The sequence below is a fragment of the Diabrotica virgifera genome, chromosome 8 (genome assembly GCF_917563875.1).
Source record: "Diabrotica virgifera virgifera chromosome 8, PGI_DIABVI_V3a".
Taxonomy (NCBI): domain Eukaryota; kingdom Metazoa; phylum Arthropoda; class Insecta; order Coleoptera; family Chrysomelidae; genus Diabrotica; species Diabrotica virgifera.
The window spans coordinates 63,369,551-63,491,446 of NC_065450.1; the positions used below are offsets into that span (position 1 = coordinate 63,369,551).

Below are 121,896 nucleotides of genomic sequence, written 5' to 3' on the forward strand. Positions count from 1 at the left end.
AGGCAACAAAAATTGAAGAAAAAGGCGCCTATATAGGCAAAGATTTTTATTAAAAAAGGCAGGAATATTAACATTTAGGCCAAATATAGGCAATAAAGGAATATAACTTATTATTTATTGTACAAAGTGAATTAACGTAATATTAACTTAAGGCAGGTATATTTACACATTAGTATAAATAAACTAGTAACTAAACAACTGTTAATTAATAATTAAACATTGTAACCACTTAAAATTTTATCATTAATAGAAACAACTAAATGTTTTTCAATATTTTCGGTCTTAAAACTATGTCTTCGATCACTTAAAATTAATTTGTACATTGAAAACGAACGTTCGACATCGACAGATGTAATTGGAGCATATTTCAGAGCGGATAATAAATCTGGCATAATTTGTAATTCCTCGGAAAATGTCCCATTCAAAACTTTAGCAACATTAGATAAAAACGAAAAACCTTCATTCTTGTCGAAAACATATTTCATTTTTTTTTTAAATTAATTGACCGTTACTTCCAGGTGCCGATTTAATTTTCGTCTTTAAATTATCTATTAATTTTACTGACTCACATAAATTTATCTCTTGTTTTTCTAATAAGGTAATTGTGGTAACTATTAATTTATAATTGTCATTGATATAAGCGAGTTCCTGTTTCAATTTGGGATTTTTTAATATTTTTTTTTGCTTCTCGAATGGCTTCGGAAATATCATCATCAAATTCTGACATAACTAATTCTATTTCATTGCAGTGTTCAAAGTAAAAAAAACTGCTTCGAGCCAGGTTCCCCACCTTGTAATTACTGGTTTAGGTGGCAAAGGGACACCGGGAAGTCTTTCTTTATATATTTGCACCCTCAACGGGGCCTTTACAAAAACTTTTTTCATAAAATTTATAAAATTATTTACCAACGGAAACAGATTTCTTATTTTTTCAGCAATTCTATTTACCCCGTGGGCTACACAAGTGCAATGAATTAAATTAGGATAAAAAATCTTTAAATTAACAGCAGCTTTTAACATATATGCCGCAGCATCTGAAAGCATTAAAACTATTTTATTCACTGGTATAGGGTTGGGTAAAAAGAGGTTTGTTAAACTTGTATAAATCGACTTATTGTTAAATTGTTTGTTTTTTCCAATTCTTTAACGGCAACTAAATAAGGTTTTCTCGCAAAGTTTTCGTTCAAAATTCCAATCATTAAATTAGCTATATACCTGCCGCATACATCTGTCGTTTCATCCACGATAATATACAAAAAATTGCCCTCTAACTCCCGCTTAATTTTTGAAATACATTCCACATAACATTTTTCCACAGTATGTTTTCTCAATGTACTCTCGTCCGGTAAGGATTTATTAAGATATTTTTCGAAAAAGCATTTAAAACTAGGGTTATTAACTTTATATAGAGGAATGTTGGATGCAATCATCATCTGGCATAAATCAAATTTAAATGCGTCTTCCTCCTTTTTTTTGAACTGCTTAAACTATCCCGCAGAGATATTTGGGCTAACTTAGAGGAATTTAATTTTTCCAAATTACGTTTATGAAGTGGGGTTCCACAATGCTGGTCAATAGAGTACTTTTTTCTACTTGAAATCTGAGAATTAAAAAAAAATATTTAGAATTCGAAAACCGATTTAGAATTTAGTTATGTTGTGGGACGAGAAAAAAAGAGAAAAAATAAAACTTACCGATTTGCCGCATGGTTTACAAAATGCTCCATCTCCTTCTAGAGAAAGTTCCGAATAAGGTGCGATCTATAGCCTTAATTTAGATGTCATCTTTTCACACAAATGTCTAAAACGTTTTAAAACGTGTTCTTTAATTTTTGGGTATACGCAACAAAACTAAACTAGGATATAGCAATTTGTGACTAAACTCTGATACAGTAACCGACTGTACAACTGATAATAAACTAATAAAGCTTAGGGATTTCCAAACAGTTAACCCTCAAGTCTCGATCAGGTACATTTTCCTAGAAATCTGTTATATAAACAAACCATTGATATTTTATTATTGACCCAAAATTTTATTATATGAATGGTTTAGTAATAGAATAATATCATGGGTAGTACCATGAAATTTTAAAAAAGGCACAAATAGGCGGAATTTACGAAAAAAGGCAAAAAGTGCAAAAAACAATTATAATAAGCAAAATAGGCAAAAAAAAAGCATTTTCCCTATAATCCGAGCTTTAGTTATGACCTATGGTATTAAATTAAAAGAAGACACCCAATAAAACCAAAATCATACTACGAACAGCAGAAACGAAAACACTAAGAGCAATAACAGGGAAGACAAGAAGGGATAGAATACGAAAAAACATCATCAGGGGTGTCCTGTCACCGAATGTTCTGTCCAAGATGTGGTAGGATGGGGTAGGTAAAGACGAAGAGAATGGTTCAGTTATGTAAAAATAATTGAGGTGCACAGACTAACAATAAATGTGCTAGAAGGAAAACCAGCTGGCAAGCGTCCACTGGGGAAACCACCAAAAAGATGGAGAGATAACTGGCAGCCTACCTCTCAAGAAATATTTCAACGTCGGAATTAACAGATCAAAAGATCTATAAGTATAAGAATAAGAAGAAGTTCTTCTTTTTCTTCTTTTGGTATTATAACCCTCGATGAGTCTTTGCCTGTCTGGCTGTCTTATTCCATTCGGACCGTTCTTGTGCCTTTCTCTTCATTGTCTTAAGTTCATAGTTTTCAGGTCGTCTTCCACATGATCCAACAATCTTTTACGTCTTCTTTTCTCTAACTCTAGTCTTCCTGTCGAGATCCATTGTACCATTTCCTTTGTTGTTTTTATATTTTCTTATATCTAGACATATTTCTGCCATGACCCATGATAACATCTGACATATTATAGATCACACAATGTCTAAGGGCGGATCCAGGACCGATTTTCGGGAGGGGCCACAAACTTTTTTTTGGTGGGAGATACCCGGGAGTCTGGGGGAAATTTTTAAAAATCAGGGTTAAAATAGTAAGTTTTAAGGCACTTCTTTTCACATACTTTTGAGTGCCTTAAAAATATTTGCGTCACAAACGTCAAGCACCGTTGTTACTTAATCTGGCAATAGAAGAATGTTTGTCTGTGTATGACCAATGTCCATGATAGGTGAAAACTGTTCACCTGCTTTCTTCAAAGGTTTTAATAGTTCTACTTCTTTTTCTCCTTAGGAATCAGCTAGGAGTGTGGAAATAATGCCCCGTAGCCACACACAACTCAGTGAGGTGACATGTAGTCTTGACGTTAAATCGGTACAACATTGTCTAGAAGAGGTATGTAAATTGTACGTCTGTAATTTTTCTGGGCCACATGGATGATTGGCTATCTTAGTCTGTCTACCCATAAATCTAGGTAATTTCACTTTAACGTCCAATTTGTCTGCCAATTCTTTATTTCGGTAAAGATCTTATTAACACTTTCTTCGCATTTAGATCTTCTGTCTTTCAAAGTCAACATCATGGTATTGGAAACAGCCTTAGTCTCAAGGTTAACATCAAGAGATTTTGTTTATAGAAGTCGGTTTAATGGTAATATTAATTTAAAGTGACATCATTGACCCTACTCACCCTAATGTGAGTGACATCACTGACCCTAATTCACAATCAAGAGCAGTAGAAATAAACAAACCAGGACACGTTAAATATTACAAGGAGCATTCCCGAATCATAATTTACAATGTATAAACTTTGTAAATCATAATTTGGGATTAATAATGCACATACATTGTAAATTATGATTTGGGAGTGCTCCTAGTAACATTTAACGTGTCTTGGTTTGTTTATTTCTACTGCATCTTGATTGTGAATTTAGAGTAGAAACTCAGAAGTGCATAAAGATTAAGCAACGTTAATAATGCAAGTGTACCAGTCTTGGATCCTTCCATTTTCATGTTGAGATAGATGTTAGTGCTTCAGTTATATGTAAAATGCCAGATCTGAACTGGATTACGTTTTCATGGCGCTCAACGCATCTTGTACGCATAAACTTGTTAAATTTTGTCAGAGTTTAAGTTTTAAAACTTCAGTTCTCTTGGTTGACATGTTCAAAAATTACTGACTTCATTGTTCCCACCGTGTTTCTGATGGACGATACATTAATAGGAGCTGGAAGGGAATTGTTTAAAATATGATTCAGGCAAGGACATCTAACCAGTGGCGGATCTAGACATTTCCCTTGGGAGGGAAAATTTGTCTTAGAGGGGAAATTCCAATGAAACATCAACCAAAAGACATAAAAAAGGTAAACCCAAACTACATAAAAGACACAAACAATAATTTATAATATGTAGGTATTAAGTTCCCTTAATTTTACTAACTAGCGTATTTATTGAATCGAATTGGTCTGTCTGTGGTTTGAGTTGCATGTCAGCTAATATATTTTTATGTGCAACCATTTTTTTTTCTATAATTTTGGACATTGTTAGGGGGGAAATTTCCTCTTTTTCCCTCTCCGTAGATACGCCACTGCATCTAACTGCATTTATTGCTACTTTTTTTATTTCTATTGCACCGACCGTTTCAGAGCTCATTACTCTACAACTGTCAGTAAAGATTTCTACCTATTTCTTCGGATTCAAGTGCAGTTCTTTCAACAAGTTTAATGCTTTTTTCCCAATTCTTCTCCTATCAGACCTTTTTCTTTCCCTCTTTCTTGATTTTCAGTAATTATTTTTATGTTCTCGTAAGCGTCAATGAACTTGACAAAGTCTTCACGAATGTTGTTATTGTGTATATATATACAATCGGAAAAATGAAAGAATACCCATGAACGAACATATAAAACACGCTGTATTTTCCTTTCACCGTATCACAAAGGAAATTGTCCAGTGCAAGTAGATGTAACAATAATTATTACATGTACTTTTGCTGGCCAATTTTTTGTGTGACACAGTGACCGGAAAATACAGCGTGTTTTATATGTTCGTTCATGGGTATTCTCTTATTTTTCCGACTGTACCTATATGTATCTCAAATTTAGGGAAAGCTGTTCCACGTGGGATGTGTCAGTCCTTTCGTCAAATATGACAGAGTAATAATTTGCACTTTGAACCTGATTCATCGTGAACGTGTCAAACGGAATATGCCTTTGCAACTAGAAATATTTGAACTGCAAATAGTAAATATTTAAATTTATATATTTTTTTAAACTCTCGGAGGGGGCTATGGCCCACATGGCCCCCTCTCTTGATCCGCCCTTTGTCTTGACATTCATTAAATTCATTAATCTCGTTGTTTTTTTTTTCTCCTCTTGCACCGCGACCGGACGACCGGATCATTAAAAAATATCATGCCAAACATGTTTGAATGGAAATGGATTGAAGGCACTAAATATTTACGAAAATTATTATCGTATTCTCCTTTTATAACAAACACAAAATAATTGGAGGATTAATTTTAGACTATGTTCTAAATTAAACAGATTTGATACGAAAACATATTTTCAAAAATTAATTTTGTTTCTATAACTCTTGTAAGATAAATTTTTTTTTTCGCGATAATAATATATTCTAAAAACAATTACGCAATGGGTTTATAAAATCTTTTTATAAAATATTAATTACTTCAAAAGGATATAATATCTAACATAGTAATAACATTTTATATCATATCAGCAATATTTTTCTTGAGTACGAGTAGACTACTATACGGCCTACGGCAAGATTAATGTTTACTTAAATATGTAGCCGACATTGAATGCAATGAGTAATGGAGACATAATTAACAAAGGAAAAGTTGCAATGACTCAACTTGTGATACTTCTGCGAAAATAGTAAAATGCTTTGTTCTGCAGACTTATTTAATAACTAAAATATTTTAAAATTGATTATATCATCCGGACCGATTTCACAACGGCAAACTTTGCAAGGAAAAATTAATATGATCATGAAATTCTTCTTCTTCTCTTCTTGTTGTAGATCTGTCGATCTGTTAATTCCGACGTTGAAGTATTTCTTGAGAGGTAGACTGCCAGCTATCTCTCGTATCTTTTTGCTAGTCTCCTCGGTGGACGATTGCCAGCTGGTTTTCCTTCTAGCGCAATTCTTGGTAGTCGGTGCTTCTCCATTCTTTTTACATGACTGAACCATTCTCTTCGTCTTTATGCCTACCCCATCTTACTACATCTTGCACGCCACATTGTTCCCTGATGATGTTTCTTATTCCATCCCTTCTTCTCTTCCCTGCTATTGCTCTTAGTGTCGTCATTTCGGCTGTTCTTAGCATGCTTTTGGTTTTATTGGTGTCTTCTGTTGATTCAATACCATAGGTCATAACAGGTCTGATGCACGTTTTATAAATTTTAACTTTGCTGTCCATTCTCACATATGGGTTATTCCAGACCACATCTCTAAAACATTAGGACATGACTGCGGCCTTGTTTATTTGACCTCTTAGGTCTCAGGCTGGGTCATAATAACTTGATAAATCTACACCTAGATATTTGAACCGGTTTAGCTGTTCCATGGGTTTCCCTCTACCACGATCACGGAATTAAAATTTTAAACCTAGAATATGCTAACTCTTTTAAACGCAGGATCTATCATTAGTTTGGCTACAGTATTCACCCTATGTATTATTATATCTTATAAGGATGTCTTCCATAATTGTGTTCTCTTTTAAAGATGATATTTATATTTCCAGACTATCAGTTCCTTCATTTTTACTTTGATTAATTTTTAAATATTTTGTTAAATGCAGACTTTACAATGCTAACTCTTTCTCGTTTAAGTCTTCATAATAGCCAAAACCAAAGAGAACCAGTAGAGAACCAAATTTTAAGCGAAATCTGTTCTATATATTTTTTTGAAAACTCAACACTTTTTGAATTATTCGTGGTTAAAAATTGGCCATTTTCATTGAAACATAACACCTTTTCGAACGGTTTTTTGCGAATACTTTAAAAACTATGCATCTAACTAAACAAACTATATAAAACATTTTTATAGCTTACAAATAAAAGAGATTAGTTCCTTCATAAATCTTTCAGTTATAATACAAAAAGAGATATGGTAGGTGAAAAGAGTTGTTTGTTTTTTTGGTGCATGCTCAAATCGGTGTATTCAACTTGAAATAACAAAGAAACGGTCGATTTTAGGTGTATAATGCTACCAATACCTTTTGTTGTGCTTGAAAAGACCTTTAACATGAGTAATATTAAATGTCGATTGAGTTCAAACTAAGCGAGATAGCTGAAAAAAATATTGATGACTAATGTATTTTAAGAAAAAATGAGTAGATAGATATAGAAAATAAGTAGATTTAACCCCTCATTCATGAGAATTTTAATGCCTCGTTCTCCTTTTACAATACTTTTTATTATAGTGTTATTTCTATGTTTAAAAAGTTGGACGCGTTTAGAATGAATGGTTTTTGAAAAACATAAGATCAAATTATTATAGAGCGCATTTTTAAATTTTCTTAAAAATCTTCCTTTTTCTACATGTAACTTGAAAATGATAGGAGATACAATAATGAAAAATAAAACAAAATTTTTATCTAACAAAACCCTACATTTTGTGTGACATCTTTTTTTCGTCTCTCTTATAATTTTTGAGTTACATGGAGAAAAAGGAAGATTCTTAAGAAAATTTAAAAATGCGCTCTTTGATCTTATGTTTTTCAAAAACCATTCATTTTAAACCCGTCCAAGTTTTGAACATAGAAATAACTCTATGATAAAAACTATTGTAGAAGGAAAACGATGCATTAAAATTCTGATGATGAGGGGTTAAATTAATATACTTCTCATTTTTTCTTAAAATACATTAGTCATCAATATCTTTCGCAGCATATCTCGCTTAGTTTGAATGTAATCGACATTATTTAATATTGCTCATTTTAAAGGTCTTTTCAAGTCCTACAAAAGGTATTGGTAACATTATACACCTAAAATCGACCGTTTCTCTTTTATTTCAAGTTGAATACACCGATTTGAGCATGCACTAAAAAACAAACTTTTCTCACCTACTAGATCTCTTTTTGTATTATAACTAGAAGATTTATGAAATAACGACTCTGTTTGTGTTTTTATGAGCTACAAAAATATTTTTATAGTTTTTCATTAGATGCATAGTTTTTAAGGTATTCGTAAAAAACCGTCCGAAAAGGTGTAATTTTTCAATGAAAACGGCCAATTTTCAACCACGAATAACTCAAAAAGTATCGAGTTTAAAAAAATTATAGAACAGTTTTTGCTTAGAATTAGGTTATCTAGCCACTTCTGAGGTAATTTTAACCAAAAAATTTTCAATCCCGAGAAATGTTGGGAACCGCCCCCAAGTTAAAAGCGCCATAGTATATTATAGGGTAGACTTTATTTCTTGAGCTATTCTCTACTTACTGTGAAAATATCAAGTAAATCGATGTAGTAGGAAGGAATTCGGAGCCAAATAACCTCATTGACTGCCCTATCATTAGTGACAGAAATTTTTTAGGTGATAAAAAGGTTGCAGAAAATTTTTACTGTTTTTATGTTTGTTAAAAAATGCAAAACAATATTATTTCATAATATCGTCATATCTTTTGTAAAATTCATTTTTATTCTTTGTTTATACATAAAAATACAAATACGATAAAACCTTTATAACTTTTTATAATTCGCAATATAAGTGAAAAACATAATCATTAACCGCAACTGCCAAACGTTTCCGAAAATAGCCAAAAAGCTGCTCGGATAACCAAGAAAACAAAAAAATATCACAGTTCATTAGGTACGATCAACAAACCGTAAAATCGGTAACAAAACGTTGTGTTTTTCTTTAACCTTGAGTTTACAGAAGCTAATACCCGTATTAAGTTTTTAATACCTTAATTTTTGCCAATCATCATCATTTTGGTTAGTTGAGTATGAGTAGGTACATGATAAAAGGTTGTACCTATTGCCATTTATTTTATACTCGAATAGCAAAACGATAATTTTTGTACTGTACGTGGCTAGTCTCAACGGGGCTAGTCTCAGTATTAGTAGGAATCGAAGAATACCAATAATTACGTAGTAATTAGTAAATAAACGAATTAGTACAAATAATTAGTAATGATAATAATAACCATCAATACTGGTCACCAAAAAATCTCATTTGATGACGAAGCCCAAAGCCCGTACCTAAATATTGTCGGTGATTCCGCAAAACCTCGTATGAGAATTTTTTTCCAGAATTTAGTTTTTCGCCCTGTCAGAAACTCCGCCAAAAAACACACATGTCAACGTAATGAAAATGTCATTTCGTAACTATGTTAACGTAATTAGGTTTCTTGACATTTTCATTACGCCAACATGTGTACCCCTTAACGGAGGGCTTTGACAGGGCAAAAAACCAAATTCTGAAAAAAATTCTCATACGAGGTTTTGCAGAATCACCGACGATATCTTAAAAAATTCATTTGACCAGGACATTTAGCAATAAAAATACCGGAATAAATCGATTTTTAAATACAGCACCTAGAGACTTGCGACTTTTTGCATTGTGTTCAGGATGATGTCAAGAAAAAAAGTCTGCTATAGAAAAATTGGTGGAAATGCATAATTGCATTGTAAAGTTCATAAATGCATCCAGAAGTGCATAAATATGTCAAAATAAGCATATTAAGGGCCTGATTTTATTACTTGATGGTTTTTGAAGTCGCTTAACACAACTACATCATCGGAACCGACCTCCGGAGTACATGGTGCCCAGGAGTCGCTGAACACGAATCCGTCATTGAAGCCAACCCCCGGAGCAACTAGTGCCCATTGTCACTGCTAAGGTGTCATCTTCTGGAGTTTCTAGGGTTTTCGGCATTAAAAATTCGCCATTTGAACCAACCCCCGGAGTACCCGGTGCCCAGTGTCACTGTTGAGGCAAGTCATCTTCTGGAGTTTCGAAGGGTTTTTGTATTAAATTCATGCCAAGAGATTACTCGAACGATTTTTGGGGTTGCTAAAAACGAAGAGGCCATCAGAACCGGCACCCGAAGCACCTGGTGGCTAGTGTCACATTATCTTCTGAAGTTTCGAGGGATTTGGTCACTGCTAAGACATGCCACCTTATGGATTTTCGAAGGCTTTCGGCATTTAATTGATGCAAATAAATTACTCGGGGATTTTTGGGGTAGCTGAATAAGAATACGTCATCAGAACTGACCCTCGAACCATCTGGTGTCGAAGGTTATTACTAAGGCATCTTATCTTCTGGAGCTTGGAGGATTTTTGGGTACCAGGTTCACCGGGGATCGAATATGATGGCGTATTCTTGTTCAACGACCTCAAAAGCCCCTTAGTAATGTGTTTTCATCAATTTAGTGCCGAAATCCCTTGAAACTTCAGATGGCGTGCCTTAAAATCGAACCTGGACACCAAGTGCACTGGTAGTCCGTTATAATGGCGTATTCGTCTTCAGTGACCCCAAAAACCCCCGAGTAAAAAAATCTTGCTCGTAATACCCTTATTTTGACGTGTTTATGCACTTTTGGACATCATCCTGAACACAATGCAAAATTGCAAGTCTCTACATAGGTAAAGTATTTACAAATAGACTGCTACTCTCCATTATGATGCTCCCATTCGTAACTATTTGAACGAACTGTTTCCAAATCAATCTATTGGGAATCTTTATAGAATATACAGGCTTTCCTTATCTGAATTTCTGTTTGTGGGGATGTAATTAATAAAAATTATATGCCACTCGATTTAATCATAATAACGAACTGAAGAAAGAATTCGTACTGAAATTCATGCCATTCGACCTGAAGCTCTTTAAAACATGCTGCGTGAATTTAAACAAAGCTTGGCTTACTGCTAAAACCCCAATCTCACGAAAAGGTTGAAGAACGTGTTAAAGCGAGCTTCAAGTGTTCACTAATTTCAACGTCGGCAAAGAGAGATAATAATATATATATATAATAGTGAAAACGACAGAGAACACAGTACAACCCCGCAGTACTGTAAAATTAGTAATATTTGCTTTGTGATAAGATGGGTCGGACCCATGGGTTGAACATCCCATCTTCAAGAATATTTATTACACCGCGCCAGTGGGGCCGTTAAAAATATTAGTAAGTCGGTTAATTCACACAATGATAAAAATTAAAACACAACGTGGTTAGACCACACAATTACGACGACACTGATGGTACCCTCGGTTGCGCAGTTGAAGGGTCTTTGAAGTGTGTCACTGTACCGCCAACTGATGGAACAAGGAAAGCCACTCTACGCTCACCATAAATAATAGTCCTGTCGCCAGGGGGGGTACAACGGCCTCCTTTATTCAGATGGACTTACCCAAGTTTTTTTCATATATTTTGACCCGTAGAATACGAATTTTTTGGGTAACAGTTGATCCGGATGTCGATAAGATTGTTATTGACCAAGAACTTGAGGAATTACTAACAGAGATTTCTCGCAAAACAAAACATTTTTTTTTGTATTTTTTGGGTCATTCTAAGTAAAAAATGTTCTAACAAGTTTTCCCGTAGGATGCTCAGTTTTCGAGATAAACGCGGTTGAACTTTCAAAAAATCGAAAAACTGCGATTTTTAAACCCGAATAACTTTTGATTAAAAAATAAAATAGCAATTCTGCTTAGCGCCTTTGAAAGTTCAAGTCAAATTATATCGGTTTTGATTATTTGCATTGCTAAAAATGTATTGTGTTATTGTTAAACAAAGCTACAAACACCTAGTGCGTGAGTGATGCTTTCTATGATTTCTCATTTAAAATCGAACGAGTAGGTAGAATAGGTACTAGTGCAATCGAGGCTATTTCTACGTAGCATGCGTTAAAACGCATGTAAAAGCAAGGGAAACACTATGTGTTTATAGCTTTGTTAAACAATAAAAAAATAAATTTTTAGCAATGCAAATAATTAAAACCGATATAATTTGACTTAAACTTTCAAATGCGGTAAGTAGACTGGCTATTTTATTTTTTAATCAAAAGTTATTCGGGTTCAAAAATTGCAATTTTTCGATTTTTTGAAAGTTCAACCGCGGTTATCTCGAAAACTAGCCATCATACGAAAAAAATTGTAGAAACATGTTTTGCTTAGAATGACCCAAAAAATACCAAAAAATGTTTTGTTTTGCGAGAGATCGCGGTTATGTAATTCCTCAAGTTCTTGGTCAATAACAATCTTATCGACATCCGGATCAACTGTTACCCAAAAAATTCGTATTCTACGGGTCAAAATACATGAAAAAAACTTGGGTAAGTCCATCTGAATAAAGGAGGCCGTAGTACCCCCCCTGGCGACAGGACTATAACCATAAATAAGGGATTTGTATTTGTTCAAGGATCGTAAATCACAAAATTTTGAGAGAAATTTCTCTATTTCACGTTGCGTTTAGCAGAACACCTTGCAAATGTTTTTACACCTGACCTCTTCGACAATGCAAATGAAGCGATCAAAAACTTTCTAAGCGCTCCCTGCCAACTATCGCCTCTTGTCAAAACATTCTCACCTACAGAAATTCGCAAAGAAATTAGAAATTTGAAACCTTTCAAAGCTCCAGGTTACGGTCTTATATTGGGAGAACTTTTAAAACACTTGTCTAGAAAAGCTGTCGTCCTACTAACAATAATTTACAACTCAATGCTACGATTATGTTATCACCCTATACAAGGGAAAGGACACCGCACACATCTTATGGAAAATATAATGTCACTCAAATTCAATAAAATTTATATGAATAGATTCGTTTCAAATTAAGGGTCAATTCTTATCATTGCGCCAACTCTGTATTTTCAATAATAAGAGCAGAAATTGATATAAATAAATCTGAAATCAAATGGGTACGTACATAAGTTAGAGAGAGAAAAAATATTTTAAAATACCCAAATTATCGGTACTCCATAAATCAGCGGATTAGTTTCACTAATCCGCTTAGGCCCAGCGGGGTCTAAGCTGTTTTGAATAGCACCCAGAACAATAGTGATTGTAACTGATACATTTATGGACTCCAAAAATGTGATTTCGATAAACTTTAATTGCAACTTGCGCCGTAATTAATCATAATTAAGAGTTGGCGCAATGATAAGAATTGACCGTTAATTTAAAACAAATATATTCATATAAATTTTATTGAATTTGAGTGACACTATATTTTCCATAAGATGTGTGTGGTGTCCAAATTATTATGATCGCTAAACCAGGTAAACCACCTATATATATAATGGATTTCTACGGCTGTCGCCGCCTCTCCATACCCAGCTTCCAATTTTTTCTATCGTAACACGTATCTTCATCTAATTGCCTCGAATCCATAGCGTCCTGAATATTGTCCCTCCAGCTTCTCCGTTGTCGTCCCCTTCTTCTTCTCTCCGGTGGGACCCACTCTAATATTTTTCTCGGCCAGCGAGTCTCATTCATTCTTTTAACGTGCCCGAACCATGTCAGCTGTCTCTTTTCAATATCGTCCATTATAGTTTTTTCCACCTTCATACGTTCTCTAATTGTTTCATTTCTTACATGTTCTAATCTGGAAACCTGACAACTTCTCCTCAAGAAGTCCATTTCTGTACTAAGTAGCTTCTTTTTATTTCTTGCACTTATGTCCCAAACTTCTGCACCGTAGATTGTAGCGCTCTTCATTATACTTTCATATATTCTTTTCTTTGTTTCCTTCCTGATATCTTTGTCCCATAAAATTGAATTGAGGGATCTGGTGATGCTTCTACCTTTATTGATCCTGTGTTGTATTTCATCTTCACTATTTCCTCGTTTGTTAAATATAGCTCCCAAATATTTGCATTGTTTCACACCAACAATATGTCCTTGTTCCAATGGTAGGTTTTCAATGTCTTCGTTTCCCACTATGAAGTATTCTGACTTATCAATATTTATTACTAATCCTACCTGTTGGTAATGCTCATTTAGCTTCCGTATCATATAGCTTAAATCATCTTGATCTTGGGCTATTACAACTTGGTCGTCCGCAAAGTATAATGTAAATAGGGAGTCATCTCCCACTTTCAGTCCAATCGGTTTTACTGCTTTTGTCCACCTCTGTAAGGATTGGTCAAGGTATATTTTAAAGAGAGTGGGAGATAGACAACATCCTTGTCGGAGGCCTTTTGAAGTATTAAATGCCTCAGTGAAATTTTTGCCCTTTTTGATTCTGGTGTTAGTGGTCTCATACAACATTCTAGTTGCTTGTATGAGTTTTCCATCGATACCGATGTCTTTCATTGAATTCCATAGTTCTATAATGGGGACACTATCATAGGCTTTTTCTAGGTCCATAAGAGCGATGTGGGTTTCCTGATTTCTTTGTATTCTTTTTTCTAGTGCTATTTTTAAAGTGAAGAGATTGTCTACCGTTGAATGTCCCGCACGAAAACCAGCTTGTTCTTCAGCTTGCTTTCCTTGAATTTCTTGTTCTATTTCATTTCTTAATAGCCTGGAGTATAATCTTCCAATGGTGCTGATGACTGCAATTCCCCTATAGTTTTTGGGGTTATTTTTAGGACCCTTCTTATGTATGGGAGTAATATGTGATGTTAGCCATTCATCTGCTACTTTTTCTCCATTCAGGCATCTTTCGAAAAGATTTTTAAGCATATCCCATAGTTTGGGTGATCCATATTTTATTAATTCAGGATTAATTCCTCCAGCTCCGGGTGCTTTCCGGGATTTCATATTTTTAATAGCTTCTTCCACTTTGGTTTTATCTAGTTGTATTTCGTGTTCACTCTGTATATCATTCTCTTTTTCTTGTATTCTTGTTATGTATTGTGGTCGTTTTTCTACCAAAAATTCCTTAAAATGTTGTTCCCATTCGGCATCAGATATACTCTTAATTGTGTGTCCACCTTTATGTGATGTTCTGACATTCTTTATCATCTTCCATGCTTCTGAACTCCTAGTTCCTCCTAATTGTTGATCTATGTTTTCACATTTTTTGATCCAGGTTGCGTTTTTTCTTTTAATCACTTCTCTTTTTATTACTTCTCTATTTAGGTCCCTGTATTGTTGTTGAATCTCAACGTTTTCCTGATTTTGTAGACGTTGTAGGTGAAGTTGTTTTTTCTTCTCTATTTTCTCTTCGATATCTTTATCCCACCATTCTGGTTTCTTTCCGTTTTCTAAGTTTCCTAGTGCTTCTTGTGCTGCTTGTTTTATGCATGCTTTTATGTGATTATATTCTTCTTCGGTTGTTCTTTGTTCTTGACTTAGTTTCTGTTCAAGTCTGTTACGGTACAGATATTGTGTACTTTCATGTTGTAAGCTATTAATATTATATTTTTCTATTTCTGGATCATATGAATTCCTTTTGTGTTCTTTTTCTTCGGAGTTATTTTGTTTTGGTATAAATGGAACATAAATTTTACCGATTACTAAGCAGTGGTCTGATCCGCAATCAGCCCCTCTGAAAGCTCTAACATCCTGGATGCTAAATTTTGCATTTTGTCTCGAGATAAGATAGTCAATGATTGACTTAAGTCCACGTGTATGTTGGTACCAAGTAAATTTATGGATATCCTTATGTTCAAAGAATGTGTTGTATATTTTAAGTTCATACTCCTCGCATAGATCGATCAACCTTATCCCATTGTCGTTAATTCTTTCTTCTCCATATTTTCCCACTACATTACTGTGGTCTTGTTTGCCTACTCTGCTGGCATTTAAATCTCCTGCTATAATCAATTCGTGCGTATTCGGAACCTGTTCTATTTGATCTTTTAATATTTCTTCAAAATTGTCTTTTACTACTATCTGGGCATCGTCATTGGGAGCATATACCCCTAGGATTGTAATCGTTCTTCCTCTAATTGAGAGGGTCAGTTTTATTATTCTTTCGTTTATAGCATCCCATGATTGTATTTGGTTTTTCCATCGTTTGTTAATCATTACTGATATCCCTGCTTTCGCTCTTTCACTTTTTAATACTCCCGTGTAGCAGTGTATATATTTCTTAAGATCTTCACAGGCGTTTCCCTTCTTCTTTGTTTCCGAGAGGATAATCAGGTCCAAGTTTCTTTTTTCTACTTCCATAAGAATTTCTCTTTGTTTATTTCTAATTCCTTGTATATTCCAAAAACCAATATTCAATGTCCATTTTCGTTGCCGTAAACCACCTACTGAACATAATTCACACCGTCCCATCAGCTTACTACCTGTTATGTTTAAGGTATTTGAAAGACTAATTCTGAATATAATTCAAGATCTTGTTGAAGTCGATGAACTTATACCACAGCATCAATTTAGTTTCCGTCTGAGTCTTTAGTTTTGAGATCGCTGGGAAAATTTAGACACAGTGTTGGCAACACTGTGTGAATCTTGATAGTAACATATCCCTTTTAAGATAAACAGAACTGTAATTTAGTCCAGACAAATTAATATATTTTTTTGACAACAAAAATGAGATTTTTCAACCAAATACTGTTTCAAATATGATGTGCAAAATAATTTTTAATTGGGTTCTGTTAATGAGCTTGCTTTTTTTGTCATTACATTAGAAAAAACTTTAAATTTTACTCATTAAATCATTATCGTCCAGTTATCGTCTTAATTATTTTAACTGTACTAATATCCGTCGACTAATTCTGAATGATGAATGGGTTGTTAAAACATTTTATCTGTAGCGGCTTCTGGAATGTCTTAAAAATATCGAATTTCATTGATAAAATGCGCATGTCCCACCGATCTTCGCTTCGATCATACTATAATTTATGTAATCCTCTTATACAGTGCGTCCATAAAGTAACGCATAAATTCATTTTTTCGTAAACCGGTGACTTTAAGGAAAAATCTCAAAACAGGTCAATTTTTATTTTTAATTTCCGACTTTTTGTCATATATACCATACTAGTGACGTCATCCATCTTGGCGTGATGACGTAATCTATTATTTTTTTAAATGAGAATAGGGGACATGTGATAGCTCATTTGAAAGGGTATTCAATTCTATATTCACTAATGTAAACATTAACATAATTATTTATACAGGGTGTTCAAAAAACATTTTTTTTAATTAAATAATTGAGACAAAAAGAAGAATGTATGTAATTTATTTAATTCAAAATGCGTGTTACTACTGTCAGAAAACAGAAAAAAAAATATTTGACAAATAAACATTGATTTTCGCTTGAACGAAATGTTCAAACCGGCCAGAGGCAGGTGGGTGGCAGCTTTAACATTGAATTTAAGCGAAAACAATATTTATTTGTCAAATAAACATTTTTTTCTGTACAATAAACAATAAACTGGCGGAATAAATATATGAGCACCGAAAGCAAAGTCCGCATTTATAAGACATGTGTTAGACCCGTACTGACATACGCAGCTGAGACAAGGGCCGAGACAACAAAGACCAAACAAATAATGAGAACAACAGAGATGAAAACCCTAAGATCCATAAGAGGTATCACACTCAGAGATAGAATACGAAACGAAGACACATTGAGAGAGCTAGGCGTTCAAGACGTAGTGAGATGGACAAGAGCGCGACGACGCATGTGGAGAGACCACGTAGATCGGATGGACCCTGAACGTATGGCGCATTTGGCGAAAACACAGAAGCCCAACACCAAGCGACCCATAGGAAGACCCAAAAAACGATGGTACGAGAGTTGGAGCTCCGGATCGCAGCAAAGACTGTAACAGAAGAAACAGGACATAGTCCTATTACAAGAAGAAGAAGAAGAAGAACATTTTTTTCCTGTTTTGTGACAACATTAAAACGTATTTTGAATTAGATAAATTACATACATTCTTCTTTTTGTCTCAATTATTTTAATTAAAAAAATATTTTTTCCACCTACCTCTACCGAAAGTATACTTTTCCGGACCTGATTGTAGGGAGCAAAGTTGTACTTTTCCTCCCTAGGGAGGAAAATATTTTTCCTCCCTAGGGAGGAAAAGTAAAAGTGACGTCATAATATTTCATTCATGAAATATAACTTATTGACGCCCTGTATAATATCTATTTTCTATTACGGAGTATCTATACATTTTAACGTTTATTTATAAAACATCCTGTATTTTGCAGAATGGTAAAAAACAGTAAATTGTTATTTTTATTTAACAATGTTTACATTAATAATTTGACTTATATTTGACAGCTGACAGTTATATTGTACCTACTTGTTGTTTTAGTTCTAATAAATTTTGTTGGTTAGTTACATAAATAAATTAAGTAAAAATGACAAAATGACTTGTTATTTGAGGAAGGTGGAAAAACCATATGTATAACATGGGAGTAAAGTGCCTTTTCCTCCCTTGAATGATTACTGCCCTCCGCTACGCGTCGGGCAGTAAACTTCATTCTCGGGAGGAAAAGTTACACTTTCCTCCCTTGTTATACAAATAGCTATTTTGAACACCTTGTATAAATAATTATGTTAATGTTTATATTAAGGAATAGAGAATTGAATACCCTTTCAAATGAGCTATCAGATGACCCCTATTCTCATTTAAAAAAATCATCGATTACGTCATCACGCCCAGATGGATGACGTCACTAGTATGATGTATATGCAAAAAAATCGAAAATTAAAAATAAAAATCGACCTGTTTCGGGATTTTTCTTTAAAGTCGCCGGTTTACGAAATAATGAATTTATGCGTTACTTTATGGACGCACTGTATAATATCAACATAGCTATATAATTTATGAAACTTACCTTTTTTTGTGTCATATAGTGACACTATCTATAGTGTGATATAACATGCTGAATTTAATAGTATTACCATTCAAATATGTATATGAATGAGAAAGTTAAATATCTAAATCTACAAGATTTTATAAATATTATACATGATGTAATATGCAACTGACCACTATTCAATAATTGATTTACATCTTATAAATTTTGACAAGCATGTCTAAACACCAATTTGTTACATTAATTCTATTTTCGATTTCACTTTTTTGTTCCGAGTATTTATATATTATAATATGTTAATACAAAATATTCTTTTTGTAGTAAAATAGCTGTGAGAGTCACCAGATGGTAAATACGGTTATGATGTAAAATTAATTAGGCACATTATTTTTCCAAAAATGGTAACACTATTTGAACTACCTAAATTACGGGCTTTTTACTAATGCTTAAAGCTTCAATGATGATGATCATATAGAATCGAAACCGTGAAATTGTTATCTTTTGGCATATCTTTATTATTTTAGTAATTTTACCAATCACCAATTACAGTCGAAGTTTTTACTCCTTTTTTTTAAGTTTATTTTTAAATTATGGTATACAACCAACCACTGCAAATTATAGTTTTATAAAGGATTACTTATTATTCCGTTTGAAAGAATTTCTCTTTGCATATTTTTTTTGATTTTTTTTCTGCAGTGCTTCCAATCCTAACTTATTGGGCCCAAACGTGAAAAATTATGATTACCTCCCTCATTAGTCTTTGTTTATTCAGTTCTTCATGTCGAATAAAACAAACTTTTCTGATACGGAAAATTTTCGGGATAGTATAGTATAGTTGATCCAAAAGATGGCATAACCCAGACATCCAAAGTGAAAGTTATCCTTCAACACCAAATTGTCCCATATGGTCCACACAATGTCCAGAAAAAAGTCACTTCATTTTGAGCGTCGGGTTTCGGGGGGAGAGGGGGGAGAAATCGGTAAATTCGTAGTTTTTTAAGTTTTTCGTCAATATTTCTAAAACTATGCGGTTTAGCATGAACAACCATCTATACAAAATTGTTCTACATTAAATTTGAAATAAAAAAGGCTCTATGCATAATCTTTCTAAAATGAATGGTCCCAAAGTTACGGAGGTAGTATAGTATAACTGGTCCAAAAAAGGCCTAATCCAAACATCAAAAGTAAAAGATTTCCTCCAACACCAAATTGTTCTGTATGGTTCACATATTGTTCAGTAAAAAGTCACACCATTTTGAGCGTCCGGTTTGTGAGGGAGATGGGGGAGAAGTCGGTAAGTTAATAGTTTTTTTTAAGTTTTTCGTCAATATTTCTAAAAATATGCTTTAGCGTAAACAATGTTATATATAAAAATGTTCTACATGAAATTTAAAACAAAAATTGTTCTATAAATAATTGTTATAAAATCAACGGTTCCAGAGTTACGGAGGGTGAAAAGTCGAGGTTTTCGATACTTTTTATATTTTTTGGGCAATGTATGGTATAACTATACCAAAAACCCAGACATCCAAAGTGAAAGCTATGCTCCAACACCAAATTGTTCTATTTGGTCCACATAATGTTCAGAAAAAAGTCACATCATTTTGAGCGTCGGGTTTGGGGGGGAGAGGGTGGAGAAATCGGTAAATATAAAAAGTATCTAAAACCTCCACTTTTCACCCTCCGTAACTCTGGAACCGTTGATTTTATAACAATTATGTATAGAATCTTTTTTGTTTTAAATTGTATGTAGAACATTTTTCTATAGAACATTCTTTACGCTAATGCATAGTTTTAGAAATACTGACGAAAAACCTAAAAAAAACTACTAATTTACCGACTTCTCCCCCATCTCCCCCCAAACCGGACGCTCAAAATGGTGTAACTTTTTACTGAACAATATGTGGACCATATATAACAATTTGGTGTTGAATCAAAACTTTTACTGTGGATGTCTTGGTTAGGCCTTTTTTTGGACCAATTATACTATACTACCTCTGTAACTTTGGAACCGTTTATTCTAAAAGGGTTATGCATACAGCCTTTTTTATTTAAAATTTAATGTAGAACAATTTTCTATAAAGGGTTGTTCATGCTAAACCGCAAAGTTTTAGAAATATTGACGAAAAACGTAAAAAACTACGAATTTACATATTTCTCCCCCCTCTCCCCCCCAAACCCGACGCTCAAAATGGTGTGACTTTTTTCTGAACATTATGTGGACCATATAGAACAATTTGGTGTTGGAGGATAACTTTCACTTTGGATGTCTGGGTTTGGGTCTAACTATACCATACTAGGAGACGCGTTTCGTAAATATAGAGGTTTCTAAACTTTGGTGCGTTCGACAGCAAAGTTATGGAACCATAAAATTTACAGCTTCACAGCGAATTTTTGCAGGATTATTTGATAAAAACACTTACAAATTAGGTACTGGTAATAGTGTCATTTAGCGACAACTTTTTAAAGGTGCTCCAGTTGCCGGTTGGTTGCTTAGCAGCCATGTGAATTAGCTCATTTATGAACTTTTATTAAACTTCTTTAATTTGGTCCTAATATAAAAAAAAGAACGTGTGTACTTTGTACATACGTAAGAAGTTATACTTCTAAATATGATTTCAATGAAATAAATATACTTTCGGACAGTTCATTTGTATTTTATTTAAAGATTAAATTAATTTTTTTAATACTTTCCAAACATTTTTATCAAAACAATACCAAAAATTAAAAAAAGATTAGAAAACACCAGGATTCGAACCGGATCCTCTTGATCTCCAGTCCAACTCTCTACCACTGAGCTATACCCTTTTAATTATCCGGGCTACAAGATTTCTCAGACATAGCGACAAACAGACGAAGTGAATTATAAAATACTTATAAAATCTTACTTATAATCTTATTCCCGAGGTAGACAAGTCCAAATACACAAAAAATATAATAATAGTTATTTATGATATAAATGTTAAAAGTACAATTTTAAGGCATGTATGTGAAAGTTTCGTGTGAAAGATTCGCTTCGCTCATTCTGCAATTCACATGAGTGCCTTAAAAATGTACTTTTTAACACGTACCTATATCATACAATATTTTTTCTACAAACGTCCTATATATCAACAATTATAATTTATTCATTCTCAATTACAGGACAATACCTACAAAAACTTTTACTTGAACTTGATGACTGATATTCCATTTTTATATTTTTCTTGACATTACATCAAAACTGACTATTGGGACCGTGCAAGTTCGGCAAAGCGACCCCTATTTCTACGCTCTGTACTTTTATTCGCACTTTTAATTATATTGGCCAATTATATTAGTCCTGGTTACTGGATAATTGTCAAGGCCATAGTCCAAAAAAATAGTAAGAAGAAAAAATAAGATTCAGGTTATGTTATGAAAACGTGAACAATTGCATGTAGTAAATAAAATTAGTTATTAAAATGCAGTACTGCACTCAAAATACAATTAATTAAATTTACCTTTATATAATAATTGCATATCATATCAATATTGTGGAGCAATATATAATTTTTCTGCTTCAATGACATGGTATGAAATATACGTCAATTTGACAATTTCAATTGATAATATGAATTATTTAAGATAGTTGCAATATTTCTCCGCGACTCGCGCACGGTCGTTTCTCGTTTCCCTTCCAAGTACTTGCACACCGCGAATACTGTCAATACGTAAATCAGAATAACATCTACTTTTATTTTTGTATATTCTAACAAATTTTAATAGTTTTTTTCTACAAACGTGTTAAAAATGCAATACAGTTTAAATTAAATTTTAAAAAACCTTTTAAACCACCTTTTTCAAATTGCGCAAGTGGTATTATTAATATCTATTAATGTTAATAAATGAAATATAAATATTTTGACGTTTCACAATTTGACAATTCACTTTTAACTGCAGTGCCTTAAAATTTTTAAAGCACCGGTGCTTTAAAATAGCATTTTTAACACGTTTGTAGAAAAATATATTTAAAAACACTAATATATTCTTACCACACCTTTTCTGGACTGAGAAATACATAATTAAAACATTTAGTAACGAACTCCATACTGCCTGTGTGAGCATGCTCGCAGATTAATAAAATTTCACCCTCAATGAAATCGCGCCTAAAGAAGTATAACTTCAAAAGCTAATAAAACTCAGCTAATAACTTAACACAGCATTAATTATTTAACTAATTTATTTTAAATAATAACAATAACTAATAACTTATTTTATTAATTTTAATTCAATCAGTTAGACACTATTATGTGGTTTGTCATTACCAGCGGTTTTTTAAACCTAATCCCTATAAAATAAAAAATAAAAACTCATTGTGTAGGTATGGTAGATATACAAAGTTAAACAAAACGACGGAAAATTTATTTAAAATGCGTCATTCTACTACTAACAAAAGGTATTCTACACTTTTATTTATATTGGGATTCATAAAAGGCGCCAGAAAAGCGTTTAAAATTATTTAATAATATACATATACAGGGTAACTGGTGAGGAACGCGCCAAACTTTAAAACTGTGTAATATACTTAATAATAATTAAAAATAACTCATATATGTTGTTATTCGATTTTTATTTGTTTCCGAGATACGAGGTGTTAAAATGTTTCTTACAAACTGACGATTTATTTATTGCTCTAAAACCGGTTGAGATGTGCAGATGAAACTTGGTGGGTTTTAAGACATAGTTATTGCGCATTTTTTGACACACAATTAACAGTTTTATATTCACTATTGACGCGCGTGCGGGTAATGGTTTGAAATGTTTTAAAGAAAAAAAACTAGTAAGCCACTGAGATATTTCAAATTCAAAATTACTTTTGAATTCCTTGTTCAATTTCTGACAAACAATATATCTTTTCGTTTGTTCATACGACAACGCTTCGTTTTCGTGCAAAAAATAAAGTATCTTAACGCTTACAAAGTATTCGAAACAAATTTCTACGCATTCATATATAATAGAAACTTCGTCGAAAACTTTGTAAGCGTTAAGATTTTTTATTTTTTGCATGAAAAAGAAGCGCCGCATGCAAAAAAGGGAAGATACATTTTTTATCACAAATTGAATGAGGAATGTAAGAAAGATTTTTAATTTGAAATATTTCAGTGGCGTACCATTTTTATCTTTAAAAAAATTCAGACTATTACCCGCACGCGCGCCAATGGTGAATATAAAATTCTGATGGTAGGGGAGCCCAAGCGGGGATTTTTGCAGTTACTTGAACGCGTCAGATTATCATATGTGAGAAACCTGGTACCCTGCAGATGTACCATATATTGCCTCTTAACACAGGGAGGTTCGTTAAGGGGGGCCCAAAAAAAATATCTATGGTTAAAAATACTCGAAATTGTCAGATTAAGATAAGGTAAGTTAAGTACATGCAAGAGAGTGTATATTTCAAAAATCTGACGATTTGAGTGGGGCGTAAGAAAATGGGCGAGTCAAAAAGTTTCACAAAAAAAGCGAATATTTCGCGAAATGAACGTCAGATCGAAAAATTAAAAAATACGTCTTCAATATTTTTCAAGCATCTATCGAATGGTACTGAACATGACCCCCACGGAGAGGGGTGGGGGTAAATTTTAAATTTTAAATACAAACCCCGCGATATTTCGCAAAATGAACAACAGATCGAAAAACTGCAAAATACACTTTCAAAATGTTTTTGAAAAATCTATTGAATGGTACCAAACACGACCCCCAACGAGGGCGGGGTGGGGGGTTACTTTAAAATCTTAAATGGGATCACCAAATTTTTATTGCAGATTTGGATTCTTTACGTAAAAATTTTTATTCGAGACATCTTTTCGAATTATGGATAGATGGCGCTATAATCGGAAAAAACGATTGTTGGAAATGGAAAAGTAAATTAAAAAATGACAAGCGCCCGCTAAAATGTAAAATTTTATTTAACTTTTTTTTGATTTTAGGACCTAATATGTAATCACAACCCAATTGGTCCCCATAACGCTCGAATGACTGCAAATTTAGCATACTTTTCTCCCCTATGGCAGAAATAAGAACCATACGGAAAGACCAAAAAGAAACGATGGAATATATTAAGGAGCTGAACGAAAAAAACGAAAAATTGGAAGAAGGTTTAAAAATGGCAAACAATAGAATAGAACAATTGGAAAAATATAGACGGAGAAATAATATAGTATTAAAAGTATTAAAAGGCCTAACACTGGATGCTACCGACGGAAAGCCTGTAAAGGAGTCAGTAGAACACTTCATAGGAAGAAGTCTGAAATTAGAGGTCAAACTGAGAGGAGCGGTGAAGATCGGCGACCAAATCTTTGTAGCAGAAATGGAAAACCTAATGGATAAGCTGAGTGTACTAAAAAACAAAGGAAAACTGAAAAATCTACAGGGACAATGGCCAATTGGTTCAAACCAGGGTCATAAATCTAAACACACACACACATACAGGGACAAAAGGTGTATATAGAATCAGATTTAACAAGAAAGGAAAGGGAAATACAAGCAAAAATTAGGAAAATGGCAAAAGAAGAAAAAGACAAAGGTAATACTACGAAGATAGGATATATGAAACTGGAGATTAATGGAATGATGTGGAAATGGGACCATAATAAAAAGAAACTTATACAAACTCACAGAAATATCGGGGAAGGGACTCCAAAAAACTAAAAGAAAATAATGAGACCGGACCCAAAACAATGATGACCAAGGCAATGAATGGGAAAAGCGATAGGGAAAAAGATGATGCAAAGGTAAACAAGGATGAAAATAGGAAGAAGGGGAAAGCTAGATTACAGAAAAAAGGAGAGATAAAAATGGGAACATGGAATGTGAGAAGCATCAATGGAAAAGAGGAAGAACTGGTAGAAGATATGATAAGACAAAAATATAAATACTAGCAATAACAGAAACGAAGATGAAAGGAAAAGGTCTTAAGAAAATATACAAAGGATATTGGTTACTTTGGTTAGGAGCGGATACAAAAGAGAGAGCAAAAGAAGGAGTCGGGATAATAATTGCACCGAATAGACTACAACACGTTATAGAAGAAACATATGTTAACCAGAGAATATTATCGGTAAAAATGAAACTGATGGACGAAGAAATATGGACAATAATAACAGCCTACGGAGTAAACGAAGATGCAAGAAAGGAACAGACAGATAAATTTTTCGAGGAGCTCCAAATGCAAATTGATAATGGGGAAGAAAACATAATTGTAATGGGAGATCTAAACGGTAGTAAACGAAAAAATAAAAAGTTACAAATTAAAAGAGGAAAGATATAAGAAGAAATTCCAAGGAAAATTAGATAATACTTTGAAAGGTAGGGCAAAAAATACAAATATAGAAAAAAATGGAAATATCTAAAAACCAGCATAATCAAAGCAGCTGAGGAAACTTGCGGGAAAGCAAAAATAGCAAATATTAACATGAGGAGAACAGAATGATGGACGGAAGAAATACGAGAGAAAATAAAGAACAAAAAAGACAAATGGAAGAGATACCTAAGCACAAAACACCCGGAAGATTACGAAGCATATAAAGAAAAAAGGAAAGGGGTTAAAATAGCGGTGAAAGCAGGAAAGGAAAGGTCATGGGAGATATTTGGACAAAAAATGACAAAAAATTATAGGGAAAACCAAAAACTCTTCTACGGTGCATTAAAACAACTCAGACAAAAGAAAGAGCACATTATGCCGAATATAAAAGACAAGAATGGAAACGTACTAACAGAAAAAAAAAACAAATAATGAAAAGATGGAGAGAACATTTCAAAGAGCTAACTCATGTAGACAAGGACAACATAGGGGAGATACAAGAAAGGAATGTAGAACAACAAGTGGAATCCATAACAAGAGAGGAATTAGATAAAGCAATAGAAAGAGTAAAACTGGGCAAAGCACCAGGCAAGGATCATATCACCCCGGAAATGATCAAATTCATGGGGACAGAGGGAATGGATAGCATGAAAGAACTAATGAATGATATCATAAATAGAGCAGAATTACCAAAGGACTGGAAGAAAGACATTATATTACCAATACACAAAAAGGGAGACAAGAGAAACTGTAATAATTACCGAGGTATCACCATATCAAGTATCCCTGGGAAAGTATTCGCAAAAATAATAGAGATAAGAATAAAAACCCAAATAGAAACAACTATGGAAGACACACAGTGTGGACTCAGGAAGGACAGAAGCACGCAAGACCTAATATTCACATTAAGACAAGTAAGTGAAAAGGTAATCAAGAAGAATAGAGAGATACATATGTGTTTCATTGACCTGGAAAAGGCGTTTGACAGAATCCGAAGAAAGGACGTTTGGAAGACACTAAAAGAAAGGGGAGTCCACAGACACATAATAGAAATAATAAAGGATATGTACAAAAATAATACAAATACAGTAAGAACCAATAACGAGGAATCCAGAGAATTTACTACAAGTCAAGGCGTCAAACAGGGATGCGTGCTGAGTCCACTGCTATTCTCAGTGGTACTGGATGAAGCGATAAAGAAAGCCAAGAGAAGAATGAGAAAACTAACATTATTATACTGGCAAATGAAACAGACTCAACTATCGGAGCTACTATTTGCAGACGGCATGGTATTGATAGCAGAAAACAGAGAAGACTTACAGAACAATTTTGAAATCCTAGAAGAACTATCAAACATAAATATGAAAATTAATACAGAGAAAACAAAAACAATGATAATTTCAAATACGAGGAAGACACACGCAATAGAATTAGACGGGAAACAACTAGAGCAAGTGGAATATTTTAACTACCTAGGAGTAATAATCGAATCAAATGGTAAACAAGACATAGAAATAAACGAGAGAATGGGACGAACAGGAAGCTTATTTAACACTATGAAAACAACATTTTTTGGGAAAACAGAGATACCAGAAAAAGTAAAAACGGCAGTCGTTAAATCAGTAGTTAGACCAACAATCATGTATAGCAGCGAGACATGGACATTGACGGGGAGACAAACATCCAGAGCCAATGCTATGGAAATGAGGTTCCTGGGGAAAACAGCAAACAGAAAGAGGACAGACAAAATACGAAACGAAACAATTAGACAAAACCTAAAACTAGAACCAATCAATGGAAAAATAGTAGAAGGACAACTTAGATGGTTCGGGCACGTGTGTAGAATATCGAACGAGAGGCTAACAAAACGAGTGTTCGAAACGAGAGTGCAGGGGAAAAACAAAAGCGGGAGACCAAGAGTTATGTGGGTAGATGAAATCAGGAAAGAAATCGAGAAGAAGGGATTGACATTGGAAAGTGCAAGAAACGTAACGCAAGATCGGAAAGCATGGAGACTACAATGCCAAACTCAACTCCACCAGCCTTACACCTAAAGGTAGAAAGGCTTAGGACTAAGTAAGTAAGTAAGTACTCCCCTACAATTGTATGTCAGAAAATGCGCAATAACTATAATATCTTAAATCCCACCTAGTTTCATTTGCACAACTCAGGCGATTTTAAAGCAATAAATAAATCGTCAATTTGTAAGAAAAATTTTACAAAGCAAACGGAAACGGAAACAAATAAAAATCGAATAACAACATATGAGTTATTTTTAATTATTATTACGTATATTATTATACAGTCTTAAAGTTTGGTGGATTCCTCAACACTCACCCTGTATAATTTTATTTAATATTGTCTTAAAAAGATATTAAGTATTAAATAAATTATATTTATAAGTCAGAAAAAATATTTTTAGTACATCATTGTTTAACCTTTTAATCGTATTTGTATAATAATATATTAGTAGATGACAATATTACTTTCCGCAGACAAAGATTAAAAACAGAATGACAATATTTGTAAAAACTAACATATGCCGATGTTATTAAATAAAAAAACAAATTTCGAAAGTCTTGTTTGTAAACCAAAACCAAAGTTCAAAACTGGAGTAGTATTATAAACAAATAACAAATAAATTGTATTGCTCCCTAGAGCAATATCTATTGCATTCAGCCTTGACTGCTAAAAAAATGTGGATTTTAAACTAAAATGAATTGATATCCAAAAAAATGCCGAATGTAGTGAAAATCTTTTGTATTGCATCAGTTATAATAAGGAACAACCACTAATTCTTTATACTTAAAAGCGCACAAGTTAAGATTCAAAAAGAGATACGAGACTGATTAAAAGATACAGAGAAAAAATCTAAGAGAGTTCCTAAGAAAGAAAAACATAATGAAAATAATAGTAGACAAAAACAGACCAAAACGCCTAAATTGGTAAAAGAGGCGTATAGAAAATGGAAAAAATCCTACTGAATAACAACAAACTAAGATCTTTATAATACCTCTAGTTTGTTTAATAAATTTTGCGGTTCGATAACAAAAACACAATTTTATGGATTGAAATGCACTTTATTATTCAGTATAGTCTCCCTGAACATCAATAAACGTGTTCCAACAAGATTTCAATTTATAAATTTCATCCCTGATGTTTGATGTTAGAATCTGGTAGGACTGCAAAATACGCTTCCATAGCTGCTAAGACCTCATCATTTGATGAAAAACGCTTCCCACGCATGAATTTTTTTAGGTGTTGAAACATATGGAAGTCGCTAGGGGCCAAATCTGCTGACTACTGTGGATTCTTCAACAATATGAACTTTAATTCATGGATTTTAGCCATTGTTAAAATGCTCATTTGACACGGTGCATTATCCTGATACAAAGGGATTTTTTTTTCTTCTGAAAACCAGGTCTTTTTTCACGAATTTTTTCCTTCAGCTGGTCTGAAAGGTTATAATAATATTCAGAATTTATTTTTTTACCAGTTTGCAAGTACATAATCCATAAGCAAAATTCCTCTGGTATCCCAAAAAACTGATGCTAACAACTTCGTAGCGGATTTGTGGAACGTTTCGGAGCCGAAGAACAAAGTTCACACCACTCTTGAGCCTCTTGTTTTGATTCAGGATCATGGTGATAGACCCAAGTCTCATCCATAGTGATGATTCGATGCACAAAATCTACTTTACCTTTTCTAAAACACTCTAAATGTTGCTGAGAAAGTCGCATTCGAATGTGATTTTGTTCCGTTGTTTTAGGCTAAGGCTCCACGGGCCACAAATTTACGCTAGCAGTAGCCGTAAAATGAACTTAAGGTTCCGCGGAACGGAATAGGAATAGCCGAACTGAACCGACTACAGGACTTGTGCGTAGTCGGTTCAGTTCGGCTATTCCTATTCCGTTCCGTGGAGCTTTAAGTTTGTTTTACAGCTACTGCTAACGTAAATTTGTCGCCCGTGGAGCCTTGCCCTAAGCGAATGCGGCATCCATTGTGAACACAGCTTTCTCAAACCCAACAGTTCAGTCAAAACATTGCTTACACTACACTACCAAATGATATGCCTAGGGCTTCTACTAAATCTCTTTCAGTCACTCGATAATTTTCCAATACCATATCCTGTATTTTTTCTACGATTTCTGGGGTTATTGCTGTTTTTGGACGTCATTGACGTGGTTGGCCTTCAAGACTTGTACGACCAGGTTTAAATTCAGCAACCCATCTTTGTACTGTACTAATTGAAGGGAAGGAGACACTTTTAACATTCGCTCATAAATTTCCTTTGCTTTTAAACCCTCCAAAAATATACATTTAAATACTGCACGATACTTGATTGTTTCCGTTGTAAAAAAATACTTTGACATGTCGATAATAAATGGCTTGTAAACAAAGAATTAATAATTGTTAGATTGAAATGAAACTTTACACACGTTATGTAGAGTGTACCAATATAAGCTAATAAAATTAGGTTAGTAGCAACTCCCTCTCTTATCGAACCGCAAAACTTATTGAACAATCTAGTAAAGAGAGTTTCTGACCATTTACAACCGTTTCTATGATGATAATGATGAGTTTATTTGAAGTCACAGAAGCATACGAAAAAATGACTAAGAACTAAAGGCAAGTAGCCAACTAACATAAAAGATACTCAGTCCAGATCCAATAACAAACAGCTCTGAAATACTTTCCAGCAAAATCAGTGGATACCTAAGTTCACTAATGAAATCATGTTACGTTTTCCAATCTGTTATCCCGATTGTTTTAAAGTTTCTAGCCACTTTTTCCGTGGTGGGCCTCTTCTCTTCTTTCCTTCTCCTCTGAGCAGCGAGTCCTTTGCTCTCCTTCCGTTAGACATTCTCGCAAGATGACCTAACCATCTAAGTTTCTTTGTTTTGAAGATCTGGCTAATTCCTTTTTTCCAGTACAGCTCTCCGATCTCTGCATTTGTTCGTTTCCTCCAAACGTCTTCAACGCATCTTACTTCCTCGATTAGCTTACTTAGAACATTGCACTAACTTTACAAATGTCCTTATATACCAAAATCTTGCATAATTACACATATTTTTATCTCTATTTCTGTTATCATAGACTTGTAGAAAATCTACAAAGACTTGGTAGATATCTATGTAGTGCTCCCAGGCTTTAACTAATATTCGTTTGTTGAATAGCTGGTCGACGACTCAACATGAACATAATATCCACGCAGAAAACAAAATGCATTACCATTGCGAAATACCCAATTATATTCAAGCTCGTGGTAGAGGGGAAACCCATAGAACAGCTAAACCAGTTCAAATATCTAGGTGTAGAGTTATCAAGTTATCATGACCCAGCCAGAGACCTAAGAGGACAAATTAATAAGGCCGCTGCCTTGTCCGGATGTTGTCCGAGAGATGTGGACTGGAATAACCCATATATGAGAATGGACATCAAAGTTAGAATTTATAAAACTTGCATCAGACCTGTTATGACCTATGGCATTGAATCAAAAGAAGACACCAATAAAAGCAAAAGCATACTACGAACAGCCGAAATGAAGACACTAAGAGCAATAGCAGGGAAGACAAGAAGAGATAGAATACGAAACAACATCATCAGGGAACAATGTGGCGTGCAAGATGTAGTCAGATAGGGCAGGCAAAGACGAAGAGAATGGTTCAGTCATGTAAAAAGAATGGAGGAGCACAGACTACCAATAATTGAGCTAGAAGGAAAACCAGCAGGCAAGCGTCTACCGAGGAGACCACCAAAAAGATGGAGAGATAGCTGGCAGTCTACCTCTCAAGAAATACTTCAACGTCGGAATTAATAAATCGACAGATCTACAACAAGTATAAGAAGAAGAAGAATAGCTTGTAATAGTAGACCATCCTGGTCTGAATCGGGCCTAGTATTCTCCTATGATTTGCTCTGTGAAATGACTTACACAGAGTAAGGATATGCCCCTATAGTTTTTGTAGCCAAGTTTTCCCCCTTCTTGTGGATTGGACATTTAATTGCTTTTTTCCAATCTCCTGGAATTTCTTCTGTTCCACACGTCTGTTATTAGTTGAGGAAATCCATCTATCAGTGTGTGTCCTTCGATTTTGAGAATTTCAGCTGGTATGTTGTCAATCCCTGGAGTAACGCAGCTGGAGGATAAAAGTGGAAAATAACACACTGTTATGTATGTTTAATAAAATTTAATATAAATTTACTGTTGTTAAACAACACGATAATATAATATATTACATATATTTTTTATGCCAAGTGCCAAGTACCTACAATATGTTAATTCATTCAAGTGAGAATTAATCCAAGTCTGGCAATAGAGGCTTATTTTGGGGAGTATCTTGTAAACACAGGGAAGATAAAAGTGTCAAGTTGTCCATCTCTTCCTCGTCTTGCTCTCTTTGTATAGCACATTGTATAAGATGTGAAAGGTCTCGTCCAATAAAATTACCTTCAAGTTCATTTGATGCACTAGGTACACTAAAGTTTGCGATGAAGTCGTCACGTTCAATATCCAATATTTCTTCCCCTTCCTCGACTTCTTTGTCATCGTCATTGTACTAAAACGAATCACAGTTATAGTGTATTTAATATAGTAATAATATTCCACAGTACATCGTCCTTTTTGGACGATGATTACAAAAGTCTTAAAAATGGTCTTAACTGCTTCGTCCGAGTGAGTCTACAGTACCACTTTCTAAAAAATTTCAGAGTGCAGCTGGACGCGTTTCCGCGTCCCGCGTCATCAAAATATTTACGTTGTCAAACGAAACGCGGCTGTAAATTTATCAGACCAGAGATCGACAATCTTTTTTAATTAAACATAAGTACTTCAAATTGAAAATTAACAGTTTTGTAATAACAAAATCGTAGAGTCCAACGCCAGCAAGATGTCACTCTAGCGCGGTACTTTTGTTATTACAAAAATCTTTGTCTACCATGGTTTGTCAGACCATGGATTTTGAGTGTCTACATTGTAAAAATGGCGTGCACATATCCTCCATGCTATGGCATGCTGGACGAGCCATACAGTCTGTAGTCAACACCCCGAGGTATGAGCGGGAATACAAAGGGTATCAATACTCATACGCTTATGAAACGCACCTGGCGGAGCATAAGGGCCTTCACATTTTACTCTTGTTCAACTTGTCTTGAGTGAAATGGCTTTAATCTTTCCTATCAGCCTCTCTTGGCTAACTCTTGTTTCTTCCGACCCCGAATGGCGATAAGGTTTCCGAAGGCAGACGGGTCTCTATATTTCACTCTACTACATGCTCTTGACTAAGGGAGTAAACCCTAACAGAAAATCTTTGTCCTCCTGGTAGGGAGTTGGTGCGTAGGGCCTGCTCCTCTACACCTGTAAAAAATCCACTGCAAAAAATTCTAAAATCCAGCCTCGGAATACGGACGGGAAAAAAAGGAAGACGACGTAGCAAACGAAAAAGGACTCTGAATATAAACACATGGAATATCCAAGGGTGGAGAACTAAGTCAGACGAAGTCATGGCAGAAGTGAAGAAGATAAAATCAGATATCACAGTTCTCACCGAAACAAAGAAGAAAGGCCAAGGTAGTGAAGACATAGGGGGTTTTATTCATATTTATAGGGGAGTAGATAAAGACAAGAGGGCACAAGCAGGGGTATCAATATTGATAAAAAAAGACTTAAGAGGAAACCTGAAAAGCTGGGAATAGGTCAATGAGAAAATTATTAGAGTGTCTATTACGTGGAAAGGGCACGACCTCGAGATCATTGGAATATATGCTCCGTCAGAAAATGCATCAAAAACAGCTAAACAAATATTCTACGAGATCTTATCAGAGCTCATTGAAAATATAAATAGCCGCAAAGAAATTGTGCTGTTGGGAGATTTTAATGCTTGGACAGAAAAAAAAAAACAAATGACAAAGTTGTGGGAAAATACGTTGATGCTAAAACAAATGAAAATGGGGAACATTTAATCGAATTCTGCGAACAGCACTCTCTGAAAATTCTAAACGGATTCTACCAACATAAAAACATACATAAGTATACCTGGGTCCAATCAACGAGAAATACCAAGTCAATTATAGACTATGTTATCACCAAACAAGATACACACATACAAGTTGATGATGTAAGAATGTAAGATGTAAGATCAAAATGTTTTCTACAGTATCGACCGCAACTAATACTTAAAAATGACAACCAACTTGCTTAATCAAAACCATTGGAGACGGATCTACCTAAATACAATATTGATGCACTGCAAAACGACTCAACATCATTTTTATATAAGCTGCGGCTTAGCCAAAAATTATCAAAACTGATCTACTCTTCAGCTCAGAATACCTATACAGAGATAATAAATAAAATCAATGAAGCAGCTTATGAAGCGCTCGGCACAATCCAAAGGAACAAAAAGAATACTCCATTGTAGTGGACAGATGAAATCGCTAACGCAGTACATAACAAGAAACAAGCGTAACAAAAGTGGCTGCAAACAAATGACCCAGATGATAGACGAACATATGCAAGATCAAACAGAGAAGTAAAAAATTTAGTAACGAAAGCAAAAAATACTTCTTGGGAAAGTAAATGCGAAGAGCTAAAGGGTCAACAAGATCAAGAGAAGCATGGAAAACGGTAAAAATCTGAGATCAAACAGAAAAGAAACTAGCAGAATAGATTTAATAGAAGAAATATCTTGGATCGAACATTACTCACAACTTTTGACTGAAACAAGACCGCAATTCACGAACATCAGTACAACAACATACGAAGTAGAATACGACGAAGACGATGAAGTAGAATACGATGAAGACGATGAAATAACAGTACAGGAAGTCAATAATGCAATAAGAACCCTAAAAAATCGAAATTCATGCGGACCACATGGAATACCGAACGAATTACTAAAACACAGCCCACAAGTATTACGAAAATTACTGGCGTATATTTTCACCTTATTCTATAAAGGTCATGACTTACCACCGGAGTGGACAAAAGCACATATTAACAACATATACAAAAAAGGAGATAGAAAGAATTGTTCAAACTATAGGGGGCTTAGTGTCATCAACTCACTCTCAAGACTTTATGGAAAAATAATAAAAAATAAAATCGAAAAGGAAATGACAGATGTAGAAGAACAAAATGGCTTTCGTGCAGGCAGATCCTGTATGGACAGCATATTTTCTCTAAAGCAGGTTATTGAGAAAATATTAGCCAACAACCTTTCCACCCATGTAGTCTTTATAGATCTGACAAAGGCATACGATAGTGTACCACTTTCAATGCTCTGGGTAGCAATGGAAAAACAAGGGATAATCAAAAAAATATACAAGCAGTACAACAGCTTTACAAAAATATGACGGTAAACATTAAAACTGGAAACAAATTAACGAGAGAGATTCCAATTATTATTAAGGGCCTAAAGCAAGGCTGCTGCATAGCACCTACACTCTTTAAAATATATTTAAACGAGGCACTCTCACTGTGGAGAAGAAAGTGCTGCAATATGGGCATCCCAATCGATGACGATAGATGGTACACAATACACTTCGCTGACGACCAAGTTATTCTAGCTGAAGATGAGAGTGATATAGACTATATGCTCAGAAAACTGGAAGAGGAGTACACTAAGTGGGGCCTTACATTTAATATACAAAAAACTGAATACTTAGTTGTAGGAGAAACAACAGAAAGCCGACAAATTGAAATGGGAACTATAAACCCAACCGAAACTTATAAATACTTAGGAGTCCAAATAACTTCAAAAGCAGGGAGTAACGACGAAATACATTCCAGGATTGGCCAAGCAAGATCAGCCACCAGACAGCTACACGGACTATTATGGAATAATAAAATAACAAAAGAAAATAAAAGAAGAATATATAAAACAATAATAGAAAGTATTGAGTTGTACGGCGCCGAGCTCTGGGAAATAAACCAAAGAAATAAATCAAAAATTAAGGCCATGAAAATGAACTATTGGAGACGATGTTGCCGGTTCACTAGACTTGATAGGGTGAGAAACGAAGATATTAGGAGAGAAATGGAAATCGATCTAGATATAATAGACACAATCGAAGCCAAAAGACTCAACTGGTATGGACACCTTCAGAGAATGCCTGAAGGTAGATGGCCAAAAAAATAGAAAAATGGACTCCACCCACAAGAAGAAAACGAGGTAGACCAAGGCAATCCTGGAGAGAAGATGTCGAAGATGCAATGACCGCCAGAGATCTAAAAACTGAAGATTGCTTCGACAGAAAACGCTGGAAATTAGGATGCGAGAAGCGGCGTCAGCTGTAGAAGACTCGCTTATTATATATTATATACAAAAATCTTAATTTTCAATTTAAAGTACTTATATTTCATTAATAAAAATGGTCGATCTCTTGTCCGACAAATTTACAGCCGCGTTTCGTTAGTCCGACAACGTAAATATGTTAATGACGCGGGACGCGGAAACGCGTTCAACCTGCACTCTGAAATTTTTCAGAAAGTGGTAGACTCGCTCAAACGAAGCAGTTAGACCATTTTTAAGACTTTTGTAATCATCTTCCAAAAAGGACGATGTACTGCTGACTATAAAGTTTATAAAAAAATAATCAATATCTTATATTTTTGTTTTCCATGGATTAAATGATACCGGACATTGACACGTGATGCAATCATAAAACCGTAGAGTGGTATTAGTAATAAAATACAAAAAACATCGTAAATACGTCATAAATGATATCTTAACATTCAGTAACATCAGAAAAAGACAAAAATGGAAAACAAAAATAAATAAATTAATTAATGTCTTCAGGGACTAATTACCGTAAGTAATAAGCAATGATACCAATGTCTAAGAAAGGAGACAAAGATGACCCCAACAATTATTCAGTGGCGACGCGTGACTTTTTCTAAAGTGTTACCAAAACCAGACGTAAAAAAATCTTATTTAAAAAAATTATTTTGAACCTCCCAAATATAAGTTTTTGTTTTCAATCCTGTGGGATAAAATTAAACAAATCACTATTCCCAAATTATAGATATGTATGTAATTATGTATATGTAACAGGTATAACAATAAATATGAAACAAACTAAACATATTACTCTACCATAAAATTAACATAAAAAATGAATAAGTAGGAAAAAGAACAGATTTTGAAAACTATTGTTTATATTTTAATTCTTTCATTTTCAATAATCTCATTTTTTCTTCAAAATTATATATGTATATAAAAAAATATATACAAGGAGAATGACTTTTCAAGTAGTTGATCAATTACGCAATACGCAGCAACACTCTTCCATGTTTAAATGCACGCACACTGTAATCTGTAATAGGTACTAAACCAACGTTACCAATCCTCAAAATGGTTACAATTACAATAATGATATACACAGCGTACCCGCGCGCTGTCTCTAGAGCCGTCGCTCCGTCTATAGAGCCGTCGCTCCGTCTCTAGAGCCGTCGCTCCGTCTCTAGAGCCGTCGCTCCTTCAAGATTTTCAGAAACGAGCTATTTCGTCCCGCGCGATAGCGAGGTTCCTCCTTCCTTTTGCGTTACTACTACCAGAATTAGTAACAGCATATAATAACGTGCAATGGATTCACATATCTCGCCAATATTTTCGTGCGTCTAGTTGGCTATTTACTGAATTAGGTAGATACTATTAACAAATATTTCTGTAGGTAAAAAATATAAATGGAATTATTTCATAATAGTCATAAAATATTTATTTGCAAGATTTTTAGCTGTTACCAATGGTAACAGTGGTTACATGGCCGCTTCGCTAGTGTAATTTTTATAGAGGTATAATTCTACTGAACACCGCACTTAAGCTTACCACAAAAGTCCTAACCAACAAAATCAATAAACTAACATCTTTATCAGATGAACAACAAGGATTCAGATCCGGAAGGTCCTGCGTATACGCCGTATTTGTACTGAGACAAATCACAGAAAAGGGCATCGAGTACAATAAACCAGCATATCTATCTTTTACAGACCTGACAATGGCTTTCGATCGCATCCAAGTCGAAGACGTCTTACACCTACTGTATAGAAGAAACATGCCAATCAATATTATACAAACTATGCAAAACATCTACTTCTACAATCGAATACAAAGATAAATGACAAACTAATGACCGTTTATACTAGTACAAAGAGACGTCACACAAGGTGACTCGCTACGCCCACTGCTCTTTAATACAGGGTGTCCCGAAAAGATTGGTCATAAATTATACCACAGATTCTGGGGTCAAAAATAGGTTGATTGAACCTCACTTACCTATATAAAATAGTGCATACAAAAAAAGTTACAGCCCTTTGAAGTTACAAAATGAAAATCGATTTTTTTTCATATATCGAAAACTCTTAAAGATTTTTTATTGAAAATGGACATGTGGTATTCTTATGGCAGCAACATCTTAAATAAAAATTAAAGTGAAATTTGTGCACCCCAAAAAAATTTTATGGGGGTTTTGTTCCCTTAAACCCCCCCAAACTTTTGTGTACGTTCCAATTAAATTATTATTAATGAAACACAATGTTTTTAAAACTTTTTTGCCTCCTAGTACTTTTTCGATAAGCCACTGTTTATCGAGATATTTTGAATATTTGTCGAATCCACCATATATTTTTATATGGTTAAGTACGATTATAGAGACCTGTAAATAATCTGAAAATTTATTTATAATTTACATTTTTAGGTATATTTTGAAAAAGAAGCCACATCTCGATAACAGGTAACTTATCAAAAAAAGACTAAAAGGCAAAAAAGTTTTAAAAACACTGTCTTTAACTAATGATACCAAAATAATAGTTTAATTGGAACGTACACAAACATTTGGGGGGTTTAAAGGAACAAAACCCCCATACAATTGTTATGTAAATATATTAAAAAATAAGCCGCATCTCGATAAAAACTGGCTTATCGAAAAAATATTAAGAGGCAAAAAAGCTTTAAAAGCGTTGTAATTAACTAATGGTACCACAATAATGAATTAATTGAAACGTGCACAAAAGTTTGGGGGGGTTTAAAGGAACCAAACCCCCATACAATTGTTATGGGTTGGACAAATTTCACTATAATTTTGTTTTAAGATGTTCCTGCCATAAAAATGATACATGTCAATTTTCAATAAAAAATCTCTAATAGTTTTCGATATATTGAAAAAAATCGATTTTAATTTTGTAACTTCAAAGGGCTGTAACTTTTTTTATGAGCACATTTGTACTAACGTAAGTTAGGTTCAATCGAACTATTTTTGACCCCAAAATGTATGGTATAATTTATGACCATTCTTTTCGGGACACCCTGTATAATAATGGACGAAATAATACACGCAGTACGTAAAGGTCATGGTTACAGAATGGGGAACAAAGAAATCCAAATTAAAATGTTATGCAGACCACACCGCATTAATCGCCGAGACAGAAGACGATCTCTAAACAACACACATCTTCAATACAACAGCCAAAAACAACAATATGATATTATCAGCAGAAAAAACCAAATGTATGACAACATCTAATACCCACTACGATGTAAAATCGAAATTGATGGGAAAATAAAATAAAGCAGGAGGCAAGGTTTAAATATCTGGGAATTGATATAACTAGTTACTGAGATGTTGAAGAAGAAGTACGACAACAAAGCTTAAAAGCAAGTAAAGCGACAGGATCTCTTAATGACACAATCTGGAAGAACAAACACCTAAGACAAGACACAAAAGCAAGAATCTATAAAGCAGCAATTAGACCTATAATACTGACATATACGGCGGAGACAAGACCTGACGACACATCTAAAACGAGACGACTACTAGAAACAACAGAGATGAAAACACTGAGACGAATATCAGGGAAAAGTCTGTTGGATAGGTAGAGAAGCGAAAACATAAGAAGAACATGCAATCTAGAAGACGTAAATGGATGGGTGACAAAAACGGAAACAGGAGTGGAACGAACACATTAATAGAATGGCAGAGGACTGGATAGTACGAATAGCACGATATAAGTCACCAAATGGACGAAAAATAGTATAAGAGCTGGGAGCGGATTTTGTGCGTGATAAGTAATATGGAAAAACTATACGGGGATATGTTGAATTAGTTGTGTACACGACTTTCACCAACGGCCGGAAACCAGAGTTGGGACCGAGGGTAGTTATAAGGGGTCAAAGTCGCAGTTTTTATGATTTTTTTATGACGCTCATGATCTAGATAGTGCACCAAAATTTGGGAATAAGTAGGTCATGACGTACCTAGGTAAAATCTCTAGGTGGGGGTAGGGGTGAATATAAAATATATAAGGGGTTTTTTGCGACGTTCGTGATTGAGATAGTGCACCAAAATTTGGGTATAAGTAGACCATGACATAAATAAGTAAAATCCCCAGAGCCGGAAACCAGAGTGGGGGAGGAAGGTAGTTATAGAGGGTAAAAGTCGCGGTTTTTATTATTTTTTTTTGTGGCGCTCATGATGGAGGTAGTGCACCAAATTTTGGGAGTAAGTAGGGCATGAGGTAACTAAGTAAAATCTGCAGGGGCGGAACGCTGCTTGAAGTACAAAGGGGTGGCAGGTAGGGGTGAGTATAAAAATATATGGGGTCTTCTTGCCGTTAGTAATCGAGATAGTGCACCAAAATTTGGGAATAAGTAGATCATGACATTACTAAGTAAAATCTCCAGGGACGGAACGTTGCGTGGGGGACAAATGTTGTGCCGGGTCACAAAATAAATAATACACACTGCGACTTTGACCCCTTAAAACTACCCTCATCCCCAAATCTGGTTTCCGGCTCTGGGGATTTTACTTATTTATGTCATGGTCTACTTATACCCAAATTTTGGTGCACTATCTCAATCACGAACGTCGCAAAAAACCCCTTATATTTTTTATATTCACCCCTACCCCCACCCCTTTGTCGGCTACGCAGCGTTGCGCCCCTAGATATTTTACTTAGGTACGTCATGACTTACTTATTCCCAAATCTTGGTGCACTATCTAGATCATAAGCGTCATAAAAAAAATAATAAAAACCGCGACTTTGACCCCTTATAACTACCCTCGTCCCCCACCTCGGGTTTCCGAGTCTGAGGATTTTAGTTAGTTATGTCATGGTCTACTTATTCCTAAATTTTGGTGCACTCTCTCAATCACGAACGTCGCAAAAAACCCCTTATATTTTTTGTATTCACCCCTACCTCACCCCTTTGTCGGCCACGCAGCGTACCACTCCTGGAGATTTTACTTAGTTACGTCATGACCTACTTATTCCCAAATTTTGGTGCACTATGTCGATCATGAACGTCACAAAAAAAAAATAATAAAAACCGCGACTTTTACCCCTTATAACTACCCTCGTCCCCCACTCTGGTTTCCGGCTCTGGGGCTTTTACTTAGTAATGTCATGGTCTACTTATTCCCAAATTTTAATCCACTATCTCAATCACGAACGTCGCAAAAAAACCTTTATATTTTTTATATTCACCCCTACCCCCACCCCTTTGTCGGCCACGCAGCGTTCCGCTCCTAGAGATTTTACTTAGTTACGTCATGACCTACTTATTCCCAAATTTTGGTGCACTATCTCGATCATGAGCGTCACAAAAAAAATAATAAAAACCGCGAATTTGACCCGTTACCTTTGGCCCCCACTCTGGTTTCCGGCCGTTGGTGAAAGTCATGTACACAACTAATTTAACATATCCCCGTATAGTTTTTTCATATTACTTATCACGCACAAAATCCGCTTCTATCTGTCCGACTAAGAGTATTTGCAGACCAAGAAAAGATGGTGCGAGAATTTAAACAATCTAGGGATAATATTGAAGAAAAAACAGGCTTTAAAGCCTACATACAAAAAAGAAGAAGAAGAAGAAACTAAGCAGGGATACTAAATTAAAATTCTTGGGAAGCTAGGACAAATAATCCCCGGACAAATAATCCTGGACAAAATATCCCCACAAATTATTCCTGGACAAAAAATCCCCGGACAAATAACCCCCGGACAAACAATCCCCACAGAAAATTCCGGACGAATAATTCCCACAAATTTTTTTGGACAAAATATCCCGGACAAAAAATCCCTAAGAAATATTTGCTGTCGTATAGTTCTCTAAGTTTTCCTGAAATTTTAACAAATTTCGAATTCCAATTCCACGCTGAAAACTTAATTTGTGTTATATTTTAGTTAACTTTATTTGTTAATACATGACAAAAGAGTGTGAGTTTTTTTTTTCAAAAATCGTGGAAAATATGGGGAATGAGCTAAGGCCCCGTTTTCATGACAGGCGCTTAAAGCGCATTTTGATAACGCGCAATTACAACTACATACATTTTACTTGAGACCGTTCACATGCCAACGCGCTGCTTAATGACCTAAAACGCGCGTTAGCATGTGCACGGTCTACAGTAAAATGTATGTAGTTGTAATCGCGCGTTATCAAAACGCGCGTTAAGCGCCTGTCATGAGAACGGGGCCTTAGCTCATTCCCATATCTTCCCGATTTTTGAAAAAACTCTGGACAAAACTGGAAAAACTAAAATTTGAACTTTTCAGCATGGAATTGGAATCCGAAATTTGTTAAAATTTCGGGAAAACTTTTAGATAACTATTCGGCAGCAAATATTTCTTGGGGATTTTTTGTGGGGATTTTTTATGGGGATTTTTTGTCCGGGGATTATTTGTCCGGGGATTTTTTGTCCGGGGTTTTTTGTCCAGGGATAATTTGTGGGGATTTTTTGTCCGGGATTATTTGTCCGGGGATTATTTGTCCGGACCCCTTCTTGGGGTTAGGTATTGCTATTGAAAATATTTTATTACAAAAGATGAATGAGAGAAGAATGGAGAGATCAATGATAGGGGCCATTCTGCGAGACAGGATTAGAAACGAAGATCTACGAGCTAAGACCAAAGTCATAGACGTCATTGAAAGAAGCTGTAACTTAAAATGGAAATGGGCTGGACACGTTGCCAGAATAAAGGACGAAAGATGGACTCGCAAACTAGTTGAATGGAGACCAAGAGCCGATAAACGTAGCAGAGGAAGACCACCAACACGATGGAAAGACGACTTACGAAAGACAACAAAAAACTGGATACACAAAGCACAAGATAGAACACTTTGGAGACAAACACGGGAGGCCTATGTCCAGCAGTGGATTGAGAGAGGCTGATGATGATGATGAAATACATGAATAGTATTCAACATGTAAGAAATATAAGAGGAGCTAAAATCGATTCGGACCATTACCTCATGAAAGTCACATGTGGGAGGAAGCAGAAAGAAAAATTGAAAACGAATAATAAAACGAAGAGAAGTATGCTTTAGACATTTCGTGATCCATAAGCCTACTACCTGCATGTTTCCAACCACAAAATCCACTGTGGCTAAAATATGTACGAACACTACATAATAATTTACAAATAAAGCAATACACTCGCCCAGTGGAAGGTGAAATACAACCAGGAACAATGTAGTAAGTACATCACCTTTACGCTCCTTACTTTTAAACAAAAGTGAAGATGATTGACAACGTATGCTGCACCAAATTCACAACATAAATGCTGGGGTCCCGCAAGGCAGAGTCTTGGGACCAATTCAGATGACACTGCAATTCTGGTAAAAAAACCCAGATCCCATACAGGCAGCTGAAATATTGCAACAAAACATACATCTAGTTGAAATATGGGATAAGAAATGGAAGATAAAGATCAACGAAGCAAAATCAATTAACGTAGTATTCACTAAGTGTCACCAAGAAACACCGAATATCCTAATACATAACAAGAATATTCCTAAAAATGATACTGTAAAATATCTCTGATTACACCTTGACAAGGGCTAACATGGATAACACACATCTGGACGAAGAGGAAGAAATTAGGAATAAAATACAAAAAACACTACTGGTTACTCGGCCGAAAATCCACCTTATCTATATCTAATATAATATTAGTTTATAAAGCAATCATCCGGCCCATCTGGACATACGGGATTGAACTGTGTGGAACTGCAGCAGACAGCAACCTAGCAATACTGGAGCTGTTTCAATCCAAGGTTCTTTGTGCTATCACAAATGCACCGTGGTTCATTCCAAATGCAGACATTTACAGGGACTTGAAAATCGAGACAGTGAAGCAGATGATCATCAAATGCAGTGATAGATATTTCAAACGACTGGAAAAGCACCCCAACGAATTGGCAGTGAATTTATTGGACAACTCTACACAACTAAATAGATTGAAAATTAGAACTCCTCTTTACTTGCCATTTAGAACAAGTGTTTTAAGGTTTTATGTGAAATTAAGTGACAGTGTAGTTATTAGTAACAAACCTACTAGGAGTTGATAGTCATTGAACTAAAACTCCTCTCACATTTTTTGTTCGTTCAACAAAAATGCTTAGTGTTACTTTTTTTTGTGATGTAACAGATGTATTTAAAAACAAATAAAAAAAATGCTGCACCAATTTAACATAACCGCTAAAAAATTTAACATGTTAATTTCCCCAAAAAAGACTAAATGCATGGTTATAACAGCTAATCTAATAAGGTGTAAATTAGAGAGCTGGATGGTCAAATAATAGAACAAGTCATGGAGTTTAATCACTACGCATCACACTATCTAGCTACGGAAAGCTCGAAACAGAAGTGAAATGTCAACTGAATAAAGCAAACAGAGCCGCAGGTTGCCTGAATGAAACAATATGGAGAAATAAAAACATCGGAAAAGAAGTGAAAGGCAGAATTTACAAAACAGTCATCAGACCAATAATGACGTACGCGGCAGAAACACGACCTGATACAGAGAGGACAAAAAGAATGCTAGAAACAGCAGAGATGAAAACACTTCGAAAAATCGATGGTAAGACACTATGAGATAGAGCTATATGACGGAGATGCAAGGTGGACAACACCTGGGTGAAATACACCTAATAACTGGGTGAAAACAGAAGGGTAGAATGGAAGGACCACATAAGCCGAATAACAACAAATTGAGTAGTCAGGACGGCGAGAGACGGTTTCCCAATAAGAAGGCGATCAGTGGGAAGACCACGAAAAAGGTGGAATGACAACCTACTGGAGGCACATTTAAAATGGTCATGTCTACACAAAAAGAAGAAGAAGAAGAATTTTAAACATACTTGTCATACATTGTCGAGTTCCTGTATCTCCTGCCAATATCTGTTTAAATGAACACCTCTTACTTTTGGGGCTTTGTGGGGGCTCCTGGCATGTGGGGGCCCCGGGCAAATGACCAGCCTGTCCCCCCTTAAATCCGGCCCTTACCGTAGATATTTCATATTATTTACCTGTGCTACAGGGGTTGTAGATTTATATTGAAAAGCGTTAGTGGTTAAGTCGACTTCAACCGGAAACAGCGCAGGTCCATTTAGTAATTCTACAGTTCTTGTATGCAGCTCTGTCAAACCCTTTATGACTTTAACCAAATGACCTCCAAGCGATTGCACATGTTTGTTGTCCAGCAATTCCATTTTAACCAATACATCTGCTCTCAATTTAGCAAATCTTGATCTGGCGAGTTGTCTACATCGTAAAATTAACCTGAAAGTTTGAAAACGTTATTATTAATACGACTATTAGATGATATTCTAAAAATATTACGACCCTTGTAAAAAATAGTCTGTTATAAAAACATATACATATATGGAAAACGACCATCGCAATGAATAAGAACGATGAATGTTGGAATGTGAAACGTTGTAAGCTGGTAAAGGATAGAAGCATCCATACACGTAGTTAAACAGTTAGAAAAAGTAGGAATGGACTGTCACAGGTTTCGTGGTCCGAGTTTAGATTAGGTACCTTCCTTATAAATCACAGACCACGTTTAAGGTTTAAATTATCTGGTAAGGAGTTTAACCTTTTAAAATGGAGATTTTGGTTCATTTCGACAACCATGTTCTATTTTTTTGGATATTTAGGAGATGTAATCCGCTTTGTCTTTGAGGCATTCCCTTCTTATTCCTTTCTATGACGCTCTGTTTTCATAGTTCGTTCTAGTTTTATGTTCTTTTCTCCATTCAATCACAGTCTAAGTGTCATAAGCTATGTATGGGTTACGGTTTGTGTAAACAGGTGTCTTATAGTCTTTCGCAGTCTCAATTATTTTGTTTTTGAGATAGATCCAAGTGTTTTCAGAATCATTCTCTACTTGACTTAAAAGAGTTTCCTTCCAAGAACCCTGTGTCTACCAGAGGTAACCACACAGCCTGGGTTGTGTGTCTCCTTTGCCACATCCCTCTCGGAAGCAGATCTTTACCTGTAAAGATCTGCCCAACGGCTTCCACAAATTTAATAAATATTGCAGTTGATCAAGTTGTTTATTTACAGAATAGGGAACTTGCATAAATTTTTAAATTCGAAAAAAATGTTATAAATCACAACAGAACATAATTTAAAACATGTATCAAAGATAAAAAAGTTTTGTTTGTCTTTCGTTTGGTCCCTAAAGACGATTAAAAATTCAAATTAAAACAGGTGGTCCAAAACGCGTCGTGACGTCACTTGGTTTTACATTTACATTTTTCCAATAAAGTAAACAGAATTTTAAATTATACGTTATAAACGTCAGTAGAAAATACATTTATGTGACGTTACAAGTGTTTTTGATCGTTTGAACTATTCATATAAAAATTTGTACTTTTACAAAATGGTTTTATTTTCAATAGTAAACCTTCGTTCCTTTCCTTTAAAAACAGTATAAAACTACAATTTTAACAAACTGGTATATATTATTACAATGACATACGATAAATGTCATTAGAATATAAATATTTTTTACTTATTCCACGACGATGAGCTTGCCAAATAACCAAGTAGGTGGAGGCCAATAAACTAAAGAAGGAGAAGAAGAATATACCTAAATATAAGGTTGTGTCTAGGTATAAGCTAACGTGTACGCAAATAAAAAAGTTAGAGTGTCAGTGGTTTCTTATTTTTTATTTGTTTAGTGTTTGTTTTTAAATTAACTACGGAGTGTGGACAATTATTTAGTTCTTTTAATGAGTTTAAGAACATTTTAAAACAGTACAAAAAAGATAACAGACTATAAATTAATATATATATATATATATATATATATATATATATATATATATATATATATATATATATTGTTAAGATATGTAAAATTTGAATTAATATGGTTTCGATCTTAATATTTTAGAAAAGTTAAAACATATAATAAAAATATACCAAAATTCATTTCGAAGAAATGAAAGTCAATTATCTTTGGATGGCCGTAGGTAGACAAAATTTAAATAGGGATTAAGTATTTTCTTTGTACAGTTAGTATGATAAGAAAGTGGTTATGTGTTTGGACAATGAGACCGGGTTTCCCAAATGGACTTTTGCGGCGAGGGAACAATTGTATTTAGAAATTTAAATGAATGTAATCTTTGTTTAGATATTAAGAAAGGAAAAAAAAAACCGATTGGCATGTAATTAGTTTTAGGAAATTTCTAATGGTAGGGAAAATTGGTGTTTGTTATCTGAAAGGTAGATGGGGATAAAATTGAGGAACTCGGATTGGTGAAGAAGGAAAAAGGAGGGGCTAGGTATGAAGAATGGGAGTTTAGCGAAATGTTAGAGGGTGGAAGAAGAGTCAGTTGTTAAATGATCGTTAAGTCGACTAGTGGTGATCTCTAAGAGTCTCCTGAAGTAGTAAGGCAGATAAGTGAATAGTTGTGAGTTTGTTGAAATAAGTGTCCTGACGGAAGCTCATCACGTAAAGCATTGTAAGTTATATTGTTCTACTTATATTCCAAGAGTCACCGTTGCATGCCGGAACGAGAAATAGATTCAGTTTATCGAGAGGAGAAAAGGCTAGCATTGTTTTTTGAAAGATACGTGCATCTGTAGGGGGTCATTAATGACAATAGGCTTGCAATAATTTGTTGCGAGATTGCTGACTACATAGGGGGCTGCTAAGAGTAAATTGTAGGCGACCAGAGACAAGAATTTGGACAACTCATCATCCGAGAGACAGTTTTATTTTTTTTGTAGAATTATTCATAACGCAAATTTCAATAAGTACTTTAGATAGTGGTAGGGTTATTTCAATAATCAGAATAGGAGATATTATTTTTAGAGGATATTTTGAGGGTGAATTTATTTCAATAGATGCTTTTGTACCATATATGTGTTTTATTCCGTTAATCTTTGACCTTATTTATCATATGTAAAGCAAAGGAGATATTGAAGCACGAGAATATAAAACCCTGAGATTAGAGCATTAAATAGTGTGATTAAATCATAAGTGCATCATTAAAATTAAATTTAATTAATTAGTTAATTATCTAATCAAGTGCTTTGAGCACACCGATCTTTGAATATCACATTAACTGGAGCCCAGAACGTGGTGGCTTAAAAATATCGCAGCTTTGCATTTGATGGTAGGGAAAGAGATAAGGAATAACTACAGGTGATCCAGAGATAATTTGACAATTTTTCCAGGTGTAAAAATAATTTTGATTTATGGATTGATCGTAGGTATTGGATATTTACTGCCATTGAATTATTTGATTTTTTTTTACCAATCGTACATTTGATATTTATTTTGAAATTTACTGATTGCATATTTGATATTTGTGGCGAAAATTTATTAAATTTGGGGAGAAATATTTGTCGTGTTCTGCAACTTATAGAGTGTTGTAAAATTTCACATTTGGCGGGGACAAAGAAAACAGTAACGAAAAGAAACAACATGTCGACCACAAGGAGGCAAAGCAAAATGCAAGAAAACAGAGAAGAGGAAAAAATTGTTGAAGAAGGATTGGATAATGAAGGAGATACAACGATTGTGGAGAGAAAAGAACAGGAATTAACAGGAATAGAGAAACTATTGCAACTGATGCAACTCCAGTCACAACAAATGGATAGAAATCAACAGGAAACAAAAAGGACAATGCAAGAAAATCAACAGGAATCAAAACGAGCCATGGAAGAAACACAAAGAGAAATATCACAGAGAATAGAACAGAAATTGGAAGAGAATGATGGCAAATTGAAAAAGCGTTTGGAAAAATATGAAAATGAAATGAAAGCCTGTTTAGAAAAAGTTAGAGAAGAAACAGAAAGGAAACTGGAGATGCAACGAGAAGAAATAGAAACTAAAATGAAGGATATTAAGAATGTGCAGAAGATGGAATTAGAACAGTTAGAAAGCAAATTTGAAAATGCAATACAAGAAGACAGGCGAGAAATAGAAGAAAAATTTAAGCAAAACGAAAAACAAATTGCGGAACTCAAGAATCAACAGAATTGTGGAGAAAGAAGGGAAATGATTATCCATGGTACAAGCGACGCGAAAATACAATTTGGCGGGGATATTAGAAAAACACACCCAGTACCATTTGTTAAAAATTTGAGAACCAAATTGCAACATATTAGATATTTTGACGACTGCAAAGAAACAATTAGAAACCATCTGAAAGAAGGAGCAGCGTTATGGTATGAAAGTAAAGAAGATGAGTTTGAAAATTGGACAGATTTCGAAAATAAATTTCTCAACTATTTCTGGGGGAAAGTTAAACAGAGGGAAATCAACCAAGAGCTACAGAATGGAAGATATCACGAGAAAATGGGAATATCGGAGGAAAGATATGCTTTGCAGATATATAACAATTCCAAATATCTAGACTACAAATACTCTACCGAACAACTGGTAGAAATGATAAGCAGACATTTCGAAGAAACGCTGGAGGACCACGTGATTTTGAGAAACTATCAAGATATTGATAGTTTGTGCCAATTCCTTCAAGTAAGGGAAGCAAAACGAAGAGAAATGCGAAACAGAAGACAACATGAACAATATAATGGACCGGCAAGAAGGTATCAATCAAATTATGACCAGAGAAACCGACATGCCCAATCAACAAACGAAGATAGGCCGAGAGAATACCAAAATTACAATAGACAACAAAATTATGATAACAGGAATCACGCAAAAAATAGAACATATGAAAATCACAACAGAAACAGAGATGCACAAAATCCTCCGACTAGGAATACGAACGAACAAAGGGACGGTAGAAACAATCAGAATTTCCAACGACAAAATAGAAGGGAGATGAATCATGTAACAATAGAAAACGAGGAAGAAGATATATGCAATGAATCCAGACAGGATTTTCAATAAAGCATCCACTGAACAAACATAAACAACTCTCCGGTATATTTTGTCATCCGAGAGAGTTTATACAGTTGGCGGGAAATGAAAGACAAAGTTCTAATTCCAATTTAATATTCTTAGATGCATTTATAAAACATAAAGCGATTAAAATTTTGATTGATTCTGGATCGGAGATATCGTTAATCAATAAGAAACTAGTAAAAGAATTAAATTTGGACAGATTTGTGTACAAAATTCCTAGGGTTGTTTTAGTGGGTGCAAACAACAAAAAATTGACGACAGTAAATGAAGGTTTGGGAGTGCGGATCAGAGTGGGAGACAAATACTATATTATGCAATGTGTGGTGATCGAAGATTTAAACCATGATATGATAGCGGGAATTGATGAATTGAGTGAAAAACACATCACCATAAATTTTTCGGAGAATAAACTGGAAATCAGAGCAGAACCAGACAACATAGAAGAAGAAACGGAAATAGAGAGGAAAATAATTGTTGAAAAGATAAATGAACAGGAAAAACATAAAGAAATCAATATGACTGTAGAGGAAAAACCGAAAGTACAAGAAAAAAATCAACCAAAAAAAAAAAAGAAGAAAGAAAAAGAAGAAGAGTTCAAAAAGAAAGAAGGAAAACACGGTGGATACAAGAGAAAGACAGGAAATCGAAGATACGGAAGAATTGTCGGCAATCGACGATAAAACAGAAAGGAAGCAGGAAGAAAAGGAAGTTCTCATAAGAGAAATGAAAGCAGTAGAAACATGGTGCTCGGGATACCAAATGGAAATTGAAGATAAAAAAAACAGAAGAAGAAATAAAGGATGAGGACAGAGAAGAAATGGCAATAATGGACGAGAATCCAGAATTTTATGAAGAAATATTATGGACAGTGAACACATGCGAACAAAATGAGGATGAAAGAAAATTAAAATGTGGAGAAAACATGGAAAAGGAAGTAGAGAAGATTCTAGAAAATTATGGAGATTTGATTAATGAAGAAAGCCGAGTGGCTAAAAATTATGAACATTCTTTTAAAGTTAAAAACTTAGAAAATTTTAAATCCAAGACATATCCAATCCCGTATAAATACAGGCAAAGCGTCGGACAGGAAATTGAAAAAATGATCGAAGACAAGGTGATAGAAAGATGTGACTCTCCATATATCAACCCGATAGTATGCGTTAAAAAATCGAGTGGTGATTTGCGATTATGTTTAGATGCAAGAAACATTAATTCACACACAATCGCGCAATACGAAGCGCCTTTGAACATCGAAGCCATATTTGGACGAATCACAGGGTCACACATTTTTTCCAAAATCGATTTGAAACATAGTTTTTGGTTAATACCTTTGGCAGAGAAATGTCGAAATTATACCGCTTTTTCGATCGACGGAGTGGTATACCGATTTAGGGTGGTACCATTTGGCCTACAGAGTGCATGCGCTGCTTTGGTTCGCGCATTGAACACAATCTTAAATAGGCATGAAGAATTTGTTGTACATTACATAGATGATTTATTAATTTTCTCACCGGATATAACAAGCCATCTACGACATATTCACACTGTGCTAGAAGAACTGGATCAAGCGGGATTGAAATTAAATATTCAAAAGTGTCAGTTTTTCCAAAAGGAAATACTGTATTTAGGATTCAAATTAGACACAAAAGGGATTAGTCTTGCAGAAGATAGAATCGAAATTATAAATAACTACGCTAGGCCAACCAATTTAAAAACATTGCGGGGATTTTTGGGAATGGTAAACTATTTCAAAAAACTAATACCAGACATCAGCACAAAAGAAATACCGTTGATAGCATTACTTAAGAAAAATGTTAGGTGGAAATGGGGAACGGAACAAGAAATGGCTTTCAAAAATTTAAAAGGAGCTTTCTCCACAGCTGTAAGAGTACACCACCCAAGATATGATCAACCTTTCATTCTCCGGACCGATGCTTCCATAACAAAATTCGCAGGGGTGTTATCACAGATCCAAGACGATGTAGAGGTGCCAATCTGTTTTGTCTCCCATGTAACCAAAACATATGAGAGAAAGTACAGCGTCACTGAATTAGAGTTCGCCAGTGTGTTATTTTGTGTAAATAAATTACGGTTTTACCTACTAGGGGCAAAATTCACCGTTGAAACAGACCATGCAGCTTTGGTACATATAATGAAAAATAGGCTGGTAAATAATAGAATTCATAGGGGCATTCTTTTACTTCAAGAGTATGATTTTGAATTTAAATATATCAAAGGAACTGACAATATCTTGGCTGATGCGTTGACGAGAGATGAACAATTCCGCAAAGAGGACCACAAAACTCTCCACGTTGGCATGAACATAATGAGAGAAGAAGCAGGCTTATTTTCTTTGGCTCAGATCAGGGAAAATCAGGAACAACTGGATGAAAGAGAAAAGCAAAGGGCCGAACAAGAAGATAACTTATATTTTAAGAGGGTCGATGGTAAAGAACTATATGTAATCACGGAACAGATGGCAAAAGAAGTTTTAGCAAAATTACACTGTGACAACGGACACATTGGAAGCAGGAAGGTGTGGCTTATGTTCAGGGAGAACTACATTTGTCGACAGGACTATACAATAGCCAAAGAGATGACTCGAAATTGCGAGACATGCCAAAAGTGTAAAAGTAAGAATTTCAAAAACGAAAACATCACAAAAAACGTCATAGCTCGGAAGAAACTGGATATTGTCGCCATTGATATGTTGAGCGATTTAATAACGACAACACAGAGGAATAAACACATATTAGTTATGGTGGATGTTTTCTCAAAGTATTTAAAACTGTACCCATGTAGAACCACGAAAGGAGCTGAAATACTTCGGAAGATAGACGATTTTATCGAAACAGTGGGAAGACCAGACAATATTTTGTTGGACAATGCGACATACTTTAGGAATGACCGTTTTAAAGGGGAATTAAGAGAGAGAGGCATAAATACAAAATTTGTAAGCATCCGACATCCACAGAGCAACCCATCAGAGCGTTTTATACAAGAAGTCACAAAATTTCTAAGAATTGCTGCGGAAGAACATCATCGACATTGGGACAGAAAAGTGTTTGAAATAGAGACGTATTTGAACTGTGCACCAAATACGGTTACCAAGGAGACGCCTTTATATGTAATGAAAGGAACAATGCCTACGAGACCGTGGGAAGACACCGCCCCCAGACAATACGAAGAAGTGATCGAGGTGGTTCAACGAAGATTGAGACGAAGTGGAGAGAAATATCTCCAAAGGCAAGAGAGGACCCGAAGAAGAAGGCCGGTTACATTCCAGAAAGGGGATAAAGTTTTAGTGAGGGCACTGAGGGTGTCCAATTTACAAAATGGTATTTGTGCTAAATTGATGCCGGTATTTGAAGGTCCATATAGGGTCAATACGGAAAATGGGGTAAATAGTTATGAATTAGCGCATATAGAGACAGGCAAGATACGGGGTATTTTTAACATTCACGACATTTATAAGTATCATGAGTAGAGTTTGGTAACATAATGGAATAATTTGATCCTAAAAAAAACTTGTGTCATTTAAATAAATAACAGAATTTTTTCGGCAAATCAAATGGCGGGAAGTTGTTAAGATATGTAAAATTTGAATTAATATGGTTTCGATCTTAATATTTTAGAAAAGTTAAAACATATAATAAAAATATACCAAAATTCATTTCGAAGAAATGAAAGTCAATTATCTTTGGATGGCCGTAGGTAAACAAAATTTAAATAGGGATTAAGTATTTTCTTTGTACAGTTAGTATGATAAGAAAGTGGTTATGTGTTTGGACAATGAGACCGGGTTTCCCAAATGGACTTTTGCGGCGAGGGAACAATTGTATTTAGAAATTTAAATGAATGTAATCTTTGTTTAGATATTAAGAAAGGAAAAAAAAAACCGATTGGCATGTAATTAGTTTTAGGAAATTTCTAATGGTAGGGAAAATTGGTGTTTGTTATCTGAAAGGTAGATGGGGATAAAATTGAGGAACTCGGATTGGTGAAGAAGGAAAAAGGAGGGGCTAGGTATGAAGAATGGGAGTTTAGCGAAATGTTAGAGGGTGGAAGAAGAGTCAGTTGTTAAATGATCGTTAAGTCGACTAGTGGTGATCTCTAAGAGTCTCCTGAAGTAGTAAGGCAGATAAGTGAATAGTTGTGAGTTTGTTGAAATAAGTGTCCTGACGGAAGCTCATCACGTAAAGCACTGTAAGTTATATTGTTCTACTTATATTCCAAGAGTCACCGTTGCATGCCGGAACGAGAAATAGATTCAGTTTATCGAGAGGAGAAAAGGCTAGCATTGTTTTTTGAAAGATACGTGCATCTGTAGGGGGTCATTAATGACAATAGGCTTGCAATAATTTGTTGCGAGATTGCTGACTACATAGGGGGCTGCTAAGAGTAAATTGTAGGCGACCAGAGACAAGAATTTGGACAACTCATCATCCGAGAGACAGTTTTATTTTTTTTGTAGAATTATTCATAACGCAAATTTCAATAAGTACTTTAGATAGTGGTAGGGTTATTTCAATAATCAGAATAGGAGATATTATTTTTAGAGGATATTTTGAGGGTGAATTTATTTCAATAGATGCTTTTGTACCATATATGTGTTTTATTCCGTTAATCTTTGACCTTATTTATCATATGTAAAGCAAAGGAGATATTGAAGCACGAGAATATAAAACCCTGAGATTAGAGCATTAAATAGTGTGATTAAATCATAAGTGCATCATTAAAATTAAATTTAATTAATTAGTTAATTATCTAATCAAGTGCTTTGAGCACACCGATCTTTGAATATCACATTAACATATATATATATATATATATATATATATATATATATATATATATATATATATATATATATATATTTTAGTTATAAATGAAATAGTATTACCGTAAAAGATTAAAATAAAAGGAAGACCTAAAGCTTTCACAATAATAATTAACTTGTTCTGAAGCTATTATCCTTGTGGCATTTTTGTAATCAACTATTCTAAATGGGAACTAAGCCACAATTTAACCAAAAAATGATTTTATTAACGTTTCGACGTCTAAATCGGACGTCGTTGTCAAAATACAAAATATTATTAAATTAAACAAAAATGTTGTTGCTTAGTAAAAAATTTTTCTAATAATTTATTTAATCTGACGAATTTTTTGTATTTTGACAATGACATCCGATTTGGACGTCGAAACGTTAATAAAATAATTTTTTAAGGTAAATTGTGGCTTATTTCCCATTTAGAATAGTTGATTATAATAATTAACTTACGTATAAAAATTATTTTAACAATATTTTGTACGTGTTATGTCAACTAAATACGTATATTTATTTTGCTAACCTAAATATATACTTTTATATTATATACATTGATTTATTACAATTAAGTTTGAAACATCTGAATCTGAATAGTTCTGCTTCCCTTCCTTTAACAAATATTTTTCTATCAAACACACGCTAAACATATCAAAATAGCATGTACCAAAATATACAGTCACTGCGCACGCTAAATAATAACGTCACTGGCTTGATGAAGTTTAATTCGCGTGTACATACCTAACTTTTTTATTTGCGTCACGTTAGCGTGTACGTAGACACAGCGAAATATAACCATAATAATAACTAATGTAAAACTATGTGACGTCACGGGTCGTTTGAACTATTTTATACCGCTGAAGACTTTAAATACGTATTTCTAAGGTGTTACGAGTTTTTGAAGCGTGAAATTTTGGAAATCTCATTTTTAAACAAAAGTGAACATTATTATGTAATAAAAAAATTGTGCAAGTTCCCTATTGAATATGAATACCCACGATATAATTAACTTACCTGTATTCATAGTTTCCAGTTTCAACTCTATATAGCGGCTCTTGTAAGGCAGCGTAGCTACATTCTTCGTCGTCCATTTCTTTAACTTTCAAACAATACGCTAGATATTCAAATTTGGTATCAGCGTATTTTTTTACTGTAAGTCTTGTATCTGGAATCGCTTTGTAAAGATATGTTCCAACATCTGAAAGTACCTAAAATAATTATAAAGAATTTAGACACAGAGAAAATTCTCTATAAATCGGAGTGCAGAGTCCTTGGTAACTATCTGTTGCCTGAAGTTTTTACAAATTTATAAAGACATCATCATCATCGTCAGTGGCGTTACAGCTCTTTATGAGCCAAAGCCTTCTTCAGAACAATCCTCGATTCGCCCCTGTCTCTGCAGTGCCGGATTTAGGGTACTTGCGGCCCTAGGCCAAATTACCCCGAGCGGCCCCCGATAACTTCACGATTATGTAATTAAAGCACAATAGTCCAGGGCCCATCTGTTTTGAGATGGACGTTGAGAGGTGACTCAAATTTTTTTGCAGAAATTGCTTGAAAATAACTCAAACAATAATATTTGAGTTATCCTCCCTCTCAAAAAGGTCCGGAACATTGTTTAAATAATTAAAATGTCAAAAAATGAAGGAAAAAATCGATTTTTTTCTTCGTTTTTTGATTATAACTTTAAAAGTATTCATTTCCCAGAAAAGATGTACTGCCATAAAAGTTGCGTAATTAAATTTCCTACAATATAGAATTAGTTAAAAGTTGAAAAAAGAGTCACCCTTGTTGCAAAATAGCAATAATTCCGAAAAAAACCATACAAAAACAAGTATTTGCATTTTACGTTTTTCAACCATTTATGCTACACTTATGACCTTCATATTTTACCCAGAAAAACTTTATGATACAGTAAAATAATACTGTAAATTTCATTAAGATCGGTTCGATAGATTTTGCAAAATAAATTTTGCAATCCAGCTTTCGCAAAAACAATTCATTTTTTCAAAATGTTACAGGACTGAAAATAAAGTAGATAGGAAGTTGAAATTTTTTTTGCGTATAGAAGTGTACCGTACATTTCATTTGCAATTTGCAAAATTAAAATCGATTAACTACCACGGCGTCAGGAATTTTTTTAAATAAACATTAATTATTGGGGCTACGCGCAGGACAGCGGTGTTCGATTCACATGAAGTTGATTTCCACCAAAATTTCTTCCAATCTTCATCTAATATATTATTTTCTTACTCTATATTTTGTTGTATTTTAATATTTTAATTCCACAAAAATCAAACTAATTTTATTATTGTTTGTGAAATATTGTTTAAACAATTGTATATGTTTAAAAATAATAAACATTTATTCTCAAGTTAAAATATATGAACAAATAAAGTTTTTGCTAAAAAAAGTGTTATTTCAAAGGATAGAGTATGTGTTTTTATTTTCCAATAAACAAATTTATTTATTTATATCGAAATGTAATAAAAATTAAAATGTATCTATCATTATCAAAGGTCATTGGAATGCCCAATCAGAGCAAACTATCCGCTGTCCTGCGCGTAGCACCAATAATTAATGTTTATTTAAAAAAATTACTGACGCCGTGGTAGTTAATCAATTTTAGTTTTGCAAATTGCAAATGAAAAGTACAGTACACATCTATACTCAAAAAAAAATTCAACTTGCTATCTGCTTTATTTTCAGTCCTGTAACATTTTGAAAAAATGATTTTTTTTGCGAAAGCTGGATTGCAAAATTTATTTTGCAAAATCTATTGAACCGATCTTAATAAAATTTACAGTGTTGTTTTACTATATCATATAGTTTTTCTGGGTGGAATTTGAAGGTCCTAAGTTTAGCATATATGGTTGAAAAACGTAAAATGCGAATACTTGTTTTTGTATAGTTTTTTCCCAATTATTGCTATTTTGCAACAAGGGTGACTATTTTTTAAATTTTCAACCAACTCTATATTGTAGGAAATTTAATTACACAACTTTTATGTCAATACAACTTTTCTCGGAAATGAATACTCTTAAAGTTATAATCAAAAAACGAAGAAAAAAATCGAATTTTTCCTTCATTTTTTGACATTTTGATTATTTAAACAATGTTCCGGACCTTTTTGAGAGGGAGGATAACTCAAATATTATTATTTGAGTTATTTTCAAGCAATTTCTGCAAAAAAATTTGAGTCACCTCTCAACGTCCAAATGTGCTAATATTTTTACAGATGCGCCCTGGTCTACAAAGACTTTATAATAATAGTAATAATTAAAACTTTTATTTTAATTTTACTTTTTAAATTTTGTAATACAATGTATAACATAAATGAATAGAAATGCCTCTAATGTTCTATTTGAATACGGGCATAAGTAGGTTGAAATGTATTTACTAATTAAATAATCTTGGTTTGCAAATTTGGCTAAAACCCCAAAACAGCTCTAACAACAATTTCTATATTTATAGAAATTTCGAAAAAGAAAATTTATAGAAAGAATTCTATATTTATAGAAGCCTTTGAGATGTTGGTTTTTCGAAGGATGCTGAAGTTCTCTTTGACAGATCACGTGACCAACAACGAGGTGCTGAGAAGAATGGAGACTGAGAGAGAAAGTACAGATGACAACAAAAGACTAAAAAAGCCGAGTTGAAAAGACATTATAAGTAAAAGAACAAGCAAAATAATATGTACTAACTGTACTAGTAATAGACTACGGTTATGAAAAATAAAAATATTAATGCCTGGTTGCACCAACAAATTTTAAGATCCAGCTTAACCCAGCTCAGCTTAGAGATAGGGCCGATTTAAGTGTCACATACATTGCACCATAATTTTGAAATTCTTATCAATGCAATCCACATGCCAATCCATTGTAGCAAGCTGAAAATTGATCTAAGACTCAATGGTGCAACGCATAAGTTTCTTTAATGCACGCCTTAAGCTTAAGATCTGTTGGTGCAACCAGGCATAAGAATACAACAAATAAACCTCTAGATCGTTCAATTCATTATTCTCTTAAACTGAAAAACATCAATTAGCTCTGGATCCCGCGTATGAAAAAAAAGTTGATTAATAGCAAGCTGAAAATTTGTTAATAGTTTAAGGGTGTCTAGTCGGATAAACTTTGATATATGGTAACACTGGAACAGGGGCAGTTTTAATTGTGGGACAGGTTAAAAATTTGGAACGGTCAGACCACGAAAACGGCACATTTATTTTGTCCGACAGAATAGACTTATACTCTACGAACAGAGATTAAACTCTCATGCAAAAATCAGACTGCTATTTATCACCTGTCATAATTCCTGTCATTTGACATATTCTACATGTTCCACTCATTAAAACGCCCATTTGGTGATAAATGACAGTCTTTTTGCATGAGAGTTTAATCTCTGTTCGGAGAGTTTAAGTCTATTCTGTCGGACAAAATAAATGTACCGTTTTCGTGGTCTGACAGTTCCAAATTTTTAACCTGTTCCACAATTATTAAAACTGCCCCTGTTCCAGTGTTCCCATATATCAAAGCTTGTCCGACTAGACATACTTAAGCTATTAACCTTTAACTACACGCGCTGGCATATTCTGCACGCCAGATATAAGAATTCTACTGCAAATATATTTAAAAATTTAATTTTTAACCTTGTTTATCCCTCTAACCTATCACTGGAATGTGCTTTACAATTTGGTTTTAGTTTCGTTATAATCGGCGTTCTGTGAAGATCGTAATTTACAGTTTATTATTTGTTTTTTCCGGTGGTGGACAATATACGCCACGATTATATTAATATAAGTAGTAATATAAGTACATATTTCAAATGTTTTTTAGTCATTATGGCACAAAATATATTTTTCTTTATAATCAATACTTTTTCTCCTGTAAAAAATCACATTTCAAAAAAAATTTTATTAGTAATTTTATTTATCATGGAATCCAGTTATTCCCTGATTCCAGTTATAAATTCCAATTGGCTTACTGAGAAGGAACTCCAAGTATTCACTGATGCCGAATAAGGTTTATAACAAACAACTAAGTATATTTTTTCAAAAATAAATAAACAAATCCGCTGTTTTTAAGTGTATTTTCTTGTGGCGTATAAACTACGCCACGCGTGTAGTTATGTTATAATTTGATGCGTGGGTAGTTAAAGGTTAATAAATTTTCAGCTTGCTATTAATCAACTTTTTTTTCATACGCGGGATCCAGACCTAAATGCCATGTTCTTAAATTCATAATTTGTATAAAGTTAAATTAGTGATTAACATTGACACTCACTCCACTCCATACTCATAATAAATATCATATCGAAACTCTAAACACCCACTTTTCTAGCTTTTTTGGTTTCAAAATCTTTCATCAAATTTTTAAAGTCTAAAAGCTCAGCATTTGAAACAAAACTAGCCAAACTAGACAATCTAGAATCTTCGTCAGAAGTCGACTTCCTTAAGTAGTTTTTGATTCTTTTCAACACGCTAAATGATCTTTCTCCAAATGCATTAGATGTCATCACGCATAGTAGAATGCGCAAAGCCGTATCCATATTCGGAAATAATGTTGTTAACTGTTTTTCATGAATGAGCTTCAGATACTCAAAAAGTGTAGGTATTCCTCGGAGGCTTGGTAATCTTGTTGTCATGAGGTTCTCTTTCTTCATCAAATATACCTTCAACAAAGCCTTTGAACTGCACACACTCTTCTCCAAAGTGACCATCTATGTCGATTCGATACTTTTTAGTCAAAATAGAAACTTTTACCTTGATTTCTTCATTGTAAATTGACGATAAGTTGTTTAAAAATCCAAATTTTTCATTAAGACTGAAATAAACTTCGGACCTTTCATTCATTTCTGAATAAAGCGTGTCAGTTACAACATTGAATGTATTAATCTTTAAGTCTTCTTTGAAATTAAAGTGGGGTTCAGTGGATTCATCTTCTTTGTCTTAGCCAAGGAGAGTTTTTCTTTTCGGGCGTCTTTTTATTTCAAGAATATAGGTTTAATTTTTAGACAACTCATTTTCTCTTTTTTCATAGGAATCAAAGTTGTCTCTCAGACTCAATGCGTAATCCTTTAGAGATTTGTATGTTGCAAGTCACATTCAAGTCTGTAACAATTTTTGCAATGTTTTGCTACTCTTGTCAAAACATTGTAAAATATCGTACCACGTGTTTAGTAGAATAGCCATTCTCTTATTTGAAAAATTGTTTACTGATTTCAATTCAATTAGTAAAAATTTTTTTACCAAAAAACTTTTTTTTTACAAAACGTTGCGGCCCCCTTTTGCTTGCGGCCCTAGGCCGCGGCCTAGTCGGCTTAGTGGTAAATCCGGCACTGCGTATTTGGTAACTCTTCTCCATGTTCTTATTCCAATAGATTTTAAATCATTTTCTAGGTTGTCTTGGTACCTAAGTCTCGGTCTTCCACTTGTTCATTGTCCTATCGGCCCTCTTCGGTCAAAAACTTTTCTGACGATGGCCAGGTTAAATAAGAGACACGATAGGCCATCACCCTGTCTTAGTTCATTGTTGCAATGGAAGGGTCTTTAGATATCGTTTTGGATTTTTACCATGCTCTCTGCACCTGTGAGTGTAAGTTCAGTTAAATGGACAAGATGAAACGGTATTCGAAATTCTACCATAGCATGTAGAAGTTTATTTCTATTAACAGAGTCGTATGCGGCTTTGAAGTCAACGAATATATGGTGGGTGTTGACGCCGAACTCTAGGGTTTTTAATTTATAAAGACACAGGCCGATAAATAGCGGACATGGGAGAGCCTACAATGTACAATTATCATCTGTCCGCTTATTTAGATAAAAATTCCAACAGAATTCTGCATCCTTAGTACTAAAATATGAGTAAAATAAAATAAGGAAAGACAGCAATAGATTAAATTCCATTCGGAGCCACCACCACCAGCTGACCATGGTTTCTGCTTTTCAACGTCTTCAGAGCTTCTTCTTCTTCTTCTACGGCATTACAGCTGAGCCTTGGCCTCCTTTATTTTTTGCCTCCACATTTGCTTGTCTGTGGCTGCTCTTCTCCATACACGGACTCCTAAAAGGGCTTGTGCGTCGCTGTTTACTGTGTCTTCCCAGCTCTTTCTTGGCTTTCCAACCGGTCTCTTTCCCTGCATTCTAGCATTCAGTGCTCTTTTGAGTAGCCTATCCTCTCCCATTTTGATCACATGTCCGGCCAATTGCAATCTTTGTATTCTAATGAAGTCTGACAGGTGTGTTTCCTTATAAAGTTGATAAAGCTCGTTGTTGTATCGACTTCTGAAGATTCAGTTTTCCCTCACAGGTACTAGTATTCTCCTCAGTACTTTCCTTTCGAATGTGTCGAGTTTGTTTTTGGATGTTTCTTTCAGGACCCATGTTTTACTGCCATGGCATGCTATTGGTCGAATTAAGGTCTTATAGATTGTCATCTTTGTATTTCGGTGGATATTTTTAGACCAAAATATATGGGAGAAGGCAAAATAAGCTCTGTTTGCCTGCGTTATTCTCTTTCGTATTTCTCCATCTTCTGATCCGTCGGCATACAGTTCTACTCCCAGATATGTAAACTTTCCAACCGTTTCAATGTCATCTTCATGTATAATGTTTTGTGGGACTATATTTTTTCTCGTCTGTATCATTATTTTTGTTTTTTCTGTGTTAATTTCCAGACCTAGCCTTTTTGTGTGCGTTTTTAACTCTGCGTTTGTTTCCTGTCCTCCTATTGATGTTCTACTCATAATATTAATATCATCGGCATAAGCAGCCAGTTGAACCGTTCGGTTGGTCAGTAGGTTTCCTCGTCCAGTTTGCATTTGTCTAACCGCACACTCCAGTGCCAGGTTAAACAAAGTTGGGGCCAGCCCATCTCCCTGCTTTAGTCCCTGCGAAATTCAGAAAAAGTCTGTCCGGTGGTTTCGTATTCGTACTCATGCCTGAGTTTCATCCATAGTGGCTTCTTCTTCTTCTTGTGCCACTCCTATCGGAGACTGGAAATCATTAAGGCTACCCTGACTTTGTTTACAGCTGACCTAAAAAGTTCATTAGTGGTGCAGCCAAACCATTCTCTCAAATTCCGCATCCATGACATTCTTCTACGGCCTGGATTCCGTTTTCCTTCTATTTTTGTAAGTTATACTTCTTTAGGCGCGATTGAGGGTGAAATTTTATTAATCTGCGCGCATGCGCACACAGACAGTAAGGAGTTCGTTACTAAATGTTTTAATGTATGTATCAGTCCAGAAAAGGTGTGGAAATAATATATTAGTGTTTTTAAATATATTTTTCTACAAACGTGTTAAAAATTCAATTTATAGCACTCCATAGGAGCGTTAAAAATGCTACTTTAAAGCACCGGTGCTTTAAAATTTTTAAGGCACTGCAGTTAAAAGTGAATTGTCAAATTGTGAAACATCAAAATATTTATATTTGATTTATTAACATTAATATTAATAATACAACTTGCGCAATTTGAAAAAGGTGGTTTAAAAGGTTTTTTAAAATTTAATTTAAACTGTATTATTGCATTTTTAACACGTTTGTAGAAAAAACTATTAAAATTTGTTAGAATATACAAAAATAAAAATAGATTCTGATTCTATAGTTGTTATGATTTGCGTATTGACAGTATAGGCAGTTTTGATGTAATGTCAAGAAAAATATAAAAATAGAATGTCAGTCAAGTTCAAGTAAAAGTTTTTGTAGGTATTGTCCTGTAATTGAGAATAAATAAATTATAATTGTTGATATATAAGACGTTTGTAGAAAAAATATTGTATGATATACGTGTTAAAAAGTACATTTTTAAGGCACTCATGTGAATTGCAGAATGAGCGAAGCGAATCTTTCACACGAAACTTTCACATACGTGCCTTAAAATTGTACTTTTAACATTTATATCATAAATAACTATTAAAATTTTTGTGTATTTGAACTTGTCTACCTCGGGAATAAGATAATAAGTAATATTTAAAGTATTTTATAATCAACTTCGTTTGTTTGTCACTATGTCTGAGAAATCTTGTAGCCAGGATAAAGAAAAGGGTATAGCTCAGTGGTAGAGCGTTGGACTGGAGATCAAGAGGTCCCCGGTTCGAATCCTGGTGTTTTCTAATCTTTTTTTAATTTTTGGTATTGTTTTAATAAAAATTTTTGGAAAGTAGTAAGTAAAAATTAATTTAATCTTTAAATAAAATACAAATAAACTGTCCGAAAGTATATTTATTTCATTGAAATCATATTTAGAAGTATAACTTCTTACGTGCGTACAAAGTACACACACATTCTTTTTTTTTATTTTAGGCTTTATATAGTGGCTTTAATGAGTCTAATTAGCTTGTGTGGTATTGCCAATTCAGCCAATATATTGTAGAGTTTGTTCCTTTTGCCTGAGTTGTATGCCTGTTTGAAGTCTACAAACACGTCTTCAGAGCCAACTGTGGTATATCACGAAACGAACTGGGATTCGGGATACACCACAGGCGGCTCTCTGAAGACTCTGAAAAGCAGAAACCTTGGTAAGCCAATGGTGATGGCCCCGAATAGAATTGAATCTAAAGCATCTTTCCTTAATTTAAATTTACTTGAAATTAAAAATCTAGAACAAGAAATTATTGCAATTTTGAATCTTACAACTTGTTGCATCCTTCATCCGTAATATCTGTGATCTACATATATAGCCACATTTTGTAAGGCTTCAAATCTATTTTCTAGCTCAATCTTAAATGATCCTCTTTTTCCTTGTGAGAGCTTAGAAAGGGGAAGAGCAATGTGAGGAGAATGGCAGAACTGCTAGTGGAGCTTGGAAGTTGAAGACGAGCAAAAAGGTTATTAAGAGTTTTTTGTTTCGATGGAGAAGATAACACAACTAGCAATTTTCCAATTGGAAACGGCTTTTGGATCAGCGTTTTTGGCTTGCAACTTTTTATTGTCTGTGATGTATAAGGTGAGTTTTGTCTAGAACATCCTGATAGTCATCAGGAAGTTTTTGCCAGGTAAATGTAGAACTATAGCTGGAAGGAATGAAACTTTTTTTAAGACGCCTGGTGAGTACGTGCTCTAGGCTAGGTAATGCCAAGGAGTTTTCATGACATCTTTAGCTCTGTTGTTGGAGCTGTCTATTGTGCGTAAAAGGTATTCTTTGCTAAAAGAAGAGTTCTTGTCCTCTATAGTGGAAATATTAGTAAAAAGGTGGATTCATACTGACGGATAATATGCACATTTCCTCATACATGTTCTCAGGATTTTTCTTTTGGTAGCCAAGATGGTGATATTTTGTTTTAGTGACATATAGACACTCGTCTTTTAATTGGTCTAATGTACGTTTTTAAGGTGTGCAGGAGAATTTTAGGAGAAGCATTTCCAAATTTGCCAGACAATTTACCCAGAAGATTAGTTCTTTTTCTTACCTTGTCTAGAGAAAAAAAAGAAAACACGATCTACTTACTGGTTTTACTTTTTTTACCATCTCTAAACCCATTTTTTCAATACTACGATGTTGTTCACCAAATAATCTAAATGCTTCGCTTGCTCGAGGTTGAGGTTCCCTTACTGCTATTCCAGAAAAAATATCCCCCATCGCCTTAACTGCCTGCTGCAGCTCCATGTGAGCCTAAAAGAGACAGGTAAAATTCATTTTTAATTGTTGAGAACGTGCTTTAGAAAATATATCGAATTATAATCTATGCTATAAATACCTATCTTAAAGATATACTGCAAGTGAAAGAAAAAATAAATTAAATAAGTTGTATGAAATAAGTTGATTTAAATAATCCTATTCCTAGCGGACAGCTGACTAAACGTGAGCAAGAAGTAGAACTAGTGGAAAAGTACATTTCTTTAGGTCATGAAATCAGAATTGGCAGAGATAACCAAACATGCGAAATAAAAAGAAGATTAACTCTTGCTTGGGCAGCCTACGGAGTACTGAGAGAAATATTTAGGAGCAGTATACCGATCCGTTTAAAAATACGAACGTTTAATCAATGTGTGCTACCGGTAATGACATATGGAGCAGAGACACTGACTCTAACCAAGGCAACAGCGTCGAAATGGGGGTTGCTCAAAGGCGTATGGAAAGATCCATGCTGGGAGTAACCCTACATGATAAAATAGGAAATGAAGATCTCAGACAAAGAACCGGTAACACAGATGCTATAGAACGTGTCACCAAGCTCAAATGGAACTGGACAGGACACGTCGCGTCGCCAGGCTGAAGGACTCGAAAGATGGACACGAAAACTAATGGAATAAAGACCAAGAGACGATAAACGCAGTAGAGGAAGGCCGCCTATATAATGGATAGATGATATCAGGCGGATTAGTAAAAACTGGCAGTGAGTATGGAAACAATTGTTGGATACCTATGTCCAGCAGTGGAAGTAAATTGGTTGGGTTATGATGATGACATAAATATTTTATTCAAAAAAGTAATACGTACTTGCAGCATTCTTTTGCAGTGGTCAACAAGTCCCCTATACATAACTTCGGTGTCTTGCAGTTCTTGCATTTTCTTTACTAAGGTATCGTTACACAGAATTGCTCTGGATAGACCCAAGGCATCGGCCGTTGAGGAACTCATATTTTCGACCAGCCGATGTTTCATTTTCTTCATGATGATATCCAAGCTTTTACCTTGACCAGGATCAGCGTGTAACTTATTATAATTAATAATAACTTCATCCTAAAAGTGATAGTTAAAAATTTTTAGCACTTTTGTCTATTGTTGGGAAACAAATTAAACATTTTATTTTTTTGGGTTTTTGATAAAAGAATATCAGAGGAGATTTCTGAAAATGAAAAAATAACCAACATTGGAGAAACTCAAAATGGTCATAATTAACGCAACAAAAGAATCGCTGGGAAAGAGAAAAGTAAAGAATACTAACATATCAAAAAAGAAAACTCCATGGTTTAGAAAGGAAGTGAAGATAAACTGTGAAGAAAGGAAGAAAACCTCTTTACAACACAACCAGTATAAACACACAACTACCAGCAAACACTGGTAGAGCTTCTCAAAACAGATGTAACACGAAACACGACTTCTACGGAGCACAAAAAGAAATATGAAGAATGATCAGAGGAAAAAGAAAAAAGATGAACGAACTAAAGAAACAAAATATATTCAAAAAGGAACACGGGCAGACTGTTTTCGATTTCTATTTGCTAATGGTAACGCTAATGAACCACCAACTCTAGAAGTGACGACAAACAAAGAAATAAACATTGAGAAGGGAGAGGTAAAGGAAGCATTAAGATAATTAAAATATAGAAAATCACCAAAGGAGGACCGAATCCTGAATGAACTCCTAAAGTGCGGAGGACAAGATCTGACCAAACATTATTAATACTAATCCAAAAATAATAGAACAAACCAGAATACCACAAGAATGAAGATCATGCATCCTAATACCTCTCAAAGAATTAGAGAGAAATTAAGTCATTAAATGCAACACTAATATTAACACCAAACTGGTAAAGGAACTGAATAAGATTATAACACTAGCCGAAGAACAACAAGGTTTTAGGTCGGAAAGATCATGTACCAAGACTACATTTACTGAGTCACGTTCAAGAAAAATCAATAGAATACAATAAACCGGCATATTTATGTTTCGTGGACATTAAGGAGGCATTTGACAGGGTTAAATTAAAAGACGTTATCCACTTATTGTACGCAAGGGAAGTACCTCGAGGAATAAACAAAACGATCGGAAATACACACACCGGCAAAATTAGCCGAACACCTTAAAAATGGGATATGTTTGATGTCTCGAATTTCCTAAACCTGTTGTCCGATTTGAGTGATTCTTTTAGTAATGTGTAGCCTTATTATTTGAGAATATCGGTGTTATAATATTGTTGCTAGACAGGTAAATGTCATTTTATACCGGGTGTAACAATCATACTGTGTTTTTTCTTAAAGTTGGGAACACCCTGTGGAATATTCTAGCATATATAAAATATTCAAATTAAAACTCAATTATAGCCTTAGGCTTTCTTAACATTTTTATTCATTTGCTTCTGTTGGAAAATAAAAAAATTATGGGCTTTAAAAACTAGCCATGTTTTTCATCAATAAATCCTCATAGTGGGGGAGGAAAGTATGCTAAATTTGCAGTTACTCGAGCGTTATTGGGACCTATTGGATTGTGAAGAGTGGGTGATAAAACCAAAAAAAGTTAAGATAAGTTTTCCATAAAGTGCGGGACTCTCCATTTTTTAATTTAGTTTTCCATTTCCATCAATCATTTTTTCCGCTTATAGTGTAATCTATCCATAATTGGAAAAAATGTTTCGAATAAAAGTTGCTTATTTTTACGTCAAGAATCCAAGTCTGCAATAAAAATTGGTGGCTCCTATTTAAGATTTTAAAGTAAACCCCCACCCCACCTCCGTGGGGGGTCGTGTTTGGTGCCAAACGATAGACTTTAAAAAAATATTAAATACGTGTATTTTGCAGTTTTACGATCTGATGTTCATTTCGCGAAATATCGTATTTAAAATTTTTAGTTTACCCCTTACCCCTCTCTGTGGAGTGACGTGTTTAGTATTATTCGATAGATTTTTGAAAAATATTGAACACGTATTTTTTAGTTTTTCAATCTGACGTTTATTTCGCAAAATATTCGCTTTTTTTTGTGAAACTTTGTGACTCGCCTATTTTCTTACGCCCCGCTCCAATCGTCAGATTTTTGAAATATACACTATTTTGCATGTACTTAACTTACCTTATCTTAATCTGACAATTTCGAGTTTTTCTAAGAATAGATTTTTTTCCGTCCCCTCTTAATGAATTCCCCGGTGTTAAGAACCAATATATGGTATAGGTACATTTACAGGGTACAAGCATGTACAAGGTTTCTCCCCATGTGATAATCTGACACTCTCAAGTAACTGCAGAAGTCCCTGCTTGGGCTCCCCTACCATCATTATCTGCTTAGTTTAATAAACAAGCCTAAAGTAATTCAATAGGTGTATTAAATAAATAAATTACTAAGCGATATCACAATGACGACCTCCCGTGGATTTCAGCTGAACTAGCTTCGAGGGGGGTTTTAATGTCAAACGCTGAGCCCACATGCATTTGAATCAAGTATGTAATATTCAGTATTTATTTTTGCATGTTTTTTTACAAATTTTATATACAACATCGACGAAAAATGAACATCAGATCGAAAAACTGCAAAATACACGTATTCAATATTTTTGAAAAATCTATCGAATGGCACCAAACACGAACCCCCCGGAGGTGGGGGTGGGGGAGTTAATTTAAAATCTTAAATAGAAGCCCCAATTTTTATTGCAGATTTGGATTCTTTGCGTAAAAATAAGTAACTTTTATTCGACACATTTTTTTCGAATTATGGATAGATCGAGTTAGATCTAATCGGAAAAAAAACGATTGTTTCAAATGGAAAATTAAATTAAAAAATTAAAAGTCCCCCATTATATGGAAAACTTAACTTAACCTTTTTCTGGTTTTAGTACATACTCTTCACAATCCAATAGGTCCCCATTGAAACAGTCTCAAATTTACCGTCTAAATATAACTAATTCCGACCCTGTCGTGGTGGGTAGAAATAAGACGCATTTTGCACACGAAATATTTTTCAATAGGTCTCACGCGAAGTGAAGACTTGATAATATGCGTCGAAATTCAAGTACCTAGAACAGGCCACATGCTGTTGTTGTAGGCTCTAAGATAAGGAATTTTTATGGCATTTTCAGACAGAGTTCTGAAGATTTGTTTATTTTGTAACAGGAAATGCCACATAAATAATGACAATAGGTATTGATAAATCTCTCAGATATTGAATTCTTGAAACTAGCCTGGAATTGCAACGCAGCAGATTTCGTGAAAACCCTTAGATTTATTATTATAAGGACAGCGAGTTTGATTGGTCGAGAAGAAGACTCATGGCATTTATAGGATCTCCTGAGTAGAACTTTCTAGCTACCCGATTGGTAGGGAAATGTTTTGGATGGTCACTATTGGACAAAGTAGGTGATGGCTGTCAGAATAGGAGGTAACTTCTTTTTTTTTTTTAAAGAGGGAACCCAAGTTTGAGGAGATCGAGTAAGTCAGTTCCGTGGAAGCCATCAAGCAGTTCAGTTCTGTCATCAAGGAAGTTTAGTTTTGGGTTCCAATCAGTGTTTCAAAATGTAGTTACCGGTTTCCCGGCCGGCTAAGTTGACCCAACCCGGCGTATATGATGGTGTGTAGCGTGAGCTCCGGCAATTTTCTCGCTGTTTTTAAGCGAATCGCCGATATGATTTCATACCACTTTTGGTATTAAATAATTTTTTTATGCAGTCAGATCCAAGAATTATGCAGTATAAGTTTTCTTTTTTCTGTTACTAGTTTCAATCCCCTAGTTGGATCCTAAGGTTGCTAGTAAATTTTGATCCCGTTTAATGAACTTTTAATATTTTTGTTCGAGTAGAAAGCTGAATTTTTCTATGATAACTTTTGTAATGAACTATGGATAACCTTATGTACTGTTGCTGTAGCTATTAACAATGTGAAGTGATTTTCGCGTAGTGAAATAGCGTCTTGGACTTACAAACCAACCAACAACCAGAAGAAACCAGGACAATGATTGTAGAGGTATAATTTTTATGTTTGTAGAACTTTTTGTTTAATTTTTTTGATTTGGTAATCTGGTCTCAATCTGTAACACCGAGAGATCAGAGATTAATTTTTTTGTTTTTTAATAAATAATGTTTGATTTACAAAATATAAATTTATTATTTTTTCCCTTCTCTCTTGAATCGTAAGAACAATAAAGAATTGGCTGAGTATAGCATATTGAGTATAGAGTAAATAAGATAAGTTACATTATAATATTTTGTATATTATGTATATTTTTATTTGACTATGTTTTTTGTTTGATTTTGATTTAATACTATTTTTCTTGTAATATTTTCATTTTGTGAAAGTTTGGTTCCTTAAGGTAACCAGTGGCGCCCAATATTTTATTTTCATTATTTTTATTTTACATACTTATTTCGATTTTTCTATATTTTTAAATTTTTCTAAACTAATAAGAGTATACTATTAACATCTATTAAAGATCCTCCCCACATCTCTTCCGATTCTAAGCGACCGTGGTTTGAATTTTGTTTTGTAACATCCCCTTATATGACATATCAACATCTTGTCAAATTTTAATTCCATTTTCATGTTATGCAAATAACACCCTCTTTTTGGGGCATGCTACATAAATGCCGCCGACCGTGATTGGGGAATATTTAATGTTACACCATAACGCTCGAGTAACTGCAAATTTAGCATATTTTCCTCCCCTACTATGAGGATTTATTGATAAAAAACATGGATAGATGTTAACGTACATAACTTTTTATTATCCCACATAATTAAATGAATCGAAAAGAAAAATGTTCAGAAAGCTTAACTTTGCAATAAAATTTTAATTTTATTATTTTACATATGCTAGAATATTCCACAGGGTGTTCCAAACTTAAAAAAAACACAGTATGTTTGGTACACCCGGTATAAAAGAATATTTAGCTGTCTAGCAACAATATTATCACAACGATATTCTTAAATAATAAGGCTATAACAAACTTTTTTTATTTATTTATTATTTATACATATGACCTGGCCTCTAGTGACTAATCCAGGTCGTTTTTTCCTGATGGGATTACAGATTTTTTTTTTTTTTTTATATTTTTACATTTTTTACTCAACTATTAAATCTATTTTTACAATAACAATTTGCCATAATCTCTTAATTACGTATAACAAACAAATTTAAATAAACAATTTAAAATATTTTTGGTACTATCAACTCCCTTCTAAGTTATAAAGACAGTCCCTCTATTTTCAGAAGAGAGTTGGTAGTTTTTTTTTATTTTTTTTTATTTTTATGAATTATGTATTGAATTATTATTTTTATTTATTTATTTTATATTGAATTATTATTATTATAATTGTAAATATCTATTTTTGAATTTATATTTTATTTTATTTATTTTAACTTTATCTTACTCAACTTCATCAGGGTTGGATTATTGGTTGTCTTCTTTTATTATTATAGATTTCTTGTTGTTTTTTAGACTATAACAAACTAAAAGAATCACTTAAATCGGACCACTGATTTAGAAAATTCGAGACATCAAACATGTCCCATTTTTAAGGTGTTCGGCTAATTTTGCCGGTGTGTGTATCTACTAGAACAACATAATAAAAGTAAAAGTAGAAGAAAAAGTAACTGACTCAATTAAAGTTGGTAATGGGATAAGACATGGGCACTCCATGAGTTATCTACTGTTTAAACAGATCATGAAAGAAATAATAAAAAGTAGGAACAAAAACGGATATCAAATGGGAGAAAAACAACTTAAAATAATCTGCTATGCTAACGATGCAATACTAATCTCTCAAAGTAAAGATGATTTTCATCGTATGCTGCACCAATTTAATATAACCGCAAGAAAATTTAACATGTTAATTTCTCCACAAAGTACAAAATATATTATTAAAACAGCAAATCCACTAAGACGTAAATTAGAGCGGAGGGTTAGATAATCTACAAGTGATGGAGTTTTAATATCTAGGCATCAAACTATCTAGCTATGGAAAGCTCAAAGTGGAAGCTCAAGTGAATGCAGCAAACCGAGCCGCAGGTTGGCCGAATGAAACAATATGGAGAAATACTCCATATGATGTCCAACTTGTATCTTCGTCATATATCTGCATTTCTAGCTCTGTCCCATAATGTCTTATCATCGATTTTTCTAAGGGTTTTCATCTCTGCTCTTTCTGGCATTTCTCTCTCTCTGTTTTAGGTAGTATTCCTGCCGCATATGTTATTATTGGTCTGTTTTGTAAATTCTGTCTTTTCATTTCTTTCCCGATATTTTTATTTCTCCGTATTGTTTCATTCAGGCAACCTGCAGCTCTGTTTTGGAAATGGGGATAGCTTTTTATGGTGGTGTCGCATTACTGTAGATGTATTCTATAATATGTCTTAGGTATCTGCATTTTATTTACCAATGGCTAACTGTGGGTGTACAGAAGAATTGTGAAAATATCGTGGACAGAACACGTCACAAAAGAGGTTCTGAGCAAGATGAATAAAAAATGGAACTTTTAAATACCGTCAAAACAAGAAAATTAAAATACCTCGGATATATTACACGTGGAGGTAGATACAACTTGCTCCAATTGATTATTCAGGGAAAGATTCAAGGAAAAATAAGCATAGAGAGACGCAGAATATCGTGGCTGCGCAACCTAAGAGAATGGTATGGATGTACATCAAATGAATTTTTCAGAGCAGCCGTCTCTAAAGCCCGAATAGCTATGGTGATTGCCGACCTCCGTCGCGGGGATGGCACTTAAAGAAGAAGAAGAATAATGTCTAACTATATGGATTAACAAAATCACGCAACAATTTAAATTAATAAAATCCTTTATAAAAGGTATATATTTAAAATCCCTAAAAAGGGCTACATCACATAACTAGTTCTCAATTGGTTTACCAATCATCATCAGTGCTTACGTGAAATTTACATGCTAACCACCAAGATATAATTTTACAAAAATATGTGGGTCAAAGCCCTGTATAAAAGGAAACATCGGTTAAAAATGCTAACTTAAGCATGGATGTTAAAAGTATTTTTCATTAATATGCCCCAGGTAACATCTGAACTGTGGTTTGACTTGTTCACATGAAACCACAGCTTGTTCAAACCACAGCTCAGATGTTACCTGGGGCATATTAATGAAAAATACTTTTAACATCCATGCTTAAGTTAGCATTTTTAACCGATGTTTCCTTGACGGATTACTTATAGCATTGGCTTATAACGTTGGCTTTGACACACATATTTTTGTAAAATTATATCTTGGTGGTTAGCATGTAAATTTCACGTAAGCACTGATGATGATTGGTAAACCAATTGAAAACTAGTTATGTGATGAAGCCCTTTTTAGGGATTTTAAATATACACCTTTTATAAAGGATTTTAATGTTTTTTGTATTACATGGTATACAGCCAACTACAGGAAAGCTTTTTCCTTGTGGATTTTTAAATTAATACATTACATGGCATATTCTGTTAAACTATATTATTTATTAACTACAGCAATGAACCGTGACTTCCTAAATTAAGTGAAGCAATAATATCAATCATAAAAACAATTGTGGCGAGAATATTGGTGAAGTAAAAAATCTTAAAATATACGTTTCAAAGTTATATTAATTAAAACGAATAAAGGTTGAACTGTAGTTAAGGAATAATATTGCTTTATGTCATTATTCAAATTTAAACCACCCACTTACACAGACTTTTTTTAATTAGAAATGGTAACATTTAATAGACTTAAATAATTATTATTGAAAGATTTATTAGTTAGGAAAATTTATCGCAGTAGCATCTATACAAAAATACAGAGTACCTACATGATTTAGGGTCTGAATTTGTAACGTTATAAATACAACGTTATAATTATTTTGGTTATTTTCCTTTAAAATAATCATTTATTTTATTCATTTGTCAACTTTTTTGTTGTTTTACTATTTTTCTTAAAAAAATAATTGGCGCGCAACTTTTCTTTTAACTACATATTTCCTTCATTCTGTATTGTTCAATATCAATTTTCATGTACCTAATTAAGTTCTATTCTTTGTACTTCCAGTCAATACAAAGTTAATTTTGTTAGGTCAGTTTCGCTTAATGATGAAAGTGACAATGTTTTTCTGTATTTATCATCTTTTTAAAGCGTGTATTTGTGTTTAAAAATTCATTTTTATATTCTTCAATCGAATCTTGGGTTTTTTTGTTTTGATTTGAATCCCAGTTTTTTAAATTTTTTTATGTTACATTTTTGCTAAGATTATTTTTCTCTATAAAATACTTAGTTATTTGTAAAAGCCATTTAAAAACGTGTTTTTTTTTGTTGAAAAATAAACATTTTCAATCGCAAATAACTCAAAAAGTATTAACTAAGTTAAAAAAATTTATAGAACGAAAGTTGCTTAGAATTAGTCAATTTATCTACTTCCGGACTTATTTTAAACGCGCGGTTTTTCACCCCTACTAGGTGTAACTGTCATCCCCCAAGTAAAAGCAACCAACGGCACAAGTCCAACTTTGAAGTGAAGGATTCAATTAGAAGTTGACTCTAAAAATTACACGGTACCGCCTTACTTCACGTTCATTTACTAAGCTATCACATTTTTTTGTGAGGTGGGAATCTTCTCAAGGCCCTCTAGGAAGGTGTCCCAGGTGCGTCGGATTTGGTCTGTCCTATCTGTATCTTGACGGACCGCCTACCGACTAAACCCACCCCCCATTTCTCCAGCTGACGGGTCTAGAACCGTCAAGCTATCATATCAGTAGCTTTTGGAAAGAATATCGAGAAAAATTATGAGAAATCATTTGTAGAAACATATAAAAACTTACCTTTGCAGCTTGAATCATTTTCGCTACTTCAACTTTTGTTTTTCCTTTTACAGATTGACCATTCACGGAAACCAGTTCATCTCCTGATTGCAAGGTGCCATCTTTTGCTGCAGCTGTGTTGTCAAAAATTTGAACAATATATAAACAAGGACATAAAGGCGATCCGCCACCAATGCTGATACCAATCAGGTTATTATCATCTTTTCTTATGGTGACACTGCCCGATGTAACCGTCATTCCCCTTTAAATGAAATTGAATCATTAATGTAGATATTTGTAAAAATAAGCTATTTGTGTAAGACTGATAATTTACGAAATATTAGGAATCGTGACAGAGAAAAACGACACTCTGGAGCTTATCTGAACTATGGAAATATAGTTTCTTTAATAGCATAACTCCTGGACAAAATAAACGCATAGCTTATACTACGATAAAAAAAGTACAAATAAAGTTTTTATTAGTGAGTTTATAACGCATTTTTCGGAAAAATTATTTCAAACGACTTATTTTTATATTAAAAAAAAATCTCAATAAATTTAAAGGGACCAGAAAGTTGAAAGGTTAGATTTACAGATGATCTAGTTCCATCCGTCTTGTTTTGGCATACTACTAATTAAATTGCAGATATTAGATTTTGGACTATTCTTCCATTTATCAAACACGTTTTAAAAATTCCCAGGAGTTGTAGGGACATCTATACCTTTAAAAGCCGTTTAAGTACATCTCGCAGATACATTATGTATTTCAGGAATCTGTTTTTAGGTAATCATTCCATCAACTCGATATTGGCTTCAAGTTCAAGCAAATAGTCCACTATTTGTGATGACGCGCATAAAGCGCGTGATACACACGCAAACTTTAAGTACGCGGGTTTTAAGATCGCGGACTTACTCGGCTCGCCGTCGGTGATACACGGCAGACTTAAAGTACGCGGTTTTAAAGATCGCGGTCGCCGTCGGTGGTTTGGCCTATTTAGGAATTTGATCGTATTATATACTTCGTATCGTATCCTATCGTGTTATATATTTTTAATATAATAAAAAAAGACGAAATCTAAAAGTGTGGGTAACAAACCAAATATCATAGATAAGAGGGTAATATTTTCATCAGGAGGATAAAACAGCCTATAAATAATTAGGTTTACTCAAAAACAAATAATCAAAAATAATTTAGTATAGCTTAAAATAGTGTTTTACGGTTTTCTCAAAACTTATAAAATGTAAATTGTCTCCTGTCTCCTTTCAACAATAAACGATTGAATTATTTCTAGGCAATCTGCTTAATTAGTGAAAATATAAGTGTAACTTTAAACGCAATAACTTGATGGGTCGAAGCTCGCGGCTCGTGGCAGTGATAAACGTACGGGTTAGGAGTAAGATTTCAAAATTGTTGGATCGACGGCGTACTTACTAGGCGGACTTAAAGTACGCGTACTTGCTTTGATACACGCGCGAAAAAGGTCGTCGAGCCATAAGTTCGCGTACTTACTCGCGTGTGTATCACCCCTTTAAGGAACGTAAAAATAGTAGACCAGGGCGGATCTGTGAAAAAACGTCTATTTTTGTATGTGCGAGGTGGCATTCGGATTTTTGCAGACAAAGTTAGGTGACAACTTTAACAATAATAATTGACTTATGCTCCTTCTCAAATATGCCCGGAACATTAATAAAAAAATTAAAATATTTAAAAATTTCGAAAAACATCGATTTTTTTCTATTTTCTCTGCTTATAACTTTAAAACGATTCATTTTGGAACAAAGTCGTAGGGAAATAAAATAAAGATAATTGAATTTTGTGTGATAAACGACTGGTTAAAAATGTCTTAAATTATTACCTTTTCCGCAAAATAGCAATAAATACAAAATGGGGGCAAAATAGGCCTGTTTTTATTCAATGTGGTTCAACCACTTTGGTTGCACTTAGAACTTTCGTAATTAACACTACTTAAATACTTACCATCGTTCACCAAATTTCATTAAAATCTACCTGATAGATTTTGCAGAATAATTTTGTAATCTAAATTTTTTAAAAAAAGGTCAATTTTTTTAAAATCTTTCTGAACAAAAAGTAGACCATTTAGAAGTTTGCTAATTTTTTTACATATAAAGAGGTTCTCTACCTATGTAATACACTTTACATAATTAAAATCGGATTATTTAAGCGGCCTCAGCACTGTTTTAAAGTTATAAACAATTTTTTGGCTTATAAACAAATACAGTGAGGACGTTTGAGTTGGCATAAATTCATTTTCTCGAGAATAGGCGTCTCTGGAGATAAATCCCGAAACAGGTCGATTTTTATATTTAAATTCTAATTTTTTTGGTATATATATCATACTAGTGACGTCATCCATCTGGGCGTGATGACGCAATCGATGTTTTTTTTTAAATGAGAATAGGTGCCGTGTGATAGCTCAATCGAAAGGCTATTCAATTTTGTATTCACTAATATAAACATTAACATAAACATTAATACAGAGTTTGAATTAAAAAAATTTTTGAATTAAATTAATTCCAATATTTAGATTACGTCATCACACCCAGATGGATGACCTCACTAGTATGATATTTATGCCAAAAAATTATAATTTAATAATAAAAATCGATCTGTTTCGGGATTTATCTCCAGAGTCGCCCATTCTCAAGAAAATGAATTTATTCCAACTCAAACGTCCTCACTGTATTTGTTTACAAGCCCAAACTTTGTTTATAACTTTAAAACAGTGCTGAGGCCGCTTAAATAATCCGATTTTAATTCTGTAAAGTGTATTAGATAGGTAGAGAACCTCTTTATATGTAAAAAAATTAGCAAACTTCAAAATGGTCTACTTTTTGTTCAGAAAGTTTTTAAAAAATTTGAACTTTTTAAAAAAAATTTAGATTGCAAAATTATTATGCAAAATCTATTAGGTCGATTTTAATGAAATTTAGTGGACAGTTTAAGTATGTCGTAAGAATTTTCTAAGCGAATTAGGAAGGTTCTAAGTGCAACCAAACTGCTTGAAAAACACTGAATAAAAACAGCTCTTTTTGCCCCCTTATTTTCTATTTATTGCTATTTTGTAGAAAGAGTAATAATTTAAGACATTTTAAACCAGTCGTATATTATACAAAATTCAATTATCTTTATTTTCTTTCCCTACGACTTTGTTCCAAAATGAATCGTTTTAAAGTTCTAAGCAATTAAAATAGAAAAAAATCGATATTTTTCGAAATTTTTACATATTTTAATTTTTTTATTAATGTTCCGGCCATATTTGAGAAGGAGCATAAGTCAAGGAGCATAAGTCAATTATAATTATTGAAGTTGTCACCTAACTTTATCTGCAAATATCCGAATGCCACCTCTCACATCCACCTCAAAACAGATCAGCCCTGGTGTATAGGTATATTAAGGGGAAAGTCTACTGTGACAAGGGAAAAAACAGGCCGATTTCCGGATTTTTTTTCTAACAAATTATGACTCATACATTAAACTAAACTAAACCGTCATCTTTATTATATATTCAAGTATTTGTAAAAAAATTTTCAAGTCGAAATATTTAAAATGGTCGTCGTGGCACTCCATAGTATTGACTCTCGTCTGACGGAGGATTTTGTCGATAAAAAATTTTGGCGCCGAAAAAAAAATTCTTGAAATTTTTTTCTATTTTTTTGCCCAAATTTGATGATATTATTGTTTATAATAATTGAACAAAACACGATATCAAAAAAATCCTCCGTCAGACGAGAGTCAATACTATGTAGATGATAACCGTATTTTGATTTTTGTTTCAGATCACCCAGACGTGAGATTTCATGTACACCGTTTGGGCAGCTAAATAAAAACGAACCTGCGCTTGAAGGAGTGCCACGACGGCCATTTTAAATATTTCGACTTGAAAAATGTTTTACAAATACTTGAATATATAATAACGATGACGGTTTAATTTAATTTAATGTACGAGTCACATTTTGTTACAAAAAAAAATCCGGAAAATCGGCCTGTTTATTCCTTTGTCACAGTAGACTTCCCCCTTAAACAAATATGTAAAATACAATAAGCAGGACTTTAGGCACAGCCTAAATCACTCACCAGGAAGGGATTCGACTAAAGCGTAGAACACATCCAAGCGACCACGATCGCGATCGCGTCCACGATGGTGGTGGCGATCTCGGTTTCTGCAAAAAGCGAACACATCGGAGCGATAGCGACCTGCGATTTCATTAGTGTAAATCAGGGGTGGGCAAATACTTTTAAGCGCGGGCCAAAATGAAATTTTCAAAATGTCTCCCGGGCCGGAGAACTATACTACAGAATAGGAAACAATTATTGTTTGCTATATTCCTATTCTGTGTCTGTGACTATACCCATTATGTTCGCTACGCACAAGCTAATGTTTTTAGTAGTTTTTTCTGCCCAAGAAATTTTTTGACAAAAAAAACTATAAGTATCATTTTAAAATATTTGGGCAAGTACATTTGACTGTTAATAATAAATAATAGTAATAATAAATTGTCTTACTTGGATGTACATGCAAAAAATTTATGCCCAGTAAAATTACAAAATTTTTAATATGGTCCATTATATTAAGCCATAACCAGGATCCAGATAAAAAATGAAATTCAGAAATTCGACCAAGAATAGAGTAATCAAGAGCAGCCTTTTTGAAGATATAGAAATTTCTGAGTAACCAAAGATTAAATCTGCAAATCTGATATCGGATGGTAAAATGTTATGTCAAGTCAACCATCATAGACGAAATTTAAAGGAGACAACTGATCTTGTATGGTCATGTAGAAAGAATGGACGATGACAGGCTGCCAAAACAAATTTTAAAATGGACACCAAGGGAAAGAAGGAAGAGAGGAAGGCCGAAACAATCCTGACTAGGGGGCATTCAAAAGGCAATGTCGGAAAGGAACCTTCACCCTGGCGAATGCAACAACCGACGAAGCTGGAAACTGGGAACCGGAAGGCGGAGAACGCCATGAAAAACCGGGATAATAATAAAAATGTTATATCCACTCTATTTTTCTGTATTGGATTGTTCTTTTTCTTCTTGCAGTACCGTCTTCTATATCGGAGGTTGACTACCATCATAGCAATCCTAACTTTGTTGGCTGCAGCTATGAACACTTTTGCAACCAGGAAATCCTCCTACGTCCCACGTTTCTCCTTCTCAAGATTTTTCTTTGGATTATGAGCCTTAATGGGGAGTACTTCCCCTCTCATTATGTGGCCTAGATAATCCAGTTTTCTCGTTTGTATGGTTTTTATGAGTTCGCATTCCTTCCCCATTTTCAGCAAAATATTGGATTGTTAATGCTGATTTAATGAAAAATCTGGAAGCTTTTGAGATGTAGCTTTTTAGGAGAATTTTGAAAATACCATGGACCGATCATATTACGAACGAAATGGTGTTACACAGAATGGGGAAGGACTAGAGAACTTTTGACCTTCATTAAAAGGAGAAAGACAGCAAGGAGAAAGGGCACATACTTAGATGTGATAAGTACGTTGTTGTAAGTTGTTGCAGCAGCTTATTATGAAGGGTAAACTCGAAGGAAAAGGGGTCCTGGTAGACGACAAATGACGTGGCCGAAAAATATTCGCGTCTGGACCGGGTTAAACACACAGACAATTTTAAGAAAAGCAGAAGATAGAGATTCAATATTTATATGAAAACTATGAACACCAATACTGTTGATTTCGGACCAATGCTTTTTAAATGCATTCATTTTTTTTATTCCTGAGAAAACTAATAAAATATTTTTGAAAAATTTAAACGCAGAATGAAAGAATACATTATTACCAAGGGCCGAAAGTCTTTTAGAATAAACAAAAAGTTTATTTTGAGTGAGATATTTGAAATTAAAAATCACACTAAATTTTCTCTTTTTCAGTTTCTGTTTTTAAGTTTCTGGTTTTTTTTCACCCCTGTGACTTATTAAAATAAACATTATAGAAGTTTTCAGGGACTTTTTCGACCCTCTGTAATGATATAATATTTCATTCTGCGTTTAAATTTTTCAAAAATACTCTCAGGATTCGAAAAATAATTAATGCGTTTAAAAAGCATTTGCCCGAATTTTTGCGCGTACGCTCTTAAAAAATTGCTTGCGGGATTTCTAAACGGGCCGGATAAAGTAAGCAAAAGGGCCGGATACGGCCCGCGGGCCGGCTTTTGCCCACCCCTGGTGTAAATAGTACAGTTGGAAATATTGTGTATAAAATGTGCGATTTGCAAGAAGAAGCACTGTTTATTGCAGTATTGTTGGACGAAAAAGGCAATTCAATCTAATTTGAAGGCAGGTAGATAACCTTCATTATTCGAAATTATTGCTGATAAAGAAAGAAATTTAATAAAAGGTATGCGTGGGCGTTTTATTTTTTTCATTTACCAATGAAGACATTTATGCAGTTTATTTTGCAAAAAAAGAAGAGATGTTTGGGTAGACACATGGCAATAACCTGAGGTACAAGGAATAAGGAGAATTTCATAAATTGTTTCCAGAACTTTGCAGAGATGTATACAGTATAGACCGTTTCTATACATATTTTTGAATTAATTTAGAAAGTTTTGATGAAACATTTATTTTTAATACGTATGTTCTTATAATCTGGGTGGAACAGGTCGAAAGATATATCATATTTTTTTTAAATTATAATAAATTTTAGATATCCATTTTTATTTGCATCGTCGCGACCAGCGATAAATGGAAATGCGTTTTGAACGCTAAACTAATTACATCGCCGCGATCGCAGTCACAATCACAACGCTGCACAAATTCCTTTGATCGCCAGTAGTAGATCGCGACAAGTGTGTGCTGATTCACTTGTTTGCTTAAGACGAGTTGAATCGCGATCGCCATCCTGAACGCCATCGCGTCGTTATCGCTTCGGTATGTTTTCCGCTTAACGGGTGATCCTCAAAAAACACAATGCTTCCCAATGGCTGAGAGGGTGAGCAATTACAGCGGTAGGGGTAGGAATTTGACCGAATATCCCGTACTTAAACCTCATTGTGCACACTTGATGGTTAGGTACTAAATAGGATGCAATATGAGGTTTTCCTTATCTGGATGAACCAGTTCACAGGAGCATCACAGAAACCGCATAAAGTATACTTTCCTTCCCCTCTCTGGTTGTATCAACGCCCATGCCGAAAATATAAATAGAAGACAAATGATTCTGACCTTCAGTATCACATCTCCAGTCGACATCACTGCTTACATCACCAACGCATGATCAATTCAACCTGATATTATCTCTTAGCTACATATATCCTATATTCTGCGTATAACCAAGAAAAGGTTATCCCCATCCCATTTCATCCCCTTTCTCACTAAACAAATATCTACCAAGACACAAGGAAAAGGTGTAACATTGTACAGTGCCCAGACCTGCACGTTTACTTTTTAAACAAATTACTTATCCCGTACTTGTGGTATCAATATGGAACCATGTACAAACTAAAAAACTTCTGCTGTTAAGTGGACTGTGTGTGATAGAAGCACTCCCGATGAGAAACTAACAAGAAAGAGCAGAACTGCTGCTGCCTCTTCTAAAGGGTTCAGCGACAACTATGGTTTTTTTACTACAATAATACAAGATTCAGACGGCATTCAATATTTCACACGTCAGAACCTTACAGCGTTGCCAAAACATTAGAATAGTAAATAAATGTAAGGTATTTTCCAAATATCAACTTGACATTTGGAGTAGCTATTAGGGGTAGCTATTCCAGCAAGGTCAAAAATGTCATCTCGACTAGACTACTACGACTTTGAGAAGCCGGAAAAAATCACAGACAATTGGACGGCATAATTCAACACTGGCTGATTTTCACCAAAAATAATTTAATTATTCAAGTTTATTTATGTGTTAATTTTGTCCTGAAGTTTATAATAGTACAATTATTTAAAGCAGATGCAATATACAGCCAAACAAGCTAAGCATTCTAAACAAGCACTATATTCTATAGTATTTACAATGACGTAGAATCATAAGATATACATTACCATCATCAACATCATCCGATATTGCTAGTAATTTCAGTTGCCCAATTACCTAAACTTTTTTGAAAAAATAGGGTCATAAATTAACTATAATATAAAGTATTATTAAACATTAAAAAATATTGTGATAACACTGCGTAAGAAATAATTACGCACATTTTGATCCCGATATAGAATTTATGGAAATTTATATTACATACAATGTGTTTATATTCTTAAAAAATTCAATGTTATTATAATAAAGATATCCTATGCCGATATCTAAACTGAAAAAGTTTTTTGTTTAATGTCTATCTTATCTTTTCTTGAAAACCATCTTACTTCAGCGTGGCAAAGAAGATTTATTACATAATATAATATAAAGAACCTATCAACTTTTTTTCTGAAAATGCGAGTTTGTAATGCTTTTTCTTTAATGGAGTTTACAACTTTAATGACACTTTTTAAAACACAACACATTTCGGAAAGTAAAGATTTCAAGGCAAGTACTTCTCGATGTAAAAAACCATGTGCAGCCATTTAGCTGAGAATTTTACGGGAATCATCCCTAGTCCCTAGAGAAATGTTGACATCACCATTTGTGTGTTTGCCAAAGAAAGTGAATGCCAAATAATGCAGTGACTACCGAACCATAAGCTTAATGTCAAATACCTTGAAAATTCTGCTGAAAATTATCCACGCCGGAATACACTCCAAACTGGAGCTGGATATTAGTCACACTCAATATGGGTTTCGCAATGGTATGGGTACCAGAGAGGCATTATTCTCCTTCAACGTGCTGACACAGAGATGTTTGCATGTTAACCGTCCTCTTTACGTCTGTTTTATAGACTACAATAAAGCGTTTGATAAAATAAATCATGATCGGCTCATGGAAATTCTGAAAACTAAAAACCTAGATGAAAGAGATTTAAGACTAATAACACACCTCTATTACAATCAGCGAGCAATAGTAAGAATTGAAAAAGAAACATCTGAAGAAATGGAAATAAAGAGAGGAGTCAGGCAAGGCTGCATACTATCACCTCTATTATTTAAGGCTTATTCTGAAGAGATAATGCGAGAAACTCCGGAAATGAAACAGTCGGCATAAGAGTAGAGGGAGTCTTAGTTAACAACATCAGATATGCAGAGGATACAGTAATAATAGCCGATAGTTTACAAGACCTGCAAAGACTCATGAGTAAAATAGTAAGGTGTAGTAGGGAGTATGGACTCTCTCTCAATATCAAAAAGACGAAGTTTATGAAAATTAATAAAAAGAACCACAATAATAACGAAATCTTGATAGTAGAGGGCCAGCAGATCGAAAGAGTAAAAAGTACACTTACCTAGGAACACTTGAAAAAAACATAACAGAAAATAATGACTACACTGCAGAAATCAAAGTCAGAATCGAAAAAACACGTTCTAATTTTATGAAAATGAAAAAGGTCCTATATATGTAGCAAAGATTTAACATTAGCCCTTAAAGTACGCCTAACAAAATGTTACGTATACAGTGTACTATACTATGGAGTGGAATCATGGACGTTAAATGTGGAGACAATGAGACGACTTAACGCCTTTGAAATGTTGACCTATAGAAGAATTATGAGGGTTTCCTGGGTAGATAGAGGTACGAACAACGAAGTACTGAGAAGAATAGGTAAAGAGAAGGAAGTTGAACTTACAATTAAAGAAAGAAAACTACAGTATCTCGGACATGTGATGCGACGCATCGATATCCTGTCATAGCCTTAAGGCTGGTTTCTCTTATGACAGGACGTAGACGGCACGGCGGTCTTACGGGGCAATTGAAGAATCGTGTGATATGAAAAGCATTAGCTAGTCTATAGTACAACGAAACGGGGCGACAACGCCGTACTGCATGTGCCGTTCACGTCCCTTCGTAAAATAAATAGAGCCTTTAGCATCAGTCAATATGGAATCTATAAGTACTTTGAATAAAAATTTCAAACACACTTCTTCTTCAAGTGCCATCTCCGCGACGGAGATCATCAATCATCATAGCTATTCGGACTTTACAGACGGCTGCTCTGAAAAGTTCATTTGATGCACATTCGTACCATTCTCTCAGGTTGCGCAACCACGATATTCTGCGTCTCCCTATGCTTCTTTTTCCTTGAATCTATCCCTGCATAATGAGTTGGATCAAATTTTATGTCTCTCCACGTGTAATATGTCTGAGATATTCCAATTTTGTGCTTTTGATTGTATTTAAGACTTTCATTTCTTTATTCATCTGTCTCGGAACCTCTTTGTTTGTGACGTGTTCTGTCCATGATATTTTCAGAATATTTCATGAATAAAACTGTATTTTTAAATCATTTTAACTAATATTTTATTGATATCTTCTCCTGAATATTTGCTAAACCTGTTTCTTGTTGTTCTCTGTGACAAGTTGTAAAACATGAATCGTCATTAATGTCACTGAATGTATTGTTGCGTAGCAACGAAGGGATCTGGCGTAAAATGCTTGAAGACGGGAAATTATCAAAAATTATCTCTCGTCATTTTTATTTCTGTAGCTTTCTATTGGTCAGAATCTCTATGAATGAAATAATCAAAAAAATATCGCTGAAACTTTATTTCCGTAGGTTTCTATTGGTCAAAATCTCTATAAATGAAATAATCAATGAATACAGCTTTAAAACCTTAAAAAAAACATTAAATTCCACAAGCATATAACCCACATAAGCCAAATTAATCATAATTGAAGAGTGGATATGTATAACGGGCCAAGTGACAAAAAATCAATATTTCTGTTTTTTCCATTATAATAGTCTATGAAACAATGTCGTTAACCTGTATTATTAGCCAAGTGACAGTTGCATTAGAAACAGCTCTAATAGTTTGGGCTGATTATCGGAGAATGGGCCATTTTTGGGAAAAGTTATTTACCAGCAATTTTATTGCTGGAATCGAAACTTATGATTGTATATAATATTAATAATATAGATATGCAAAGTCCGCAGATAGTGTGCTACTTTTTTTATAAACAAGATGGCGCCCGAAAATCGTGTTTTTTTCAATTTTTGCTCTATAACTCCAAAGATTTTAACTTTAGACCAAAAATACCCAAATAAAAATTCACCGCAATTAAATTCTGCATAGAAACGTGTTTTTTTCGATTTAATTCGACGAAAACTTTCCCCGGAAAAAGCGGGTTTTTCCAACAAAATCTTTAATTTTCAACTAAACTTTTAGATAAGTAGTTTTTAATCAATAATTAAATAACTTGGTAACGTAAAAGCCCTTTCCGAATATATTATAATTCCAGAAGCCGATGGAAATTTAATAAACAGTTTAGCAACAATTGAAATGTTAATTAAAAATTTACGGTCGCTATAATAACGACAATAATTACGATGCATAAGAATAACTATGATTTTTTCAAAAAAAGACACTATACCTATCTAATGTACTTTACAGAATTGAAATTGGACTATTTAAGCGGCCTCAGGAATATTTTAAAATTATAAACAATTTTTGGCTTATAAACAAATAGAATATCTCGGGAAATATTAAACTAAATTAAATTATTAAAATGGTATTCGAAAGAGAGCGGCGGGATGCTTTTTTTAGAAAAAAAAACGTTTAATTATGACGAGTGGTTCCTGAGACACAACCGGTCAAAGTTAACCGAAATTTACGGTAAAGATATAAACAATAGGATCATAATTTTCAAACCATCACCTTTTTTTTGTCCTCTTTCTCCACACCAATTTTCATATCTTTAAAATCCTCATAACATATATTATTATAATAAAAACTATCGATAATACGTGTGAAAATTGCCAAAAATAGCAAAATTCCAATCAAAAATTAGGTTGGAGAAAATGTAACCCTCAAAGTTCAAAATCGGTATACATTAAAAAAAATGAATTTTCTCGGCTTCCCATGGAGCAATTTCCTTCATTCTTTTTTGTTCCCAAGTAACTCGAGTAGAGCCATCGAACTAACGCATTATTAAATGTCAAACTTGCTTTTTTTTTTGTTATAAAAAATTTATTTATTTATTATAACACAATATTTTAATTTGTTTAAATACAAGCTTTCAAATGAGAATATTTATGTTTTTAACTTTAAAAGGTACACTTGTAGTAAGTTTATCTAAAAAAAGCCTACAACTGGAAAAAATATGTAATTTTCTGTTCTTATAAATAAATTAATCTATTATAACAAAACAAAAGCAAGTTTGACATTTAATAATGCGTTAGTTCGATGGCTCTACTCGAGTTATTAGGGAACAAAAAAATAATGAAGGAAATTGCTCCATGGGAAGCCGAGAAAATGCATTTTGTTAACGTATACCGATTTTGAACTTTGAGGGTTACATTTTCTCCGACCTAATTTTTGATTGGAATTTTGCTATTTTTGGCAATTTTCACACGTATTATCGATAGTTTTTATTATAATAATATATGTTATGAGGGTTTTAAAGATATGAAAATTGGTGTGGAGAAAGAGGACAAAAATAAAAAGGTGATGGTTTGAAAATTATGATCCTATTGTTTATATCTTTGCCGTAAATTCCGGTCAAATTTGACCGGTTGTATCTCAGGAACCACTCGTCATAATTAAACGTTTTTTCTTTTAAAAGAAGCGTCCTGCCGCTGACTTTCGAAAACCGTTTTCACAATTTAATTTAGTTTAACATTTCCCAAGATAATATTTGTTTATATACCAAAAAATTGTTTATAATTTTAAAATATTCCTGAGGCCGCTTAAATAGTCCAATTTCAATTCTATAAAGTAAATTAGATAGGTATAGTGTCTTTTTATGAAAAAATCATAGTTATTCTTATGCATCATAATTATTGTCGTTATTATAGCGACCGTAAATTTTTAATTAACATTTTAATTGTGGCTAAACTGTTCTCAATTTCCATAGTCTTCTGGAATTATAATATATACGAAAAGGGCTTTTACGTTACCAAGTTATTTAATTATTTATTAACAAATACTTATCTAAAAGTTTAGTTGAAAATTAAAGATTTTGTTGGAAAAACCCGCTTTTTTCGGGGAAAGTTTTCGTCAAAGTAAATCGAAAAAAACACGTCTCTATGCAGAATTTAATTGCGGTGAATTTTTATTTGAGTGTTTTTGGTCTAAAATTAAAATCTTTGGAGTTATAGAGCAAAAATTGAAAAAACACGATTTTCGGGCGCCATTTTGTTTATAAAAAAAGTAGCACACTATCTGCGGACTTTGCATATCTATATTATTAATACATACAATAATATGATTCGATGCCAGCAATAAAATTGCTGGTAAGTAACTTTTCCTTGTATTTTGCTAATTAGCCCAGAGTATTAATAAATTCAATAGATAGCGTCCGCCGTTAAGTAGTGTTCCGTTTCCTGATAAAAGCTCATTTTTCTCGATTATGTATTTTTGTCACTTGGTCCGTTATATTTCTCCACTCTTCAATTTCGTATTTTCAACTATCATGACCGAGTATTTTACTAAGTACCTAGTAAAAATTGCACATAATGATATTGAAAGGGGCTCTTTTCGTTTTCGAGAAGTTAAAGTTTTCTACTGCAGTCTTACAGAAAAAGCATACGACATATAATTAATCAACCAACTCATAATCCGAGTGTAGTCAAAAGTTAATTAAAATCTCAACAACTTTCAAGCAAGTTTGTTAATGAAATGTAATCAGAAACTTCTTTGATGAAGTTGTTTTATAACGCAGCGACATTTTTTCTCACGTTTATAATACTGAACGGTCTCTAATTAGGCTTATCTGTGACTAAAGACGAATAACTCAATGAAGTGCTTTCAGCTTGCTTAAATTAAATACTATTGTATGCATTTATAAAAGAAAGTTCCAATATGATCGTAATAGTATTATTCAACGGTAATTGTACCTCTTGCATCATACAGGGTGTTTGAAAAAGTATTTAGTAAATATTTTATAAAGTGTGATTCGGTCCGACCCTCAACTTAGTTGATATAGCATCGATTAAAATTTGCTCCTAGTAAAACTAACTTCTTAGTGGTTTATAATCAAGAAACGTTAAATATTTTTACGAAAATAGTGTATTTAAACAACCATCACACAAAAAATAAACTGTGAGTACATTATCAATTGAATACAAATTAATTATACATAACCAATAATTCAGTTAAAACACATTCAAAAATCCTGTTTTCTGGTTTTTCAACAACTTCGATAAGTCGAACTAATTAGTAAATACAGGACCGGATTAACAAATTTCTATCAAATGAAGAAAAGGAAATTTAAAAATGGATAATTTTGAAAATATTAACATACCTACTACCTCATCAGCATCGACATATTCCAATGCAGTAAGCAATTTCAATTTTCCTTTAAAAGAACAAGCCGTTATCCTGTCAGCTATTCAAGGTATTAAAATACATAAATATATTAGCCATAGGATCTCTATTTACGCCAAAAAATGTTGTATTTGCCTCTCGAATACCCAACAACCAAGTGTGTATTTACTTAAACAGTACAAGCATAGTACATACTTTACTAAACAACCACAAAACCGTAATAATCCAAGCCAATGAAATAGAAATTCGAAGACTTATTACGCCAGCAAAGAGACTAGAAATATCAAACATGTGTCCCAGCATCCCTAACTAGGTTATTAAAGATGAACTTTAACAACTGGATCTAACTGCAGTATCCAAATTAAAATTTTTGAAAGTTGGCGTGCCCGAATCTTATTATAGCCATGTCTTAAGTTTTGGGCGTCAAATATTTGTCTCTCCAATAATTACCAAACCAAATCCAAACTCACTCTTAATAACCTAAAACAACACTCCTTACAGAGTTTTCCTATCCCTAGATGGTTTAAATTGCTCCTTATGTAATACTACTGGCCACACTGATAAAAACTCCGATCCATCTCAACAGCGCAATTAAATTCATTCTTCAATGGAACTTGAATGGCTTTTGTCACCACTAATATTGTGTCTACAAGAAACCCGCCTTTCCAACAATCAAGTAAAACTAAAAAGTTATACACCCTATACAAAAAACTGAGCAGTACAACAAATATCCAGTGGCGGAGTTGGAATTTTTCAATAACAGAGCAATTCCTATGATGGAAAACATACCATTTTCAGACCAAAAAACATTAATAAAAACCCTCTGTGTTCTTCTCTGCTGTTTCTAGCATTCTTTTTGTCCTCTGTCCTCTGTGTCGGTTTTTTGCCGGGTATGTCATTATTGGCCTGATGGTTGTTTTGTAAATTGTGTATTTTGATTTTTCCCGATATTTTTATTTCTCCATTAAAAACTTTAAAAGCTTTTAAAAAATGATTATGAAGACCGCATAAAAACCTATTAAAACTTTGGTTATGGTACGGATGCAAGCACCAATCCAACTGGAGGGAACTGAGGCGATAGGCAGACTGATTGAAACTGAATCCTATGCTATTTTTTAAATCTACTACTCAACCTCACTACTCTTCCAAACAACTTTACTATAGTGTCTTTCGATGTAACAAAACTTTTCACTGATGTTCCTTGACTAGACATCATTTCAATCATCTACCTTTTACTTGTAAAAAATATCAACCCCATTAAATGTTAACAAATTACTCCTCTACTTCAATTTTGCCTTTCCCAAGACTTATTTATCTTTAATAATAAAATTTATAGATAACCTGAATGTTTAGTAATGGGTAACCTACAATCTGCCCTACTTGACGATATTGATCTTAAAAACTCTTTTGTTCGTTCCCACCCACAAATAATTTTATCGCCAACTGTCACTAAAGTCATTCATTATTGTACTCATTTGCCCTCATTTGCCGCAGTAAAGTAACACTTTATTGTACTGAAAGAAGAATTTTACTTTACCTGCCGCGATTAATCGAGATTGAATGTAAGTGGTCGATTGCAGTAATCGATTATTTATTTGAGTTAACTTTCAATTTATTTACTTTAATAATTAAAAATATTGTGGAGTTTGTGGAGTTTGTTGTGTCGCAGATATATTTTTAGGTTCGGTGCAGGCTGCTGCCACGTGTCCTGGTTTTTTGCATTTGAAGCAGACATTTCCATCTTGAGAAATGAATATTGTGTAGTTTGTGTTTTCGAATGCTATTGTTACGGCGCTTGGGATGGTTAAATTGTGAGGGTTAACATATACTTGCCGTCGAAAGCTTAGGATATGGCTATACTCGGGAAGATTTGCACCGATTTTTAGAAATGTTATGGGAGATACAAGATGTAGACCGATTTTTTGCAGTTCTTTTTCAAGGACATAGTGTGGAATGGACGGGCATACTTGTGACATAACAATTCTTTCGGCAGGTGTTATAAGTCGTCTAGCTTTTAAAAGTTCTCCTCGAATAGTGATTTGGCCATGGTTATCTAAAAACTCACCTAGGGTATTTTTATTCGCAAGATAAATGCAAACTCGGTTGTTGGAAAGGCGGGAGGCGAAAATGATATTTTTAGTTGAATAATGTTACCAAGAGGGATTAGGTAGTCATGAAGTGGAGTATTTTCGATTGAACTAAAGACTAGTGCTAGCTGTCTAGACGGAAATTTAAATTGATTTGTCACTGCTGAGTAGCTTTTCGGTGAAATTTGGTTTTGTTGAGATTGTTGATTCATGCTTGCTTCGGTGGATATCGTTTTAGAAGAACAGGTATCACCCGCAAGAGTGAGTGCGGCCCTGTCCCCCTATTGGGAAAACCGACTCCAGTTTTGTCAGTATAAACCGCAATAAAATTGAGAATGTGTTTAAAATGTTACTGGTATATACAATTATTGTATATTATAATACAATGAAATATTTATTTTTTCAAAATTTACGTGAAAAGTAGATAATATGCCATATATCACTTACTGTTTTTTTGTTATGTACCACTTTCACAAAAACTTAACTTGTATATAAATAAACTTTTATTTATATTTACTTGTTGAAACGATAAATTTTCTGTTAATTGCTTTTTGATAACTACATAGCTCGTCTTCGATACGACGTTAACGGTACGAAGGTTCAAACTCTTCTCGTCATGAAATTATTATGACGTTTAAAATTTAAAAGTTCTTAAATTTTAAATTGTAAGTAAGTGTTAAAACCAATATCAAATACGATAAAATTTTGTATGCACCACGTCAGTAAATATTCTTTATCGAACTCGTCTGTTATTCGCCTCGTTCGCTATGCTCGCTCTGCTCATAATATTAGACTCGTTTGATAAAGAGTAACTTTACTGACTTGGTACATAAATAACTATTATGGTACAGGTGTAATATTATATTTTAGCCTTCATAGAAGGCCCACCTGCAGATTCCCACAATATCACATCAATATCATACTTTACTAAATATTTTAAAGCATCTAAAGCCATTCATTGTGCCTTTTTGTAACTTGTGATCAGTGCGTGTTAGTGTGTACTGAAAAACCGAGTGTTCTCTCATGTTTGTTTAAAGTTAAGTGGTATGGTGACAACTTTATATTTTGACTATACTAAAACTATACTACTACGAGTTTTTACGTTTGTCGAAAAACAAAAACCCTTCTGTAGCAATTAGACAAGACGGAAACGGCGGGTTCGTTGGGAAAAATATTCCCATGAGATATTTTTGCATAATCAAATTCGTGAGACATCCCAGAATAAGGTTCAAGAAGTCGCCCACGAGAAAAGTGGGCCAATTTTTTTTTAACAATTTTTTTTTAATTAAATTGCAAAAAATCAATATTTTAGCCCGGACTAATTTTTTTTAGATTTTTTGGACCATTCTGGACAAAAAAGTGCTCTTATAATTTTTTTCTAAAGTTGATCTTTTTCGAGTTATAAGCAAGTTAAAATTTGAAAAACGCGAAAATGGCCATTTTTAAGGCTTAATAACTCGGTCAACAAGTAATATTTTGAAAGTCACAAAGTGACTAAATCAAAGTTTAAAGTCGCCATTACATGATCCTGAAGAAATCTGTGTCATTAATTTACTACTAAGCTGTTATTTTTAATTAATAACAATGAGTGGTTGTATCCTATTGACGCTGCTGTAAATGTGAGTGCGAGTAAGATGCACAATTGGACTGCTGGAATAGCTTCTCTCTCGCACTCAGCATTTACAGCCCCGCACACGTGCATGGCGCATATTATTATTACTTAAAAATAACAGCTTGGTAATAAAATAATGACAAAAATTTCTTCAGGATCTTGTAGGGGGGGCTTCAAACTTTGATTTAGGCATATATTGACTTTCATAATAATAACTTTTAACCGAGTTATTAAGCCTTGAAAATCGCCATTTTTCGTTTTTTTCAATTTTAAATTGCTTATAAGTCGAAAACGATCAACTTTAGAGAAAAATTATAAGAGACCTTTTTTGTCCAGAATGGTCCAAAAAATGAAAGAAAAAAATGTTCGGGCCAAAAATATTGATTCTTACAATTTGATTAAAAAAAAATTGTTAAAAAAAAATTGGCCCACTTTTCACTTGGGCGACTTCTTGAACCTTATTCTGGGATATCTCACGAATGTGATTATGCAAAAAAATCTCATGGGAATATTTTTCCCTTCGAACCCGCCGTTTTCGCCTTGTCTCAATACAATTTTCTATATTCTATATATCTAGGAAAACTATTATTTCTAAAGGTTCAAGTGTTTAGTGCTAAAAGCTCTTGATACTAAAATCATCTAGCAATTAGCATTTCTAAATGGAAAAAAGTTCTTTTATATACTTCATATATAATACATCGCATATATTTCATATAAATATCACATTACACAACTAATCAGTCTCACAAATTGTAGAGGGGGGACAAGATTATCTCAAGTACAGTAGAACCTCGATTATCCGTCAGGGTACCGGACCAAGGGTATGACGGATAATCGAAAAGACGGTCAACAGAACATTAAAAATTCATGGTACAACTCTCAAATTTCATTTGTATGTTTTGTTTGACAATATAAGAGGGATTTGTGTTCGTACAATCGAATCAATTTAAAATATTCTGAAATCTTTGTGTGTTTTACTATTGCTTCACATTTTGCTTCTTCTTCTTCTTCTTATGTAGACATGACTCTGTCTGTTTTTCATGTGCCTCCAGTAAGTTGTCATTCCATCTTTTTCGTGGCCTTCCCACTGATCGTCTTCCTATTGGGGAACCGTCTCTCGCCGTCCTTACTACTCTATTTGTTGTCATTCGGCTTATGTGGTCGTTTCATTCTACTCTTTGTTTTTCACCCAGTTATTAATGTTGTTCACCTTGCATCTCCGTCGTATATCTGCACTTCTAGCTCTATTCCACAGTGTCTTACCATTGATTTTTCGCAGTGTTTTCATCTCTGCGGTTTATAGCATTTTTTTGTCCTTTCTGTATCAGGTCGTGTTTCTGCCGCGTAGGTATGTTATTATTGGTCTGATGACTGTTTTGTAAATTCTTCCTTTCACTTCTTTTCCGATGTTTTTATCCATAAAATGCTTCACATTTTGCGACGGCTGAATTTCTTAATCGGCATAAGATCATGCAATCTACTTTATTGGCATCTTCTTGTTGAGAATACCACTCCATGAATTATTGCATGTGCGATGCAGCTTCTCTAGATTATTTACGCAAATCTTTTTCAGTTACAATAGGTTTATCAGCATATCTACAGTCAAATTCCAAGTCTGTGTCAGTTTCTGAATCTATTTGGTCCGCCTTTGTTGCCATTTCAACGATTTCTTTATCTGTCAGCAATCGATAGCCGTTTGTGTCCTCATTCCTCATCACAAATCAAATTAACTTTTTTTTATTTTTTTACATTAAAATGTTTGCTTATGTAGTCAATACAACGTCTGTATGTGCCCTGACGGTTAACAGAGGTGACGGTTAATGGAGAGACGGATAATCGAGGTTCCACTGTACTAGCAAAAGAATGATAATAGAGGTAGAAACAGTAATGTCGAAAATTAAATGGGATCTGATAGGCGTTAGCGAGGTAAAACTACAAGAGAAAAGACTGAAATCAGTTCACTTGCTATACCAGGTTCAGGACTATGAAGTGGAGTTTGGAAGGTGGTTTGGTAAACAGGAACGAGCACGGTGAAACTTTACTTAGTTTAAACTAAAAAGGAGTAGTTCCTTAGGTTGGCTGTATACCATATAGTTAAGAAACTCTAACATGAAATAAAAACCACTTATATGTAATAGGTATATTTACTAAAAGTTTTAAAAATCCCAATGGATTGAATAAAATATGTCCAAGTCAGAACGTTTTCGGACCTATCAGTCCATCATCAGTGAATTCAAATACTTGCTAAATAGCCCCAGAACCAAACAATGGTTGTTTTTATAATTCAATCTACATTATTTTGAAGTAAAATTAAAAAGTCTAAACGCCGATGTTGAAAGATATAACATCGGCGTTTGAATTCACTGATGATGGACTGATAGGTCCGAAAACGTTCTAAATTGGATATATTTTATTCAATCCATTGGGACTTTTAAAATTTTTAGTAAATATACCTATTACATACAAGTGGTTTTTACTTAATGTTAGAGTTTTTTACTTAGTTTCCTACTGGAAAGAAAAAATGAACAGCTTCTTCTACAATAAAGAACATCGGAGATGGACGTGGCAGAGCCCGAATGGAAAACTAGGAAGAGATCGCTTTAATGATCACTGACAAAGGGACACCTTTGGAGATGTTACAGTTCTAAACCAGTTTTCAACAGGTAGCTACCACAGAATGGTAAAAGCCTCGATAGAAATAGACTTTGGGATGGACAGGTACCGTATTATTAAAAAGAAATCTGCACCTATCTGAACAGAGCCTAATAATATAAATGCATTTGAAGAACACATCAACTTCTTCTTCATGTACCATGTCCTTTCAGAAGGTTGGTTACCATCATAGCTATCTTAATTTTATTCACTGCCACCCTAAATAGCATGCTTGTATCAACACCATACCAATCTCGCAAGTTCTTCAACCATGAGGTTCTTCTTCGTCCTGGACTGCGTTTGCCAGCTATTTTTCCTTGCATGATATTTTGTAGCAACCTATATTTGGGACCTCTCATTACATGTCAGAAATACTCCAGCTTTCTCTGCCTGATACTTTTTATGATCTCAGTAGTCTTGCTGAGACGTTCTAGCATTGTAGAGTTTCGAATTTTCTCCACCCAGTAAACTTTTAAAATTCTTCTCTATAACACCACATTTCGAAAGCCTAAAGGTGATTTAGATCGATTTTATTCACAGTCCAGGACTCGACACCATAAAGTAAGACCGAGAACACGTAGCAGCGAAGTAGGCGGATCCTCAATGCCAATTTTAGGTCTCTGTTACATAACACCTTGGACATCCTTCTAAAAGCGGCTCTAGCCTGCTCTATCCTAGATCTAATTTCGCCGTGACTTTCTGCGTTACAATTTAATTGCTGTCCAAGGTAAGCGATTTTATCAACTTTCTCAAGTTTGGTATTATTTACATATAGACGGTTTTATATGCTGTTGTTTACTTATTACGAGCATTTTGGTTTTCCGTATGTTCAGATCGGTTCCATGACATCTCGTAACGCGACAGTTCGTAACCGGACAGTTGGTAACGGACAATTCGTAACAGCAACAGTTCGTAACGGTGACACTTCGTAACGGCGACAGTTCGTAACTATACAAATTCTTAACGGACAATTAGTAACATCCAAATTGAATTATTCTGTTTATTGTTGTTAACGTGGAAACTAACTGTTATTACAGTTATAAATGGAATTACGTTTATCAATTTAACGAATCAGTATCAGGATAAACATTTTTAAGGCATTTCATATTTCGTGTTTCAGAATATAATAAAAGTATTTAAATCAAGTATTAAAGTATTACAAGCCATCCCTCTTATCAACTACAACCGTTGATGGAATGCCCCAAAGCTATTATCAATCACAAGGTTTATTATAATAACAGGTAATTATAATATTTTCTTTACAAAATGTTTATTTAAAAAGTTTGGAATGTCTAAAGACGGTTGTCAGATTAAAGATTTCAGGAATTAAGTACTTCATTATACCTTTGTCTAGGCATATGCAAATTTCAGGAACAATAAGAGGAATAAACTTTTAAGAATATTATTAAAAGTTTGTATGTATTTAAATATTTGTTTATGTTTAAAGACTTTTAATATATGTACACTGAAACACGAAATATAAAATGTGTTAAACATGTTTATCCCCGTACTGATTCGTTAAATTAATAAACATAATTTCAATTATAAGTCTAATAACAGTTAGTTTTCACGTTAACAAAAATAGACAGAATAATTCAATTTGGACGTTACGAATTGTCTGTTACGAATTTGTATAGTTACGAACTGTCGCTGTTACGAATTGTCCGTTACCAACTTTCCGGTTACGAACTGCCGCGTTACGAGGTGTCTGGTCACGGTTCAGATCCAGACCTGCCTCCCTACAACTCTTAACCACACTATCAAGTAGTGTTTGCAAATCTTCTTGAGTAGAAGCTAGGAGTAGGTACTGTATCGTCCGCATATCGCAAATTATTGATGACTTCACCGTTCACAAGTATTGCTTCTTGTTTTTGAGAAAGTGCTTTTCTGAAAATTCTTTCGGAGTAAACGTTGAAAATCAGGGGTGACAAGAGGCATCCCTGCCGTACTCTTCTTTTAGTATTAAGAGCCTGTGATTTCACACCATCTACTTAAACTGATGTTGTTTGGTTCCAATATAAAAATTATTCGAATATCTCTGCCGTCCAAGCCAATGTCTTTTAGAGCTTCGATCAATATAGAGTGCTTAACACGATCAAATGCCTTTTGGAAGTCACTAAAACAACAGTATATATCTAGAGATATACCTCGACATCTTTGAGCAAGTACGTTCATTCCAAACCCGTTACGGAAACCAAACTGTGTGTCATCCAAGTATTCTTCGCATTTATTGTAGATACGACCATGTATTACCTTCAGAAAAATTTTAAATAAATGGTTTAACAAACTGATGGTTCTGTAATCAGCACAGGTTTTTGCAGACACATCAACAGCAGACTCGAAATCAATAATAATGCAGACCTAAATAATACTCGAAATCAATAAGAATACAGACCTAAATAACAAAACCTTGAGTGGTATTATAATAGAAGGTATAGAGTAAAACCAGAAGATACACTATCAAAAGAAATCATATAACGAAAGATCAAACACAAGCATTAATGGAAAAAGAAGAAAGATGCAAAGCAATAAAAGAAAAGAACACCACGAACTTAGAGAAATAAGTAAAAGAATACAAAAATATATTAGGACTGAGAACTGATAGCATAAAAGTGAATAAATCCGACAAACGATTGAAAATATCAAGTGCCTTAAAGGTCTAAGGCCAAAATTAACAAATGGCAAAAAAGGAATAATGAAATTAAAGGCTAAAGATTGAAATATCGTTACCAATTGAGTTACTAAGGCTAGTAGAAGATTTGTCTAGAGAATTATACAATAGTCAACAAAGCCATGATGAGCAACTAACAGATTATTTCAGGAAAATTCTTGAAATGAAAGAGATTAGTCAACCAAGGGTCGGAATTGATGCCTGATATATAACAGACGAAATAAGGAGCGCACTTAAGAAAATAGAAAGAAATACAGCCCCGAGAGAAGATAATATCGTTAAGAAGCCGCAAAGGAACAGCCTTTTAGAGAATATTAACCCTTAAACGCCCAACCTTTTTTAGGTTCCATGTACGCCCAAGGGTGGGTAAAAAATGTCCACCTCGAAAATAGCTAATATATATATTGAGAGTTGTTGGAAATGGATTAAACTTAAGAATCTTATGCTTAATAAAGACAGCATCTTCTAAAATATTAATATAAACAATTTACAACAAAATTACAATGTACCTACATCAAAATTAACATACCAGTAAAAGCCAGTAATTCAGATTTGTCGATTTTCTCCACATTCTTCCGTTCAGCCTCCTCATTGGCGGATAATTAAGTAGATTATGTAATTATACGTGGATAATTATAAGGAATATCTTCCTACCAACGAGTAATTATATAGAAACCTTTAGGAACAAATTTTACCAAGGGTGTACTTTTTATGCCCACCCATATTTAACTCAAAATGCTACTTTTGTTTTCAAAAATATCGGTTGAACCAAATTAACATTTGATAAAGGGCTGTCTTTTTAACAATAAATAATTTTTAAAAATTTTTTAAATAAGTAATAAATATGTTACAAGGGAATACGCATTAGGTGGACATTTTTTACCCACCCTTGGGCGTTTAAGGATTAAGGAACTCTTAAACGTATGTCTACACCAAAGTGAAACACCTACAAGATGGCATAGTGCACTTACCATTTTATTACACAAAAAGGGCCACAACAGACCTCGAGAATTACCAACCCATAAGACTGCCCTTGCCCACTGCCTCTAAAAGATATTTACCATAATAAGAGAAAATAGGCTGGAAACAAAATTACATTTTTACCAACCTACTGAACAGGCAGATTTTAGAAAAAAACTTTTTTCCATCTATTAAAAAATAAAACTCTTTCTAGCTAGAAACATACTTTATTTTATTATAACTTACATTGTATTTTCTCGATGATACCTGTCAACAAGTGTCAAATCAAATTGGATAACTTCCAATTCTGGAGTACCCAAATATACTTCTTTGGGTTGTTCCGATGAAGACGCATCTTCAGTTTTTTCCAAACTACCAAAAAATACAAAAACTTACAATGGTGTAAAAATTCTGATGTATAGAGGTACTGTATAGTATTTATCACAAAATTTAAATTATCTAAAAGGATTAAAAATTTTGTTGACAACGTTTTCGGTCCTATCAGGCCATCATCAGTGAAAACATCTTAAAAGTAGTTGAAACAAGCCAGATATCAAGGTCTAATAACCCTAAATGACATGTTGAAAATATTAAATTTTAAAGATGTTGTAGCACGAGGTCTCCCAAAAAAAATTTTTTAGGGTGGAAGTAACTATAAAAGACAGGATTAGGAACGACTTGGTTAGAGAAAGGGCTAGCGTGAGTCTTTTTCTGCAAGTGCCATCTCCGCGACGGAGATCGGCAATCATCATAGCTATTCGGACTTTGGAGACGGCTGCTCTGAAAAGTTCATTTGATATACATCCGCACCATTCTTTCAGGTTGCGCAGCCACGATATTATCCATCTCCCTATGCTTATTTTTCCTTGAATCATTCCCTGCATAGTGAGTAGGAGCAAGTTGTATATCTCTCCACGTGTAATATGTCCAAGATGGTTCCATGACATCTCGCAAGCGACAATTCGTAACTGGACAATTGGTAACGGACAATTCGTAACAGCGACAGTTCGTAACGGCGACACTTCGTAACGGCGACAGTTGGTAACTATACAAGTTCGTAACGGACAATTCGTAACGTCCAAATTGACTTATGCTGTTTATTTTTGTTAACGTGGAAACTACTGTTATTACAGTTATAAATGAAATTATGTTTATCAATTTAACGAATCAGTATCAGGATAAACATTTTAAGGCATTTCATATTTTGTGTTTCAGAATATAATAAAAGTATTTAAACATGCAAATAAAAAATATTTAAATAAAATACTTTACTTAGAAAAATGTTTACTTAGAAAGTTAGGAATATTTAAAGACGGTTGTCGGCTTAAAGATTTCACGAATTACTTCATTATTCCTTTGTCTAAGTAGGTATATCCAAATTTAAGGAACAATAAGAGGTATAAACTTTTAGAAATATTGTTAATAGTTTGTATGTATTTAAATATTTAAAGTTTGTATGTGTTTAAAGACTTTTAATATATTCTGAAACACGAAATATATAATGTGTTAAACATGTTTATCCAGGTAGCTACTATTTAGTTATATTAATAATTTCAATTGTAACTGTAATAACAGTTAGTTTCGACGCTAACAAAAATAAACAGAATAATTCAATTTGGACGTTACCAATTGTCCGTTACGAATTTGTATAGTTACGAACTGTCGCCGTTACGAAGTGTCGCCGTTACGAACTGTCGCTGTTACTACGAGTTGTTTGTTACCAATTGTCCGGTTACGAACTGTCGCGTTACGAGGTGTCTGGTCACGGTCCAAGATATTCCAATTTTCTGGTAGCGTGAGTACAGTCGTACAAAAGATTCAATAATAAATAGGTACTGTAATGTTTGGTCATGTTAGAAGTAGAAAAATATCTACTACTGGTACATGAAAATGTCAGCATATTTTGTAAATCTGTTAGGTAGTAAACTTACGTGGAAAAGACATTGTAATCAAATTAAAATAGTTTTTAATAATAATTTAGAAGGTATTACATTTGCTGAGACTATGTACGATAGTTCAGGGGAAAATTACATTCAAAATAATGAAGAAAATGTTATCCAAACCGCTACAAACTCAACAGGAAATCTAAGTGGGGAGCCTCAGGTAGACTCTGAAAATCATAGTGATGTTATCCAAGAGACAGGCATCCCACATAGACGTCCAATAAGAGTTAGAAAAGAACCAGAACGTTTTGGATTCGAAATGTAATATTTAGTAGCTTTAGTTTTGTTGCGTTCCTCAATTTAGACATTTAGGGTGATGTAATGTTAAGCTGCTTAAACTTTTGGATGAGGAAAACATTACCTACTTGACTACTTTCTTTAACAAAATTTACAACGAAGGAAAAATACCAGATGATTGGTTGGAGTCACTGTTTATAACATTACCAAAGAAAAGCAGGCCACGAGCAGCAGCCATGAGTCACACACTTAAGATACTTTTACGTATTATACGAGAAACTAGAATGGGTAATAAGCAATTTGGATTTAGAAATGGTCTAGGAACTAGAGAAGCACTATTTTGTATGCGCGTTCTATTACAAAAAAGTTGTGAATTCCGAAAGAACGTTTATGTTTGTTTCATCGACTTCGAAAAGGCATTCGACCGAGTACAACATGATACACTTTTCGATTGCCTGCAGGCAGCAGGACTTGACCACTACGATATAAGACTGCTGAAATACTTATATTACAACCAAGTAGCCTCTATCCAAATTGGAGACAGTCGTACTGAAAACTACCGATAAAATGTGGAGTACGACAAGGTTGTGTTTTATCACTCACCCTTTTTAATCTGTACTCTGAAGAAATCTTTAGGGAGGCTTTGGATGACAGACAAGAGGGAGTAAGGCTAGGCGGAGAAGTAATCAACAATATTAGATACGCTGACGATACAGCCATTCTTCCTGAAAATTTACAAGATCTTCAGACACTACTAAATCTAGTCAGTGAAGCAAGCTATCGGAGAGGCCTTAAAATCAACATTTCAAAAACAAAGTGGATGGCAGTTGGAAAGATTAATATAGATCAAGGTCAGCTTTCTCTTGATGGAGAGGAGTTAGAACGGGTAAATCATTTCAAGTACCTTGGCACCTGGTTAAATATAAATTGTGACTCTGATGAAGAGATAATAACTAGGATCGAAATATCACGGAAGGCTTTTATGACCTGGAAACCAGTTTTATGTAATAGAAACCTGTCGATGAATATTCGAAAGAAGGTGCTGAAATGTTATGTGTGGTCTATCCTATTGTATGGTTGTGAGACATGGACGTTAAAAACCACAATGCTAAACAAAATAGAAGCATTCGAATTGTGGTGCTATCGACGAATCCTAAAGATATCGTGGGTTTCGCACACTTCCAATGAAGATGTTCTTCAAATGATGAATTCGGAACGTCTGCTCATAAGCATCATAAAGAGGAGAAAAACAGAATACTTCGGCCATATAATTAGAGGACCTAAATACCATCTGCTTCGCCTTATAATACAAGGAAAAGTGGAGGGAAAGAGATGGATTGGTGATTGGTCGAAAGAAACTTTCATGGCTGCGTAATATTAGACAATGGTGTGGCTGCACAGTAGAAGAATTATTTCGCGCAGCAGCCGATAGAGAGAGATTTCAGGAAATTGTAAACATGATGGCGGCCAACGTCTGAATACAGACACGGCACCTAAAGAAGAAGAAGAAGATGTAATGTATTGGCCATATGCAATTATAAGCCCCACACGCGACGCTCATGTGTAGTTATTAGATTCTATTTAGTTAATTACACAGGTAAAATACTCAACCAGTCGTGTTTAGTATGTAGACGAATAGATGTTACTTTTGGGCTTACTAGTGTTTTTGTACGAGATATTACAGAAGGACTGCATGGTATAGAACTTGAGACTTGAGACAGAGATGAATCACGAAAAAGAGTAAGGAAAAGCGACCCCTAAAAAGGGAAAAACTGAGGAAGAGGAAGATAAACGTTTTGAAGATTACTACTTGACGAACGGTATTGATATTAAAATATAATAGTACTATTAACGTTTACCTAGTTTTCTTTTTTTTTAACCGGTTTTCTAAAGAAATACTAATCTAATATGTACTTACAAATTTAGTAGATCTTCGTTTTCGGACGTTGCCATCTTGTAATAACAGATTTAAGTACAACGCTTATCTGAAATTTTAACTATTAGATTATAAAAGAGAATTAATTACAAAACCTACCTAATTTTTACTGCATCCTATTCTAAAGATAACTAGCAGGTTAAACTTTTTGTAAGATAATTCAGAATTCTTCTTTTTCGAGAGATTAAAATTCATTATAGCCATTTCAATTGCTTTGTGATGAAGCTTCAGTGAACTAAGTCTTAGAATTGGCTTAATATAATATGAGCTAGAACAGTGGTTCCCAACCTTTTATGTCTGGCGACCCACCTTCTGAATTTCGCGTTATTTGCGACCCATTTCTCATCCATGATGATAAAAAAAAATAAGGAACACCGTCACTGTACCCTACTCAGCTACTGTAAGAGCCAAGTCGCGACCCACCTGAAATCTACCCGCGACCCACTAGTGGGTCGCGACCCACCGCACAGTGGTGAATTTCGCCGAGAACCTGGCCAAAATGTAAAAATCTAAGTTTATAGGTATACCCTGAGAAATTTTATATGAACCTTGCTCTGTAGGTTTTTGAGAATCATAAATGGCCGTTAAGGGTAGAACAATACAAGCAGATCATGCATGGGCGTCCATCTAAAATTTTTTAGAGGAGGGGCCAGACGTGAAGATGTCGCACATTATATTTTGTATACTTTGGATGACAATATATTACAGTTTAAAGCAACAGAAAAGCTAGGGGCCCGTGGCCGTGGGCATGGGCACCTATGAGATCATATATTTATATTAGTGTTAAGTTGTAATTGAACGACAGCGGACCAAATAAAAATTAAGTGTTATACAATAATATTGGGGCATTGTTTGGTTTTCATTTAGAATTATAGACGTGTATTATTTTGTTAGTTTATAGTGGATGCTATGTTTGGAGGTAAGTGGAGTATTTTAATAAACTTTTTAGTCGTTATTTTTTTCGTAAAATAGACTTTATTTATAACATGATTGCAAATTGGTACGAATTTTCAATCGTTTTAAGTTTTCCAAGTTTTAAAAAGGGAAAAGTAAAAAAGTCTACTTTGCTTAGCAAATATATTTTGCTTAATTAATAGTTCAAAATGTATATAAATATTCCTCAAAAATCATCTGCAGCCAAATGCATCCTTAGCGGAATTTTTCATTTTAAAAAATATAACATGCTGGAGAATTTGTACATAAAAAGACTTATGTTATATGGCCAGAACAAAATATGAAGCATATGATCCAGTAAATTTACAGTTTTTTTACAGAAGAGCCGCCGTTTTTTGTTATTTTTTTGCTTTCTTCTTCTTTTTCTTAATCTCCAAGTCCTTTTACTCTTATGTACAATCCTATGTTTTTGCTTCCTTACTTTTATATTTTTTAATAATTGAATCGTTTATTTCAGAAAGGGGTCAAGTGACAAATCTTGACAAAATGTGTGCAAAAAATTAATTTTTTTTCTTAAACAAATTAACAAGATACACTTTTAAAAAATACAACACGTTTTGACAAATACTCTAGGTTGTTAGGTAGAATTTTTATTAAGTGATTGTTTGTTGAACGTAAACAATGTGTAAACTTGATTTTCTCAAAAATAAATACTTGTCACTTGACCCCTTTCTGAACCTTCAAACGATTCAATTTTGGTCGTGTGAGCCAAAAATTTTAATTTTTAAAAAATGAAATGCATAAACGAAACTTTTTGTTAAGAAGCCACACATTGGTAGGTAATAATTATAATTAATCGGATCCATTAAGAGTTGACCTACCTATTTTTGGCTTCTTAATATAAAGTATCGTTTATGCATTTTATTTAAAAAAAGGGCAACATTTTTGGACTCACACGACCAAAATTATTAAAAAATATAAAAATAAGAAAGCAAAAAGATAGACCTATTATACATAAAGGTAAAATGACTTAAAGATTAAAAAAAAGAAGAGGAAAGCAAAAAAATAACAAAAAACTGTGGTTCTTGTGTAAAAAAAACTGTAAACTTACTGGATCAGCTGCTTCATATTTTGTTCTTACTTTATTAACTGACCATAACATTAAAGTCTCTTAATGTAGAAATTCTCCAGCATGTTACAGTTTTTTAAAATGAAGAATTCCGCTAAGTTTGCAACTTGTTGCAGATGATTTCTTGCGGAATATTTATATACATATTGAATTATTTATTAAGCAAAAAAACTTTGCTGACCAAAGCTGACTTTTTTACTTTTCCCATTTTAAAACTTGGTAAACAGAAAACGATTGAAGATTCTTGACATCATTTTGTAAATATGTTGTAAATACAGTTTATGTTAGGAAAAAGAATCTAAAAAGTATATTGAAATACTCCACTTACCTCAAGAAATAGCATCCACTATAAAATAACAAAATAATACACGTCTATAGCTTTAAACGAAAACTTAACAATGCCTCAATTGTATAACACACTTTAATTTTATTTGGTCCGCTTTCGTTCAATTCCAACTTTACACTAATATAAATATGTGATATGCTTGTATTATTCTACCCTCAACGACCGTTTATGATCCTCCTAAACCTACAGAGCAAGATTCATATAAAATTTCTCGGAATGTAATAACTTAAATTTTTGCATTTTGGCCAGGTTTTCGGCAAAATTCACCACTGTGCACCGGTTGGGAAACGCTGAGCTAGAATACTGCTCCATATACATAGTAGGGTGTCAATAGTAGCAGAACGGTCGAATATTTCGGGAGGTCAACATCCGTTCGAAAAACTGAAAAATACGTGTTCAATAATTTTCAAAAATCTATCAAATATTCGACCGTCCGCTACTTTTGGAACACCCTATATTTTGTTTTTCTTTGAATCTTATCTTAGATAATCAATCTGCCTTCTTTTTCATAAATGTGGCTCTACTCGGGAGAACACTTTTGGTTTTCATCGCACCAATTTATATGATACTAAGTAATTTAAAATATAAAGCAGTTTTCTTATGAGACTATAGTGAAAAGTATCTCTCTTTAGAGCTGTAAGGTACAGCCACTGAAAGAAAGAGTATTGACAATAAGGCTGGGAGCAACGGAAATGGACTTTAAATGAGAGAGGTAGGAAGATAAAGAAGATAAGATAAGATAAGATAAAGAAGAGAAAGGATTGACAACGAAAGTGAAAGTATTAGAGAAGTAAGTTGAATCAAAACAACAGCTGACAGTTAATATAATGACAACGAAACAACTTATGGGTTCGGACATATAGTCTGGACAGATTATCGGAGAATAGGCCATTTTTGGGAAAAGTTATTTACCAGCAATTTTATTGCTGGGATCGAATCTTATGATTGTATTTATTAATAATACAGGTATGTAAAGTCCGCAGATAGTGTGCTACTTTTTTTATAAATAAAATGGCGCCCCTAGTGTTTTTTCAATTTTTGCTCTATAACTCCAAAGATTTTAACTTTACACCAAAAACACTCAAATAAAAATTCACCATTATTCGCACACAGACTTGGCGCTGGTGCGATGATGAAGACGCACCCTAGGAGGGGACCGTCTCGTTCGTACTCGATGGCGCGCTGTTGCCTTCTATTGGGTGTATATCTAATTTAAAACTAAACAGTCTGTATGAGAAGTATAAGCACTAATTAGTAAAAAGCAAATAAGTAAGCTTTGTTAGAACAACAATGTTACGTGCAGTGTAAGCAGCGAAAAATCTAAATAAAGTTACATTACATGCGATCCTCATGATAAAACGTGGGGTAGTAATATGCCGTTGGATACATTTCGGTATAAAAGTACTGGTACATTAAGACAGATCAAATAAGTTACTTAGGCACTACAGAAAAACAAAAGTATATAAATAAATGTTTAAGTCATACGAAACGTGGTTATTGTACTAAGTAGGAAAAGGTAAATTTTGTTGTAATGAGGTCATTTAGGTGATTAAAATAATTTGAATATCACATACATAACAAATGATAGTACTTCATTTATTTTTAGCCGTTTTATCGGTCAAATACAGAACATTTACTGTTTGTGTAAAGACGTTAACAAGGTATGCTGGCTTATAGTACACATACAGTAGGTATTACAACGAAATAGTCAAAATTTAACCGTGTTCAAATTCATTGACAAAGAGTCCACAGAAATTTGTGTCACCTTTTTCAATATCCGCTATCATAAATTGCTTCCTATGCTGAACATAGCCTCCCTCAGATATTTCCAGTCTTCTCTAGACTGGGCCGGTTGTGGCCAATTTTCCGCTACTCTTTTTGTGTCGTCGGTCAATCTAGTCGGCAAGCAAGCAAGCAAGCAATTTGATTCAACCCGACCTGTGGGAGATGTCCACCCTTTCGAAAAAGTACATTCGAATGTAACAAATTCATTAGGGCGAGGTGTTTTGACCCGAGTGTAAAACAGGGATCACCCCACCTCGCTCCAATGCCCCAGGCCATCCCTTCCCCCCCATAGCACGCTGGTGCGCGATGGGGGCACAACTATCGTAGCCAAATGCTCTTCATAATGGAATCCTGGGTAATAAGATTCCAATGTGGTGCCTTAATCGAATGCAAAAACTAGGCCAGCGTGATGCGCTCTATGCCTTTATCTTCTTACTTATCCGCGGAACTAAAATTGCTTGCTTGGGCCCCAAGTCATTGTACCAAGCCCCACTGAGCTCAGTCCAGTGGCTTGGAACTCAAGAATTTTATTGATTTTTTTTGTTTTTATGATTTTTTTGGTGGCTTACGCCTTTTTATGTTTTTTTTTGCATGCTGATTTTACCTGATCGTCTGTCTGGTATCTTGGATGACTTCTTGGACTACCTTGGTCACTATGTTGGTGACTAGTCTGACCAGGCAGTCTTCGTCTGGGAGGATCGCTGTGCCGGCTTGTTGGTTTTTGGCTTGTGTGGCTTTGGCATAGGAGCCTCCGGTTGCCTGTTGTCGTCTGTTGATCTGTTGTTGTGGCCTCTGTTGTGGTGGTCTGCTCCAGGTTGGACATCTTGGGCATCCTCTGTAGTTTGCGGGGTGACTTCCTTTGCAGTTAGCGCAGGTTGCCTTTGTTTCTCTGGGCCTTTTACATTGCTTCGAGGGGTGATCTCCTCCGCATATCACACATCTGGGTTCTTTGTGGCACGCGTTCTGTGCGTTGAAGCACTGCGTTGGCCCTGTCGCTTTTCGTAGTTCTTCTACCACTACCTTCATGTGGCACAGATTAGTGATCAGCTTAGCCCTGTCTACGTTCTCGCGATTCAGAGTCAGTACGAACATCGGGAGTTTCCTTTTGGGGCCGGCTCTTGTGGACGTAAAACCACTTTGGGTTTTATATCCTCTTCTATTGGGAAGGCTATCCATTGTAGCCTCTTGTCTTTATGCGTCTCTGCATATTCTTCTATTATACTCACCATTTTTTTTATAATCTTCCAGGCTTTTCGCCTGGATGAATGTCTCTCTACCACTCCTGGAGATTTTGTTTGTCGTGTAGACTTTTAGTTTCTGGGCTATGGTGAGGATAGCCCCTGTCTCGCACACACTCTGTAATTTAATTACAGGCGGCTTACTGTGTGGTGTTGCCTGTTGTTCGGGCAACACGGTGTTTTCTTCGTTTTCTTCGTTTGTTTCCATGTCCTCTGTCTCCGAATCACCAGGTCGCCGCAAGGCAAGCAAAAGAAAATATCAATCTAGTCGACGATCGTCCTTAACGTCTTTTATAGTTTCTCGATCTCCATTCCATGATTCGTCTTGTCTACCTTGTGTTCTAGCTAAGTGCCCTACCCAATTCCACTTAAGTGTCGTAGCTCTTTCGATGACGTTTTGAACTCCATAGATATTTTCCTGATTTGTTGGTTTGTTATGTGGTCTTGAAGGTTCACGTTCAGCATTGCACGTTCCATGGCTCGGTATGTAACTCTGAGTTTATTAGCGGATTTTTCTGTCAGTTTTAAAGTCTCTGCTCCATAAGTTTCCATAAGTAAACCTTTCTCTTGAGACACATGGGAATTGAACTTTTTAGAATACGGCTTAGTTTGTCAAATGCTGCCCATGTCAAGCCTATTCGCCTCTGTATTTCATGTGTTTGATTGTCTCTGCTTATTTTGATGTGTTCCTGATATTTGTAAGTATGTTTGTTGTATGGTACTATTTAGTCTAGGCGCCAGAGGGGTCACCGTGTCATATTCAATTCTGATGGACAAACTCAACGGTTTTTTATGGATTTTTGGCTGCTGATTACGAATTTCGAGGGGGGATTTCGATCCGAGTGGTCAAAAATTGTTATAAACAATTTAATTGTTTATAAATTGTTTATAAGGCTCTGGCTTATAAACTAAAAGAGATAAAAAAATATTTCAAATAAAATTTGTTCCTTAATAAAAAACGAAGAAAAAAACCGTTTACTAAACTTAAATCTAACAATTAGAACTCAGGATATTGTAAAATTAGTGCACAATGCAAATTGCAAATTGCAAAATAAGAATTTTTCGAAGCTTTATCGATCGTAACTCGTCTTCTACGCATTTAAATAAGTCTTAGAAGGTGTCGTTTTAAAGCTTAATTAACAGGCTTCCAAACAAAGTTTGTTAAATTACTTGATCTTCATTTGTTTTAAAGTTATACCCGTTTGAAGGTACAATTTTCTTAAAAATATTGTACATTCATTTGTTTATAAGGGTTTCAAGCAAATTTGAGCTATAAACATTTATACTTTAATGAACAATAATGATAGAAAAACTCAAAAGGAACAATTTGAGGTTATGAAAATGTTCATAAGTTTATTTTTGGCCAAGATGTCGATATTTTAATGGCGCGCGCTATGAGGCGCAAAATCGGCTCACCGCGTAAAGGTTCACGCGCTAACTTCGCGATGCAAATTATAATTTCTATGTATACATACGTTATCTTCATTTTTCATTTTTGAAGATCCTAATAAAATTTTATCATATAATTCTTATAATTAAATCATCATACTGTACCTCGTATCACCTTTCATTCTATTTACATTGTCTTCTATTTTTTGCACTAAATGAGAAAAAAACATTAAAAACTAATATTTCAGAAGTATAACTAAAAAGTAAGTTGATATTATTTATTAATACTATTTTTACAAACATTTTTTTCATGCATCTGCCAATCTGCATAGAGATATACAGGGAATATCAGCTTTTTTACATCTGCATAAGTTCTTAGCGAAATTTTAACAGTTACATGGTGGTACAAGTCTGTTCTTGTAGGCAGTAAAACTAAAACTTTTTGAGGCTTCAGAGTATAATTATCTATATGATATCCATATAAAGTGGATCTAGTTCTTTTGCAGCATCATCAAGTCCCGTCAATTGTGTGTATGCCGCCACATCATAAATGCTTGTTTTATATGCAATGATGATGCTGCAAAAGAACTCGATCCATTTTTATATGGATATCACATACTGGCTCATTTTCATGCGTAGAAGCCGAGTTACGATCGATAAAGCGTCGAAGAATACATACTTACTTTACTGTGAGCCAATCTTGCGCCTCATAGCGCGCCATTAAAATATCGACATCTTAGCCAAAAATAAACTTACGAACATTTTCGTAAGCTCAAATTGTTCCTTTTGAGTTGTTTTATCATTATTATTAATTAAAGTATAAATGTTTATAGCTCAAGTTTGCTTGAAACCTTTATAAACAAATTAATGTACAATTTTTTTAAGAAAATATAATTTCAAACGGGTATAACTTTAAAACAAATGAAGATCAAATAATTTAACAAACTTTGTTTAGAAGCCTCTTAATTAAGCTTTAAAAGGACACCTTATAAGGCTCAGTTGCATGCGTAGAAGCCGAGTTACCATCGGTATAGCTTCGAAAAATACTTATTTTGCAATTTGCAATTTGCATTGTGCACTAATTTTACAATATCTTGAGTTCTAATTATTGTCGGATTTAAGTTTAGTAAACGGTTTTTTCCTCGTTTTTTATTAGGGAACAAATTTTATTTGAAACATTTTTTTTATCTCTTTTAGTTTATGAGCCAGAGCCTTATAAAAAATTTATAAACAATTTAATTGTTTATAACAATTTTTTGACCACTTGGATCGAAATCCCCCCTCGAAATTCGTAATCAGCAGCCCAAAATCCATAAGAAACCGTTGAGTTTGTCCATCAGAATTGAAAATGACACGGTGACCTCTATTTGGCACCTAGACTAATTACCAATAGTTATATTTCCACTCATTATGAGATTTCTCATAATAGGCTATTGATTATGTTCAAAATAAGAGAGCTAACAGGAACTACAACGTTAACGGGATTTTATTGTATATGATCAATGGACCTCTATATTTGAAAAAAACCGCGTGCTACCATTTAAATGGGTGCGTTTTTGAGAAAGAGGTGAATTAGTCCCTAGGCACAGGGCGAATTAGGGTGAGTTATATGCGCTTTTGGTGCAAACACGTCTGCAGGAAAATTGTTCCAGGTTAAATTTGCTATATAAATATCACATTTTAAAGTCAAAAATACTTTTTTTTACAAAAATATACTTAAAAAAAAGCAAGAAAAAAACACGAAAAAAAGCAATTTTGTTTTTTGCTCCATAACTTTTTTCCACAGGGCTATAGGTATATGCATTGCTTCAGCGAAAAATAACTTACATCCTTCCTACTTAAAATGACGTTTAGGAGATTTAGGTGATTTACAATTTCTGAAATAGGATTTTCCAAAATTCGCCGCTCACACCATTTTTGTGCCATTTTCCCCATTATTTCACAAACATTGTTCTGTACCGTTTTTCTATGCATCTCTAGGTATATGCAATGGTACATTTAATACAAAGAGAAGTCAATTACCTTTAAAATGGTCTATTATATAAGGTAGTACGACGAGTATTTTTAAGAAAATTATGCTTTTCAAGGTTTTATACTTTTAATAATTTTTGATATTTTTTATGATTATTTTTTTAATTTTTCATTATAACTTTTTTTTGTATATTTAGGTATATTCCTCGTAAATAAAAAAAGCATATTTTCTTTACTTTAAAATGTTGTATTGCAAAAAATTATACCGGGTGGTGAATCGTCAAACGGGCCATAGGAAACTCAATGGGAAATTCTAAACTGTTGAATTCCTGCTTCCCTAAATATTTTACATCAAAAGTCATGGGAAACTATTTGTAGAGGACTGAAATCTGTATCGAACACAAATGTTAAAATTGTCCTACGAATTAAACGTACTCCAAAATTTTGCAAAAATATAATACATTTTTCAGGCTACCCCTAAAAGTCAGGCCACACGTATTGCAAGAATATATTATGACATAATGTTGCGTTTGGGCATATTGACGTTTCTGATATTTGACAATTATTTGAATTGCCAAAATATTATTTATTTTGTGATTTATTGTTTAAAAAATAAAGTTGATTCAAAAATGTACTCAGTTGAGGAGAAATTAGAAATAATAAAACTGCTATATTTAGGCAATAGTGCGCGAACTGTCAGATCTTTATTTAGTGTAAAATATCCCGATAGACCAATTCCAAGTCATTCAACAATTCAAAGGATTTTACAAAATTTTGAAAATACTGGAACCCTGATTTCTAAGTGTACCTGTATAAACAATTTTGCTGAGGTACCAAGAAATTTAGAAAATCAAAATGAAATAAATGTATTAACAGCGGTAGTAGAAAATCCTAAAATAAGTTCTCGGACTATTGCAGACCAGTTTAATATTCATAATTCCACGGCATTAAAAATTTTGAAAAAGAATAAATTCCGTTCTTATAAATTTCAACGTCATCAAGAACTAAGACAAGGAGATGCTGAGAGACGAGGGGAATTTTGTTTTGAACTTTTAGAGAAGGCTAATGCAGACAGACAATTTTTGAAAAACATTTTGTTTAGTGATGAATGTACATTTACATTGAATAATGAACCAAATGTTCAAAATTATAGGGTTTGGTCGACAAGAAAGCCTGAAAACATTATTGAAAGCCATACCCAATACCGTCGAAAAATAAATGTCTGGTTGGGAATATTTAGACACAATATTATTGGGCCATTTTTCTACGAGGAAAATTTAAATTCAGAAAAGTTCTTAGACTTGCTACAAGAAAAGATTTTACCGAGACTTGCAGAAGTAGCTCCAGATGAAGAAGAAATTTGGTTTCAAATGGATGGATGCCCTGCGCACAATAACCGTGAGGTTAAAGAATTCCTTAAAAACAGCTTTAATAATTGTTTGATTGGACCTAATTGTAACATTAAGTGGCCTCCGAGATCGGGAGATCTAGCTCCAAACGATTATTTTATCTGGGGCTATCTAAAATCAAAAATTTATTCTGATCAAAAATTTACCGATATTGAAGCATTAAAAATTAGAATTATTGAAGAGTGTGCAAAAATAACGCCACGCGTTCTAGCTAATGTTAGACGAGAATTTTACGATAGATTGGGATACTGTTTAGTACAAAATGGCGGATTGTTTGAACATTTATTATAGTTTTATGTTTAGAAATTATCATAATTTATTTTTATTCGTTCCTTAAATAATAAAAATGTATAGTTACAATTTAGGAATAAGGATCACAGTAAAATTATATTGAAATTCTTTGAATTGTTGTTTAACCTGGAATTGAATTGGAGTGTATCATTATGTTAAATAAAATCTGGCAGTGCTCGCACTATTGCCTGAATTAAACATTGCGATTTTTCGTCAACTGAGTAGGTACATTTCATTAACTTTACTTTATAAACAATAGAATTTATTATCTAAAAAATGTAATTATCTAAACAATACAATTTACTGTTTACAAAGTAATATTTATTGTTTACTAGTGTAGTAGTAGTATTTTTAATAAAATTTATTGTTTATAAATATTTAATCATAAAATAAAAATATTGACAATTCAAATTGTCACACATCGTACATCAATATCATCAAACGCAACACATCATAAACATTCATGCACTACGTGTGGCCTGACTTTTAGGGGTGGCCTGAAAAATGTATTATATTTTTGCAAAATTTTGGAGTACATTTAGTTCCTAGAACAATTTTAACACGTGTTTTCGATACAGATTTCAGTTCCCTACAAATAGTTTCCCATGACTTTTGATGTAAAATACTTAGGGAAGCAGGAATTCAACAGTTTAGAATTTTACATTGAGTTTCCTATGGCCCGTTTTCCGATTCACCACCCGGTATGACTATTTTTAAACAAGATATACGTAGGATATCCAAGAGTATCCGTAATTTGAGAAAAGTTTTACAATTTTTTATTTTTTTGAAGTTATACTTCTTTACGATCGAGAGTGAAATTTTATAACACCGGGCGCATGCGCACACAGACAGTATGTAGTTCGTTGCTAATCTTTCAAGAAATATATGTATCAGCGCTGTCAGCGCAAATAAGTCATTAAAAGGATATATTAGTGTTTTTAGTAAATGTATTATTTATTATAATTTTTGTGTCTTTGGATTTGTCTTCCTTGGGAATAAGATATTTTATAATAATAGTAAGTATATTTAAAGTATTTTTGTATACTTCACTTTGTCAGTATGTCTATTAAATTTGTCAGTATGTATGAGAAATCTTGTAACCTGTCAAAGCGAAGGGAATATAGCTCAGTGGGAGAGCGTGTGACCGGAGATCGACCGGTCCTGGGTTCAAATCCCGGACGATTCATATTCTATTTTTTTTATTTTTGGTATCGTTTTAATAAAATTTTTTAAAAAGTGGTAGGTAAGAAAGTTAGTTTAATATTTAAATAAAATACAAATAACCTGTTAAGTATATTTATTTATTTGAAATTATATAATAGAAGTATAACTTCTTACGTGCGTACAAAGTACACACACATTCTTTTTTTTTTCAATTAGAAGACTATAATTGCATATTGTACATACTTTTTAATTCCAACTAACTTTTCTTAATAACACTTTTCGATATTGTTAATTATAAAAGTACTTTACTCTTGAGCGAAATTCATATTTTTTAACATACCTCGTACACTATTGATAAAATTTTATATCTGATGATTGCATCTTAGATCTTCGACTATGCAGAGCATTTTATAAAGAATACTTTTTTTTCATAAAGTTAATAATAAAAAAGTTTTCCATATGGTTACAACTTAGTGGGACCTATTGCATGTGTATATGTCACACTTTGAAAAAGCATAATCGTGTTTAAAAACAGTCCTAGATTTTTTTACAATAAACCATTTTAAAGTAAAGAAAATAAGCTTTCTCCTTTGTTGGAAAATATATATAATATATGCCTAAATATACAATAAAACAAGTTATAATGAGACATTTAAAAATAATCGTAAAATATATCAAAAGTCATTAAAAGTATAAAATTCTGAGAAACCATATCTTGCTTAAAAATAGTCATACAGCCTTCCACATGAGACCATTTTAAAGGTACTTGACTTTTCTTCCTACTAAATGTAACATTGCATTTACCTAAAGCTGCGTAGATAAAAATAGCAGAACAATGTTTGCGAAGTAACAAGGAAAATGTCCCAAAATCGCTGTGAGTGACTAACTTTGAAAAATCATATTTTGGAAACTATAAATCATAGGAACTTCTTCCGAACGTCATTTTAAATAGGAAGGATGCAAGTTATTTTCACTTAAGCAATGCATATACCCATATCTTTGTGGAAAAAAGTTATGGAGCAAAAAACAAAATTGCTTCATTTCGTGTTTTTTTCTTGCTTTGGTTTTGAGTATATTTTTGTAAAAAAAATATTTTTAACTTAAAAATGTGATATTTAGATAGCAAATTTAACCTGGAACAATTTTCCTGTAGACGTGTTTGCACCAAAAGTGCATAGAACTTACCCTAATTCGCTCTGTGCCTAGGGACTAATTCACCCCTTTCTCAAAAACGCACCTCTTTAAATGGTAGCACTCCGCGGTTTCTTTATATTTAGAGGTCCATTGACTATATGAAACAATAAAACCCCGTTAACGTTGTAGTTCCTTTCTAAAATACATAATCAATAACCTATAAGTTTAGTTTTCTCAAAGTTTAGTTTTAATTCGGCTCTCTCAGAGAAAGTTGTACGCAAATGTATATCACATAAACTGTTATCATCATCATTCTGCCTTCTCCATCCAAAGTTGAACATAATCCTCCCCTAATTCGTTCCAGTTCTGTCGGTCTTGGGCTTCCTGCAACCAATTTCCAGCAATCCTTTTGACGTCATCTGTCGTGTAGGTAGTCTACCTCTAATTCTTCTGTCTTCTCGCGGTCTCCACACTGTCATTTTTTAGTCCATCTCCCGTCTTTCATTCTTGCTACATGGCCCGCCCAATTCCAGTTCAGCCATACTATTCGCTCCATAACATCTGTGACGCCTGTCCTTTCTTCTGATTTCCTCGTTTCTAACACTGGGTCTGAGAGTCAGTGCATGTAGTGACCGTTCCATTCTTCTTTGGGTCCCTCTAAGTTTGGTTGCTGTAGCTTGAGTTAACGATAGTGTTTCGGCGCCGTAAGTCATGACTAGAAGCATACATTGGTCAAACGTCTTCTTTTTCAGATAATTTGGCGTGTTGCTCTTGAAGCTGTCTGATAGAGCTCCATATGCGGGCCGTTTTAAAGTGATTCTTCTTTGTAGTTCAGCAGTTTGATTGTCCCTGGTAATTTGGAATTCATGCCCTAAGTATTTATATTTATGGACCAATGCTATTTCGTTGAAGTCGACTTTGGATTTTCGCTTGGTTTGTCATGTACTGTGTCTTTCCAAAATTTATGTTTAAACCAACTTTCATATAGGCGAAATCTAACTCAGTAAGCATAGTTTTATCTGTTATCTGTTATAATAGAAAATGTATCCTGTAAGTTATCTGCGAGTAATACATCATCCGCAAACCTCAAACGATTTACTCTTTCTTCATCTATATTGATGCCCATATCTTGCCATTGAGTGTTCTTAAATATTGACTCTAGGCCTACCGTGAACAATTGAAGACATAAGTGGATAAAGATCATATGTCACATTTTTTGAGAACATTTTGTTAATAGGTTTTTGTTCTTCTAATATGTTGTTTTACCTTTTAAAATTTTAAAATAACCTATTTTTAGCTAAATAAAAATAACAGGAAGGTATTAAAGCAATATGTCCCACTAGATTTTCGAATTCTAGTGGATAAATGTATTATGTACAAAATCGCATTTGGACATAATACCTTTATCCATGTGAAATGTGTCAATATGGAGAATTTTTTCTACTACTTTGAAGATCTACTGACAAACCTCTATTTATGTAAAAAGTAAACAAACACTTCAAATCAAAAGGTTAATTTTCGTGTTACGTAAAATGGATAAGAGTGGACGAATTTGGCTACTATCCCTGTAAGACATAGGACATAGGTACCTTAATGACTACATGCCATTTTAGCAAGTAGATTTAAGAAAAAAACGACAGCACATCTGACCACAACTGAATATAGACCAAGAAGACTGGAAAATAAAACTGGTAGTTTGAGTTTGGAAAAACTGGGAAATTTAAGAGACCGAATAAAATTTGTTCACGAATAGTATAGATGGTTTTATAAAAACGCGATAGAGGAAAATAAGGAAAATACCAAAAAGAAAAGAAGAATCTACTAAAAAATATGTTTTTATTAATTTTGCAGTTTGTATTGCAATTTTTATTTTGACAATAAATGCCCATTTTGACAATAAATGCCCATTTTTGATACTTAACTCTTTTATCCACTTAACCCTAACATTATTTAATTATCTTTACTATGTGGATAAAGGTAATATGTCCACAAAATTTAAAATATTTGGCTTAAAGTAACTTTTTTAAATTCAATTTAAAGTGTGAAAAAAGTATCTTCAAATACCTGTTTAAAAAAGTGTAACAATGCAAATTTATAAAATAAATAACTAACTTGGAACAAAAGACACTAAATGCTCATTACTCAAAAACATTATTTTGTGACATATGACCTTTATCCACTGATGTCTTCAATTTTGGTGAAATATTGTCACCCTGTCTTGCTCCTCGATCTAAGCTGAATTTTTCTCTCTCTTCGTGTAGTCGTATACTTGATGTAGCATTATCATATTATGCAGATGTTTTTAGTCTATTCTTCTTCTTCGTTCACTTGAGACACTATATAGTGAGCAAGAATTAGAAAAATTGCATTTTTCGCAATCAATTATTAATAGTTAAAAACCCACTTGAAATTTCTGCAGAAAACGTAATAACCTATATGTTTGTTTACTAGGGGTAGAAATTTTTGGAAAAACTCATCAAATACGTCGCTTTTGAGATGTCCTGCGAAAATTTAGATCCCTGGACTAAAGCACTAGTTATTAATGAATCAGCAAGTTAAATCGTAGCGAAAACAATTTATAAATGTAGGTTAGGTATATAGATATATTTTTTCAATTGTTGTTTTAAATACAGTCGGAAAAATGAAAGAATACCCATGAACGAACATATAAAACACGCTGTATTTTCCTGTCACCGTGTCACAAAGAAAATTGTCCAGTGCAAGTACATGTAACAATAATTATTACATGTACTTGCGCTCGCTGGCCAATTTTTTGTGTGACACAGTGACAGGAAAATACAGCGTGTTTTATTTGTTCGTTCATGGGTATTCTTTCATTTTTCCTACTGTAAAGGTTCAGCTCTAAATTACAACAAATCACAATTCAAATGTTCAACTTTACAGTTTTTATAAGAAAGAGAAACATTTAGATTACCAATTCGTCGTGAAGTAGGTAACATTTTATCTTAACAGAACGGAAATCGATATCAAATACTAAATTACCAACATAACTTTGAATGTCACATTTACCTTAATTAGTACAATAACCTTACTACATATAGTTTAAAAAAGCACGATAATCAATATTAAACTTTTACAACTACTTACATTTTGTCTTCTTCAAAAAAATAGTCAAATTCTAAATCCAACATACTCTATCTAGCAATAATAGCGGAACTAAACCTATTTTATTTAATAATTAACGGAACTAGGTACAAAGATAAACAAACAAACCAATAATAAATTTGATAACTTTTATCACTTGTGGTACATGACAGAAACGTCATGCGTCGAGACGCAGACGTCAGTTATCGATTTCGTTTAAAATTTAGGTTGTCGCGACATCTATTGCGGAGAGTGATAAGTTTAAATATTAGAAGTTTAGAATATGAGAAATCTGCAGTATTGCAATATTGAAATTAAATTTGTAGGTGTTGATATCAGACGTTTTAATTTATTAATTAATATAGTTAAACAATTTAATTACTTTGATGATATAACGTAACATAATAACTTTGTCTTGTAACCACTGACCACAGAGTTCTTTTAAATAACCTAGACGTCGAATTCCCTATGATCTTATTAAGAATTGAAGCCGACTAGAGGGCGCCATTTTTCTGCGGAAAAAGAAGGGGCATGAATTGAAAATTTAACTTTTTGAACAGACTAAATACTGGGCTGTTCGATAATTTTTGCGGTTTTTGGTTCGATAAGAAAAACACAGTTTTATGTTTTGAAATACACTCCCTGAATATGAAACTACTTATTCCAACGAGATACCACTTTATAAATTCCATCCCTGAAGGGAGAAACGGGAAGGGCTGCAAAATACGCTTCCACTGCCATTATGGCCTCATCATTTGAAGACAAACGATTTCCTCGCATAATTTTTTTTTAGGTATTGAAACAAATGGAAATCGCTAGGAGCCAAATTTGATGAATACGGTGGATGTTAGAACAATTCGAACTTTAATTCATGGATTTTAGCCCTTGTTAAAATACTCATATCCAGGGCCGGATTTAAGGGGTGGCAGGCTGGGCAGATGCCGGGGCCCCCACATTCCGAGGGCTCCCACAAAGTCCGAAACTTAAAAAAGCTGCAAATTATTCACATCCCAGGCAACCAACTGACGTCATATAACGTCGAGGAAACGTCAGTTTTGGTTGAATATATACACGTGTTTGAAAATTACGTCATATAGACGTCTTTTGTAGGTGATTTTAAATACGTAAGATTAATGACGTTAAAATTACGTTTAAAAAAACGTTTTCGTTTCAGACAGTTTAAGTCTGACGTCACAAAATTGGGAGGAGCTTGTTTGTATTACTCCAAACAATTTCGTTAAATAATTTTCATAAGAAATTTCTCATTTATTGTTTACGTGGTTTGTGTCTTGTCTGATAAAATAAGACTTTTCATTTAGATATTTAGTTGAAGAAACGTGTTAATTAAGAGATTTGTATTCGTTTTTGCTCAGTGAGTTGGTTTAATGAAGTATTCTTCTTGACAACTGTTTGAGGTTATGTTTATTTTCTGTTAATGAACTAACTATGTGTTATCGAGTTTTATTGAGTAATTTGTTAATAAATTATTTATTAGTTTGTATGTTTTTCAGTTTTCACACAGTAAGTAGGTATACTTATATAAATAGTGAAAATTCTATAATGCGAGGGCTGGTACAATCATGCATAATCAATGTTAGATTGCTTCTAATGCACAAGCGATCTTAAACAAATGGTAGTATATCTTCGACACATGGGACGTAGACCTATAGGTTTCATGTTACCTATTTTTTATACTACCTATTTTGAAACATCTGAAAGAGGTCACTTTTTGAAAGTATTAAAGACGTGATTTTACCGACGTATAAAAGTCGTCACCTTTTAGACGTTTTAAAATCGTCACAATTATGACGTCAAATCGATGAGACAAATACACGTGATTTTCAACGTCGATATTACGTCATAGAAACACGTCAATTGGTCATTTTTATGACGTGTTATCTACGTTATAAAAACGTCGTTTGGTTGCCTGGGATATAGAATAATTTTTGGCAATAAATTAACCCTGATATTTCGTTACATGGATATAGGCGTAACCAGGGGGGTTTGGGGGTTATAACCCCCATTGGGATGTACTTTGAGTTCTATACGCTTAACACCATACCCCTCGAAGACCTTCCAGTAGTTGTAACCCCCCTCTTTCCAGTAGTTGTAACCCCCCCTTAGGATTATCCTGGTTACGCCTATGTACATGGAAGGTTTTTCTCTTGTTGAAAATGTATTTTTCCGAAATCACGATCATAAAGCAGAAGATATATTTAATTCTCTAATTTTTCTCTTTCAAGAAGATGATATCGATTTGAATAACTGCATAATATGCAGTTTTT

The 121,896-nt window shown here is 33.9% G+C and overlaps 1 protein-coding gene across 4 annotated transcripts; it reads right to left on the reverse strand.

Annotated features, from left to right (window-relative positions):
- Positions 1-32,085: 32,085 nt before the first annotated feature.
- Positions 32,086-119,787, reverse strand: LOC126890765 (PRKCA-binding protein-like). Of its 4 annotated transcripts, XM_050659944.1 has the most exons (9): positions 119,615-119,774; positions 103,739-103,805; positions 99,887-100,012; positions 75,349-75,589; positions 66,353-66,595; positions 65,360-65,524; positions 55,926-56,119; positions 45,222-45,474; positions 32,086-32,474 (listed from the first exon to the last, which is right to left on the reverse strand). In XM_050659944.1, the coding sequence occupies exons 2-9, from the start codon at positions 103,771-103,773 to the stop codon at positions 32,214-32,216; spliced, it is 1,518 nt and encodes a 505-aa protein (XP_050515901.1). In that variant the 5' UTR covers positions 103,774-103,805; positions 119,615-119,774; the 3' UTR covers positions 32,086-32,213. The 4 variants fall into 4 exon arrangements, with proteins under 4 accessions (XP_050515901.1, XP_050515902.1, XP_050515904.1 ...); XM_050659945.1 differs by lacking the exons at positions 99,887-100,012; positions 103,739-103,805 and adding an exon at positions 107,465-107,567 and having other exon boundaries at positions 119,615-119,778; XM_050659947.1 differs by lacking the exons at positions 99,887-100,012; positions 103,739-103,805 and having other exon boundaries at positions 119,615-119,787.
- Between the last annotated feature and the right edge of the window lie 2,109 nt (positions 119,788-121,896).

Bases quoted from the DNA above. Each gene is read 5' to 3' on its own strand.
- LOC126890765 (XM_050659944.1), bottom strand. From the start codon at position 103,773: ATGGCAACGTCCGAAAACGAAGATCTACTAAATTT. The intron at 75,590-99,886 runs GTAAGTTATAAT...TTTCATTTAAAG, and splicing joins TATCATCGAGAAAATACAAT to GGGAATGACGGTTACATCGG. The intron at 56,120-65,359 runs GTAAGTAGATCG...TAATTATTTTAG, and splicing joins TGGTAAAAAAAGTAAAACCA to GTACTTTCAGATGTTGGAAC.